General features: G+C 45.4%; 4 protein-coding genes across 4 annotated transcripts; all 4 read right to left on the reverse strand.

Annotated features, from left to right (window-relative positions):
* Positions 1 to 9,010: 9,010 nt before the first annotated feature.
* LOC143815014 (aquaporin-3-like) lies at positions 9,011 to 12,569 on the reverse strand. Its single transcript, XM_077293793.1, has 6 exons — positions 12,318 to 12,569; positions 12,007 to 12,133; positions 11,041 to 11,178; positions 10,578 to 10,696; positions 9,861 to 10,078; positions 9,011 to 9,622 (listed from the first exon to the last, which is right to left on the reverse strand). Exons 1-6 carry the CDS (start codon positions 12,495 to 12,497, stop codon positions 9,442 to 9,444), a joined length of 963 nt encoding a protein of 320 aa, XP_077149908.1. The 5' UTR covers positions 12,498 to 12,569; the 3' UTR covers positions 9,011 to 9,441.
* Positions 12,570 to 18,720: 6,151 nt separating this feature from the next.
* Positions 18,721 to 30,649, reverse strand: LOC143815015 (aquaporin-3-like). Its single transcript, XM_077293794.1, has 6 exons — positions 30,492 to 30,649; positions 30,147 to 30,273; positions 21,378 to 21,515; positions 20,787 to 20,905; positions 20,099 to 20,316; positions 18,721 to 19,298 (listed from the first exon to the last, which is right to left on the reverse strand). The coding sequence occupies exons 1-6, from the start codon at positions 30,606 to 30,608 to the stop codon at positions 19,127 to 19,129; spliced, it is 891 nt and encodes a 296-aa protein (XP_077149909.1). The 5' UTR covers positions 30,609 to 30,649; the 3' UTR covers positions 18,721 to 19,126.
* An 8,418-nt stretch (positions 30,650 to 39,067) lies between these two features.
* Positions 39,068 to 65,066, reverse strand: LOC143815016 (aquaporin-3-like). The gene is made up of 6 exons (XM_077293795.1): positions 64,917 to 65,066; positions 64,232 to 64,358; positions 42,143 to 42,280; positions 41,914 to 42,032; positions 40,058 to 40,275; positions 39,068 to 39,705 (listed from the first exon to the last, which is right to left on the reverse strand). The coding sequence occupies exons 1-6, from the start codon at positions 65,049 to 65,051 to the stop codon at positions 39,525 to 39,527; spliced, it is 918 nt and encodes a 305-aa protein (XP_077149910.1). The 5' UTR covers positions 65,052 to 65,066; the 3' UTR covers positions 39,068 to 39,524.
* Positions 65,067 to 104,823: 39,757 nt separating this feature from the next.
* GJA8 (gap junction protein alpha 8) lies at positions 104,824 to 107,233 on the reverse strand. The gene is made up of 2 exons (XM_077299380.1): positions 106,109 to 107,233; positions 104,824 to 106,015 (listed from the first exon to the last, which is right to left on the reverse strand). The coding sequence occupies exons 1-2, from the start codon at positions 107,231 to 107,233 to the stop codon at positions 105,401 to 105,403; spliced, it is 1,740 nt and encodes a 579-aa protein (XP_077155495.1). The 3' UTR covers positions 104,824 to 105,400.
* Between the last annotated feature and the right edge of the window lie 24,110 nt (positions 107,234 to 131,343).

Raw genomic sequence — 131,343 nt, forward strand, 5'->3', positions numbered from 1 at the left:
TCCGATATAAAAAAAAGTTATAAAAGTAAATCAAACCCCCCTTCATCACCCCCTTAGTTAGGGAAAAACAATAAAATTAAAAAAAATGTATTTATTTCCATTTTCCCATTAGGATTAGGGCTGGGGCTAAAGTTAGGGTTAGGGTTTGGATTACATTTACGGTTGGGGTTAGGGGTGTGTTTGGATTAGGATTTCAGGTAGAATTGGGGAGTTTCCACTGTCCAGGCACATCAGGGGCTCTCCAAATGCGACATGGCGTCCGATCTCAATTCCAGCCAATTCTGCGTTGAAAAAGTAAAACAGTGCTGCTTCCCTTCCGAGTTCTTCCGTGCGCCCAAACAGGGGTTTACCCCAACATATGGGGTATCAGCGTACTCAGGACAAATTGGACAACAACGTTTGGGGTCCAAGTTCTCTTGTTATCCTTGGGAAAATAAAAATTTGGGGGGCTAAAAATCATTTTTGTGGGAAAAAAAGATTTTTTATTTTCACGGCTCTGCGTTGTAAACTGTAGTGAAACACTTGGGGGTTCAAAGTTCTCACAACACATCTAGATAAGTTCCTTGGGAGGTCTAGTTTCCAATATGGGGTCACTTATGGGGGGTTTGTACTGTTTGGGTACATCAGGGGCTCTGCAAATGCAACGTGACGCCTGCAGACCAATCCATCTAAGTCTGCATTCCAAATGGCGCTCCTTCCCTTCCAAGCTCTGCCATGTGCCCAAACAGTGGTTCCCCCCCACATACGGGGTATCAGCGTACTCAGAACAAATTGGACAACAACTTTTAGGGTCCAATTTCTCCTGTTACCCTTGGGAAAATATAAAACTGGGGGCTAATAAATCATTTTTGTGAAAAAAAAATTTTTTTTATTTTCACGGCTCTGCGTTATAAACTGTAGTGAAACACTAGGGGGTTCAAATCTCTCAAAACACATCTAGATAAGTTCCTTAGGGGGTCTACTTTACAAAATGGTGTCACTTGTGGGGGGTTTTAATGTTTAGACACACCAGGGGCTCTCCAAAGGCGACATGGTGTCCCATCTCAATTCCAGTCAATTTTGCATTGAAAAGTCAAACGGCGCTCCTTCCCTTCCGAGCTCTGCCATGCACCTAAACAGTCGTTTACCCCCACATATGGGGTATCAGCGTACTCAGGACAAATTGTACAACAACTTTTGGGGTCCAATTTCTCCTCCTACCCTTGGGAAAATAAAAAATTGGGGGCAAAAAGATCATTTTTGTGAAAAAATATGATTTTTTATTTTTACGGCTCTGCATTATAAACTTCTGTGAAGCACTTGTTGGGTCAAAGTGCTCACCACACATCTAGATAAGTTCCTTAAGGGGTCTACTTTCCAAAATGGTGTCACTTGTGGGGGATTTCAATGTTTAGGCACATCAGGGGCTCTCCAAACATTACATGGCGTCTCATCTTAATTCCAGTCAATTTTGCTTTGAAAAGTAAAATGGCGCTCCTTCCCTTCCGAGCTCTGCTATGCGCCCAAACAGTGGTTTACCCCCACATATGGGGTATCAGCGTACTCAGGACAAATTGTACAACAACGTCTGGGGTCCATTTTCTCCCGTTACCCTTGGTAAAATAAGACAAATTGGAGCTGAAATAAATTGTGTGTGAAAAAAAGCTAAATGTTCATTTTTATTTAAACATTCCAAAAATTCCTGTGAAACACCTGAAGGGTTAATAAACTTCTTGAATGTGGTTTTGTGCACCTTGAGGGGTGCAGCTTTTAGAATGGTGTCACACTTGGGTATTTTCTATCATATAGACCCATCAAAATGACTTCAAATGAGATGTGGTCCCTAAAAAAAACGGTGTTGTAAAAATGAGAAATTGCTAATCAACTTTTAACCCTTATAACTCCCTAACAAAAAAAAATGTTGGTTCCAAAATTGTGCTGATGTAAAGTAGACATGTGGGAAATGTTACTTATTAAGTATTTTGTGTGACACATATATCTGTGATTTAATGGCATAAAAATTCAAAGTTGGAAAATTGCGAAATTTTCAAAATTTTTGCCAAATTGCCATTTTTTTCACAAATAAACGCAGGTAATATCAAATAAATTTTACCACTATCATGAAGTACAATATGTCACGAGAAAATGTCAGAATCGCCAAGATCCGTTGAAGCGTTCCAGAGTTATAACCTCATAAAGGGACAGTGGTCAGAATTGTAAAAATTGGCCCAGTCATTAACGTGCAAACCACCCTCGGGGCTTAAGGGGTTAAGAATTGTTGGAAATCCGTATGAATAGGTACATGATAGTAAGCATCTTTTAAATCCACTACTACCATGAAACAGTCTTTAAACAGCATCTTTATTGTTGAATTAATGGATTCCATTTTAAAGGTATGTTTGACCAAAAAACTATTAAGGGACCTAAGATTTATAATGGTCCTAAAAGTTTTATCGTGTTTCTGGATAAGAAACAGGAGAGTAAAATCCTCTACCTCTAACAGAATCTGGGATTTCTGTCAGTACATTTTTTAGACATAAAGATTTGACTTCCGATTCTAATGCCGACTGTTCAATAGGAGAAGCACGCAGGGGAGTAAGTTTAAAGCTATAACCTGGGATATGATTAAACTCAAGTTTGAGTCCCTGAGATATAACGCATCGCACCCAGTTACTATTCGTGACTTCTGACCATACTGCAGAAAAGGCCAACAACCTCCCCCCTACCAGAAACTCTAGTCATTGGTCTGGCTTCTTCCTTTCCCTCGAGGAACGACGGAACATAAATCCCGTACCTCTTCTACGCCTTTCTTCCCCTCTAAATCGGTCCCTAGTGGGTGAAAATGTACGTTTTCTTCCCCGACCAAATCTTTTCTTGTTGAAGGGACGACGATAAGACGTGTATAGATTAGGGAACTTCTGCTTATCATCGCCAGCATTCTCTAGTAATTCATCCAATGCTGGACCGAATAAATACTCTTCCTTTGCATGGAATGGCGCAGAGCTTTGATCTCGCCTGAATGTCCCCTGACCAGCATTTCAACCATAGGGCTCTTCTCGCAGCATTAGATAGACCTGCCGCTCTAGCCGCCATCTTCACTGAGTCGACAGAAGCATCTGATAAGAAGGCAGTGGCCTCCTGGATGACTGGTAGAGCATTTAACATAACATCTCTAGAAGCACATTCCTTTAACTGGGATTCCAACTGGTCCAGCCAGACCATCATTGATCTTGCTGTACAGGTAGATGCTACTGCTGGCCTTAAGGAACCAGCCACCATTTCCCAAGCTCCCTTCAGGAAGGAATCTGCCTTCCTGTCAACTGGATCCTTAAGAGATCCCAAATCTTCAAAAGGCAGCGAAGCTTGTTTTGAGACTTTGGCCACCGCTGCATCTAGTTTAGGGGCCTTGTCCCAAGTATTTACTGCCGGATCGTCAAAAGGATGCCTACGCTTTAGAGCTGGTGGCAGGGAACCTTTCTTCTCAGGCTTCTTCCATTCTTTAACAATAAGTTCCTGAATTTTCTCATTTAATGGAAAAGACCTACTTCTTTTCTGATCCAGTCCACTGAACATCATCTCTTCCTTGGATAACTGCGGCTTGGGATCTGCAATGCCCATTGTTCCCCTGACTGACTTGACAACTCTATCAAGATGGTAGGATGGAGCAGCAGGACAGTGTGGCAGTTAGCTGGGTGACAGATAGAAGGCGGGGTAGAGGGAAGAGTGCCAGGGAGGCTAGTCCTGATCTGGCACACCCCAATAAGTTTGCTAAGTTGGCAGATGAGGGGGGTGCCAGTACAGGGGTAGCACTGCTGCAGCCAGGCATGTCCTCTGAAAGCCGGAGGAGTGACTGCTCCAGTAAGGAGGGAAATAGGAGAGCAGGGCAGGCCAGACAGGTGCTGGTAGTGGGGGACTCAATTATTAGGGGAACAGATAGGGCAATCTGTCACAAAGACAGGGATCGTCGGACGGTGTGCTGCCTACCTGGCGCTCGAGTCCGACACATCGCTGATCGGGTGGACAGATTACTGGGAGGGGCTGGTGAGGACCCAGCAGTCATGGTGCACATTGGCACAAATGACAAAGTTAGAGGTAGGTGGAAGGTCCTTAAAGATGATTTCAGGGAATTAGGCTGCAAGCTGAAAGCAAGGACCTCCAACGTGGTATTTTCCGAAATACTGCCTGTACCACGTGCCACGCCAGAGAGGCAACGGGAGATTAGGGAGGTTAATAAGTGGCTCAAGAATTGGTGTAGGAAGGAGGGGTTTGGGTTCCTGCAGAACTGGGCCGACTTCTCAGTGGGCTACAGGCTCTACGCTAGGGACGGGCTGCACCTCAATGGGGAAGGGGCAGCTGTGCTGGGGGAGAAAATGGTTAGAAGGTTGGAGGAGTGTTTAAACTAGGGATTGGGGGGGGAGGGTATTCATTTTATAGGAGGGGAAGATAGTGCAGATAGAGAGCTGGGCACAAATAAGGAAGTTGGGGGTGGCGGTGGCATGGGGGGTGGGGTTAGAACAGTTATTAATTTAAGAAAGAATAGAGGTACAGAGAGTAACATCAAGTGCATGTATACTAATGCCAGAAGCCTCGCCAACAAAATGGACGAATTAGAACTAATGTTGTTGGAGCATAATTATGACATGGTGGGGATATCTGAGACGTGGCTGGATGAGAGCCATGACTGGGCTGTTAACTTGCAGGGCTATAGCCTGTTCAGAAATGACCGTACGGATAAGCGAGGGGGAGGGGTGTGTCTATATGTAAAATCTTCCTTAAAACCCATCCTGCGTGATAATATAGGTGAATTTAATGAAAATGTGGAGTCCCTGTGGGTGGAGATAAGGGGAGGGGGAAAAAATAATAAATTACTGATAGGGGTTTGTTATAAATCTCCAAAAATAATGGAAGCAATGGAGAATATCCTCGTAAAGCAAATAGATGAAGCTGCGACTCAAGGAGAAGTCATTATTATGGGGGACTTCAACTACCCTGAAATAGATTGGGGAACAGAAACCTGCAGTTCCAGCAAAGGTAATCGGTTTTTGACAACTATGAGAGACAATTACCTTTCACAGCTGGTTCAGGACCCAACAAGGAGGGGGGCACTGCTAGATCTAATATTAACCAACAGGCCAGACCGCATATCAAATATAAGGGTTGGGGGTCACTTGGGGAATAGTGATCACAAAATAATAAGTTTTCATGTAACCTTTAATAAGATGGGTAGTAGGGGGGTGACAAGGACACTAAACTTCAGGAGGGCAAATTTCCAACGGATGAGAGAGGATCTTGGTGCAATTAACTGGGACGATATCCTGAGACATAAAAATACACAAAGAAAATGGGAGACGTTTATTAGCATCCTGGATAGGACCTGTGCACAGTATATACCGTATGGGAATAAACATACTAGAAATAGGAGGAAACCAATATGGCTAAATAGAGCTGTTAGGGGCGCAATAAGGAACAAAAAGAAAGCATTTAGAGAATTAAAGGAAGTAGGTAGTGATGAGGCATTAAATAAATACAGAAAATTAAATAAATTCTGTAAAAAGCAAATCAAGGCAGCAAAGATTGAGACAGAGAGACTCATTGCTAGAGAGCAAAAATAACCCCAAAATATTCTTTAACTACATAAATAGTAAGAAACTAAAAAATGACAGTGTTGGCCCCCTTAAAAATAGTCTGGGTGAAATGGTGGATGAGGATGAGGAAAAAGCCAATCTGCTAAATGACTTTTTTTCATCAGTATTTACAAAAGAAAATCCCATGGCAGCCAATATGACTAGTGATAAAAATTCCCCATTAAATGTCACCTGCTTAACCCAGCAGGAAGTACAGCGGCGTCTAAAAATCACTAAAATTGACAAATCTCCGGGCCCGGATGGGATACACCCCCGAGTACTGCAGGAACTAAGTACAGTCATTGATAGACCATTATTTTTAATCTTTAAAGAGTCCATAATAACAGGGTCTGTACCACAGGACTGGCGTATAGCAAATGTGGTGCCAATATTCAAAAAAGGGGCAAAAACTGAACTCGGTAATTATAGGCCAGTAAGTTTAACCTCTACTGTGGGTAAAATCCTGGAGGGCATTCTAAGGGATGCTATACTGGAGTATCTGAAGAGGAATAACCTCATGACCCAGTATCAGCACGGGTTTACTAGGGACCGCTCATGTCAGACTAATTTGATCAGCTTCTATGAAGAGGTAAGTTCCGGACTGGACCAAGGGAACCCAGTGGACGTAGTGTATATGGACTTTTCCAAAGCTTTTGATACGGTGCCACACAAAAGGTTGATACATAAAATGAGAGTAATGGGGATAGGGGAAAATATGTGTAAGTGGGTTGAGAGCTGGCTCAGGGATAGGAAACAAAGGGTGGTTATTAATGGAGCACACTCGGACTGGGTCGCGGTTAGCAGTGGGGTACCACAGGGGTCAGTATTGGGCCCTCTTCTTTTTAACATATTTATTAATGACCTTGTAGGGGGCATTCAGAGTAGAATTTCAATATTTGCTGATGACACTAAACTCTGTAGGGTAATCAATACAGGGGAGGACAATTTTATATTACAGGATGATTTATGTAAACTAGAAGCTTGGGCTGATAAATGGCAAATGAGCTTTAATGGGGATAAATGTAAGGTCATGCACTTGGGTAGAAGTAATAAGATGTATAACTATGTGCTTAATTCTAAAACTCTGGGCAAAACCATCAATGAAAAAGACCTGGGTGTATGGGTGGATGACAGACTCATATTCAGTGGCCAGTGTCAGGCAGCTGCTACAAAGGCAAATAAAATAATGGGATGTATTAAAAGAGGCATTGATGCTCATGAGGAGAACATAATTTTACCTCTATACAAGTCACTAGTTCGACCACACTTAGAATACTGTGCACAGTTCTGGTCTCCGGTGTATAAGAAAGACATAGCTGAACTAGAGCGGGTGCAGAGAAGAGCGACCAAGGTTATTAGAGGACTGGGGGGTCTGCCATACCAAGATAGGTTATTACACTTGGGGCTATTTAGTTTGGAAAAACGAAGACTAAGGGGTGATCTTATTTTAATGTATAAATATATGAGGGGACAGTACAAAGACCTTTCTGATGATCTTTTTAATCATAGACCTGAGACAGGGACAAGGGGGCATCCTCTACGTCTGGAGGAAAGAAGGTTTAAGCATAATAACAGACGCGGATTCTTTACTGTAAGAGCAGTGAGACTATGGAACTCTCTGCCGTATGATGTTGTAATGAGTGATTCATTAATTAAATTTAAGAGGGGACTGGATACCTTTCTGGAAAAGTATAATATTACAGGGTATATACACTAGATTCCTTGATAAGGCGTTGATCCAGGGAACTAGTCTGATTGCCGTATGTGGAGTCGGGAAGGAATTTTTTTCCCCATGGTGGAGTTACTCTTTGCCACATGGGGTTTTTTTGCCTTCCTCTGGATCAACATGTTAGGGCATGTTAGGTTAGGCTATGGGTTGAACTAGATGGACTTAAAGTCTTCCTTCAACCTCAATAACTATGTAACTATGTAAGAGGTAAAGAAAAGCGGCCCGAATCTTCTCCCGGTGAGGAGGTCGAGGAACCTGAACCGTAGGAGCCTTCATCTCCATCATCATCCCCTGAAGAATCAGAGACCCGGGAACCTTTGGATTTTGAGGGTACGGCTTGAGATAGGGACTTAAGACTTTGCTTAATTTCTGCCCTAATCATTTCTTTCAGGCTTGGCACCATATTGGAAAATTCTTCCGCTACCTGAGGGAGTATAGTAAGGCAATGTAGTCTTCCTAGACTTTGTGCCACTCCACCCTTCCCCTGAGACCTCACCATCTGCTGGATACAGGGGCCACAATTTTTTCGGGCATGAATCTGGTAAGGGGACTCCACAGAGGGCGCACTCCTTGTGTTTAGCCTTACCGACACACTTCTTCCCCTAAAATAAATGATATGAGGGGGACTGCGCCACTGAGTGCACTTTCTCGTAGATCACTTACCAGTGGCTGCAGAGAAAAAAAGATACCGGATTACAAGGGGGGTCCTTTCTGAAAATGCGTCCGAACCTTGCTTGGAGGAGCTTTTACGACCGGAATCATCACTTCTCCTGGCATGGTCCTTGGCTTTGGGCTTCTGACGAGTCTCCTCCGGCAGTAGGCCCTGCTGCACATAGTCACTCTCCATCCTGACGCTGAATGCCAGAAGCAAGGGTCTGACCTGGAGCCTGCTTATATCCCCCTCTTCCGGTTCAGCAGATTTGCCCCGCGCTGCCCCCTGATTCGCCACCCCCCAGTAAGTGACAGGCAGGACCTGCCTTGCCATTACCGGTGGGCACCGCCATATTGGAGCCACCGCGCATGCGTGGCACCCCCGACCCCACCCCTAGACGTCACCGCAGCTCCCAGCGCTTCCTGTCGGCGCCGAGAGCAGCGCGGGACATCCGGACAGACAGCGGTGTCCCGGACGGCCCCCCGGAATCACATCCCCACATCCTGGGAACACAGCGAGGGGCACATACTTACCTGGCGCTGGCTGGAGACAGAAAGACTGCTGTCCCACCGCTCCCTGCTGCCAGCATCACTGACGTGCAGCCCTGCCAGGACCACCGTGATGCCTCCAGGAACTCCGCACCGGCCGAGGTAGAAGACCCCCTCGCTACCCGAGTCGGCCTGGGCCTTCTGTAGGATCCAGTCCCTATAGGAACAGGAAACCAACTGATACGTGGGAGAGGTGCCACCCTTTTGTATCTGTAGGTTTCCTGTTCCGGAAGGGCAGATCCCCTCTCGTGGTGCTGTCATGGGAGTCCGAATAAAAGGTGGTGAACTGTGAATTCACCGATTGTGGTTAATGAACTTATCAGTTGTCTCAAGGTGTTATCAGAGGAACATTACAGTGAATTAGTAGTCTAATGAAACATCTTTGGAGAACTGATCATAAAGAAAAAAAAAACAAAAAACATTTTATCGGTCTCATCTTTAAATAAAGATAATAATCTTGTAAAAAAAAGTCCCAATGCCAATCCTGAAATAATTTTATTCAAAAAACAAGTTAAAAATAAAATCCCTTATAAAACCCAAATTTTTTTAAAAAATGCAACAGCTGCCCACAAAAACCAAATCTCATGTTTCAGAGGCCCTTGAAAATGAGAGGTCATCTGGTTCCCATGGCCCACTGCATCAGTCACTGATTGGCTGTGATTTATACATGGTTCAGTCTATACAAGAAAACAATTTATAAAAACTTGGTAGAAAGAAAAATCTCAGATTCCAAGTCTCATGTTTCAGAGGCACTTGAAAATGAAAGACGATCTGATCCGAATAGTGGCATCCAGTAGTCCTCCCCACCATTACAGGGCGAGTAGATGGTAGGGAGCAGCAAGAGTAACCAGTTAAACAAAAACAAAGGCGGCCATTAAAATTTTTAGTCTTCAGCTGACCACATACGGCCTATCCCATTAATTCAATCATCTGGAGTTCAGAAGGATCGCACTCTCCATTGTCTTCACGGTCCACCTTGTGCCGGTTCGGTGCGTGATGAATTCCAATGAGCAGTTCATAAAGAAACGTCCCAATGACCCCACCGATCATGGGGCCCACTACGGGTACCCACCACCAGTGACCTCCAGCCCTAGAAAACAAAGACATACCATCAGACCAGACCAACCCCAGGTTACTTTTAAGTTTAAGAACTCAAGTTTGTGAAAAGTCTTGAGCCAGCTGAGGATGCTGGAAGATTTCAGCTCTGAAGTTTGCAGAAATGTTAGAATTCTATGAACAGACAATTGTTCAACTACAAGATACACCTGCTTTCCCATATATAACTCATAGGTAAGCGAAATAAACAGAAGAAAACATGCTCTAGTTACCGGAAGACTTCTAGGCCCCAGCCGACACATGCTGTGAAGATTCGGGGGGCCAGGTCCCGGGCTGGATTAATGGGGTATCCACAGTTGAATCCCATAGAAAGGCCAACGAGCAGGACTATCAGACCAATCACAAACGGCTGTAGACCCCGGGGAGCTGCATTATTATTTTCATCAATAATGGCTAGAAGGCAAATCATTAAGGCAGCGGTGGCGATCACCTGGGACAAAACACAAAAAAGTATTTTTTTTTTATTTTAAAAATAAAAAATATAAAGTTAGGGGTGGTCTTTGTCCTGGAGGAGCAGTCATCTCATCAATATAACAATTGTTAAGTCTGGATAAGTTTCCGGCCGTATAGTTCGAACCTTAGTTTCACAAATGCTATTCTTGCTGCACAATATTTTCACTCTACATTTCCTCTTGTAGGCCCCTGCCACAAAAAAACACTGTACTCTGCCTGAATCAATCTAGAAAGGACTTGAGGGAGGAGCATTGGAAGAAGGGGCATGTCAGCAGTTCACAGCCAATCAGCTTCCTGGTAGTGGTCCCAGTGATACTGATTGGCTAAGAGCAGCTGACTGATCTCACAATGCTCCTCCCCATGTCCTTTCCAGCTTGATGCAGACATCAGAGATACTTTAGCTCGTAAAGAATTTTTTTTTTTCTGTTTATAGTCCATTACTTTTTACCAGTCTAACAGCAGGAATTAGACTTTACCTGATCCGTGAGTCCATTTACTACACTCAGATGTTCTGACGGGTAGGACGCAAATATCCCTGCAGTCGCCTGTGGTCCATACACCGTCCAGTTGCCGCCGCTGTACACATGAAGGGCATCTAGATGATTGCACCAGTAAAAGACAAGAATCAGGATGGGAACGATAATCTGGGACTCAACATTTTTTATCTGTATTGCAGGGACTGTGCGCTTTGTTTTCCTTGTGTTATCCTGTTTATAATTGCAATTTTTGCTTTGCGCAATCCTTTAGCATAGAAGGGTCTCAAATGTGGCATCCCAGGATTTCCACCTTCTGAGAGACCAATATGTCAGGTGGAAACGCTTGTAAAAGACAGCCATCATGTGTACAGCTCCCCCTGAAACCCCTCCACAGGTGGCAAGTACTGCACTGTACCCATTAACTTCTGCGGTCTGCTATTATAATGCACAAATGATTTCTTACCAAAATACAAACCAAATACCAGGCATGCGCCAATAAAAGAGCCGAGGAATTGTGCCAGGAAGTAGACGAGCATCAGCTGCCAGGTGGTCTTCTTTATGAGGAACATGGAGAACGACACAGCCGGATTGAGATGGGCGCCTGGAGTGTGACAGACATTACTTTCCATTAACCTAATACACGTACACCAATACACTAGCAGAATAGTGAGTGCAGCTCTGGAGTATAATACAGGATATAACTCAGGATCAGTAATGTATGTACACAGTGACTGCACCAGCAGAATAGTGAGTGCAGCTCTGGGGTATAATACAGGATGTAACTCAGGATCAGTAATGTAATGTATGTACACAGTGACTGCACCAGCAGAATAGTGAGTGCAGCTCTGGGGTATAATACAGGATGTAACTCAGGATCAGTAATGTAATGTAATGTATGTACACAGTGACTGCACCAGCAGAATAGTGAGTGCAGCTCTGAAGTATAATACAGGATGTAACTCAGGATCAGTAATGTATGTACACAGTGACTGCACCAGCAGAATAGGGAGTGCAGCTCTGGGGTATAATACAGGATGTAACTCAGGATCAGTAATGTAATGTATGTACACAGTGAATGCTCCAGCAGAATAGTGAGTGCAGCTCTGGAGTGTAAGGGTATGTGTCCACGTTCAGGTTTGCTTCAGGCTTTGGTCAGGATTTTATGCAGGTAAAATCCTGACCAAAAATGCACCTGAGGTCACTGGCAGGTCACCTGCGGTGTTCCTGCGTGTTTTGCTCATTGTAGCAACATGCTGCGTTCTGAAAAAACGCAACGCATGTGCATGCGCATGTATGTACACAGTGACTGCACCAGCAGAATAGGGAGTGCAGCTGAACTTTTTATATAGATATTCTATGCATACAAAAAAAGAAAGTAAAATTGTGTATATACCCATGAGAATACACCATTCCCTGGTAAACTTCTCACCTGAGATTCCAGCACAGACATAGGCGCCGGCACTGACAGCAAAACCGAACGCCATATTGACGCTTAGAAATTGACCTTTGGCGAAACCACTCAGCTCCATCTGAGCCACAGAACCGCAGCCAAATAGCTAAAGAAAGAAAAAACAAATATTAGTTTTTGAAAGGGAATTGCTATACTTTAGCTATACTGAGCCCCTGAGCCGCCACACACCTATATAGAGAGTAGTATATAGTGCGCTCCATTTTACATCCTCTGGAAAGAGGTTCCACAGCAGCAGAAATATAGGGAATAAAACATAGCGCCTTACTTACAATTAATATAAAAGTCCCTAAAAACTCAGCCAGCCCGCAGCGCACATAGAGGTTAGTTGTCTTAATCTTTTGTTTCCACTTTTCCAGGAGCGGCAACTGATCATCCATGTCCGCCATGATCCTGACCCTCTGATGGAAGCTGCTCTGCTGGCACAGCTGCACTTTATGGACTTGATCCATGGACCTCGGCTCTGATCTAAGTGCAGCTGATTCTGAGCTCCATTAACTCCTTCATTGCCAGACAGGTTAATACAGTCAGCTGTCACCACAAGTCCATCGCCATTTACTCTAATTCTGCGGTGGAGAGTTTTGTCATTTAAAGGGAACCTGTCACCTGAATTTGGCGGGACCAGTTTTGGGTCATATGGGCGGGGTTTTCGGGTGTTTGATTCACCCTTTCCTTACCCGCTGGCTGCATGCTAGCCGCAATATTGGATTGAAGTTCATTCTCTGTCCTCCGGAGTACACGCCTGCGCAAGGTAATATTGCGGCCAGCATGCAGCCAGCAGGTAAGGAAAGGGTGAATCAAACACCCGAAAACCCCGCCCATATGACCCAAAACAGGTCCCGCCAAATTCAGGTGACAGGTTCCCTTTAAGGCTATGTGCACACATTACGGATTGGGGTGCAGAATTTTCCGCACAAAATCCGCATCTCCTGGCAGAAAACTCAGTTGCGGATTTGACGCTTTTTTGTGCGGATTTGGTGCGTTTTTGATGCGGCTTTTGTGCGGATTTTCTGCGTTTTTTACCCCTGCGGATTTCTATTATGGAAGGGGTCAGAAACGCTGCAGTTCCACACAAAAAAGTAGCATACTACTTCTTTTGATCCGCAGCAGTTTTCATGTGGATTTTTCCGCACCATTAGCACAGCTTTTTTTTTCTCAAATTGATTTACATTGTACTGTAAATCACTGTGCGGAACTGCAGCGTTTCTGCGCGGAAAAATCCGCTGTGGATCCGCACTAATTCCGCATCGTGTGCACACAGCCTAAGATCTATCGGCCCGGCCATTCTAAGAACAAAAATATCAGCGGGGCAAATTTTGGCAAATTTATTTCAAGTTTTGTTAATAAATTTGTAATATTTTGGACTCTCCTAAAGCTTAAAAATGAAAATTTGCACCAAACAAAAAAAAGACGCCCAAAAAAATTATGGAAAAAAATGCTCAAAAAACGACCTTCAGACAAAAACATTGAAAAGTGCTCAGAACATTAAAAAATAAATTATTGCATGGTGCGATTTCTTTTTTGCAAGGACAAAAAAATGTAATTTGGGGAAGTTTTGAGATTTTGAGGAGGATTTGCAGAGTTTTCACTCAGTTTCTGCTCCGAAAGGGTTTGTGCACACGACACATTCTTTTTCTGGCAGATTCTGCCTCTATCCTGCCTAAAAAAGCACTAAGGCTATGTTCACACTTTGCGGTTTTTGCTGCGGATCCGCATCAGTTTTCCATGCAGGGTACAGTACAATGTTACCCTATGGAAAACAAAAACCGCTGTGCCCACTTTGCGTTTTTCCGCTGGAAAATCCGCGCGGATTTTCTGCGGAAAAAAAGAAGTACCATGTCAATTCTTTCTGCGGATTCCGCAGCGGTTTTCCACCTGCACCAATAGGAAAGTGCAGTTGGAAAACCGCAGTGGAATCCGCAGTAGAAACCGCACAAAAAACCGCAGTGAAAATCACCACGGTTTTGCACTGCGGTTTTTGCAAATCCGCTGCGGAGAAATACGCAGTGGAATCTGCAAAGTGTGAACAAGCCCTAAAAACAAAAAAACAGCTTAAAAATCAAAAGGCTGCAAAAATACGCTGCGGGAAAAAAACTTCCAAAACTACTTCAGGAAAATGTTATTCTTTTTCCAGTTGAGTTTTTCTAAGCAAAGTCTTTTTTGCGGTTAAAAGAAGTAACAAAGGACTGATCATGCGAATCGCAGTGTTTGAAATTTCTGTACATTATGTTAATTTTTTGCGGTGATTTTTCTCATGTGGATTCCAGGCAGAATCTGCCTGAAAAAAAAGTTGTGTGCACATGACGGTATGTCTGCACTGTGGGTTTTTTTTCAGCAATTTTTTTTAATCGGTCCACTTTGACAAACTCCTGAAAAATTACTCAGAAAATGCTTAAAAGAATCTTCATACATGTTCACATGCAAGGGCGTAACGATCTTGATCGCAACTTGGCCCGTGTGGGTGAGGGGTCTGCCGACGCCAGCGCAAACTTCATCTGAATGTGTGTCCTCAAACGCACATTCCGCTGAAGTGTACTGCAGTGCAGAGACCCGCCGGGTCCGTGCACTGCAATACAAGCTGCCCGCCAGTCAGAAGTTGACGTTGGTGACTCAGGGTTGTGAAGTCCATTTTGGTGGAGTCGAAGTCGGTATAAAACGGACCAACTCCGACTCCTAAAATATCTAATAAATAGGGATCAGCCGTTCAGTGCTGGATCTGATGTAAATGTTTTCATAATAATTTGGGAAAGTTATGAAATGTCCTATAAATGTCTGTACTGTTCCTGATGTGAGGATCTCGGCTTTTAGTAGAGATGAATCTGTGCTGCACTTTATGGACATGCTCAGTAGTGACCAGTGCTGTGGAGATGGGAGTCAAGAAAACTGAGGAGTCGGGGGTCTGGTTTAGGCTACTTTCACACTGGCGTTTTTTGTCCTCCGTCGCAATGCGTCGTTTTGGTCAAAAAACGCATCCTGCAAAAGTGCTTGCAGAATGCGTTTTTTGTCCATAAACTAACATTAACGACGCATTGCGACGAATTGACACACGTCGCAACCGTCGTGCGACGGTTGCGCCGTGTTGTGGCGGACCGTCGGCTGCAAAAAACGTTACATGTAACGTTTTTTGCTGCCGACGGTCCGCTTTTTCCGACCGCGCATGTGCGGCCGGAACTCCGCCCCCACCTCCCCGCACCTCACAATGGGGCAGCGGGTGCGCTGGAAAAATGCATCCGCTGCCCCCGTTGTGCGGCGTAGAGAATGCTAGCGTCGGTAACCTCGGCCCGACGCACTGCGATGGGCCAAGCCCGACGCTACTGTGAAAGTAGCCTTACCGACTCTGCAGCCATGGTCGCCATGCACGTGACTAGGGGTGCATGGCAGTAACGTCATGCACTTCCATTGCTTGCATGCTGAAGTCAGCTATCGGCTTCAGAAGAGGATGCCACGTTGCGGGGAGGGAAGGTGAGTATAATAAAATAAAATTCTACGCATTAAAAAACAGCAGCAGAACGGGGACATATACCAGGATAGGGGATATAGATGCCATGATCAGAGACATATATACCAGTATTGGGGATATATTAATATACCAGGATGGAGGTCATATATGCCAGAATGAGGGACATAATAAAAAAAAAAACTCTAAAAAGTTATTGAAAAAAACGCTTAAGAAAAAGGTTAACAAAACAGTTCAGGACAAAAAAGGCCTTCTTTTCCTGATTCAGTTTCATGCTTGAAAAATTTGTAATTTTGGACACCCTGTGAAAAAAAAAAAGTACAGTGTGGACATACCCTTACAAAACACTAAGGCTATGTTCACACGATGCGGTTTTTGCTGCGGATCCGCAGCGGATTTGAAGCTGCGGATCCGCAGACGTTTTCCATGCAGGGTACAGTACAATGTTACCCTATGGAAAAAAAACCCCGCTGTCCCGACATTCCTTTTTTCCGTTCGAAAATCCGCGCTGATTTTCTGCAGAAAAAAAGAAGTACCATGTCAATTCTTTCTGCGGATTCCGCAGCGGGTTTCCACCTGCACCAATAGGAAAAAGCAGCTGGAAACCCGCAGTGGAATCCGCAGTAGAAAAAGGACTGAAAACCGCAGTGAAAACCACCGCAGGTTTTGCACTGCGGGTTTCACAAATCAGGACCTGAAAAATCCGCAGCGAAAAAAGGATCGTGTGAACAAGGCCTAAATAAAAAAGGTTTTTTTAGCCTTCGCAATGACTTCTATAGTAAAGTACAGAGCGCCTTCATAGTGAGAAAACGACGGGAAAAAAATGTGAATCAATTCGTACCAACTCTAGTGAAACTTTGACTCCGTTCACACAGGAGACTTTGGGACTTCATTCTTGGGATCAGTGTGGGGTCTCACCAGTCGAACCCCCACAGTCCTGTGGATATGCAATATATTTTGTGGGGCAGCCGTTTTAAGTAGGGATCATAGTACTGGTTCTTCTTCAACATGAGGCTGTTTCATGGGAAGCCATCATCTTGATGACCTGTGGGTGAAGGTGCTTTAGGAACATTCTGTTCTTGGATTGTGGTTTGCGTTCTTGGGGAACCAAAATTGGATCCCAAAAGTTTGATGAAGCAGGACCCAAGGTCCCGGACCGCCACGGTAGAGTATGACATGTAGACCTTATCTGCAGATTCTTTTTGTCTTACGGTCCCTTCTTTCAGGACGGGACTGCTCAGTGGGTAGCAACTTGTCCAGCAGAGATGCTAAAGTTATGAGCTCCCAGCCAATAATGTGTCTCTGTACTCCTCATTCTGGCTTACTGAAGTTGATTCAGCTGCATCTCCCTCCTCCCCCTCCTTGTTTACCCATTTACAGTTTTGAAATTAGAGCAATATTCTGGCCACCGAGGAAGGAAGTCTCTGAAGATTCACAGATGGAAAGAAGGGAACTAGAGGCTTCTGGAGGGTGAAGGAGATGAAACTTAGAGTAAAGTGCCAACAAATTTAGGCATTAGCCCCTTCCCACCCCATGATGTTCTGTTACACCCGCTGTATGATGTATGGAGCGGGCTCAGGAGCTGATAATTGGCAGATAACGGCTATTCAGCCATCATCTGTCTAACTGCTCCGACCACTGCTGCTAACCACCTCGGATAGTGGAAATTAAGGACCACACAAGCGCAGGACATAGATAGTTTGCCATAACCGCTGGGGTCTGCTGAAGACCCCCTCTGCCTGCCGCAATGGTGCTTCTGTGAAGACCAGCCTATGGAAACCACAATTTTTACTACCAGTATATACTGCAATAGTATAGTAAGAGCCATCAGACAATCACAGGTATTACTAACAAAAATAAAATTTTACAAATATTAAAATAAAGTTTGAACCATAACTAAAGAAATAAAAATTAGCACCTTTATTACCGTGCCCACAAAAGTCCTATCCAAATATAGAATTAGCCCGATAGGTAAACACTACAAAAAATAAAAAATGCAGTTTATCATAAAAAAAAAAAAAAGTGATATTAGTGTAATTGCCTTAATAAAAATTGTTCCTATATGTGAATGCCAAAATTGAAAAAGAGCTGATTCAAAATTGGTGGTGTTTTTTGCCCTCTGTAATCACCCCCAAAAAGAGTGCAATAAAAACATTGCACAATGCCCTAAAATATTGAAAAAAAAAAATTCTATATAAATTATCCTTACACAGAAAATGGCGACACGAGTTTTATGAAATAATTTTACACAAAGTTTTTATTTTTTTGTCAGTTTCAGCCAACACGCCATGTCTGGGTTGTCAGCCACCTTGGTTCTCTGCCCTCATCCGATAACATGCCCTTATTGCAGACCACTTTTCCCCATGATGCCTTTTCCTTTGCAGAGGCGGTGGCTTTTATTGCTCGTCCTCATCATGGCAGCCAGTGATGGAGCCGTCGTCCCTGCTATGTATATGGTGGAGTCTGTGAAGCCACTTCACCTCAGTGATAAGAGTAGAAATCAGAAAAAATTAAAATAAGATTGTCAAGATAAACTAGCCTTGTTGCCCATAGCAACCAATCATCGCACAGCTTTCATTTCAGAAGAGCTGAATGCGAGATGAAAGCTGTTCTATGATTGGCTGATTTAGACAGCAATTATTATTTTATTTTTTTTGAGAGTTGCAAGTATATTTACTGACTGGGGGGGAAAAAAAAAAAAAAAAAAAAAAATAGAGGGAGGAGCGGGGAAATGTCAGAGTGTCTTATGTCACAGGAAGTCATGTACTGGTTTGGTAGCCACAGGCTCATGACCTAAGGGATCACACAGCTAAACTTTCAGGCTGGAATGCTATGTGAAATATCTGTCAGCTGAAAATGGCTGTTCAAACTAAGCACAAGTGCTTGGTGCAGTCAGTCCTGTGCACCTCCCCATCATGGACCTGTGTCTCCACCTCGACTAACAGCACTGGTCTTACTGGGACCAGAGACCGATGTAGTGGGAAGGTGCATTGGACCATTTGATCAAACCTAGTGTGCACGGAGTTTCAGTGCTTGGTTTGAGCAGTCACTTTCTGCTGACAGACTTAAACCAGTGAAGAACGACCATTTTGATCTTAACTGTAGATCGTGCCTGGCAAATATTTAATAAGGCGGAAAATAAAGGAAGGAAGGGGGGGGGGGGGGGGGTTGTTATCACTTAAAGACCTCCTAATTTAAAAATAAAAGAAATTCATGCAGACTTTCCCCAGCCATCATCTTTATTGAAAAATCAGCCATATAAAATGTCCCAGCGCTGGTACAGAAATTTATTTTGCATAAAAACTTAACCGATTATAAAACAAATAAGATGGATAAAAAGGCCGCAGCCGCCCACAGTCGGTTTCCCTCTTCACATGAATGGATCTGATACGAGAAGCGGCACACTGTAGTCCTGAGATATTGTACAGTCTCCACCATTATAGGCGCGGCCGCTAGACGAACAGGAACCATGACCTTTCTGGGGCAAGTAGATGTAGGGGCGGCCATTTATGATGGAATGTGAACAGTCATACATGTGAACCAGGAGGGTTCTTGGAATTAACATTGTAAAGTTTCACAAAGATGGCCATTAAAAAGTCAGTCTATGGAGGACCACATTTGGGCCTACACCTCCGACTGGACCAACTGGTAATTAGGAAGATGACGCTCTTCAATTCCCTCATTGCATAGACTTGGTGGATGGTGAATTCCAATGAGCAGGTCATATAGAAATGACCCAATGACCCCACCGACCATGGGGCCCACTACGGGAACCCACCACCAGTGACCTCCAGCACTAGAAGACAAAAATAATCCATCAGAACAGGTTAGCAACTCAGATTTGAGAAACGTCCTACCCAAGATAACCATAGTAGTCACTGGAAACAGTCAACAAGCTTAGTGGAAGACTCCTTAGTTAAATGATTTAAGTCATGGGGGGAAAAAAAAAAAAAAAAAGTGTATATCTACTATATAAGGGTCACTTCCATCCGTCTGTCTCAGATATTCATTGGTCGCGGCCTTTGTCTGTCATGGAAATCCAAGTCGCTGATTGGTCGTGGCAAAATGACCACGACCAATCAGCGACGGGCACAGTCCGGCAGCAAAATGGCCGCTTCTTACTCCCCGCAGTCAGTGCCCGCTCCATAATCCCTTCCAGTCAGCGCTGACACAGGGTTAATGGCAGCGGTAACGAACCGTGTGATGCCGCAGGTAACGCACTCCGTTACCGCTGCTATTAACCCTGTGTGACCAACTTTTTACTATTGATGCTGCCTATGTGGCATCAATAGTAAAAAGATCTAATGTTAAAATAAAAAATTGTTATATACTCACCATCCGTCGGCCCCTCGGATCCAGAACCAGCCTTTCCCGCTCCTCACGACGCTCCGGTGACTGCTCCATGCATTGCGATCTTGCGAGATGATGACGTAGTGTTCTCGCGAGCCTGCAATGCACTCTAGGGACTGGAGCGCGCGAGGAGCATCGGTAACCGCTTCGCCTGGATCCGGGGCCAACAGAAGGTGAGTATATATATTTATTATATCTCCCTTTTTAAAAACAAAAAAAAAAAAAAAAAACACATACACAAGTTACCTAAAGACTTCAGGGCCCCAACCAGCAATTGCTGTGAAGAATCGGGGGGCCAGGTCCCTGGCTGGATTAATGGGGTATCCACAGTTGAATCCCATAGAAAGACCAACAAGCAGGACTATCAGACCAATCACAAACGGCTGAAGACCCCGGGGAGCTGCATTATTTTTCTCATCAATAATGGCAAGGAGGCAAATCATTAAGGCAGCGGTGGCAATCACCTGGGGCAAGGAAAAAAAAAAACACAAAAACAAAAAAACACCACAATATAAAAATATATATTCAGGGGCAGTCCTATTCCTGGAGGGATGGAGCCTAACAGTTTTTTTTTTTTTTTTGTCTTTGTTTTTTCAGCCTACTGTGAGCTTCCAGTCTTATGGTTCTTATCTCAAGAAGAGCTTCCAGTAAGTACTGTGCAGCCAGGATAATATTTTTCTCCACCTTGCAGCGTTAAACAATACATGGGTCTGATTCTTGAGCTGCTGATTCATAGATTTGTCTTGTAGAGCCCCTAACCACAAAATGATACTTTGCCTGCATCAGTCTGGAAAGGACTTGAGGGAGGAGCATTGTAAGGAAGGGACTTTGCTCCTCCCCCTGTCCTTTCCAGATTGATGCAGACAAAACAAGGTACTTTGTACGCAATTATTTAAAAGCCTTGTATTCCCCCCCCCCCCCATTAAGACTTTACCTGATCCAAGAATCCATTCGCTATGCTCAGATGTTCTGATGGGTAGGACGCAAATATCCCTGCAGTAGCTTGTGGCCCGTACACTGTCCAGTTGCCACCACTGTACACATGAAGGGCATCTAGAGGTCATCAATAAGAGACAAGTGAACGGTAATTGTACAAATTATAACAGAACAGTTCGAAAGCCCATTTTCAGATAGCTTATTATTACAGCATGGGGAGTTAAAGGGGGCACCTGAATTGTAACATATCAGCAAGGTGGGGGGGGGGCGGTCCCTCTAAAGGATGCATGACCTGAATACCATGGATTTTGTTAGATTCCATGTAAAGCTCCAGATCACCTGTACGAGGCGCTGCATAGAAGAGTTACCCATCATTAGGAGAAAAGCAGAACCTAGAGGATTACACCGGATTTAAAGGTGTCCACCTTCTGACAGCTCAAGATGTCAACTGTAAACGGTTGAAAAATCCAGTGATGGGGTGCACAATCCCCCTGAAGCTCCTCTCCGCACAAGTATTACACTGTACCCAGGTTAGCGGGTTACTCAGTGCACCGACCCATCAAAGGCGTTTCATTGTTTGATCCCTTACCAAAATACAAAGCAAATACCAGGCATGCTCCAAAAAAGGATCCAAGGAATTGTGCCAAGAAGTAGACGATCATGAGCCCCCAGGTCATCTTCTTTAGGAGGTACATTGAGAAAGACACAGCCGGATTGAGATGGGCGCCTGGAGAGTGACGGGAAATGGTTATCAGAAACCTAGAACAGGAGAAGCAGCCTGCATAGTGACTGCGCCAGCAGAATAGTGAGTGCAGCTCTGGGGTATAATACAGGTGGTAACTCAGGATCAGTAATGTAATGTATGTACACAGTGATTGCACCAGCAGAATAGGGAGTGCAGCTCTGGAGTATAATACAGGATGTAACTCAGGATCAGTAATGTAATGTATGTACACAGTGACTGCACCAGCAGAATAGTGAGTGCAGCTCTGCTCAGCTGTTACTCACTGTGCTGATTGTGGGTGCGGTCGCTGCTGAACCTGCAGTGTGCTCCTGGGAACCACCACCTCTCCACCCGGGGACCTGCTCTCTCTCTTACCCAGGGAGTGAGTGGGTTTCCTGGGATGAATGAGGGGGCCAAGTCCCAGGCTTCTGCTTCCCGGACCAGGCTGGCGGGGGGCAGAAAGAACCAGCCTGCACATCAGAAGATTCGGGGGTGAGACGCTCCACCAGGAGTCGCAGCAATGTGGCTCCTACTCCCCCCAGGTCTGCAGAGACCCAGAGAAGCCGCAAGGCTTCCATGGAGGAGAAGCTTGCTAGCGTGCAGGATGACGGCCCTTCCGGAGGAAAGCTGAGTGCTCACGGAGGTGAGGCCGACCTCACTGAGGAGGGTTGGGCGCTGCAGAGACCCCGGGAGTCTGTGTCCACCTATGCCTCCCGGGTCATGAGCCACCTTCGTGAGTATGAAGAAGCAAGCAAGAGATTGAGAAGGCTCCGGGAGGAGCTGCGCTGCACAAGCGCAAAAGCTGCAGGCGCCTCCAGACCCAGGAAGATGCAATTCCAGGCTGAGGTAAAGAGGCTGAAGCTTGAAATTAATGACTTGGAGGTAAGAAAAGCGTTTATCCAAGAAAAAAGTGGACCATTTAAAGAAAAATTGCAAAATGAAGACCGATTTAGAGAAATGGCTGATAACAGAGAGCAAAGGCAGATAGGGCTGCAGCCTGAGGATGAGGATGAGAAGGAGGATGACCAGCAGAAAACCCCACCTGGCAGCCTGCTTAGTCACTCACAGGCCACGTGCAGCGAGCTCCCTGCTGGACAGGCGACAATGACATCTCGTCGCAGTTCTGCTGGCTCTGGGGAGGACAGTGACATCGACCAGGGAGGGGCACTAATGGCAGAGATCAAGCTCCTGGAGTCCCCAGTGTGCCTTCAGAACTTCCATCTTGGTGATGATTTGCCAGAGGAGGCACCTGGGGTCCGGAAAAAAAAAAGGTGAAGAAGATCAAACCTAAGCTGCAGGAAGCGGTAAGCTATGTATATGCCCCCCTCCCTGTACCCCCTGAGTCGGCTGCAGGGTCAGCTCGCTGTATAAGCCCCGTTGCCCAGCCCAGCCCGGGTTCTGCTGTGGATCCGGTGCAAAGGCGCGGGGAGACTACAAAGCAATGTAGTGAGGCGCAGAGCTCCGTTTCTGCTTGTAGTAGCAGGGACGTAGCAGCAGGTGCATCAGCCGAGAGGCTGGACAGTGAGGGCGGCCCGGGGGCGGGCGAAAAATCAGGCCACGATACTGTGGTGCGCTCCCCAGTGGGAGGGGGGAGCAGCCCGGTGTCAGGGGCAGCTCCGGTAGCCTCGGTGCCCCTGAATGCTGTTGCTGCTGATCACTTAGTTGAGAAGCGGCGGCAGTGTGAGGGGGTTACCGGGGCTGGGCGTTCCGGTCCTCCCACCAAAGTCCTGTTCTGTGTTGGCGCCGCTGGTCAACAAGATCCTGATGCTAAGGATCAGCGGTGCCTCACAGCAGCGAAAGATCAGCGGCGCCTGGTAGCAACCATGAAGCAGCGGAAAATATCAACTGATGATGCGGAGGGCACACATAAAACAAGGGGTGAGGTCACCTCCAGTTCTGTGGAGGAGACTCAGCCCCTTGTGCCTGATGATGCGGAGGCCAAAATGTCACCCCCTGTTGTCACTGGTCCAGCAGGAGTGAATGTGGTGGTGGGTATGGATGAGGAAAACTCTTTGTCTAGTGGTGTGGTTGCTGGTTTGGTGGAGGGTGAGGAGGTTATGGAGGTGGGTAATGGTGATACTGTTGGTGTGGATGTGGTCACTGGTCCGGTTGCCCCCCCGGTGGTGGCAGCACCTGTCAGGAGTTATGCCGCTGTCACCTCCGGGGGAAATAGGGCGTCCTCCTCGTCTCTGGGCTCTGGGGAAGGCATGTTGCAACGGCGTCTCCTGGAGGCTCTAAAGAAGGGAGAGAGATCACTAATGGTAGAGGGTCGAGAGGTTGATCTATCCTTCTGGATAGAGAGGCATGGCCTCGGGGCCTTCCGAGAGCAAAGAGGGGGGGATACAGTGTGGTCCCTCCCAACAGCCGGGCCGGGTAGTGTGTGTAGGAATGTGGTCCGTCTTCGGTGGAGGGGCAGTGATGCGTGTCCTCCAAGGTCGAAGGTTGTGGAGCTCCTGCTGAGGATGGGCTTCAAGGCGATTGACATCTACGCCTTGATACATCCCTATTCCACACCTGAGTTTGATGTCAGCTTTGTTCGGCCAGAGGGGCTTGAACTTTTCTGGTCGAACTATGAGTTGGCAAAAAATGAGCCCGGCTGGCGAGACTTTGCCGTTCAGGCGGTGTCTCGCCAAAATCAAGTCAAGAAAGTGACCGTGATGACATGTAACGAGTCGCTTTCTTGTTATGACATCATGACGTGGCTTGGCCGGTATGGAGAGGTAGTGGAGATGCCAAAGAAAAACCGTGACGAGTTTGGTATCTGGTCAGGGGCCTGGACGTTTATGGTAAAACTTAAGCGTTCAGGTGGTACGGTTGCCCACATACCATCATCTGCCTTCCTGGGTAGGGATCGTATCCTGGTCTTCTACCAGGGGCAACCGAAGCTCTGTCACAAGTGCGGCGACCCCACACACTTCAGCGCAAACTGCACTGTGCAGAAGTGTGCATTGTGTGGGGATGTCGGCCATCTTGCTGCATCTTGTGTGGAGATTAGGTGCCACCTGTGTGGTGAGTTAGGTCACCCATTCAGCCGTTGTCCTCGCTCCTTCGCTAACGCAGTCGTGACCCCGGTGGGAGAAAGCCGTGAGGCTGATTCTGCTGGGGAAGGGACTAGCAAGGGTGAGGGAGCTGAGGGGCCAAGGAAGAAAAGCAATAAAAAGACGCCTGCCCAGCTAAGGCGTCTAGACAAGTGCAGACAGGATAGGGAGCTGGGCGAGCCTCGGGCTACTGGGGCGGCCCCTGTCCTGGATGCCAGTCTTGCTGCTGAGGCCCCAAGGGATGATGAGTTGGATGAGGAGGTCAGGAGGATCCACAGGGAGGAGAGTGCCACTGCCTCAGAGTCCTCCCATTATGAAAGTATGGATGAGGATAATAGGCAGTGGCTAGAGGACAAGCGTAAGCTCGGCACCAAAAAGAAGAGAAAGAAGGGAGGAAAAAAAAAAAAAAAAAAAAAATCTTCTCTCACTCTGACCAAGGTACCTAAGGAAGGAAAAACCGACTCCCCTCTGGTTGGTCTTTCTAACCGGTTCCAAGCCCTTGAAAACATCTCTTCCTCTGAGGAGGAAGCTGAGGGTGAGGTTCTGGCTTCGGCGGGGCTCACAGGGGGCGCCGAGTCTCCTCCTTCTGGGAACGTAAGATCCTTGGAGGGAGGGACTGGCCCAGAGTCCGGAGACGAGGACGAAAAAAATAAAAAAAAAAGCGTGGAAATGGATACCTCCATGTCATTAAAGAGGGGGAAGGATTCCTCCTCTGAGGCAGAGGATAAGGGGAGTGGGAAAAAGAAAGCCATCTAACTCAATCACCAATGATGGCGGAACCCACTCCGTTGACGCTGGCGTCCATTAATGTCGCCAGCATAAAGTCAAATACAGCTAGATTTGCGGCCTTTGATTTTCTCAGCCGGGCTGAAGCTGACATTTTCTTTTTGCAAGAGACCAGGCTGCCAAACATGGCAGATGTGTTTAAAGCTAAGAGGGAGTGGAGACTCGGGCCCTCCTATTGGTCTCTTGCGGCCGAGCCGTATAGCGGAGTGGCGGTCCTTTTTACCGCACCGGTGGAATGCCGACGGGTTATGGAGTTAGAAATGGGGAGGTGCCTGATCTTAGATGTCCTCATGAAGGGACAAGAGCTCCGGCTCATTAACATCTATGGTCCCCAATCTAAGTGGGACCGGAAGTGTCTCTTTATGAGGATCAAGCCCTACCTTTTTACAAGTCGGCAGGTTGTCTTTGGAGGGGACTTCAATGCTGTCACGAGGTCCCGAGATAGAGGAGGTTCCAGAGACAAGCTGACTTATGATAGTGTCGCCCTTAATAGTATAGCTAGTGAGGCTCGCCTGGTGGATGTCCACATTCGGCACACCCCAGGCCACGAGGGGTTCACCTATCATAGAGGTAACTGTAGGTCCAGAATAGATAGGTTTTATTTAAAGGAGGAAGCTGTCTCTTCAGCAGTGTCTGTTGTTGAGGTGGAGTTCTCCGACCACTGTTTAATTTTGTTTTCTCTGAATGTTACAGAGACCCTCCGGATGGGAAGAGGCTTTTGGAGGCTCAATTCGTCTCTCTTGGAAGAAGCGGAGATAAGACAGTCCTTTGAGGATTTTCTTCAGAGCCAGGTACCCTTACTGGATCTTTGTAGTAGTAGGTCAGAGTGGTGGGAGATGTTCAAGGAAAGGGTGGCGAGATTCTTCCGCCAGCTCTCGAGCCTCAGGAGTCTGAGCAGGTACCGCCTGTATCAGGGTCTGAGGAGGAAACTCGAGCATCTTGTCTCAACTGGAGGTAGCCGCGAGGAGATCTCCAGAGTGAAATCTTTGCTTATGAGGTGTCAGTACGATAGACACGCATCTTTGGTTTTTGAGAGGGATTACGGGAAGTACCGCTCGCCCGACCCTTACAGAAACTGCAAGATGTCAGTGAATAGTAAAGTGGTTACAGGACTGGTCGACACTATGGGGTCCCTGAGGCGATCCAGATCAGGGATCCTGGAGGTTGTCAGATCCTTCTACTCGCACCTCTTGGGGAAGAGGGATCTTGATTGGGATGAGATGTCGGCTTTCCTGGCAGAAGCTGTCCCCGAACCAGGGGTAGACCCCTCTCTTGACGTTTTGACAGAAATGATCAGGGAAGAGGAAGTTCAGTTGGTGATTGAAGGGCTTGCCCCCAAAAAATCGCCTGGTCCAGATGGCTTAACATCTGAATTCTATAAGACCTTTAAGGACGTTTTGGTTCCCCTCTTGACTGAGGTATTCAATGAGTGTCTTTCCTCGGGCACTCTGCCGAAGTCAATGAGGAGGTCTGCTCTGATCATCTTGTCAAAGGGTAAGGACCCGTCTTGCATTGAGAATTGGCGTCCCATAGCGCTTCTCAATGCAGACAGGAAGGTTCTGGCAAAGGTGCTGTTTAATCGGCTGGTGAAATTTGCACTCCGACTCCTTTCGGGGGCCCAGCATTGCTCTGTTCCAGGCCGCAGCACATTTAGTGCTGTGCTCTGTGTCCGAGAGGCAGTGGAGCAGGGTAGGGCTGGTCACTGGAAGGGGTACATGCTGTCACTGGACCAGGCAAAAGCGTTTGATTGGGTTAATCACGAGTACCTCTGGTCCGTCCTTCTGAGATATGGCCTGCCGGGGGGGGGGTTTGTTGATTGGCTTAAGACCTTGTACAGTGGGGCAGAGAGTTTCCCGCTTGTGAATGGTTGGATTGGTAGCTCTTTTGAAGTTGGGTCCGGTGTTCGCCAGGGTTGTCCCTTGAGCCCGCTGCTGTACGTGTTTGCGATTGACCCTCTTCTTAGGAGGGTGGAGCGTGGACCGTTGGCCGGGATCGGGATGGATCAGGCAGCACCGGAAGCCACTCTGAGGGTGGTGGCGTATGCCGATGATGTCAATGTGTTTGCTTCCTCTCACGAGGAGGCAGGGTGGCTGATGTCAGAGGTAGATCGCTACTCGGAGGCATCCGGGTCCAAGATCAACCGGGATAAGTGTGAGAGTCTCTGGCTGGGAGGAGGAGATCCTGGTTTTGAGCTCCCGGACACCCTTCCAGGACCCAAAATCTCTGCAAAAGTCCTTGGCATCGAATTTGGCCAGGGGGATTACCCCAAACAAAATTGGGACAGCAGGCTAGAGATCGCCACTCAGAAGGTGAACCAATGGAAGGGTTGGTCTTTGACCCTAAGGGAAAGGGTAAACCTGAGCAAAACTTACCTGCTCCCTTTACTGATTTATCTGGGCAGTGTGTGCATCTTGCCGGAATCTCTCTGGACTCGGGTCTACAGTTTGTTCTTCCAACTGTTATGGGGGAATAGACTGAACCTGGTCAAGAGGGAGGTTACTTACCGTACGAGGAGACTAGGAGGGTTGGGTATGGTCAACCCTGTGGTATTCCTTGTGGATACCTTCATTAAGATCAATATCGCAAACCTCTGGAAAGAGAGGGCTCCTCCGTGGGTATTCTCCTGTAGGGGATGGTTTCAGCCTTTCTTCCAGGAATGGGAGACAGGAGGGCAAGTGAAGGATCTTCGCACACCGCATGGACATCTTCCGGCTTACGCTACCTTGGTTCTGAAGGTAATTCGTCGGTGGGGTCTGGGAATGTGGGAGATCAGGACTCTGCCAAGGAAACTACTTGACAGTAGGGTTCTGTTGACCCATTTCCAGAGGCCTCTGGCGCTCAGGGACTGCCCAAGTCGGGATCTTGGGGTGGGTTTGCATCTTTTGAATTCTATCAGGATCCCCTCGAAGTTTTGGGACTGGGCTTGGCGCTGCTTCATGGGAAACTGTGTGTGAGGGACAATCTGAAGTGTAGGAGCTCTGAGGACAGGAATTGTCCTCGGGAGCATTGTGGTACCTTGCTGGAAAGCATGGACCACTTCCTGCTTCATTGTCCCTTCAACACAGAGGTGTACAACAGGGTGGGCGCCTTCATTGGCTGGTCTCGGCTGGCCGGTCTCTCCTATGCGGAATGGGCCTATGGAGCTTTCGGAGACCTGGGTGGTCGGGACCGCTGCACCTTATTTCTAGTTAGCGCAGTGGTTAGGTATCACACGTGGAACGCACGGTGCTTAGTATCGACGCAACGAAAAATCCTCCCCGTGGATGATGTGTTTAGGACCATACTCGGTGACCTGGTGAAGGTGCGCTCTCTGGAGTATGGGAGACTGGGCGCACGGAGGGCCGCGCTCCTCTGGAGGGGCTTTTCTTTTAGTGTGCCCTAGTCTGGTCATCTCCTTTCCTGGTGGTGGGCTGCTGCTGACACTGTAGATTTTTGTTTTGTTTGATCATTATACAGTGATGTAGGGCTGCAGGCGCCGAACTTAGGCTTCGTGTTTTGTAATTATTGTGGTGTGTGCTGCTGTATATATTGTATATAGGGATATAGAATTGGGTGTAGGTATTAGGTTGGGTGGTGGGAAAAGGGGGGAGGTGGGATTATCTTGTGGGACTATGGGACACTGGGTTGTTTGGGGGAAAAACTGGCACTGCCTGATCTGGCCTATGGACGTTGGACATGGACTGAGGCATGAGACGCAGGACCAGCTCTCAGGTCAGTGCGGGGGGTTGGGAATGGAGGATAGCTTAGTATTGTATATATTTGTTTAATTTGTAGTTATTTTATTTAAAACTAAAAAAAAAAAAAAAAAAAAAGTTCATGTATATAGTCTTTGTTTTCCATTGTTTATTTTATTTGTTATTATTATTTTGTTTGGTGACCGGACCTGAAGTTATTGTTCTGTATATACTGTATAATATGTGTGGGAGGAGAGAATGAGCGGCTGGACCAGTGTTCAGTATACTGATTATTTTCTGGCTAATAATTTTGTTATGTTTTCTGCTATTATTGTTGTTATGTTTTTCATTTTTATAATAAAAGATCTACAGGAGGTAACTCAGGATCAGTAATGTAATGTATGTACACAGTGACGGCACCAGCAGAACAATGAGTGCAGCTCTGGAGTATAATACAGGATGTAACTCAGGATCAGTAATGTAATGTATGTACGCAGTGACTGCACCAGCAGAATAGTGAGTGCAGCTCTGGGGTATAATACAGGATGTAACTCAGGATCAGTAATGTAATGTATGTACACAGTGACGGCACCAGCAGAACAATGAGTGCAGCTCTGGAGTATAATACAGGATGTAACTCAGGATCAGTAATGTAATGTGTGTACACAGTGACTGCACCAGCAGAACAATGAGTGCAGCTCTGGAGTATAATACAGGATGTAACTCAGGATCAGTAATGTAATGTATGTACGCAGTGACTGCACCAGCAGAATAGTGAGTGCAGCTCTGGGGTATAATACAGGATGTAACTCAGGATCAGTAATGTAATGTATGTACACAGTGACTGCACCAGCAGAATAGTGAGTACAGCTCTGGGGTATAATACAGGATGTAGCTCAGGATCAGTAATGTAATGTATGTACGCAGTGACTGCACCAGCAGAATAGGGAGTACAGCTCTGGGGTATAATACAGGATGTAGCTCAGGATCAGTAATGTAATGTATGTACACATTGACTGCAGCTGAATTTTAACATGCATCATATGAACACAAAGTTTTAATACAAACTTCTTGTATTCCGCTCACCTCTTCAGCACAGAAAGTGAAAAAAAAAAAATCCATAGTAACCCACTCACCTGAGACTCCAGCACAGACATAGGCGCCGGCAGTTACCGCAAAACCGAACGCCATATTGACGCTTAGAAATTGAGCTTTGGCAAAACCACTCAGCTCCATCTGAGCCACAGAACCGCAGCCAAATAGCTAAGGGAGAAAAATTAATTTTGAGGCAATTCCTGTACGTCACCTGCACTTCTAACCACCTTCATATACACATACTGCAGGGCCACAAACCTTTTATATAAAAGTGATAGTAGATGATACAGAAAGCTCTTTCTTACCCACTTGAATGAGGTTCTGCAGCAGTTGGGAGATATTACATGGAATAACAGTGTTACATAACATGACAGCGCATTACTTACAATTAATATAGCAGTCCCTAAAAACTCAGCCAGGCCGCAGCGCACATAGGGATTAGTGGTCCTAAATGCACGTTGGAGCTTCTCCAGGCATTGCCCGTGCAGATCCATGTCCGCCATGTTCCTGACCCTGTGATTGAAGCTGCTTTTCCTGCACAGCTGCACTTTATATCCTCCTGATACAGGAGAATGGAGAGGACCCGATCTACTGACCTCGGCTCTGATCGAAGTGCAGCTGATTCTGAGCTCCATTAACTCATTAACTCTCAGTACAATGACAGCGCCATTTTCTGGAGTGAGGCGTTTTGTTAAGATATTAAGGCTTGAACAATAGAAGAAAAAAAGAATTGTGGAGTAAATTTTGTCAAATTAATTTAACGTTTTACAGCTCAATAAATATGCCATGTTTTGGATTGTCCTAAAACCTGAAAGTGAAATCCATCAGGCATAGATTTGTGCTAAAAGTTGCACCATTTTCTGGCCTAAGGCTTAATAAGTTTATCTCAGGCCCCCTTCACACGTCCGTTTTTGTGGTTTGTGTGCGGGTCATTTTTTCAGTACCGCGCACCCATTCTTTTCTATGGTGGTGCACATGTCAGTTTTTTACACGGACAGTGTGAACCCGCAGTCCTTTTTATCCATCAGTAAGGAGGAAATGCTTTCTGCACATGTGCACACGGATGACATCTCTGTGATACGTCCCATAATGAAATGCTCTGGCGACCAGGAAAAAAATAAGTAAAGTTAGCGCTTTTACCAGGTACTGACTACAACTCTCATCATCCTCTCCTGGTCTCCTACAGTCAGCGGGACCAGTCAACGCTGATCACAGTTTCAGGGCTCATACCCATAAGCGAGAAGAAAAGCAGTCTGATTTCTGGAGCAAAAAAACTGAAGAGTGCTATGCGAGTACAATGCGATTTTCACACCTAGCATCCAATTTACATCCGAGTGCATTGCGATTTTTACATGAGATTTTACATAGAGCAATTCTCTGTCATTTACACATCGTTTTCAAAGGAAAAATTAATCAACACACACATACATATACAGTGTATATATATATATATATATATATATATATATATATATATATACAGTATATATATATATATATATATATATATATATATATATATATATATACAGTACAGACCAAAAGTTTGGACACACCTTCTCATTTAAAGATTTTTCCGTATTTTCATGACTATGAAAATTGTACATTCACACTGAAGGCATCAAAACTATGAATTAACACATGTGGAAATATATACTTAACAAAAAAGTGTGAAACAACTGAAAATATGTCTCATATTCTAGGTTCTTCAAAGTAGCCACCTTTTGCTTTGATGACTGCTTTGCACACGCTTGGCATTCTCTTGATGAGCTTCAAGAGGTAGTCACCGGGAATGGTTTTCACTTCACAGGTGTGCCCTGTCAGCTTTAATAAGTGGGATTTCTTGCCTGATAAATGGGGTTGGGACCATCAGTTGTGTTGTGCAGAAGTCTGGTGGATACACAGCTGATAGTCCTACTGAATAGACTGTTAGAATTTGTATTATGGCAAGAAAAAAGCAGCTAAGTAAAGAAAAACGAGTGGCCATCATTACTTTAAGAAATGAAGGTCAGTCAGTCCGAAAAATTGGGAAAACTTTGAAAGTGTCCCCAAGTGCAGTGGCGAAAACCATCAAGTGCTACAAAGAAACTGGCTCACATGAGGACCGCCCCAGGAAAGGAAGACCAAGAGTCACCTCTGCTTCTGAGGATAAGTTTATCCGAGTCACCAGCCTCAGAAATCGCAGGTTAACAGCAGCTCAGATTAGAGACCAGGTCAATGCCACACAGAGTTCTAGCAGCAGACACATCTCTACAACAACTGTTAAGAGGAGACTTTGTGCAGCAGGCCTTCATAGTAAAATAGCTGCTAGGAAACCACTGCTAAGGACAGGCAACAAGCAGAAGAGACTTGTTTGGGCTAAAGAACACAAGGAATGGGCATTAAACCAGTGGAAATCTGTGCTTTGGTCTGATGAGTCCAAATTTGAGATCTTTGGTTCCAACCACCGTGTCTTTGTGCGATGCAGAAAAGGTGAACGGATGGACTCTACATGCCTGGTTCCCACCGTGAAGCATGGAGGAGGAGGTGTGATGGTGTGCGGGTGCTTTGCTGGTGGCACTGTTGGGGATTTATTCAAAATTGAAGGCATACTGAACCAGCATGGCTACCACAGCATCTTGCAGCGGCATGTTATTCCAACTCCAGGCTGTGTAAGAGCTATTTGACCAAGAAGGAGAGTGATGGGGTGCTACGCCAGATGACCTGGCTTCCACAGTCACCAGACCTGAACCTAATCGAGATGGTTTGGGGTGAGATGGACAGCAGAGTGAAGGCAAAAGGGCCAACAAGTGGTAAGCATCTCTGGGAACTCCTTCAAGATTGTTGGAAACCATTCCCGGTGACTACCTCTTGAAGCTCATCAAGAGAATGCGAAGAGTGTGCAAATCAGTCATCAAAGCAAAAGGTGGCTACTTTGAAGAACCTAGAATATAAGACATATTTTCAGTTGTTTCACACTTTTTTGTTAAGTATATAATTCCACATGTGTTAATTCATAGTTTTGATGCCTTGAATGTACAATTTTCATAGTCATGAAAATACAGAAAAATCTTTAAATGAGAAAGTGTGTCCAAACTTTTGGTCTGTACTGTATATATATATATATATATATATATTTGATAGATAGATAGATAGAAAAGCCAGCAATTCCTGTGCGCGTACAGTAAAATCACACTGACAGGTTACAATAGAATAGATAGAATAGATATATACACATAGAATAGATGTGTGTGTGTATATATATATATATATATATATATATATGTGTGTGTGTGTGTGTGTGTGTGTTTATATTTCATAGATAGCAGAAAAGCCGGTAATTAATTTGTCGGCTTCTGTAAAATCACTGCAGGAGCCAACAGGATAGAAGCGATGGATTACATACAGTAAATACATACAGTATAGGTAGATATACAGATGTCAGTGACAAATACAATTAGTACAGTGTGTGTGCAGATTAGGGGACATTTAATTAATAAAAGATTATTTTACAAAATGGCATGGGGTCCCACTATAATTAATAACTAGCAAAGGCTATGCAGACAGCTGCGGGCTGATATTAATAGCCTAGGAAGGGACCATGGATATTGGCCTCCCTGGCTAAAAACATCAGCACTCAGCCACCCCAGAAAAGAAACATCTGTAAGTGCAATTCTGGCACTTAGCCACTCTCTTCCCACTTTCCCTGTAGCCGTGACAAGTGAAGTAATAGTTGTGGGGTTGATGTCTCCTTTGTATTGTAAGATTACATCAAGCCCGGCTTAGTAATGGAGAAGTGTCAATAAGATACCTATCCATTACTAATCCTATAGTTGTTACATGTTAAATAAAGACACAGCCAGAATAAAGTATTTTAATGAAATCAAGCACAACACAGTTTCCCATCTTTATTGTACTCCTAATTCCTGCGACACCCTCAATCTCCTGTAATAAAAATAAAATAAAACAACAATATACCATACCTGTCCGTCGCTGTGTCCCACGCTGTAATCCATATCTGGGGTATATACAGTTTACAACCAGGATGGTGCCAAGATGCGACCACCCCTGCCCCAATATCCATGGTCCCTTCCTAGGCTATTAATATCAGCCCGCAGCTGTCTGCATAGCCTTTGCTAATTATTAATTATGGGGAGACCCCACTTAATTTTTTTTAGGGTCCTCCATTTTAATAGCCAGTAACGGCTAAGTATACATCTGAGAGCTGAATAGCCTGGGAAGCTCCTTGGGTTTTACCCCCTCCCCAGGCTATAAACATCTGCCCCCAGTCTCTGGCTTTCCCTCTGCTGGTTTTGAAAATTGCGTGGGAGCCCATGCCATTTTTTTCCATAAAATAATCTTTTATTAATTAAATACATGTCCAGTAATTTGCACACACACACAGTACTAATTGTATTTGTCACTGACATCTATATATCTACTTATTCTATATGTATTTACTGTATGTAATCCATCTCTTCTATCCTGTCGGCTCCTGCAGTGAATTTACAGAGCAAGTGAATTACCGGCTTTTCTTCTATCTCTATCTATGTAATATAAATACACTGCTCAAAAAAATAAAGGGAACACTTAAACAACAGAATATAACTCCAAGTAAATCAAACTTCTGTGAAATCAAACTGTCCACTTAGGAAGCAACACTGATTGACAATCAATTTCACATGCTGTTGTGTAAATGGAAGAGACAACAGATGGAAATTATTGGCAATTATCAAGACACCCTCAATAAAGGAGTGGTTCTGCAGGTGGGGACCACAGACCACATCTCAGTACCAATGCTTTCTGGCTGATGTTTTGGTCACTTTTGAATGTTGGTTGTGCTTTCACACTCGTGGTAGCATGAGACGGACTCTACAACCCACACAAGTGGCTCAGGTAGTGCAGCTCATCCAGGATGGCACATCAATGTGAGCTGTGGCAAGAAGGTTTGCTGTGTCTGTCAATGTAGTGTCCAGAGGCTGGGGGCGCTACTAAGAGACAGGCCAGTACACCAGGAGATGTGGAGGGGGCCGTAGGAGGGCAACAACCCAGCACCAAGACTGCTACCTCTGCCTTTGTGCAAGGAGGAACAGGAGGAGCACTGCCAGAGCCCTGTGCAAAATAACCTCCAGCAGGCCACAAATGTGCATGTGTCTGCACAAACGGTTAGAAACCGACTCCATGAGGATGGTCTGAGTGCCCGACGTCCACAGATGGGGGTTGAGCTCACAGCCCAACCCCGTGCAGGATGCTTGGCATTTGCCACAGAACACCAGGATTGGCAAATTCACCAATGGTGCCCTGTGCTCTTCAGAGATGAAAGCAGGTTCACACTGAGCACATGTGACAGACGTGACAGAGTCTGGAGACGCCGTGGAGAGCGATCTGCTGCCTGCAACATCCTTCAGCATGACCGGCTTGGCAGTGGGTCAGTAGTGGTGTGGGGTGGCATTTCTTTGGAAGGCCACACAGCCCTCCATGTGCTCTCCAGAGGTAGCCTGACTGCCATTAGGTACCGAGATGAGATCCTCAGACCCCTTGTGAGACCATATGCTGGTGCGGTTGGCCCTGGGTTCCTCCTAATGCAGGACAATGCCAGACGTCATGTGGATGGAGTGTGTCAGCTGTTCCAGCAAGATGAAGGCATTGAAGCTATGGACTGGCCCGCCCATTCCCCAGACCTGAATCCGATTGAGCACATCTGGGACATCATGATTTCGGCTGAGAAAAAAATTGCAGATGAGATGTAACCCATAGAATAATATTGGTCATTTTTTATCGGATTACACTCGTCCTTATTTCTCGCATATGGGTATGAGCCCTTAGTCAACACCCGCCACCTGGGAATAGCAGGAAGATCTCTGTTTATACCTTTCACGCATTACAAATTTTTTTTTTTTTTAAATGTCGTGGTGTCCCTCTTATATTTTAAAACCAGCACAGATAAAGCAGACAGCTGCGGGCTTCTATTATCAGGCTGGGACAGTTCAGGGGTTAATGGTCCATCCTGAGCCAAAATAGAAGCCGTCAGTCACCCCAAAATTAGCCCATCACATTAGATTCACCAATCCTGGCTCTTTACCCCTCTCATCCTGATTGCCCTGGTGTGGTGGGGATCAGGTTGATATATGGGTTTGAAGACAGCTGTGATTTGTCAAAAATCACAGCTGCCATCAAGCCCTGGGATTAGTAATGGAGAGGTGTCAGTCTGACACCCCAATTACTAACCCTGTAAGTAAAACTGAATAAATACACACACACACACAGAAAAGTCTTTTATTTTAAAATAAAATCCCAGGCATCCTCTTTCACTCATTTATTTCCCAAAAAACAGCCCCACAGGCCCACAACGATCCCCCACTATGCTATATCCAGAGGCTGTAATGAGTGGTGACATCAGTAACGTTATCGCCCACCACAGCCGCCGGAGCACACTGAGAGTAGTGTGAGAACCAGTGGAAGTGACGTGCTGTGACATCAGTAAGGTTACGCAGGTCACAGCCGGAGGTTCTCACGGTCACCTCTGTGTGATCTACCAGATGTGAACTCCGTAAGATTACCGCAGTTCACAGCTGGCTATTTCACACAGAGGTTACCATGAGAACCTCCGGCTGTAACCTGAGGTAATCTTAATTACGTCATCGCTCGTCACTGACGCTGGTTCTCATGCTGCTCTCACTGTGTTCCCGCAGACGTGGTGAGCAGTAAAGTTACTGATGTTACCACTCATCACTGCCTCCGGATGTAGTCAGGAATCATTGTGGCACCTCTATTTGAATTACAGTAGGCCCTGGGATGGCTGAGTGCTGGTGTTATTAGTCTGTGAAGGGACCAATGTCCATAGCCCTTCCCAGCCTATTAATATCAGCCTGCAGCTGTCTACTTTGCCTTAGCTGGTTATTAAAAATGCTGGGGACCCCACATAATTTTTTTAGGGTCACCTCCAATTTTAATAGCCAACAATAATATATACTGGGACATGGATATTGGCCCTTTCCCAGACTAATAAGATTAGATAACAGCTGACTGGTTTCTCCTAGCTGATAATTAAAATAGAAGGACCTGAGGCCATTTTTTTACATTGATTCTTAGTAAGCTCCACAGAGCTTATTAATAGTGATGAGCGAGTATACTCGTTACTCGAGATTTCCCGAGCACGCTCGGGTGTCCTCCTAGTATTTTTTAGTGCTCGGAGATTTAGTTTTCCTCACCTCCGCTGAATGATTTACATCTGTTAGCCAGCATAAGTACATGTGGGGATTCCCTGGCGACTTTGCCTACCTAAGCGTGACAGCTGCACAGAAATACATGAAGCGGTCATACTCTGGTCAGGAGAGCAGCCGGCCAGTCCATGCATTGCGATCCAATCTCGGTTTGATTTATACGGACGTCTGACTGCACCCTTAAAGGATTTCATTGCCTTTATAAACTGCGGCTGAAGGCGTCTCATTCTGTTTTGAGATCGAGCTTTGCGTTCTTGTTTGACTTATAATTCAGGCATGTGAAGAAGTCATTTATTGCACTTTTTTTCCTCTCCTCCATTTCTCCCTTTTCTGCCATTTTTGGTGTTCCTGGGATGACTAGCTTGTGACTGGTGTTCATAGGAGACCTTTTTTTTTCATATCCTGCGATAGTACAGTACAAGGCATCAGACGAATCCAGGACTGTCTGCTGTATCCAGGACGGTTGGGACTACCGTTGAGTGGATCGACGCACAGGACTCCAGTCCATTGTCCATGGCAGCTGGATGGGGAGATTCACCATTTTCTTACCTAACAATGTGACACATTATCTGTGCACAGATGACGTTGCACCAGCCGGAAGGTAAGAGTCACAGACCAGTCCTCTGCCAGGTACCACTTTCCTGGACAGGTGCCCTGCAAGGCGATACACTCAACTAGAGGTGATACATATGGATTTATTTTTTGTTCACTCAGTTATAATTTTAGTAGCTAGAACTCTCATTTTACGCTAGCTTTACTTTATGACATCTTGCCTAATGTGTGAACGCTGCCTTGCGGACACAAAGGCAAAATCCTGTTTGTTTTTCTGCACCAAGCTACACAATATCAATTATCTTTCATTATTGCATTTTCCCCCTTAATTGATTAATTTATGGTGCAGATTTGAAGAAGTTGTTTAAGTGTGCTTGGCATTTTTATTTTTGTAGTGTAGAAGAGTGTAGTAGTTTAAGAAAACTATGGTTTTACCTCTACAATACAGATACATAGAGATGCACTGGTATATACAGATGCATCTCTATGTACCAGTATAATCTGCCTATGATTTCAGAGCCTGCACGCCCAAGCCTTAGAAATGCTATAATACTTATGTTCTGACTACAATGACGCAGGTTGTGGGCTCAAATCTAAGCGAGACCAAATGAAAATGTTTAATTGAATAAGCATGGTCAGAGCAGAGATGCTGGCCCCACCCCAGAGGCGCTAAAGTGAATGCAACCGGAAAGAAGACATCAAAAGAGGAAGAATGGAAGTCGGGACACAGCCATGTTAGATCCAGGACGGTTGGGAGAACATTCGCACTTAAGTGTATGTACGTATTCAAAGTCTACCTGCACAATGCAAGTGTTAAAACCAAGCACAAGTGCTCAGTGCACCTTCGCACGGGCTTCCTTCTTGCCATTCCACATCCATCGCCACACTCCTCTTCCTTGATTGACAATGCTGGCTCTACTGGGCTTTGAGGGCCATGCATAGTGTGAAGCAACAATTTGTGTGCAGACTTTAAACCAGTGAAAAAAAATAAAATAAAACCACCACTTTGGACTAGTCTGCAAATGATAGATTACTGTTTGTACTTCATTAAAAAAAAAAAAAAAAATTATATATATATATATATATATATATATATATATATATATATATATATATATATATATATATATATATATATACACACACACACACACACACACATACATACACACACACTTTAAGGCCCCATAGAGCACAAAACATTCTTTAGGGGGGCATGATCTTTATTGAAAATTTAACAAAATTTGCTGTATACAAAGTCCCAGTGACGATCCTGAAATAAGACATTACAAAATAGAAAAAAAAAAGTTAAAAAGCACGATTATAAAACCATTTAAAAGAACAATAAAAAAACAAAGGCAGCAGCTGCTGACAGATTCCAGCCCTCATGTTTCAGAGGCTCTTGAAAATGAAAGGATCTGATCTGAGAAGCGGCACCCGGTAGTCCTGAGATACAACAGTCCTCCCCGCCATTATAGCGTCTGGTCACGAGACTGATAGGAACCATGACCATGCTGGGGCGAGTAGATGTAGGGATGGCCATTTGATGGAATGAACAGTCATACATCTGAATCAGGAGAGGAATCACATTTTGGGGTTAACAATGTAAAATTTCAAAGACGTCCATTAAAATCTTCAGATGACGTAGGCCCCCCACGTAGGGCCCTAAGCCTCCATCTGGACCAACTCGTAATCTGGAGGATGACGCTCTCTATTTTCTTCATGGTTCTCCTTGCGCCGGCTCGGTGGATGATGAATCCCAATGAGCAGGTCATAGACAAACGTCCCAATGACTCCACCGACCATGGGGCCCACTACAGGCACCCACCACCAGTGACCTCCAGCCCTAGAAGACAGATATTCTATCAGAACAGATCAACTTGTAAGGTTAATAACCCACTAGTTTGGGAAATGTCAACGACCAAAAGTACCCATTCTGGTTATTGGAAACAGCAAGTTATCTTAAAAACCATTAACTGAAGTTCTAACATGCAAATGGAAGTTAGGTTTTAGGTTAAAAACACCTCCTCCCGGTAGTCAGGTTCACCATAGCAATCCTTTATACAGATGCTGAACCAGCAAGGGATGCTGGAAGATTTCAGCTCTGAAGTTAACGGAATTCTACCCATTAGACAACACATCTGCTTTCACCATATTTAGTTTTTAATTGCAAAGGTAAAAATTTATGAAACAGTTACCTGAAAACTTCCAAGCCCCAGCCAGCAAACGCAGTAAAGATCCGAGGTGCCAGGTCCCGGGCTGGATTAATGGGGTATCCACAGTTAAATCCCATAGAAAGTCCAACGAGCAGGACTATCAGACCAATCACAAATGGCTGAAGACCACGAGGGGCTGCGTTATTTTTTTCGTCAATAATAGCAAGGAGGCAAACCATCAAGGCAGCGGTGGCGATAGCCTTGGGCAAAAAGAAAAGGTTTTGTTAATCACAATGGAAAAAAAAAAAAAAAAAAGATATATAATGTACACAGTATATGTATATTTTGGGGTGGTCATTCCTGGAGGGGCAGAACATGACAAGTCAACAGAACCATTGAAATTGTTCAGCCCGATTTCACAGCTTCACGCTACATGATTTGGACCTGATTTAAGTAATGCTATGATTGCTGCACAGTAAGTTTTTTTCCTGCTGCAGTATCGAGCAATAAATTGGTCATGAATTAGTTTCACAGATTTTGTTTTTATAGAGCCCCTGACACACAAGACTGGACTTGGCTAATCAGTCTGGAAAGGAATTAAGGGAGGAGCCTTTCAGAAGCGCTCAGCCAATCAGCTTCCTGGTAGTGTTATTCTGTGACATGATTTGCTGAGAGCAACTGACTAATCTCACAGTGCTCCTCCCTCCCCATGTCCTTTCCAGTTTTATGCCAACAAAACAGAGGTACTTGGCTTGTAAACAAGGCCCTGTGAGCCGTCATATGGGGCTCATACAGGCCCCCCATCCTCATGTTCTGCTCACCAGGCACCAGCGACAGGATTCTGCCGGTGCAGTAACAGCCTGCATTCGAGATGCAGGTTCAGATAAGATCTATTGCTGTGTGGGCCTTTTATTTAAAGCAGCAAGCCGCAATATGTTTGAGCAGCAGGATCGAGACACAGACCAGGTCTCTCTCCTGCCCCATCTGTCGCCATCCTGCGTGGGGCAGATGGAGACGCATGAGTCAGGATCACAGGACATCACATATGGGCAGAATGAAGACACATGAGGGCAGGATGGGAGAACATATGTCTGAAGCCAAGAATGAGACAATGGGGCCAGAATGGGGGATATTATTACTGCAGTGATGCATTTTATTTTTGAGGATACTAATTTCAATGAAGGGGGTACTGGTACTGTGCATGGTGACATGGTCACTTTATCCATCTGGTGTAGAAGTTGGGAAAAAAAAATATAAGTAATGTGCTCTATATAACTTATTTCCTGCAGAGATGTGCTAGATGAAGAGCGAAGATGAAGGACCCCAACTAGTGACTTCACTGGTGATCACTATTACCTGTACACTATATACAGAGCTCCTCTGTATAATGTCACTGGTAACCATTGTATTACCTCTACACTATATACAGAGCTCCGGTGATTTGAGAATTTTGGGTTTTTGTTTGTTTTTTTATTTAAAAATCAGTATTGTAGTACTCAGTAACTATGTGGTGGCAATATTATGTGGTCTGGTCATGATGTGACGGTATTTGTCCCTTGTATGTGGTATTACTGGTCATTTAAAAAAAAAAAAAATAAGTATGTGACTCACTCTTAAAGAAAAATAAATAAAAATAAACTGATATTTTAAGAAATTTAATAGGTTAGAGTAAAGTAGAGCCCAGCCAAAAATGAGTCTACCTTGTCTTTTGGCCAAAACAAAAGCCGATGTCTATGTATGTGATATGGGAACTGTTAATGTGTGATTGGTAATAACATGGTGCAAAAGTTGAGTTTTTCCAAGAGTGGGCGGTGGGACTGTGGAAGGTTTGAGGGGTGGGGTGGAGCCTGGGCAGAGTCTACATATGTGTATTTTTTTGTCCATAATAAGGACTTTACCTGATCTGAGAATCCATTAGCTACGCTCAGATGTTCTGACGGGTAGGACGCAAATATCCCAGCAGTCGCCTGAGGCCCATACACCGTCCAGTTGCCGCCACTGTACACATGGAAGGCATCTAGGAGGTAGTCAAGAAGAGACAAGAGTTGGGAATCTAAACACCCACTTGGTCTTCACTAAAGAACTCAATGGTTCATCAAAACATTGTACAATTGCTTGAGTTCTTACCAAAATACAAAGAAAATACCAGACATGCACCAATGAAAGCGCCGAGGAATTGAGCCAGCCAGTAGACGAGCATCAGCTTCCAAGTGATTTTCTTTACGAGAAGCATGGAGAAAGATACAGCCGGATTGAGGTGGGCGCCTGGCATAGTAATGGAAAATAGTCATCATAAGGGTTTGTTCACACAGCATTTTTGCTGCAGTCGTGGGGAAAAAAAAAAAAAAAAAAAAGCAAAAACCACATGTCCACAGCATTTTATTGCAGCTTTTTTGGCATCTGAAACACAGGTATTACATACCTGGTAATGTGTTTTTTCATGAGACATGACGGCACCACGAGAGAGGGGATCCGCCCATCAAGGACAGGAAACCTTCAAGATAAAAGGGGCGGCTCCTCTCTCCACATCAGTTGTTTTACAGAGTACGAGAGGAACTCCGCTGGTTAGTGTACACATAAATAATACATCCTATACGGTTCTATTCACCGATACCCCAGGGAGTGTATAATACTAATAATGCACCCAACTAATGACGTGATCAAAAGGGTGGGAATATAAGTGTGCCGTCATGTCTCATGAAAAAACACATTACCAGGTATGTAATACCCGTGTTTTTCCATCATACATGACGGCACCACGAGTGTTAGAGATTTGTATTCTCTTTAGGGAGGGATCACTGCTTGTAACACTCTTCTCCCAAATGCGAGATCAGAGGTAGCAGATAGGTCTAGCCTATAATGTTTTAACAATGTAGACGGAGAGGACCAAGTGGCCGCCTTACAGATTTGGTCAATGGTAGCATCTGCTCTCCGCCCACGACGTCGCCATGGCCCTTGTGGAATGGGCTTTCAGACCCTGTGGAACAGCCCTGCCTGCACTACTATATGCTAGAATAATGGCCTCTCTCACCCATCTAGCGATAGTCTGTTTTGAGGCTTTAAGGCCCTTCCTTGACCCCTGGAACAAAAACAAATAAAGCCCTCTGTTTCCTCCAGGATTTTGTACTCTCCAAATACTGTAGGATACATCTCCTGACATCTATGCAATGGAGTCTCTCCTCTTTCTTGTTACTAGGATTGGGACAGAAAGAGGGTAGGGTTATATCCTGAGCCCTATGGAATCTCGATACCACTTTGGGGAGATATGCCGGATCTAATTTTAATACAACCCTATCGTCCATAATTTGTGTGTAAGGAGGGTCAGCTGACAACGCATCTAAATCCCCAACCCTACGGGCCGATGTAAGTGCCACTAACAAAGCTGTCTTTAATGTTAGTATTTTATCTGATTTTGTATTTAAGGGCTCAAAAGGGCTTTCTGTCAAAGCTGTTAACACTAAATTTAGATCCCATGGTGGAGGAGTAGGGGATGGAACAGAGTCAGCTCTACTACAGGCTCAGATAAACCTCACCACCCACCTATTGCTTGCCAGGTCACAGTTGAATAAAGCTGCTAAGGCTGAAATGTGTACTTTGAGGGTACTAACAGCTAACCCCAGATCTAAGCCCTTTTGCAGGAACTCCAGTATAGCCACTATCGGGACCTCCCCTTCCCGTATTGGCCCTGAACTGGACAGGAATTTCTACCATATTCTCCCATAGATCTTGGTCATTACTGGTTTTCTGCTACTAAGCAAGGTGGATATTAAACTAGCTGAGAACCCTTCTTTCTCTAACAACCGTTCAAATGCCAGGCTGTCAAATGTAGCCCGGAATTCTGCGGGTGGTTGAAAGGACCCTGCATTAGAAGGTCCCGGTCTTCCGGGAGAACCCACGGGTCCGTCACTGACATCACTCTCAGCCAGTAAAACCATGGTCTTTTCGGCCAGAAGGGAGCTATGACAATTAGCCTGGCCTTGTCCTCCCTGATTTTCCTCAGAACTGCTGGGATTAGACATATCGGTGGTGTGAAGAGCGGAACAAAAATGGTTACCTCAATGAACCAAAAAGGAATTTGTGATCAATATTGACCTGTCCATTCAAGGACATTTTAGCTATAGTGTGAAATCCTATTTTTTGTTTGTGAAACTGCCACTTAGGCGAAACTGTACTGTTTCGTTTGTTGTGAAACTATCACATAGCCGAAACTGGTTTTTTTTGTCTTCTCTTTTCTCTCTTTGTTTAAACAAGCAAAACTTGTATAACCACTGAAACTACCTGTACAACTATATAAAGAGGGGATAGCACCTTGAAGGCAGGCGTGCTTCAGAGGCATCCCAGTAATATACTATACGAGACGTGTCTTGTGTATTATTTCTGGTGATTCCCCACTTCCAAAGGCTGCTCCGACTGAGTGTGGTCCCGACATTTCCTGGCGCCTGAACAGGGACCCGAGGTCTGTGTACTCCTTCAAGAACACCGACAGAATACGAACGAAAAGAGAATCTGGGATAATGGACGGCAGATGAATAAAAACCTGGCCAGGTAAGAGACACTGTTAGATCTCTTATATCTGCCCTGCACTGTCCGTAAGATTTTCTGTGTCGTGTCCTTTAGCGGGTAGTTCTAGTAGAGGAGGATACCTATAGCTCGGGTTCTTGAACTGCTTAGGAATTGACCACCTCACGGAGTACGGCATTGAATGAGAGTGAATGTGAATAGAAGGTGTGTGGAAGTTGGGAATAGCCCTATAAGCCGCCCAGGGTGTTGAAACAGAAGAAGTGACTGTCCCACTGGGCAACGTGGTTGCGTCCTTTCGGGGAGACCTCCGCGCCTATGTTCAATCTCTGATCCTGTCTTTGACGAAAACCTGGTGACGGATAAGTGTATGATAGTATGAGCCCAGGACAGATAAATTAGCCTGGGACAAGATACGTTGTATTTTGATCCTCTGTCTGGTTGCATTTGTGTTGTTTGCTATAGGTGTAGGAATCAGGATTTTCTTACATCAGCACGGTACGCAGAAGCCGTTAAACATCCTAGCTCCTTAGGAAGAAGGTAACGAGGTATTCTCATACCCAAACGCCACCTAGGACAAGAAAAGAAAAAAAGCTCAGGATAAGAAAATGGGGAATAAGCAAACAAAGTCGGAACCAGAAGAATTAGATATCTATACTATCATAAAGGAGAGAAGTGGTGAAGATGCCACTAAGGGGCTGAGAAAGATTTTTTGTAAGTTTGGAGTTACTAAGGCAGAAGCCTTTAGTAGAAAAAAATGGGAAGGAATTCAGGAAAAAAAAAAAAGGCATAATCAGAGACAAGAAATGGATAGATCAGATCCAAGCGTTGATTGATGTCTCTAGGGTAGCAGAAAAAGAGGGATGGACATATAATCAACAGAATAAAAAGTGGTGTATTAGACCCGCAGGCTATGGAGAAAAACAAAATGTGGAATATAAGAACACCCCACATGCCCCATCTTTTCTCCAAACACCACCTCAAAGTTTAGCCGGACCAGGAGGATGGGTATGTCCGCACTGTGGACAACAAAATCCAGACTGGACAAATGATTGCCTAGCCTGTGGTACACCTAGACATGGTGCTGTACTTGCCCCTGTTAGGGTAGTACCAAGACCCTTTAGGGAACCTGGTGCTGACAGAGTAATGGGAACTAGATATCACCAAACTCGACAATATTTCCCTTGGTCCCCCGCTGAAGGCATGTCTCTCTTGCATAACGTACCAGATCCCACCCAGTGTCCAGTTAGATTTGCACAATATATACAGCAAATTATGCAGACTCACGCTGGAGTTTGGGCAGATGGAGAAGAATTATGTAGAATGAAAATGACTCCTGGACTCTTCCAGGAGCTATTAGCAAATCTACAGGTACATAGGCCCCAGGCAGGAGATGGTGCCTTACAAACGATAGAATCAGGTACGCAATTTGTAGATCACTTAATGGTCTTCATGAGGGAAAAACAGAGGCAGAGAGGAACAACGGGAGTGGTGGCTCAGAAATCTGGACAATCAGTAGACGAATATTATCTAAGTGTAGAAAATAATTTCAGAGATGAAGGCATGGATCTAACCGCTTCAGGAATGATGAGGTTAGTTACAAAAACCTTTATAGATGGATTGTCTCCAAAAGTGAAGGAAAAGCTTAAGGCCGCAACCCCTGATTGGAGAACCTTGGAAGACCCACACCTGGCTAGACAGAAAGCTGTAGGGATAGAAATGGACTTAAGAGAAAATTCTAAGCCAGTAAGAATTGCACAGGCTAATACTGGCTCTGCTAATCAAAAGTTTACTTGTCATTACTGTAAGAAGCCAGGACATTTCCAAAGGGAATGTAGGAAGAGAAAAGCAGATATAGATTCAGGAACCTTTGTACCCAAAAATAGGATAAATAACCCAGCGCCTGATCAAACAGACAGCTCAGAATGACTGAAGGTTATGCAGGTCTCTCTTCCTTCTAGAAGACCAATAATACAAGTTGAGGGTAAAAATGTACCTTTTCTGATAGATACGGGAGCAACATCCTCCATTTTAAATCAAGACTTTTTACCATATCCTGACAATATATCCTCAAAGGTAACATATGCAGAAGGGTATGATGGTAAAATTCAGGCGTTGCCCTTTACAAAACCTTTAAATGTGAGCTTTGGCCCCAAAACCTTTGTATCCAAATTTTTATTTGCTAAAGGTGCACCTACCTGCTTGCTGGGTACTGATGTCTTAAGTAAAATGCACGCAAACATCCATTTTAGAGAAAATGGCACAGTTATGCTGACCATCCCTGAAGATGCAGAAACTCTGGAACAATATGTTAGAATACAGGCAATGGAGGATTTTCCCGAAATTTACACTCAACAAGCAAAAATTGACTTGTCTCGGGTTCCTGACAGCCTATGGGCAAAAGGAGACACTGATGTAGGATTCTTATCAGTAGCTCCTATACTGTTAGAAACTGCCCCGGGAACCATTTTACCTCAGCTTAGGCAATACCCCATCAGCGCCCAGCAAGAACTGGCGATTTCTCAACAAATTCAGGATTATGTGTTACAAGGTGTTTTGGTAGAAATCAGGTCACCCGCCAATACACCCTTATATCCTGTTAAAAAGAAAGTGTCCTCCAAAGAAACTATGGTGAAATATCGCATGGTGCACGACCTACGGGAAATCAATAAGGTTTTGGCACCGGTCACCCCTGTGGTACCGAATCCTCATACCTTACTGTCTCAAATTCCCAGCACTGCTGCATATTTTACGGTAATTGACTTATCAAACGCATTTTTTTCTGTGCCACTACATAAGAACTGTTGGCATTTGTTTGCCTTTACATTCAAGGGTAAACAATTAGCATGGACAAGATTGCCACAAGGTATGGTACACTCACCAACTTTGTACTCTGAAGCAATGCAGACCGTGCTAAAAAATTTCATCCCAGAACCAGGAGTAGTCATTCTACAGTATGTAGATGACTTACTTATTTGTTGCCCTGATGAGCAGACGGCAGTTACCTCAACTGTTAATTTCTTAATTTTCCAAGCGCAAGAAGGCTGTAAAGTAAATAGACAGAAACTCCAGGCTTGTCAACAAACAGTCGTGTTCTTAGGTCACTGCATATCACAGGGCATCAGACACCTCACACCTCAACGTACGGAAGCCATACATAACATGCTTGAACCCAGGAATCACAAACAGCTGCGTGCTTTCCTAGGTATTGTTTCACACTGTAGACAGTGGATCATACATGCAAGTCAACTCATGCAGTCTTTATATGACTGTATTGCCAACACGCCATATTCACTCAGTGAAGAGGCTAAACAGTCATTTTCCTCTTTGAAAACAGCACTGGTATCAGCTCCGGCTCTGGGACTCCCAGACTACACTAAACCTTTTCAATTGATGGCAGCTGAGATATCCTCACATGCTACAGGGGTGCTCACACAAAAACATGGAAACAAACAGAGACCGGTGGCATACATATCAGCTCATCTGGACCCTGTAGCTAGAGCCGCACCGTCTTGTGTAAGAGTAGTAGCCGCAATTTCACTGTTATTAGATAAAGCTTCTGAGATTGTTCTTGATCACCCACTTCTAGTTCAGACCACTCATGATGTACATGGCATTCTTAACCAGGTCCAACCTAAACATATTTCAATGGCCAGACACCTCCGTCTCCAATGTTCCCTACTACTGCCGCCCAACATTTCCTTTGCCAGGGTTCAGACTCTTAATCTCGCGTCTTTGCTCCCTTTAGAGTCTGAGGGGGGTACCATACTGAGGAAACTGCACTCTCCAACTCCTTTGACCCATCAAAGTCAATGCATGATTGTGTACAATTAATGGAACAAGAGACTCAGGGCTTATGTAATGTACGTGACAAGCCACTCTGTAATGCTACATTTGAACTTTTCATAGATGGCAGTAGATATGCAGATATGAATGGACAATTTCATACAGGTTATGCGGTAGTAACTCAGCATGAAGTGCTGAAAGCAGAACCTCTCCCTGCTAATCAGTCTGCACAAGAAGCAGAACTTACGGCATTAGTTGAAGCTCTAAAAATAGCCAAAGATCAGACAGCAAACATATACACTGATTCTAGATATGCACATGGCATTATTTTCGATTTTGGCGTAATATGGAGAGCCAGAGGTTATATGACTGCTTCAGGCCAACCTGTTAAACATGCCTCCCTCATTAGACAGATTCTGGAGGCAGCACAAGAAACTAAAGAAATAGCGGTGATAAAGGTAGCTGCACATGTGAGACTCGACACCGAGGAAGCCAGGGGTAACGATAAAGCCGACAAAGCAGCAAAACAGGCAGCACGTAAACCCTTACATCATGCCCACACACTAGATAGCTCTGAAGATGATGAGGAGAGATTGAAGGAAGCTCAGAAACAGGTAGACGACGAAGAACGAGGGCAGTGGCAGAAAAAAGGGGCAGAAGATCAGCAAGGATTATGGAAAAAAGGAACTTTGTTGTGTTTACCCAGAGCCTGGTACCCCGCAGTGGCGAGTGACCTCCACCTACCTACGCATGTATCGGCAAACGGTATGACGCTCAAGGTAAAAGAAAGGTGGTTGGCTCCAGGCTTTGGTAATTTTGCTCGGAACATGTGTGCTGCATGCGCTATATGCCTGGCACACAATCCAGGTCAGACCATTAAAACCCCAACCAAGCATCATGTAAGACCACTGTATCCCTTTCAAAGACTCCAGATCGACTACATCCAGCTTCCTAGGTACAATGGATACGAATATGTGCTTGTGTGTGGACATGTTCTCAGGGTGGCCAGAGGCTTATCCAGTTCGTAAAGCCTCAGCAAAAACTACTGCCATTAAAATAGCACATGAACTGATACCCCGTTACGGCATGCCTGAGGTGATCGAGTCAGATAGGGGTACCCATTTTACTGGAGAGATATTCCAGAATGTTATGAAAATGTTGGGAGTAGAAAACCAGTTTCACACTCCGTATCACCCACAGAGTTCAGGTAAAGTGGAAAGATTAAATGGAACAATAAAATTAAAAATCCAGAAGGCCATGGCAGAAACAGGAAAGCCTTGGACCGAGTGTCTACCACTTGCCCTGTATTCCATCCGAAACGCCCCAAGGGAGAAGGCTAAGCTGTCACCACATGAGATTCTTTTTGGTAGAGCAGCAAATTTGGGTTGTTATTTTCCACAACAACTGATGTTGAATACTGAGACTTTAACTGCTTATGTACAAGAATTACAAAAACGTTTAACTAAAGTGCATTCGCAAGTTTTTGCTTCCCTTCCAGATCCAGAAAATCTCGAAGGAGGCCACAAGTTGGAACCTGGTGATCAAATCTATGTGAAAAGACACACCAGAAAGACTCTGGAACCGAGATTTGACGGACCTTTCCAAGTCCTGTTAACAACTCCAACAGCAGTCAAGCTTGAAGGAAAGGCATCATGGATACATGCAAGCCATTGCAAAAAAGCAGTATAAGACTCATGATATTGATGTTAATAATGTTAACCTCAACGGAGGCATGGGAAAGATTGAATTCTCTAGCCCCTTTGAACAATAGATTCGTACAACATCATAGAAAATTAGTGCATGATTTGTTAAATAATACGCAACCCCTGGCAGATTGTTGGATCTGTACCCATTCACCAGTATCAGCCACAAGTATACCTTTTCTAGCAGTTCCCGTGTCAGCTGAAGAAATATTCGCTTGGCCTAATTGTTCAGACAACCTGGCCAACAACCAACCTGGCAATACTAGACTATGGAATACTACAATCGCCATACCAGTTGTGGGATGGGTAGAATTTCCTTGGTGGCAGGGCAATCTTACAGGAAAAATAGGCAACTTACAATATTTAGCACTCAGAGGAGGAGCATGGGTACCTAGGAATAAGACTGGATTAACTGATTTAGGACAGGTCCCCACTGAAAATCTACAGCTCAGTTTCAGTACAACCACCCCTTCCTCTGAGGCTTTCAAACCTACAGTATTGGAAAGGTACATACATAATAGAAAATGGGAACATTCCGAGTTGTTCCCCCAAGGTGATGCAAACAGTTGTACAAGTAAGCCGGGGAACCTGGTTTGTAATGAATCCGATGAGTATGTCAACGGAATGCATGTATGTGGGAATCCCGCAGCCGGGTACTGTAGCCCCTTGGGACAAAAACCCTCTTGGTGTATGCTTCAGAATGTATCTAGTTTTGTGGACTTGGCTCACAGATTGGTATTGCAGCACTCAGCTTTGTGGGATCTGCCTGAGGGTACATTTTGGATATGCGGAGAAGGAGCATATAAATGGCTTCCCGTAGGTATAAAGGGTACTTGTACATTAGGACGCCTAACCCCGGCTACTTTCATAATTTCGAACAAACAAGTGAATATGCAAGCCGTGCCCAAGCACACACTGTATAAAAGCTGCAGATAACTCACCACATCCCTCGGGGAGGCCACATATAGTACAAATGGGAATTCCCAACAAAATTGCTAGTACCATTTTTATTTATCCTATGTTAACACAGATGTGGGATAAATTAGTTAGAGCCACGGATTATCTAGATGACCAGATCTGGGATATATTGGACATATTAAATACTAGTATAGCTGTACAGAATCAGCTTATAATAGTCACTAACCAACATACCCTGGTATTGGATTACCTAACTGCCTCACAAGGGGGTATGTGTCAAATCATCGGACCCACCTGCTGTCATTATATAGACCCGAATAGTACTATGAGTATGAGATTTAAATTAGAAGACGTACAACGACTCAGGGATCAGTATGACAAAGACAATGACCAAAATAAGGATAGCTGGTGGTCAGATACCTTTTCTTTTCTTAACCCGGCCAATTGGTTCAGGGGGATCGGTGGGTGGGTTACCGGGATTATGCAAAGCCTAATACAGTTATAGTTATTGTAATTATATATGTATTATTCAAGGTTGTACTCAAGGGTATCTCGGTATGCACAAATAAATTTTGTGTAATGGATGCGAGAATATAAAGTTGTTTTTTTTGTAATATCACAAAAAGAATGACTAAAATAATCGTCTATATGACAAGGTTTTGAATGGAATATGTCAAAGGGGGGATTGTGAAGAGCGGAACAAAAATGGTTACCTCAATGAACCAAAAAGGAATTTGTGATCAATATTGACCTGTCCATTCAAGGACATTTTAGCTATAGTGTGAAATCCTATTTTTTGTTTGTGAAACTGCCACTTAGGCGAAACTGTACTGTTTTGTTTGTTGTGAAACTATCACATAGCCGAAACTGGTTTTTTTTGTCTTCTCTTTTCTCTCTTTGTTTAAACAAGCAAAACTTGTATAACCACTGAAACTACCTGTACAACTATATAAAGAGGGGATAGCACCTTGAAGGCAGGCGTGCTTCAGAGGCATCCCAGTAATATACTATACGAGACGTGTCTTGTGTATTATTTCTGGTGATTCCCCACTTCCAAAGGCTGCTCCGACTGAGTGTGGTCCCGACAGTGGGAAGGCATACAGGAGTCCTGATGTCCATTCTATGCTGAAGGCGTCTACTGCCAACGGCCTGTCTGCTGGGTTCAGGGAGCAGAACTTTTGAACTTTGTTGGCTTTTGAGGCAAAGAGGTCTACACTGGGTCTTCCCCACATGTGCACTATCCGTTGAAAAATGGACTTTTTAGGGACCATTCCCCTTGCCTCAAGTGGTTCCTGCTTAAAAAGTCTGCCTTTATGTTGTCCACACCTCGAATATGCAGGGCCGATAATGAAAGGAAATGCCTTTCAGCTAGAGACATGAGTCTTCTGGTTATGTGCATCAGTGACAGACCGGGTGCCCCCCTGGTGGTTCACGTATGCAACCGCTGTTCGGTTGTCCGATAGGACTCTCACATGATGCCCTGCCAAGTGTGGGAGTAACCACTTTAGCGCTTTTTCGATCGCTAGGAGTTCCCACTCGTTCGAGGATAGATTTTTCTCCTCTTGAGCCCAGGGGTCTTGGACCCATAGTGTGTCTGAGTGAGCTCCCCACCCTCATGGACTGGCATCCGTTGTGATTACTTTGGAGGCTGTGTATGTCCAGGGAACTCCTCTCGGAGACGACTATCTGTAACCACCATCTGAGTGATTGGAGTACAGAGAGTGGGAGAATGAGCTTCTGCTCTAGCTGCCCCTGAAGTTCCAGGTCATTCTGCAGCACACACCATTGCAGTTCTCTTGCATGGAACTGGGCCCATTTTACTGCCGGTATGCAGGAGGTTAGGGATCCTAACACCAACATGGCTCTTAAAGTCATCTCTGGTTTTGTTAATGTTGTCATAATCATTTGTTTGATTTTTTCCTTTTTCTTCTGGGAGGCGACACTCCTGCGCCACGGAGTCTACAGTTATCCCCAGGAAGTTCTGGACCATTACTGGCTCTAGTTTGGATTTTTTGAGGTTCAGCTGCCATCCTAGTGTCTGAAGAGTGTCCATCACTATTCTGACCTGCTCCTGACAGTGAGAAAAGTTTTTCCCCACTATCAGGAAGTCGTCTAAGTAGGGTATTATCAGAGTGTCTTTCTCTGAGATGTGCTGTGACCTCTGCTATCAGCTTTGTGAATACCCGTGGGGCTGTTGCTATCCCAAAGGGCAGAGCCCTGTACTGAAAGTAACGCAACTGGGACCCCATCTGGACTGCCACTCTGAGAAACTGACGATCTTGTTGTCTGATTAGGACGTGGTAATAAGCGTCCTTTAGGTCTAGGACCGCCATGTAACACTGAGGATATAGGAGCTTCACTGCTGATTTTATTGTTTCCATCTTGAATGATGGAATTATTAGAAATTTGTTGAGACCTTTTAAATTTATTATTGTCCTCCAAGAATTGTCCGGTTTTTTTTATGAGAAAAAGGGGGAATAAAATCCTTCCCTCTATAGGAACTTCTTCCAAGACGTGCTTGTCTAGGAGTGATGTTACTTCCCCATCCAGACTCTTGTTTCTCTTGGGAGGACTGTACCGGGGTCTGTATATATCTTCTTGGAGGCCAGTGGTGGAATTTTAATTTTAGGCCTGATCCTATGATCTGCCGGATCCATACGCTGGATGAGATCCTCTCCCAGGCTGGAAGGAAGTGAGACCTAAACCGAAAAAATGCCCTCTTGGCCGACAGAGGGCTTACCTCTATGCCATCAAATATATAAACCTATAAAGAATCCGCTGGGTTGAAAAATGAAAAAAACAGATGTAGACAATAAACAGAAAGCAACCGAGCAGAGAGGTACCAAACAAATTGAATAATTTTTATTATAGTATCAAATACACAAGCACATAATAATAACATATGGACAAAAAACTGGTGAAGGGGAAGGCGTGCCAAGAAAGCCCCAGCCTAAAAAAGATGTGGACAAATGGCTGGGGGAAGGCACAACAAATCCAGGTTACCTGGATTTGTTGTGCCTTCCCCCAGCCATTTGTCCACATCTTTTTTAGGCTGGGGCTTTCTTGGCACGCCTTCCCCTTCACCAGTTTTTTGTCCATATGTTATTATTATGTGCTTGTGTATTTGATACTATAATAAAAATTATGGAAGGAAGTGAGAGCCTCCCACCTGAGAAGGACAGTCACTGGGAGGGTTTCTTGTGTCCCTGGGGGGAACTTGCCAAAATAGAAGCCCTTTCCTCCCCTGAATCTCTTGTCCAAGTTGCCCGTCTCGGTCTCTAAACTGCTGCCTTCAGAATTTTCAGCCTCTGAAAGGAGCGCCGAAAGGGCTGAAATGGCTGTTTAGGGAAATTTCTCTTCTTGTCACTGGCTTTCTGCAACACCTCGTCTAATGCCGGTCCAAACAGGAAATTCCCCTCACAAGGCAAAGAGCAAAGCTTCATCTTTGCCTGTGTATCTCCTGGCCAGCATTTAAGCCATACGGCACGGCGTCCTGTGTTGGCTAAAGCTGCTGACTTTGCTGCCAGTCTAGCCGAGTCTGCTGATGCTTCAGCTAGAAACACTGCCGCTGCTCTCATGGTTGGTATTGCCTCTAGGACAGTCTCTCTGGGAACTTTTTGTTCTACCTGTTCCTCCAGGTTGTCTATCCAGATTTTAAGGGATCTGGCTACACAAGTGGCCGCGATAGCTGGCCTTAGTGCCCCTGCTGAGACTTCCCATGCCGTTTTCAGGGAACCGTCCACTTTTCTATCCAGCTGTTCTTTTAGAGAACCCAAATCCATGAATGGCAGGGAGGATTTTCTGGCAACTTTTGAAACTGCCACATCAATTTTTGGGGCTCTATCCCAAGATGAGGAGGCCTCCTCTTCAAACGGGTACCTTCTCTTTAGGGAGGTGGTTATCTGGGACTTTTTCTCCGGTTTTTGCCATTCCCTTTTAATCAGTTCTTGTAGTTGTTCATTAATAGGGAATGACCTCAGTTTTCTCTTTTGTAGACCACTGAACATAAGTTCCTGGGCTGTCTTTAGCCTTCTCATCTACCAGCCCCATGGTAGAGCGAACAGCTTTTATAAGCTTATCCGTAGCTTCTGCTGGAAATGCGTCCTCCTCCTCTGAGCAGCGAGCTGTATCGGAGTCCCCCTCTGACTCAGAGGAATCCCTCTGGGATGCTACTGAGGGGCTGGATCTGTCCCTAGATCTGGTATCTGTGTCAGCTGTCTGCAATGCTTTTACAGACCTCTGATTGGATCAGTGATCTTAGACTCTCTGTAAAGGAAGGTGTTTCCTCCGCTACCGTCTTGTTAATGCAATCCTGACAGATTTTTATTCCAGGATGGTTTTAACGCTTTTTTGCATATGGGACATTACTTGTTTTTAGCCTTTGATTTATACTTCTTTGGGACCTCTTATACTCCACCCCCCAATTGTATGCAAGAAAAGAGGGGAGAGACGGAGATAAGAGAAGAGAACAGACATTAGCGTGCTGGACTTTCTCGCAGTTCACTCACCACTCGGACGCTTTCAAAGTACGGGTACCGGATCCGGAGGTTGGCTGGTTTTCTCCTTGTCTCCCAATGAGACTAAGGACCCCTCCTTGGTATGGCGATCCATCCTTGGTATGGCGATCCATCTGTACGCTGTCCGAGCGGCTTCTGCTGCTGCCACGGCGGGTCTGGCTCTTTTCACTTGAGCGAGACCGCCTCTCCTGTATCTCTTGCTGTGGCATCTGGTGAAAAGCTCTCCATCATACACACTACCACGTAACAAGAGTAGTCACCTTCAACCTGGCCTGGTTTAGTGACACAGGGCAGCATTTCTGGCTCGTTTAGATTCACTTCCTTCTCTTTTTTTAATGGATCACCTGGTTGATCCTGCCATTACTGGTCACTTCAGTAGTCGGGTGCATATGCGCACCTGTCATGATTTGATTACCTGGCTGATCGTGCCTGCACTACTTCTGGTGCTCATAGATGCATTCAATCACCTGGTTGATCCTGCATCTGCCGGCCGCTAGCGCAATGCCTGCGCTGTATAATTATGTCAGAGCGCGCACCTGGCAACCACTTCCGGTGTGCGCTATTAGATCCACCATACACCTGGTTGATCCTGCTCCCAGCGCCAGCATCTGTGCATCCTCCTTGCGCGCACCCGGCCACTACTTCTGGTGCGCGCTCGAATTCTTGGTCCCCCGGCCCCTTTGCACCGCATCCAGGGTTCCGAGTGCCGCCGTGTCCCGGTTGTCGTGCGCACACACACACACACACACACACACACACACAACCTCTCCTTCCCGGCTGCGCGATACACATGCCAAGACCAGCGCTGGATCACAGTATGGACTGCACTTACCCCGCGCTTGTCCCATGCACCGCTCCCCTGCTGCGATCATGCTGCTTACAGGTACTCCATGCCAGGGAGGAAGGAGGGGAGGTGAGGGGGGGGAACCATCTGCAGTGCTGAACAGGGATGGTATAATACCTCCGAGGAGCCTTACCTAGCCTGGGCACCGATGTGTCTCACAGGCTGCATGGCCACCATAGTCAACAGGGAGGGAGCACCCATCGTGACCTCCGAGGACAAAATTAGCAGGTGGATTTTTTTTTTTGGCAACCGGGACGGTCACTAATCATGGCCTCCGAGGTTCCATCTTCACCCGGGCATTTGCCTCACGGGCTGTGGCCATGCTTCGCTCAGGGGGGCATGGAATACATGGCCCCCCGAGGCGACTACCGGTACCTGGTGCAGCAGACTAGCGCCTGCCCAAATCCACCCGACCCAGGCATCCTCTTCTGTCTTCATCAGAAGTCTTCTATCTTGAGGGTTCCCCATCAAGGACAGGAAACCAACTGATGTGGAGAGAGGAGCCTCCCCTTTTATCTTGAAGGTTTCCTGTCCTTGATGGGCGGATCCCCTCTCTCGTGGTGCCGTCATGTATGATGGAAAAAAACATGTTCTTTGTCTATTGCACATGTTTAAGTTGTTTTTGCAGCTTTTTGAGTGAATAAACTGTTACTTTCTATGTTTGGAAGAATTTTGAAAGATTTGATATGCTGCAGATTTCAAAGATGCTGCATTTCTCAAATGCAGTCAGAAAACTAAAGAAAAAAAATGTAAGTTGAGATTTTTGAAATTGCTTGTACTATCAAAAGTAAACTTTATTTTGCATCGCTTAAACGTGATACAGGATGTAGGTAACTCAGGAATGGATAAGTAATGTATGTACACTGACTGTGGAGGGCCCCATCAGGGCAAGGGGGTACTCGGTATCGGGTCCTGTGGTTCACAGGGGGATGTCACGGTGGCTGGCCCGGTCCGTGGCCCTGGGACGTCTGTGTAAAAGGGAAAGGTCTTTACAGGGGAATGTTCGTGACGCCACCTGTGGTATTCGGTCAGGGTGACCGACGCTGCTTTAAGGGGTCCGCTGGGGTGACGGTATGGCAGCTAGATGGTATACCTTCCCACAGGTGAAGTGTGTCCCCAGGGCGTCCCAGTGTGTAGATGGTGGATGGTGATTGGCGCAGAGAAGAACGAAGACACAAGGTTGCAGTCTCTTTACCTTTACTGAAGAAATCAGCATCCACAGTCCAGGGCACCAGATCACAGGGCAGGCAGAGTCCGGCCGGTTTGGAGGCAAGTCCAGCGTTCCCTTGCCCAGGTGGAAATCAGTAGCCTTCCTTTGCGCTGCGGTGGTGTAGCCCCTTACTGCCTATGGCATCACATAAGGGTCTCACAGATGTGGTGTTTCGTTCTCTCTGTCCCCCATATAAGATAGGACAATACCCGTATGACTGGTGACTTGAGCCTGTTTATAGGGTCTTTTACTGTAGATAACACGGCTCTGTAGGTGTCACCGTGCCTCCTGGGTGTAGGTGCGGACAGGTAACCTGCAATTAGCTGTCCTGCCGGTCTCTGAAATAAGGCGTAGAGGTCCTTACTCCCTTGGTGTTCGGGATACCAGGATTTTGCGCCTCAGAAGGAGACAGCTTGAGCGGGGCTGGTCCCCTTCTGGTATCCTCTCCTTTGCTTCAACTTCCTTCACGCTCGCTGCAATACAGTTCTGCCTTTCAATGTCTTTCCAGGACCTGCAGCTCTGAGGGCATGCACAGCTCCGTTAACCTTCTGTCCTCCTCAGACTCTGGTCTGGAACTAACAGAACTCCTGTCTGGAGCTCTGCCAGGAACTGACTAACTTTCCCTACAGACTACCAGTTATCTATATATGGGGAGTGACCTAATAAATAGGAGCAAAAGCTCCCCCTGGTGGCCTGGAGTGTGAAATGTGTTGCATGTTTGTGATACCTGGATGCAGTTATCCTTTCTTGCCTCCAAACATAGCATCACTCTCCTTGAGAGGAAAGCAATACCACTGCGACGACCAAGACCCTGGGGCGCTGCAACTGCAACAGCAGAATAGTGAGTGCAGCTCAGGATCAGTAAAGGTACCTTCACACTAAGCGACTTTGCAGCGAGAACGACGACGATCCGTGACGTTGCAGTGTCCTGGATAGCGATCTCGTTGTGTTTGACATGCAGCAGCGATCTGGATCCCGCTGTGATTTCGCTGGTCGGAGCTAGAAGTCCAGAACTTTATTTCGTCGCTGATCACCCGCTGTCATCGCTGGATGGGCATGTGTGACGCCGATCCAGCGATGTGTTCACTTGTAACCAGGGTAAATATCGGGTTACTAAGTGCAGGGCCGCGCTTAGTAACCCGATATTTACCCTGTTTACCATTGTAAAAGTTAAAAAAAAACAAAACACTACCTACTCACCTTCTGATGTCTGTCACGTCCCCCACCGGCAGCTTCCCTGCACTGAATGTGTCAGCGCCGGCAGCAGAGCACAGCGGTGACGTCACATTCAGTGCAGGGAAGCTGCCGGTGGGGGACGTGACAGACATCAGAAGGTGAGTATGTAGTGTTTTGTTTTTTTTTAACTTTTACAATGGTAAACAGGGTAAATATCGGGTTACTAAGCGCGGCCCTGCACCTAGTAACCCGATGTTTACCCTGGTTACCCGGGTGCTGCAGGGGGACTTCGGCATCGTTGAAGACAGTTTCAACGATGCCGAAGTTGTTCCCTTGATCGTTGGTCGCTGGAGAGAGCTGTGTGTGACAGCTCCCCAGCGACCTAAACAGCGACGCTGCAGCGATCGGCTCGCTGTCTATATCGCTGCAGCATCGCTGAGTGTGACAGTACCTTAATGTATGTACACAGTGACTGTACTAGCAGAATAGTGAGTGCAGCTCTGGAGTATAATACAGGATGTAACTCAGGATCAGTAATGTATGTGCAGCGCCCCAGAGTCCTGGTCGTTGCAGTACTGATGCTCCGCCGCTAAGGGGGGCTATGGCACGTCTGATGGCACTGAAGGAGTTCACCTGACCAGGTATCACAGACACCAATACATTTCACAGTCTGGCCTCCAGGGGGAGCTAAGGGCACTATGCATTAGGCCACTCCTCACAGTCTGGTAAAACTGGGGGTTGGATAGGAAGTTAGATCAGAAAGCTGACTGGGTTGGAACCAGGCAACACCTTGTGGCAGAGGGTGTTGTAGGGGAAGATTCAGAGGGGTCCCTGTCAGGGGTGGGATCCTGACAGAGGCCTAGCAACCAGAGAACGTTACGGGACCGCGCCTGCACTTGATCGCGGCGGTGCCCTAAGAAAGGACAAGAAGCGAGGTATATTGTGCTGAGTGAGAAACGAGATCAACGCAACAAGGAGAAATACCAGTAGGAGTCGTGCTGTAAGATCGAGGCAACATCCTACTGAGGCGCGTAGCCAGAACGCCGAGGAAGTATCAGGCTCCAAGCAATACTTCAAACCTATGGCAGGACAGTCAGCTATAGGCGGGCTGTCTCACACCAATCACCTATGAAGACATGGGGGGCACACTAGGAGAAGGGCGACACTAGGGTCCAGGAAGAGCTCCGAGCCTACCCGTCATACGGGTGCGTCCTAGCCATATCATCTGGGGGACGAAGAAGAACATCAGAATCTAGTTGTGAGGGAACACGAGAAACAGACACAACAGTTGTGGGGACTATCCCGTAAGCACAGCAGGGGAGGACCACAACACATCGCAAGAGCAGGAAGGCACAGATTTCCACCTGCAAGGAGAACTCTGGAGGTGCCATTGGACCGGCCGGACTTGCGCAGCCTGGTTAACCGTATTCCGGACTGAGGACCCTGAAGCCTTCAGTAAAGAGACTGCAACCTGGTGTCCTCGTTATTTACTGCGACCGGCACTGCACCGCACTACCACCATCATCCACATCTATTATTGGGCGCCCCTCAGCAGGGTCACAGACCGGGTCTAGCCACCGTGACAATCCCAGAGCAGAGACTCAGAGGCCCGGTACCGGGTACCCCTTGGCCCTGCGGCAGTGGGGGCGCTGCAAACTTGGCGTCACGAACAGGATCTACTTAAGCCTGAAGAATCGGGTCATGTGTGCCTTGGAACTGTGATTTATTATACTTGGACTGTGACTTATTGCAAAGACTGTGGATTGCCATTTGCCGCCAAAACCAGCCGCCATTGCAGCGCTGAGGAGAGCGCAGGAGAAGAAGAGGGGCGTGGAAGTGGGCGTAAACCAGCTGAAGAGCGCGAAAGACGATGGCCGCCCAGTCTAAATATTTTTGCATCCTGAGGACGTGTCCGTCAACAGCCGAGGTCCGCCTTCTCATCCTCTTTGGAGGGTGGAGACCATGGAGACGGGGCCGCCCACGAAAGAGACCGCGAGAAGACGACACTGGAGAAGAAGCAAAGATGGCGACGCCGGGAGCACCGCGTGGGGACAACCCGACCCAGCATGAGGCTGCACCACCCAACAGCTCCAGATGCGCCATCGTTGCAGGGACTGGCCCTTACGGAGCTACCAATGGGCAGACCCAACTGGCCGCCGTCTGAGGAGTGTGTGGCCGCAGCCGAGGCCCGGCAGATAGCACGTCGCCTTGAGGCCGACGCTCGCGTGATCGCTCGACTGGGTCAGCCTACGGAGGTCCGCCTAACTCCGGTGTCCCCTGCTTCCTCCATCCCGGCCGCGGCAGAGTGAGCTGCAGGCACAGGGCCTGAGGATCCTGCCGGAGGCAGAACACCTGCGGTGCCTGATGACAGCATGGCGGAACAGACCCCAGCCTGCAGCCCAGGTCGATCTGACGAGCGTCGAAGAGACCCCGCCGTCACACTGGGGTGTTGTGGTGTCCTTCAACTCCCGGAAAGGAAGGGGAGTTATTCAGGAGATCGGGGAGCCACTACAGTTCCATGTTGATCGAGAAGAAGTGGAGCCCTGCGGGGGAAGGTACGATTGCGACCTGGAGCCTGGCGACGCAGTGACCTATACCCGGTAGAGGAGGGAAACTGGCTGGATAGCTCGAGGCATCCAACGGTGCGTTGCACTCCAGGCTGCTGCCGGAACGTCGGAGGACGAGCCTCCTGCAGGGAAGGTGCCGGAGCCCGTCCCCGCGGAACCTCAGGAGGTCCGGGCCCACCGCGTGCCTCTGGGTCGCGCTCGCCCACAAGCAAGGAGGACATCCCGACAAGGGATCCTGTCGTTGCTGGAGCCGGGACCGGTCCTTGTCACGTCAACGCGACCCGTTGGCCGGGTGAGGCCCGGAAGGAGACCGCTCCCTGCGCAGCCAGAAACTGAGTAAGCAAGAATGCTTTATAACATGTATATAGTTAACTGTTTGTTTCCCTGCTCTTGCTGCTATGACCCGATCAGGGTTAACTCTTAAAGGGATCCCTTTGTTTACCCGGGATCCCTTCTTCTGCTTTTTGTTTTTGTTTCCTGTTTACTCATCATTGAAAGAACTGCTGAATCATGAACAATGCATGATTACAAACTTTTTGTACATAGTTTGCACCTTCTTAAAGGTGCTCTCTACTGGTTTTACACAAGGAAAGGACTCTTTGCGAAGACACTGGTCTTGGAACCAGCACCGGAGTCCTTACTGCGAACAGACTTGCAGCTTGAGAGGTTGCACTACCTCTTAGAGACTTGGTCCCCTCTTAAAGGGAATGTTCACATATTGCACTTATGAACAGTGTTGCCTTAAAATGGTTCAATGGCAATAATGTCTTGAAAGAAGAAGTTAAATGTAGCTAACTAGTTGATTGTGAGAAATGTTTAATGATGTTGATAGAAGAATGAGGACAGAAAGTGAACCCGTACGGGGTTAGTCAGTGAGTCCTCCTAGGAGCCATATAGAGATGGCTCAGTAATCCTGAACTGAAAGATGGATAAGTTCTATACCGTGTATAGTAGTAGAAAGGCAGTAGGCCCGGGCAGAAAGGGGCGGTCCTGTAACAGAAAGGAGAGGCAGTAGGCCTGGAGCAGATAGGACAGGCGGTCCTGCAGATGTAAAGAAGGAGAATGCAAAAAAGTTGATTAGCCTTATAATGTTTTATAAGAAGGTCTTTAGTGGATTCAGCGAGTACGTCCTTAAAGGCAAAGTTAAATTATTGTTCAAAAATTTTGCACTTAGTAGAATACCCGGTTGGGTAAGAAAAGTTATTTATAGTATTTAACCATGTTTGTAACGTTCAAGTGTCCCCACCTCCCATAAAGGAAAGCTCTGTTCAAACTGACTTGTTATTTGCGTTTTCAAAATTGTATGTCTTTTTGCTGACATGTATTGTTGTTTTCTTCCCAGTCCAGGAGTACTGGATTTAACCGGGGGGGGGGGGGGGGGGGGGGTTGGGAGGTGCAGCGCCCCAGAGTCCTGGTCGTTGCAGTACTGATGCTCCGCCGCTAAGGGGGGCTGTGGTACGTCTGATGGCACTGAAGGAGTCCACCTGACCAGGTATCACAGACACCAATACATTTCACAGTCTGGCCTCCAGGGGGAGCTAAGGGCACTATGCATTAGGCCACTCCTCACAGTCTGGTAAAACTGGGGGTTGGATAGGAAGTTAGATCAGAAAGCTGACTGGGTTGGAACCAGGCAACACCTTGTGGCAGAGGGTGTTGTAGGGGAAGATTCAGAGGGGTCCCTGTCAGGGGTGGGATCCTGACAGAGGCCTAGCAACCAGAGAACGTTACGGGACCGCGCCTGCACTTGATCGCGGCGGTGCCCTAAGAAAGGACAAGAAGCGAGGTATATTGTGCTGAGTGAGAAACGAGATCAACGCAACAAGGAGAAATACCAGTAGGAGTCGTGCTGTAAGATCGAGGCAACATCCTACTGAGGCGCGTAGCCGGAACGCCGAGGAAGTATCAGGCTCCAAGCAATACTTCAAACCTACGGCAGGACAGTCAGCTATAGGCGGGCTGTCTCACACCAATCACCTATGACGACATGGGGGGCATACTAGGAGAAGGGCGACACTAGGGTCCAGGAAGAGCTCCGAGCCTACCCGTCATACGGGTGCGTCCTAGCCATATCATCTGGGGGACGAAGAACAACATCCGAATCTAGTTTCGGGAACACGAGAAACAGACACAACAGTTGTGAGGACTATCCCGTAAGCACAGCAGGGGAGGACCACAACACATAGCGCTAGCAGGAAGGCACAGATTTCCACCTGCAAAGGGAACTCTGGAGGTGCCATCGGACCGGCCGGACTTGTGCAGCCTGGTGAACCGTATTCCGGACTGAGGACCCTGAAGCCTCCAGTAAAGAGGTAAAGAGACTGCAACCTGGTGTCCTCGTTATTTACTGCGACCGGCACTGCACTGCACTACCACCATCATCCACATCTATTATTGGGCGCCCCTCAGCAGGGTCACGGACTGGGTCTAGCCACCGTGACAATCCCAGAGCAGAGACTCAGAGGCCCGGTACCGGGTACCCCTCGGCCCTGCGGCAGTGGGGGCGCTACATATGTACACAGTGACTGCACCAGCAGAATAGTGAGTGCAGCTCTGGGGTATAATACAGGATGTAACTCGGGATCAGTAATGTAATGTATGTACACAGTGACTGCACCAGCAGAATAGTGAGTACAGCTCTGGAGTATAATACAGGATGTAACTCGGGATCAGTAATGTAATGTATGTACACAGTGACTGCACCAGCAGAATAGTGAGTGCAGCTCTGGGGTATAATACACAGGATGTAACTCAGGATCAGTAATGTAATGTATGGTCACAGTGACTGCACCAGCAGAATAGTGAGTGCAGCTCTGGGGTATAATACAGGATGTAACTCGGGATCAGTAATGTAATGTATGTACACAGTGACTGCACCAGCAAAATAGTGAGCGCAGCTGAATTTTTTATTTTTTAATTTAAATACATGATCTCATCAATACATAGAGTTAATACACAGTTCTTGTAACCCACTTACCTGAGACTCCAGCACAGACATAAGTGCCGGCAGTGACCGCGAAACCGAACGCCATATTGACACTTAGAAATTGAGCTTTGGCAAAACCACTCAGCTCCATCTGAGCCACAGAACCGCAGCCAAATAGCTAAGGGAGAGGGAAAAAAAAAAAAAGTTTTTTGGCAGATAATTCCTGTATTACCCAGTAATATAATAACACCCATCCTCCCTTCCGGTTCTAGTGCCTCTTTTGGAGAATTGCCTGACATTGTTACGTCGCACAGTCCCTGTGATCAGCGTTGGTCGGTGTCAGGGATTCATGATGGGATCGTGGTCACTGAAGAAGTATAGGAAGGAACAGCGACATATCGATATGATCAGAGCCCTACTAAAAGCAAACGCCATAGTAACTACTATCTTATAGTATAACGCACAGTGCGACTAGAGGGCGATTACCCGATATATAAGATGCACGCAGTCCGGTACAATACATCAGTGCCATGTGCGACCACATAGTCAGAGGACATGGAGGAGTCAGCAGCACATCGATGTGATCAGTTTAGGATTCCATTCTCCCAAGGCGGTTATATCAGAACAGAAGTTTATGGTACAGGGAGCCCCGTCTTCCCTATTGAAAGTGGTTCAGCAGCAGCAGCAGTGATATTACAGGGAAGATCAGTGTTACAAAACATGACAATTTACTTACAATTAATATGACAGTCCCCAAAAACTCGGCCAGCCCGCAGCGCACGTAGAGATTAGGCGTCCTAAATGTTCGTCTGCACTTCTCCAGGCATTGCGCGTGGACATCCATCATGACTATCTCCTCCATGCCCACCATGATCCTGATCCTCTGATTGCAGCTGGTCCTCCGGCACAGCTGCACTTTATAGAGAGGACCTGATCTAAGTGCAGCTGATGCTGAACTCCATTAACTCATTCATTGCCAGGCAGGGTAATTGTTCTTAAAGGGAACCTGTCACCTGAATTTGGCGGGACCAGTTTTGGGTCATATGGGCGGGGTTTTCGGGTGTTTGATTCACCCTTTCCTTACCCGCTGGCTGCATGCTGGCCGCAATATTGGATTGAAGTTCATTCTCTGTCCTCCGGAGTACACGCCAGTGCAATGCAATATTACCTTGCGCTGGCGTGTACTCCGGAGGACAGAGAATGAACTTCAATCCAATATTGCGGCCAGCATGCAGCCAGCGGGTAAGGAAAGGGTGAATCAAACACCCGAAAACCCCGCCCATATGACCCAAAACTGGTCCCGCCAAATTCAGGTGACAGGTTCCCTTTAAATGTGCACCATTTTCAGGCTTAAGTTCACCCGACAATTTTTTCTCGATCTGGGAAAAAAACAATCAGAGTGGGATCTGCTCTTCTTGTAGTTGGAGAAAAAAAAAAAACTTTCCCTACCTTCCCCATTCAGCAACACAGTGAAAATCAGACCGCACTCAGATGTCATCCAAGTGACGTCGAAAACTTTCCACCAACTCATAGACTTGCATTACCAATTTTGATCAAATACTTAGATCAAAATTGGACATGTCATTGATATCGTGGTCTGGGGGAAATATTTGGCAGCTACACAGCCCGGTAGAATAACATGGGTACGAGTCTTTCATGCGAAAAGCACAGATAACACACATCCGATTTAAACTAGCGCCGTGGCTGCTCGCACACGTCATCTTTTTCGGCTGGATTTCATTTTGAAAACCCCCTGAAAAAGCTCTTAATAAACGTTTTTTTAAAAATTAACATTTGCACAGCAATGTAAAAACCTCTTGCTGTGCGCGTGTTCAATCTCTTGAGCTTCGTTTCATTTCTTTACTTTTTCTGAAGTTGTTAAAAATGTGTCCCAACCATTCTTCAGACTGCTTACGCCTATTAGTTTATATATACAAGCAAACCGTGAAAAAGCGATCACATAGACGACAAAAAAGACACTTCAGGAAAAAAAGTCAGCATTTTCTTAAAACGTCTTCTGCTTGAAAAATTTAACAAGTATGCCAGTATCTAAGAGATGTAGCTCTCCAAAATTCTCCTCGAAAACATCTTCAAATACTCTTAGAAATCTTTTTTAAGGCCTGTTTCACACGTCCTGATATTTCCAGTACCGGAAAAAACAGTACCGGAGATACCAGTGTCTGTGTTTGTCACAAGTGTGGCAATCGTGTGCAGCATCAGTACCACACGTATCGGCGCCAGGGAAGCAGCGGTACAGTTTGCGCTCTTCCCTGGCGTTTGATACTGAAGACAGCTCTCATCATTTACAATGGGACCCCCCAAAAAAATTGACATAGGGTCCTACTGTAAAATCTAACCAGCAAAGGCTAGGCAGACAGCTGCGGACTGATATTAACAGCCTAGGAAGGGACCATGGCTATTGGCCACCTTCCAGACTAAAAACATCAGCTCTCAGCTGCCTCAGAAAAGGCGCATCGATAAGACACCAAATCTGGTGTTTAGTGTTTAGCCTCATTCTTCCCACTTGTTCGGTAGTTTTGGCAAGTGGGGTTCATATTTGTGGGGTTGATGTCACCTTTGTATTGTCAGGTGACATCAATCCCCGAGGATAGTAATGGAGAAGCGTCTATAAGACACCCCCATTACTAACCCCATGATATTGTATAAAAACACAGACACCCAGAATAAAGTCCTTTCATTTGAAATAATGACACAGACTCCTTTAATGAATGTTAAACCATACTCACCGAACGCCTAATCTACCGAAGCCAACGTCTCCTGCAACAAAAATAAAATAATAAACCACAATATTCCTCACCTGTCCGCAGAGAAGATAATCCATAACGCCCCACGACAATCCTGAACACTTTGAGAGCAGTCACTGAGAGACACAAGTGTTTCCTTTGGTGCCCCCCAAAAAGCCATGATGCAACTTCCTTTGGTTCTTGCACCAAAAATGCAGCGAAACCTGATACCTGTGTTTTATGCTGCATATTTGCTGCCTTTCTACACTTACCCATTGTTTTCTATGGGTGAAAAAAACGCTGCAAAATCACTGAAAGAAGTGACATGCTGCAGAAGTTTTCCAATTCAGTCAGAAAAAAAAGTGTTTGCTTGAATTTTCTGAAATCTTATAACTTTTGCTGTTACTGTAAAATGCAGCCTAACATTTGCATTAAAAAAAACGCAGCAAAAATGCAATGTGTGAACGTAACCTTAAACTGGTTTCTGCTTGAAAATTCATGGTTTTCAAACTCCTGAAAAAAACAAACTTAGTGCTGTAGACAAAGTTTTTCGAGGTGTTAAAAAACAAAGAAGTTTTTCAGGTATACTCTCCTTGTATATTTAGGAATACCCTCCTCATTATCGATGTACTATCTTCATCGCATATTATTGGCGATATAATATAAGTGACGTTCTCCAGCCTGCGTGGGGGGGCAGTATATTGGTTCTGCGTGTAACAATCATGGTACCTTGTACTGCTGGGATGATATATAGTATATACTGTATATATATAGTGGTATTTTTTCTTTTCCACAATACATGATGGTGCCCCCTGTGGTGATATATAGCCTGTGCGCCCATTTTCTATATGTTGTATCATCTGCTCCAGGAAAAACTTCTTTTTTGGGATGTTTTGGGGTATGTTCACACTGTATAACATTTCCTGTTATGGCATGTGAATGTGAGGGGTGTACCAGGACCGTGTGATGCTCCACTTCCTTTCTTCATATATTGCCTTGTATGTATTATTGTATATTTATTGCTGTATCTAGCTATTTGTACACTATTCATAGGGAAAGTGCAGTACCTCAGCTATTACACTAGATGGGGGTACATTAGTGAATATAGTTATTTAGGAGGAGCCAACCGTGGGTAAGATAGAGGGTTTTTCCTGTTTATATTAGTAGGGCCTTAGAGCCCACACAGTGTGGTTGCCTCCGCAATGTTCAAAGCAAGAAGCCCAGCCATTCAGGGCCAGAAGGGCAGCAGTGACAGCAGCAGTGGGAACAGAGTCTGTAGCCAAAGCCACAGCAGTACAGGGACGCAGGTCACTCAACACGTGGCAGCTTACTTCATGGGCAGAAGCCCTCTTGTCTGGTGCGAAGCGGACGAGGGAATTCCTGAATGTAGTAAGGCTGAACCGGGAGCATGCTGCAGTACCGGACGGAACGGTATGACTTGGGCACCCACTGAAAGGCATAGGGAAGAGTACAGGGAAAGTGAAGGTTGTGAATTGCATGGAACCCTACACTGATGCTGTATCTGATATGGACGTGCTGCGAAAGGAAAAAAGTAAAGTTATTCGTTTACAGTTGAAATTGGACTGTGTCTCTGTTTGTGCGCAGTCGTACGGAGGGGGTCTTCAGCAACTCAGAGGAGACCCTAAAGGTGCAGAGAGGCAAGTACATTGACAAAAGGACTTTGTTTGTATGTGATGGGAGACCAGGGTGTGCAAGAGCCATTAGTCTCAGCCACGGCTACGGCCTTGGCGCTCCCTCACATGCCCATTAAGTCTTAAGACGCCGACGCACCCGTCGAGGTGTTTTAGGAAAAAAATGTTGGTTTTTTTCCTGACGTGACTTCACTGGTGGTTTCGCTATCGTTTTTATGCCATCTTTGCTCTATACTTAAAACTTTAAAATGAAGAATGAACATGTTACAACTTTTAACCACCAAGGTTTCCAAACCCTGAAGTGACTAGAAGTTACAAACGACTGAACATGTGCACAGCGATGTCGCGGTGCACTATGTTTATTTTTTGCAGCGGTTTCTCAGCGCTTTTTCAGGCGCAATCCTCCTGAATAAGACATTGTGTGCACATACCCTTACTTTTTTTGGGGGGAAAAGGGATTTTGTTAGATCTAATCCCTACAAATGTTGCGGCTAGTGTTGAGCGATACTTTCCGATATCGGAAAGTATCGGTATCGGAAAGTATCGGCCGATACCGTCAAAATATCGGATCCAATCCGATACCGATACCCGATCCCAATGCAAGTCAATGGGACGAAAATATCGGAATTAAAATAAACCCTTTATAAACTTGTAGGTTCATTCTACATGAAGGAAAACAACTAAGAATAATGTAGGATGTATTGGGGGACGTGGCGGAGACATTAAAGGCACAGAGGTTTAGCCCAATGTAATAGAATAGCAGGATTTTGGGGTTTTTTTATGACGTTCGGCGGTAGAAAGATTTTGACTATGTTAATTTTTTTTTTTATTTTGTCAGATATTGACGTTTCACTACTTCCACGCCCTTCACCTTCTTTTTTACTTCTCCCACACTTTCTTCTTCATTATCCTCATCATCAGCTTCTTTGACATCAACTTCTTCACCTTATTCATCTTCTTCTTCATCTTCTACCTATTATTTTTTTGGTTACATTGTTCATATTCTTTTTATTTTACTATTATCTTCATCATATTCTACTTCTTCATCATATTCTTATTTGTGACAGGCATTCCCGTAGTTGTTATCTATAAAAGTTTGAAGATTACACCTTCCGTTCTGCCTGTCACAAAACAGTTACATTTGTCCGCGTTCAGTTTGGCCTGCAGCATCAGGCTTTATCCAGGGGCACCACGAGGAGGAACGGACTCACCCCCATACACTGCTTAGTCTTCTTCTGCTTATAATTTAGATAATATTTTTTGCTCTGATATTTAGTGTTATGCTTAATGTTCTTCTGCTCTTTGTTCTGCAGCCTCTTGTTCTTCTGCTTCTCGGTCTTCCAGGTCGTCGTCGTCTCCAGGGTCGTCGTCTCCGGGGTCGTCGTCATCGGGGTGGTCTTCAGGGTCGTCGTCTCCGGGGTCGTCGTCATCGGGGTGGTCTTCGGGGTCATCGTCTCCAGGGTCGTCGTCATCATGGTGGTTGTCGTCTCTGGTGTCGTCGTCATCTTAGGGGTGGTCTTCCGGGTCATCGTGTTTAGTCTCTTGAACTTGGAAATGTAGCAGAAGGTACAAGAAGGCTGAGAAAATGCCGAGAACCAGCTGATGGAACTGGAACTCGGATGGCTACCCGAAGGTCCAAGAGCCAATGGAACTACCGAGGACCAGCTGACGTTACTGGAACCCGGTTACTAAGCAGGAGGTACCCGTGCCTGAAAGCACTACCAAGGACCACCTGACGTTGGTGGAACTCGGATACCCAGAGGGAGGCACCTAAGCCAAAGGCTCTGCCCGGAACCAGCTGACGGTACTGGAACCAGGATGGGGAGCAGAAGGTACAAGAGCAAAAGACACTGCCGAGAACCAGCTGACGGTGCTGGAACCCGGATGGGTAGCCGAAGGTCCAAGAGCCAATGGAACTACCGAGGACCAGCTGACGTTACTGGAACCCGGTTACTAAGCAGGAGGTACCCGTGCCTGAAAGCACTACCAAGGACCACCTGACGTTGGTGGAACTCGGATACCCAGAGGGAGGCACCTAAGCCAAAGGCTCTGCCCGGAACCAGCTGACGGTACTGGAACCAGGATGGGGAGCAGAAGGTACAAGAGCAAGTGTCTGCGTGGCTTTTGCAGGACACGATGCCGGCTGCACAGCAGGGGAACAGCTGGCGGTGCTGAACCCCACTGACACATTGGCTGGTGTTTTTCTCTGTGCAGCTAGCAGTACCGGGCCCCAACTGGCGGTGTTGGAGCCCGGGGTCAGCAGGAGGAGGAGATGGAGCAGAGTGTAGGCCGAAGCCTGCACTGGCGGCAGCTTTTGGGTCTGTTGTGCCTGCGTGGCAGTTGCAGGACACGTTGCCGGCTGCACAGCAGGGGAACAGCTGGCGGTGCTGAACCCCACTGACACATTGGCTGGTGTTTTTCTCTGTGCAGCTAGCAGTACCGGGCCCCAACTGGCGGTGTTGGAGCCCAGGGCTCTGCAGGGGGAGCAGAGTGTAGGCCGAAGCCTAATTGAACCAATTTCAAAGGTAACCTTTAACCCCCCCTCAGGGGTTACAAAGTAGAAGAGCCACAGCTTATGCAGCAGTAGTGCTGCACAAGTCAAAGGTTGCTCTTTTAATTTCGCTCCTTGCACACGCTGAATGAAACACGTATAACATTTAGCCCTTTAAACAGTCAAACTGTGTTGGAGGCGCGAGTTCCCTTTGTAATGAGACGCAGCACAGATGTCAAGAATCCCACCTTGGTGCTGGGTGCAGCCTCCTGAGCGTTGTTATTTGCTGTACAGGAGTCTGCGCTGTCGTGTGATCCCCTGGCCTAGCGCTGTTAGCGCTGCCCATGTTCTGGCATCATTTAATGTCGGCCGGTGCGGTTCGCGATGACCATGAATCCCAGCCCCGCAGTGTCTTAACATTGTTAAAACACTGCGGGGCTGGGATTCAGGGCCTGGCGCAGCACATATGTTCGCCTCTCACACTCGGGTCCTTACACCCGCTTCAGACTGTGCGGCGTCATCTGATCCCTTATCGCATGCCACGGCCATGAAGCCGCACAGTCCGCAGAAGGCGGAAGGAGATGAGGGACAGGCGAACTGATGCACTGATCATGCCCGTCAATCACACCCTCGCAGTCCCAATAAATAAGACAACGAGGGGCGTTGTGTGGGTCAGGGCGGCCGCAGAGGCGCAGCCAGCCAAACAATGATGCCAGAAGACGGGCAGCGCTACCAAGGGGGTTGCAGCGTGTCATTACAAAGGAAAGTCACACCACCGGGACGGTTAAATGGTCACACAGAGGACACATTTTAGACGTGTTTTCAGTTCCACATGTGCGAGGAGAATACGTTTATGAGCCACCTTGCACACATGCAGCATTACCGCTGTACAAGGTGGCCTTTAAAACGTACAAACGCCTGGGGGAGGGGGGACAGGTTCCCTTCAATTTCAGTTCTTGTGTCTGCGTGGCTTTTGCAGGACACGATGCCGGCTGCACAGCAGGGGAACAGCTGGCGGTGCTGAACCCCACTGACACATTGGCTGGTGTTTTTCTCTGTGCAGCTAGCAGTACCGGGCCCCAACTGGCGGTGTTGGAGCCCGGGGTCAGCAGGAGGAGGAGATGGAGCAGAGTGTAGGCCGAAGCCTGCACTGGCGGCAGCTTTTGGGTCTGTTGTGCCTGCGTGGCAGTTGCAGGACACGTTGCCGGCTGCACAGCAGGGGAACAGCTGGCGGTGCTGAACCCCACTGACACATTGGCTGGTGTTTTTCTCTGTGCAGCTAGCAGTACCGGGCCCCAACTGGCGGTGTTGGAGCCCGGGGTCAGCAGGAGGAGGAGATGGAGCAGAGTGTAGGCCGAAGCCTGCACTGGAGCAAGTTGAAAGGAAACCTTTAACCCCCCCCCCCCAGGCGTTTGTAGCTGGAAGAGCCATCGTGTACACCACTAATGCTGGAAAAGGTAAACTTAGCTCTTTAAATTATGGTCCTTGCAGATGCTGAACCTAACACTTATGAAATGTGTCCCCTCACAGCGTTCAACCGTCCGGTAGGTGGAACTTTCCTTTGTCATGTGACGCAGCACAGCCGTCATTTTTACCCCCTTGGCGCCGTGCGCCGCCTCCTCAGCGTTGTTTGAATCTGTCCCGGAGCCTGCGCTGTTAGGTTACCCCTTGGCCATGCACACATTTCGTGCTGCCCGTCTTCTGACATCATTTGCTGTCAGGCTGGCTGCGCCTGTGTGGGTGCGCTGTCCGAGATTCAGCCTCGCGGTGTCGTGTAATGTAATCCCACCGCGGGCCTGGGATCCGTGGCCATGCGCAGTGCATATCCTCACCTCTCACTCCCCTCCCTACGGCTTCTTCAGACTGTGCGGTGTCACGGCCGTGGCATGCTATTAGGGATCAGCTGACACCGAACAGTCTTTAGAAGCCGTAGGGAGGGGAGTGAGAGGCGAGGATATGCACTGCGCATGGCCACGGATCCCAGGCCCGCGGTGGGATTACATTACACGACACTGCGAGGCTGAATCTCGGACAGCGCACACACACAGGCGCAGCCAGCCTGACAGCAAATGATGTCAGAAGACAGGCAGCGCGAAATGTGTGCATGGCCAAGGGGTAACCTAACAGCGCAGGCTCCGGGACAGATTCAAACAACGCTGAGGAGGCGGCGCACGGCGCCAAGGGGGTAAAAATGACGGCTGTGCTGCGTCACATGACAAAGGAAAGTTCCACCTACCGGACGGTTGAACGCTGTGAGGGGACACATTTCATAAGTGTTAGGTTCAGCATCTGCAAGGAGCACCACGAAAAGAGGCACTTTTTCCCTTTGCATCATTACTGCTGCACAAGGTGGCTCCTTCAGTAACAAACGCCTGGGGGGGGGGGGACAGGTTCCCTTAAATTTAACTTGTTGTGCCTGCGTGGCGGTCGCAGTACACGTTGCCGTATGCACAGCAGGGGAACAGCTGGCGGTGCTGAACCCCACTAACACATTTGCGAGGTGTTTGGCTCTGTGCGTACAGCACTTCTGGACGGCAACTGGCGGTGTTGGAGCCCAGGGACAGGTGGAGGAGGAGGAGGTTGGAGGAGGTAGGAGGGATTGCCACACACACAGCAGGGGAACAGCTGACGTTACTGAACCCCAATAACAGAGGAGGGACTGTTGACTGTGCGTACAGCACTTCTGGACGGCAACTGGCGGTGTTGGAGCCCAGGGACAGGTGGAGGAGGAGGAGGTTGGAGGAGGTAGGAGGAGGTAGGAGGGATTGCCACACACACAGCAGGGGAACAGCTGACGTTACTGAACCCCAATAACAGAGGAGGGACTGTTGACTGTGCGTACAGCACTTCTGGACGGCAACTGGCGGTGTTGGAGCCCAGGGACAGGTGGAGGAGGAGGAGGAGGTTGGAGGAGGTAGGAGGGATTGCCACACACACAGCAGGGGAACAGCTGACGTTACTGAACCCCAATAACAGAGGAGGGACTGTTGACTGTGCGTACAGCACTTCTGGACGGCAACTGGCGGTGTTGGAGCCCAGGGACAGGTGGAGGAGGAGGAGGTTGGAGGAGGTAGGAGGAGGTAGGAGGGATTGCCACACACACAGCAGGGGAACAGCTGACGTTACTGAACCCCAATAACAGAGGAGGGACTGTTGACTGTGCGTACAGCACTTCTGGACGGCAACTGGCGGTGTTGGAGCCCAGGGACAGGTGGAGGAGGAGGAGGTTGGAGGAGGTAGGAGGAGGTAGGAGGGATTGCCACACACACAGCAGGGGAACAGCTGACGTTACTGAACCCCAATAACAGAGGAGGGACTGTTGACTGTGCGTACAGCACTTCTGGACGGCAACTGGCGGTGTTGGAGCCCAGGGACAGGTGGAGGAGGAGGAGGAGGTTGGAGGAGGTAGGAGGGATTGCCACACACACAGCAGGGGAACAGCTGACGTTACTGAACCCCAATAACAGAGGAGCGACTGTTGACTGTGCGTACAGCACTTCTGGACGGCAACTGGCGGTGTTGGAGCCCAGGGACAGGTGGAAAAGCAGAGGAACACAATGTAGGCCGAAGCCTGAGAAAGTCGAAAGGGAACCTTTAACCCCCCCCCAAGGCGTTTGTAGCTGAAAGAGCCAGCTTGTGCAGCACAAAAGATGCAAAAGGAAAAGGTGGCTCTTTTCATCATGCTCCTTGCAAACACAGAACTAAACACTTATAAAATGTGTCCCCTGCAACCGTAAAACCGTCCTGGAGGTGGGACTTTCCTTCGTAATGTGACGCAGCACAGCCGTCATTCCTACCCCCCCGGCGACGCGCACTGGCTCCTCAGCGTTGTTTGATTCCGTCCCGGAGCCTGCGCTGTTATGTTATCCCGTGGCCAGGCACACTTAGCGCTGCCCGTCTTCTGGCATCATTTGGTGTCAGGATGGCTGCGCCTGTGCGGCCGCGCTGGCCGAGAGCCCGCCTCGCAGTGTCTTCTGATTTAATCCCACTGGGGGCCTGGGATCCATGGACATGCGCAGTGCATATCCTCGCCTCTCACTCCCCTCCCTATGGCTTCTTAAGACTGTGCGGTGTCACGGCCGTGGCATGCTATTAGGGACCAGCTGACACCGAACAGTCTGAAGAAGCCATAGGGAGATGAGTGAGAGGTGGAGGTTCAGATATGCACTGCGCATGTCCATGGATCCCAGGCCCCCAGTGGGATTAAATCAGAAGACACTGCGAGGCGGGCTCTCTGCCAGCGCGGCCGCACAGGCGCAGCCATCCTGACACCAAATGATGCCAGAAGACGGGCAGCGCTAAGTGTGCCTGGCCACGGGATAACATAACAGCGCAGGCTCCGGGACGGAATCAAACAACGCTGAGGAGCGGGTGCGCGGCGCCGGGGGGGTAGGAATGACGGCTGTGCTGCGTCACATTACGAAGGAAAGTCCCACCTCCGGGACGGTGTTACGGTATCAGTGGACACATTTTATAAGTGTTAAGTTCTGCGTGTGCAAGGTGCTAAACAAAAATAGCTACCTTTTCCTTGTGCAGCATTACTGCTGCACAAGGAGGCTCTTTCAGTAACAAACGCCTTGGGGGGGGGGACAGATTCCCTTACATTTCAGTTGTTGTGTCAGCGTGGCGGTCGCATGACACATTGCCGGCTACACAGCTGGGGATCAGCTGACGTTACTGAAACCCAATAACACTGGGTCGTATGTTTTGACTGTGCAGACGGCACTTCTGAGCCTCAACTGGCGGTGTTGGAGCCCAGGAATTTAAGTTCAGGTGGTAGAAAGATGAACACAACAGGAGACCTGGATAACGTATACAGTGACCTAATTATTTAATCAGGAGGAGGAGTGGCAAATTCCTGCGAGATCCAGGCCTTGTTCATTTTCAGGAAAGTAAGCCGGTCAACGTTATCGGAGGATAGTCGCATGCGACGGTCAGTTAGTACACCACCTGCAGCACTAAAGACACGTTCCGATAATACACTGTCCGCAGGGCAAGACAGCACCTCCAATGCATACTGGCTTAGCTCTGGCCATGTATCCAGCTTTGAGACCCAAAACTTGAAAGGGGAAGAGCCGTCTGGGAGTACAGCAAGAGGGCAAGACATGTAGTCTGTCACCATCTGACGGAACCGTTGCCTCCTGCTGACTGGAGCCGTCTGTGATGGTGTAGACTTTTGTGGGGGGCACAGAAAACTGTGCCACAGTTGGGCCATACTGGTCTTGCCTTGGGCAGAGGCACTGCTTCTGCTCCCTCTTTGTGCAGAGCCTCCACCACTGCCTGGACGCACTGAGCTGCTTTGGAATGCACTAGCAGAACTTCTCTCAGTTGGAATGGAGAAGATGATGGAATTGACCAGTGTGTCTTGGTACTCCCGCATTTTTCGCTCCCGGTTCAACGGTGTGATGAGGCTTTCTACGTTGTCCCGGTAGCGAGGATCGAGGAGGGTGAACACCCAATAATCAGACATGTTGAGAATGTGGGCGATGCGGCGGTCGTTTCTCAGGCACTGCAGCATGTAATCCACCATGTGCTGCAGACTGCCAACTGCCCAAAAAACGCTGTCCCCTGCTGGAGGCGTGATCTCTGCCCGCTCGTCATCACCCCACCCTCGCTGTACACACTGAGTACTGGACAATTCGGTAACTCCCTCCTCTGGACGGACGTCTTCCTCCTCCATTGACTCCTCCTCATCCTCCTCACAAACTGTCCCCTGCCTACGCGTTTGTGAGGAACCACGTGGCGCTGACTGTCCAGAAGATGATGGAAATGGTGAATCCTCATCCTCCACCTCTTCCACAACATCATCCCTTAGCGCTTGCAGTGATTTTTCAAGCAGGCAGATAAGGGGGACAGTCATGCTGACTAGTGCATCATCTGCACTCGCCATCCGCGTGGAATAATCAAAGGGACGCAAAACCTGGCAGACGTCATTCATAGTGGCCCACTCTGTGGTTGTGAAGTCTGTACGGCGCTGACTGCGACTTTTTTGCGCCTGAAGCAGCTGGTACTCCATTACAGCTTGCTGCTGCTCACACAACCGCTCCAACATATGTAACGTGGAATTCCACCTGGTAGGTAGGTCACATATGATGCGATGTTCCGGCAGGCGGTGTCGGCGCTGCAGAGCCGCAATGCGTGCTTTTGCCGTGCTGGAACGCCGCAAGTGAGCACACTCTAGGTGGACCTTGTGCAGCAGTGCATCAAGATCCGGATAGTCCCTCAAAAAGCTCTGCACGACCAAATTGAGCACATGTGCCAGACATGGGATGTGAGTGAGGTTGCCGAGGCCCAGAGCTGCCACCAGATTTCGGCCATTATCACACACTACCATGCCTGGCTGGAGATTCGCTGGCACAAACCACACATCGCTCTCCTGCTTGATGGCATTCCAGAGCTCCTGCGCTGTGTGGCTACGATTCCCCCAAAAAATTAATTTCAACACGGCCTGTTGACGTTTGGCCACGGCTGTGCTCATGTCGGTCGTAACAGGTACACGTTCATCACGGGTCCATGTGGAGGTGGACTGTGACGGCTCCTGCAGCGATGATTCTGAGGAACTGGTGTAAGAGGAGGAGTCAATGCGTACAGAATGGATTCCTGCAATCCTTGGAGTGGGCAGGACACGTCCTGCGCCACTCGCACGGTCTGTACCCGGCTCAACGACATTAACCCAATGGGCAGTGAGGGAAAGGTATCGCCCCTGTCCATGTTGACTGGTCCACGCATCGGTGGTGAGGTGGACCTTGCTACTGACGGCGTTCAGTAGCGCGTGTTTTATGTGTCCCTCCACATGCTTGTGCAGGGCAGGGACGGCTTGCCTGCTGAAGTAAAAGCGGCTGGGCACATTGTACTGTGGGACTGCCAATGACATCAAGTCACGGAAGCTGTCAGTCTCCACCAGCCTGAATGACAGCATTTCCAGTGACAGAAGTTTGGCAATGCCTGCAGTCAGAGCCTGTGCTCGTGGGTGGTTTGACGAGAAAGGCCGCCTTTTCTCCCATGCCTGTACTACCGATGGCTGTAGACTGGGCTGGGAGTGTGTGGATGACTGGGAAAGTGGTGCTGCGGGTGGAATTACAGCGGGTCTCTGGACAACAGGGCCAGAGGTTCTTCCACGGCGATCCTGGGAGGAAGCCGAACCAGCTGCGTGTGAGCTAGAGGAAGAGGCAACACGAGCTGAAGAGGTGGTAGCTGCCGCTGTTGGTTGGCCTACCTCTTCAGTGTGTTTTTCTAACTCCGCCGGGTGCCTGTTGCGCACATGTTTCCACATGTTGGAGGTATTGAGGTTGCTGACATTTTTCCCTCTTTTGACTTTTTGATGACACACCTTGCATCTGACATAGCAAATGTCATCTGCAACTGTGTCAAAAAAGGACCAGGCACTGCAAGTCTTGGGAGCGCCCTTTTTGGCTTTTGGAAGAGACATGCTCCTAACGGGTGCCAAAGCGGAGGCTGCAGGATCCGCAGTCTTCCCCCTCCCTCTCCCTCTTTGGGCCGTACGGGGAATCTCTTCCTCAGAGCTGCTCCCACCACCCTCCTGTCCCTCACGCCAAGATGGGTCGAGGACCTCATCATCTACACTACCCTCTGCCCCCAACTGCTCCTCCTGGGTAGTCTCAGCAGCAGAGCACGCACCAGTAAGTGGCACCTGAGTGTCATCATCAGCTGATGCGGCCTGCGATGTGGTGACCGGAGCCACTGGCCCACCCGCCTCTTCAGAGGAAGACAGAAAAAGCTGTTGGGCATCACTGCACCCTGCCTCTTCTTCCATTTCTCCAATGCTGCTTGGCTGGCCCCCTGTTTCCAAGCCAAGAGATTCAGAGAACAGATGTAGAGACGGCTCCTGTCCTGGGCTCTCTGTCTGCCTGGGCAATTTGGCAGGTGGTGAAGAGACAGATGGCTGCTCTCCAGTGCTCTGTGTCTGAGAGGATGTGGCACTAATGGAAGTTGATGCATTAGCTGCCATCCATCCGACAACAGCTTCAATTTGTTCTTGACGCAGCAGCGGTGTACGGCGCTCTGACACAAATCTGCGCATGAACGACTGTTGCCTGGTGAAAGTGGGTGCTGATGAGTCACCGGTGCCCGCAGCAGGCACAGAATCCCCACGTCCCCTCCCTGCTCCGCGCCCACGCCCACGCCCACGTGCCTTACTCACTGCCTTCTTCATCTTGGTTGACTGATAAAGATAAGCAGAAAAGTACTAACGGATTTGTGTGCTTATTCCTGAGCAACTCCTCCTAACAGGTATAAGAAACACTAATTTTCTAAAGTGTGGACTAGACTTTAATATGAGCTAATGTGGCCTACACAAATGTAAAGTGGTGTAACTGGTGTGTTTGGTGAACTTTATTATTTATTTATTTTTTGGGGGCTGAACTGACAACAGATAGAGCTGCAGTCACACGGAGACCGTGCAGACAGACGTAAACGGCGCTGCAAGGCCCAAAAACCCTCCTCTACGTTATCCTATGTAGTGTTTTTCCACAAGTTAGCTGGAGACGGGTGGAAAGACACTAATAGGATTTTTTTAAATAAATTAGCAGCAACCTACGCTACTTGAAAAAAAAAGAAAATTGATTTGGCGGTATGACGCAGTGAACAACCCTGAGCTGGAGACAACCAGGCTATGGCTGCTCACAGACTACAGGGCGAGCTGCAATCACACGGAGACCGTGCAGACAGCCGTAAACGGCGCTGCAAGGCCCAAAAACCCTCCTCTACTTTATCCTATGTAGTGTTTTTCCACAAATTAGCTGGAGACGGGTGGAAAGACACTAATAGGATTTTTTTAAATAAATTAGCAGCAGACTACACTACTTGAAAAAAAATTAAAATTGATTTGGCGGTATGACGCAGTGAACAACCCTGAGCTGGAGACAACCAGGCTATGGCTGCTCACAGACTACAGGGCGAGCTGCAATCACACGGAGACCGTGCAGACAGCCGTAAACGGCGCTGCAAGGCCCAAAAACCCTCCTCTACTTTATCCTATGTAGTGTTTTTCCACAAATTAGCTGGAGACGGGTGGAAAGACACTAATAGGATTTTTTTAAATAAATTAGCAGCAGACTACACTACTTGAAAAAAAATTTAAATTGATTTGGCGGTATGACGCAGTGAACAACCCTGAGCTGGAGACAACCAGGCTATGGCTGCTCACAGACTACAGGGCGAGCTGCAATCACACGGAGACCGTGCAGACAGCCGTAAACGGCGCTGCAAGGCCCAAAAACCCTCCTCTACTTTATCCTATGTAGTGTTTTTCCACAAATTAGCTGGAGACGGGTGGAAAGACACTAATAGGATTTTTTTGAATAAATTAGCAGCAGACTACACTACTTGAAAAAAAAAAAAAAAAAAAAAGAACAGTATGAGGCAATGAACCACCCTCCCTGAACTGAATACAACCAGCTATGGATGGCCTATGTGGCTGCACTCAGACTAGAGAGTGGGCTGCACTCACACACACACACACACACAGACCTTGCAGATCGCTGTGAAAACAGCGCTACAAGGCAAAAGCAAGGTGAATAGTAGGTGAACACAGCGGTTGCTAAATTAGCCTTTGGAAAGCACAAAGAAGCAAATCGCTATCTCTAAACTGTCCCTCAGTCAGCAAACAGCGTCCTGTCACTAACTGAATTCACAGCAGAGTGATCGCAAAATGGCGCCAGCGACTTTTAAACTGCAGCATGACATCATTTCAGCAGCCAATCACAGCCTTGCCAGTAGTTTCATGCCCTCCATGCTAAACAGGATGTGCCCACACTTGGAATCATTCTCATTGGCTGAATTTCTGCATTTTGAATCTTGGAACTTCCGATTCCGGTATCCGATACGCGGCAAGTATCGGAATCCCGGTATCGGAATTCCGATACCGCAAGTATCGGCCGATACCCGATACTTGCGGTATCGGAATGCTCAACACTAGTTGCGGCTGTTGAACAGCGACGAGACATGCAGCAGCGGGGACTCGAACATATTTTTCGAGCACGCCGAAGTCACTCGGTTAGCACCCAAGCATGGTGGATAACTCCTTATCCCAGCACGTCCACTCATCACTAAAAGCTAAAACGAATATTCTTTAAAAAAACAAAACAAAAAAAACATTTTACCATTTGGAGATTTGTCTTACTACTCCAATTTGACAACTGTACGGTTGTTGCCTCATTTTGCTTTATGAGTGTGCCACTACTTTACCAATGTAGCATTTTTAGTTGTTAAAGAGGAGACAAAAGTCCTTAAAAATAGAGAAAAAATTAAAATGTCTACAAGTTTAATTATTTTTTGCATATCATTGTTAGGCCTCAATCAGACGCACGTAGGAGCGCTATCCATGATTGGATGGCATGTCTATGTAATTTTTCGTGAACTGAGCGGTCCATGAAAAATTGCGGAGCCTTGCCCAATTTTGAGCGTCAGATCAAGTCTATGGGTCCGTGGAAAAATCAGATGTGACTCTGATAACACTGGACTCTCAGAAAGGAGAAGGTGAATAAACCTTTGATGCTCCAACCAAACTTTGATGCAAAATATTGGTCTGTTTTTCTCGTGCATGCAAAAATCCGACATCTGAATGAGGCCTTATGGCTCGCTTAGGCTACGTTCACATTTGCGTTGTGCGCCGCAGCGTCGGCGCCGCAGCGCACAACGCAAACAAAAACGCGGTAAAACGCACGCTAAAACGCTGCGTTTTGCGCCGCATGCGTCGTTTTTGCCCGCAAGTTGGACGCAAAAAAAATGCAACTTGAAGCGTTTCTTGCGTCCAACGCTTGCGGCCATGCGGCGCAAAACGCAGCACAACGCATGTCCATGCGCCCCCATGTTAAGTATAGGGGCGCATGACGCATGCGGCGCCGCTGCGGCGCCCGACGCTGCGGCGCTGACCGCAAATGTGAACGTAGCCTTACACGATCGGGCAGTGCAGATCTGCTATTTTTTTCTCGGCATGAGACAACAATTGCAATATGCTGTCAGTGCTCCGATCAGATAACGCTCACCCATACAAGTCTACGGGTGCGTGTGAAACATCAGACTGCAGTCATTTGTCTTCCGAGTGCAGTCCGATGACACAGACAATGGAGAAGATGGAGCAATTAAGTTCTCCATCTTCTCTGTACCTGTTATATGATTCTCGCATGCAACAGATTCAGATCACACTAAGACGACACTCGGATCAAACTCAGTGCATCTTCCCATCTAATTGTTTTATGGGCTTCTATTACTCCAATTTTCTTTATGTCTCGGCTTATTCCTTGTATTTAGAGAAATTATGTTTCTTGGGAGGGCATCTACCACACCCGCCTAGGCCGTGGAGTACTCGGAACCGGGTCGGACGGTTCTTAAAGGGGTGGTCACAGCAGTAGTGACCCGATCCGTGGCCCTGGGCACGCAATAAAAAAGGATGAATGATGGAAAGGAATAAAGTTTGTAGGGGATAGGGCGCCACCTGTGGTACTCGGCCAGGGATGGCCGGCGCTGCTTAAAGGGATCACTGGGGCTGATGGTGTCGCAGCAGAGTTGGTACAGCTCCCCACAGGTAGAGCTTAGCCCCAGGACTGTTAAAGGAGTGTAGAAAAGTTCTGATGGTGGCAGTGGTGCAGGGCAAGCATCGCAGGAATGATTTGAGAGGAAAAAGCAAGTTGCAATTTTCACATTTTACTTACAGTTCAGATATTATTCCCCAGCCGGGGTGCTGTGTCCTCCAGGTGAGCAGTCCGGGGAAACTCTCCAGCTGTCCAGCACCCCCTTTTTGTATGCCTTTCCTGGCCGCCTCACTGCGCTGGCTGTTTCCTCTCCTGCTCTGTGCTTCACACCCACTGTCCCGAGCCGGTAGACGCGGATCCTCCCGGGCGACTTCTTCTGCGTCCCCTTGACCCTCAGTGTCCACCTTTTCGGCGAAATAGGTGTGAGATTGGCTGCCGTTCTTACAGACATGACATCCTCTGGGTTCCTAGTTGAGACCTGTAGTTCTTCCACTAGATCAGGGGCCGGTTCCCCTTACTGCAACCTGGTCCCTCTACCTGACGCTGGTCAGCCTGGATGTGGGCCCCATGGGTGGCTTCTGCACTTCCCGTGCCCCTAAGACCCTTTCTTCTTCTTCCTGGAAGCTTCTCTCCATTCTTTGCTCTCTTTCCTGCTGGGATGAGCTCCTACCAGCTCCAGTCCCCAGCTTCAGCTCTCTAACATATCTGCTCTCTTCTCTGTCTTCCCACAGACTCCTCTACTCCTCGCTCCTGTCTCCCCTGACAACTCCTCACTCTCCACCCACACCTTCTACCTAATCCCTCCCTGGCGTGGAGAGGTCTGGTCTTGGGTGCTAGTGTTAGGGTTCTGTACAGTGTCCCCTCCTTACCAGAGAGTTGAGGTACCACACCTCTGGCTGAGATGCAGTACCTCTGTGGTGACTGGACCTTCAGGGGCGCCACACATCAACCAGGGTGAATTCCCCTAGTAGGCCCCTGTCTCCTCCAAAATCAACACACTCGTCCTCTGCTGCTGACATTGTTGCGATTTTCTAGTGTACACCAGTTTATCCAGTAACAGATGATGACATCTTGGAGGAGCAGAGGATGAAGACTTAATATAATTGATGAGCAGTCGGCACACCTTGGTAAGTGCCAAGCCCGCAGCAGCTCTTCCCTGGTGTCAATCATGCAGCCTCTATAGTACAGGTACTGCAAAAGTACCCTCTGCATGTATGGAATGGGTGCCAAGTGCAGCAGCTTAGTATTTCAGACATTTTCATTTAAGAGAAGTGGGGGAAGGTGTCTCTTCCGACCCCCATCGGGTGCCGATGGAATTGTCATAGTAGCCGGGGTGCTGCCGGTGGCTGGGCTTCATACGAGCTTCACATGAGAGGAACAGTTTTACAACACACTGCACTAAAATAACAGTGCAGTGTATCATACAGGTTAACAAGTGATCGGGAGGTTCAAGACTCCTGGGAAAACCAATGAAACATGTAAAAGAAATAAAAATATTTTTTAAATATCTTTAAAGAAGCTCTCCTCCTACTCCCATCAAAATGTTTATCCCCTTAATATATTGCAGTCATCTTATTACCATATATAACACTGTACTTACAAATGCTTATTTTGCCTTTCTACCCAGATCATTCTTCTCTTTGCTCTATGCAGAAACAGGAAGTCTCTTATCCTTGCATTTATCATCCCCCTCTTCACTTCCTGACCCAGCTGCTCCCTCCTCCAATTCGTCATAGACTTTTGCAGCGGTTTATGACTTGCGCAGAGAAAATTGACCTCCAATTTCTGCATAGAGCTAAGAAGGATTGAAGAAGCTCGTCAGTTTTTAATCATGTGATGTCATAGATCTAAAGGAAAAGAAAAGAATTAGCTGGGTAGAAATGCAAAATGAGAAATTGTAAGTACAGTGTTATATAATATGATGACTGCAATATATTAAGAGGATAAAAACTTTCTTAGGAGGAGGAAGATGAGGAGGAAGACGAGGAGGAAAATGAGGAGGGGAGAAAGAGTGCTTATTTAAATATAATTTTTTTGTTAGTATTGCTGTGTGCATAACTGTTTGATCTAAAACACGTATCAGAATACATATTCCACATGGTGATGGCTGAAACAGAAAAAAAAAATGGCAGAATTAATGATTTTTTTTAGTAATTTTTGTCTCCTCCAAAAAATGGATTAAAATGAGATCAGAAAGTCGTATGAAACCCAAACTGGTAATGATAAAATCTACAGCTACTGCTGCAAAAGACAAGTCCATCCAATTAAAGATTAAAAATTTTTAACTTTTGGAAGGTGAGGAGGAAAAATCCGGAGCGAAGATAAAGAGGAGCACATTGGGATGTGCCGCCCCCAAGGAGCCGGCCCTGGAGGGGATGATGGGAGTTGTTGTGCGTGTAATCAGTCTGCGATTCATAGTCAGAAACAATGAATTCTTTATTATTAAACATATACAACAGAGGTTATCATGTGTGTATTCAAGTTCACGACTCTTGGCCCGAACAATGCCGGCGACTCCTCACATTTCACATTCTGATACGGCCTGACATTGTGTGTTCTCTCAGGGCATTAACAATGAACGGCTTCTAGGGGGTCACAATACACATTGTGCATACCAAACGCTTAATAACCTTGTTTCCATATCCCGATGGGAGGTTTCTGGAGCTACGGGTTCTGTCTGATATTAAAGCTCCAACTGAAAGGGGATGAGCTGCAATACCAGACATGGCCTGTGGGAAGAAGTAGCGCTGTTTCTGATTTTTTTAAAAAGTTCCCTTTTTGCAAATTTTCAAAAAAATCCCTTTAAGGAATTGTCCAACTCTGAAAACGTTTTTTTTTTTTACTTAAATTCATGTATTTGGGGCTAAAATTCATTTTTTGCATTCCAATTAAATTAACCCCTTAGGGACACAGCCAATTTTGTACTTAATGACCGGGCCAATTTTTACAATTCTGACCACTGTCACTTTATGAGGTTATAAATCTGGAACGCTTTAACGGATTCCACTGATTCTGAGACTGTTTTTTCGTGACATATTGTACTTCATGTTAGTGGTAAAATTTCTTCAATATAACTTGCGTTTATTTATGGAAAAAAAACAGAAGCTTGGCAAAAATTTTGAAAATTTTGCAACTATCAAACTTTAATTTTTTTAACCTTAGATCAGAGAAATTTGTCAAAAAACAATAATAAATAACATTTCCCACATGTCTACTTTACATCAGCACAATTTTTGAAACATTTTTTTTTTTGTTAGGAAGTTATAAGGGTTAAAAGTTGACCAGCGATTTCTCATTTTTTACAACAAAATTTACAAAACCATTTTTTCAAGGTCGATATAACAGAAAATACCCAAAAGTGACATCATTCTAAAACTGCACCCCTCAAGGTGCTCAAAACCCCATTCAAGAAGTTTATTAACCCTTCAGGTGCTTCACAAGAACTAAAGCAATGTGGAAGGAAAAAATGAACATTTTATTTTTTTCACAAAAAATTTACTTTGGAACCAAACTTTTTTATTTTCATAAGGGTATGAGGAGAAAATGGACCACAACATATATTGCGCAATTTCTCCTGAGTTCGCCGATACCCCGTATGTGGGGGAAAGCCACTGTTTAGGCGCATGGCAGGGCTCAGAAGGGAGAGAGAACACAAAATTGGCTGGAATCAATGATGGCGCCATGTTGTGTTTGGAGACCCCCTGATGTACCTAAACAGTGGAAACCCCCCAATTCTAACTCCAACCCTAACACAGCCCTAACCACAACCCTAACTCCAACACACCCCTAACCTTAATCTCAACCCTAACCCTAACCCTAGCCCCAACCCTAATCATAGCTCTAACCCCAACCCTGACCCTATACCCAACCCTAACCCTAATGGAAAAAAATAATAAATATTGTATTATTTTTACCTAACTAAGGGGACGATAAAGAAGGGTTTGATTTACTATTTTTTTATTTTGATCACTGTGATAGGAACTATCACAGTGATCAAAATAAACCAATAGGAAAAATCTCCTATTGTTGCAGGGTGCCAGCCAGCAGATCTCCGCAGGCGCACTGCGCATGTGCCCGCCATTTTCTTCCCAGAAGAAGACGCCAATGACCGAGGGACAGAGCCAGAGGTACCGGTGGGGCTCAGCTGACCCCATTTCTCTCACCTCTGATGTGCTAGATCATATCAGAGGAGAGAGAAATAAATGGGAAATCTGACTTTTTTATTTGCGGTCGCCGTTATTCGGTAAATAAAGGCGATCGCATGACTGGGAATGGTAAAAACCAGCCCGAATCATGTTCTCCAGGGTCTAAGTGAGACCCCAGAGATTTTCCAACGCTGAGGGGCACTATACCCTTATTTCTCAACATTGTTAAAAAGCGGCGCTGAGGAATAAGTACCCTTAACTGCCGCCGTCAAAAGGCGAATCGGTGGTCGTTAAGGGGTTAAAAATATTGCACTGTTTGGCTTTTATGGTCTCATTGTTTCGTGCATATTCAGCTTTGATGTGGTCTGTAGTCATAAATCAGCAGAAAGTTAAAAGAGATACAAACTGTCCCATTGGCCAGCGAAAAAGGAGTTCACCGACGGATTCTCAGTTAACTCATTCTGCAGCCTGTAATAGACAGTGACACATAAAGGCTACAGAAGGTACAATGATGCAAAATTTTGAACGGAACCCAAATATGAATATTCATTTTAGATACAAATAGATGCATTTAAGTAAGAAAAAATGTTCTCAAAGATAGACACAACCCCTTTAATGCAGCCCTTGAAATGTAATTCTGGTTGTTTGAGGGGTTTTGGGCACCAGAAGCCCTTCTTTTTTGTACTTAAACCCTCCTCCCTTTCACCTTTTTGCAACATTAATTCTTAAACTGCAAATTATTCACCTTGACACCTAAACTAATGTCCTTAATATGCTTGTCTTATGTCTTGTGTTTATAGCTCGTAGGCAGACCGATACGCTTCCAAGCCGCTGGATACATGGTTGAAACACTTGTCTATAGAATCAAGGTTTGTTTGTGGTCTGCGGAGGACAATTTTGATAATTTCACAATGTTGGTAATATGATGAAATATGATAACAAGGTTTCACAATAGATTCTGTTCTCCAAGAACACGGTTTCTGTAATTACTGAGGTTTACTTTGTATCAGTCCATTCCAGTTAGGACCTGGTTAATTTGTAAACAAGCCCCGCCCCTGAGGTTCTGATGATGGTCCTGAAGAAGGCCATGCACTCGAGCGGCCCCTGAGCAGCTTTCAGTGGGGCTAAAGGGCTGACCATGATGTCTGGCAAAGGCTACAAGGAGTTGTACACGTGAGACACCTGTTCAAGAAAAAGAGATAAAGAATCATGACATCACAATTCTAGATTACATTATGTCAACAATTTTTCAAATTTTTTTTTATTTCTTTTTCTTTTTTTGTCAAAATGCATTTAATTTTTCATGGAAGAGTCTTTCTCCTGATCTATTTTATTTGAAATTGGACATTCATGAATTTTCTTCTGCATTTTTAGGCTCTGCATTTATGCCATGGATATAATTAGAGGCCCCTTGGGGGATGTTCCAGAAGGCCGCCATCATGCTCTACTGCCTTGGGTTTCATTAGAAATATGGGACAATTTTTCTGTTACAGGAGCTTTTTTTCTATGCACATACAACTTTGATGTGATCTGTGGTCATAAATCAGCAAAGAGGAGCTCAGAAAAGGAGAGATAAAAGAGATTGGTTGCTGTCACATTGCGTTCTGTGTCCCCTGCAAAACGGAGTACGGATGCATGCGCCGATGGGGCCATAGACTGTAAAGTTGATGGCAGAGCAAACATGCGCATCATTTTTGAGACTGTACGCTTACAGGAGGTGGACACTCAAATGTAGAAGACTGCGTATGGGTGTCGCCTCCTGTAGGCGTACACTCCCCCCAAAAAAGTGCACCACAGTTCTCACATTCACTCTGTTGTCAACTTTACAGTCTATGGCCCTGGAAGTTGATATCACCAACCATTTTTATTTAATTTAGATGTATCCATATAAATGGCCCTCCCAGGTGTATCCATATAAATGGCCCACCCTGTACATTGGACCACAGTGCGAGATTTTTTGTGTTATAAACACCACTGTGATCCGCTAGGTCCTGATTAATACTGAACTCAGAAATAAATTTAAATGAGATGGAGTCCCAACCGTTGTCCCCCAAAATTAAGGGCTGGATTCCAATCTCATTAGGAGGCACTCGTTGATCATTGAGTAGATAGAGGTGTATCTTGCACCATTAACTAACCACATCACACTGACGCGCGTCTATATCCTTGTGGAATAGGAAAGACACCCTGATGGTATATTAGAGGGCTCTACAGGGTTAATTTGTGATGTATATTGTCGTATGAAGCTGATGATCATAGGGTTGGAAATCTAACATCAGCGTCGATGATCCCTGAATCTGTCAGCTATGATGTTCTTGGGGTCACAGCCTGCGTCTCATACAGTTAGAGACCGTGCAGAGGTCAGGATTGGCTAATGTGAGTAAATTGCAGTGTGCCAATGCTATTCTGAGATCATAGTAATATCGGGACTACGTCCCCAACGCGCGTTTCGCAGGGAAAACCAGCTTTCTCTAAGGGTGGGATCGGCCGCATTTAGAGCCCTTCTTGGTTCACTAATTCTGCAGCCTGCAACATTTTTATTGAAATCTAATTGCAAAAAATTATTGATGGTGACCGAACCCTAGATCAAGACAAGGCACATTTTAACGTTTTTTTCATAAATGTGGTTTAAAGAGCCGAGAAAAAAATGAAAAATTCACAGAGACTTAAAAAAGTGGAAAAAAAAAAAAAAAGAAAAAGGTATGGGGAAAAGTTAATTAAACTTATTTAGCATCACTAAACTAGAAGCAGTCTTAATATAAAAATGATCAACTTATTTATAATGTTCAATGTTGTTGTTTTTTTTAAAGTAAAATAATCAGAATCACAAAATCATTTCAGAATTATATTTTTACCTCTTTTTTATTTTATAATGTAAGTAATTTACACTTTATCTACTGCACAATGACACCTAGAAAACCGATCTTTAGAATATATATTGTAGAACTATGAAAAATTGAAAAACGATCTAAACATAAGGGGGCAAAATGAAAAATTACACTGTTCTTAAAGGGATTATGCCATGAAGCCCATTTATCACTTATTAATACGATTATTTTCGGCTTTAGATCAGATTGCTTTGTTGTGAGCTCCTGCTGCTTTTCGGTGTTTATTGCACATCCCCCTAAAGCAGCTTTACAAAAAAGAAAACATTCGCTGGTTCAGCAAACCAGAAAAGGTTGGGCGCCTGTGTTTATATAGAGGAGTTAATAGACGTGAGGACAGAGCCATTTAATAGCAAGTCATCATTTCCCAAACTAATCATAAATAAAAATAAAGGGAAAAAAAACACAAAAATGCTTAGTTTAAAGAAAAGCATATACAATGGAGGTATTTTCATGTTATTAAATTGGATTAGTTAGTTAGACAGCATGAAAAGAAGCAAGTTTCCAGTTGACTAGTTTTTTCTATTTGCTGTAGATCTCCTGCAGTGACAGTTTTTGTCTTACATAGTGTACAGCTTGTTTCCAAGGAGCTTGGCTACAGAACCTGGCCGAGTGTGGCAGTTGTTACATTCCAGGATGGGAGTCAACTCCTAACATCCCAGACAGATCTCTCCAGCGCCCACTCAATTATATATAGCAATTAGGTGCTCAGCAGCCTCTTTTTCTCAGCTGCTGACAAGCTCTTATCAGTACTTTAGAATCACAATCCCCTAGTACTCACCCACAATCCCATAGTACCGACCATCAGCAGTTTCCAGAGCAGTTCTCATAATCACAGCTCTAACTAACTCCTTAACCCCTGGAGCTTTTTTCGGTTTTGCGTTTTCGTCTTTCGCTCCCCTTCTTTCCAGAGCCATAACTTTTTTTAGTTTTCCATCAATATGGCCATGTGAGGGCTTATTTTTGCGGGACAAATTGTACTTTTGAACGACACCATTGGTTTTACCATGCCATGAACTAGGAAACGGGGAAAAAATTCCAAGTGCGGTGAAATTGCAAAGAAAAGTGCAATTCCACACTTGCTTTTTGTTTGGCTTTTTTGTTAGGTTCACTAAATGGTAAAACTGACCTGCCATTCTCCAGGTCAATACGAGTTCATAGACACCAAACATGTCTAGGTTATTTTTTATCTAAGTGGTGAAAAAAATTCCAAAGTTTGCTAAAAAAAAAAAAATGGCGCCATTTTCTGATACCCGTAGCGTCTCCATTTTTCGTGATCTAGGGTTAGGTGAGGGCTTATTTTTTGCTTGACGAGCTGGCGTTTTTAATGATACCATTTTTGTGCAGATATGATCTTTTGTTCGCTGTTATTGCATTTTAATGCAATGTCGGGGCAACCAAAAAAACGTAATCCTGGCCTTTTGATTTTTTTTTCTCACTATGCCGATTAGCGATCAGGTTAATCCTTTTTTTGATTGATAGAACGGGCGATTCTGAAAGCGGAAATACCAAATTTGTATAGGTTTGATTTTTTTTTTTGTTGTTTTATTTTGAATGGGGTGAAAGGGGGGTGATTTAAACTTTTTTTTTTTTTTTATATTTTTAAAAGTTTTTTTTATTTTGGCGTGCTTCAATAGCCTCCATGGGAGGCTAAAAGCTGCCATAGCTCGATCGGCTCTGCTACATAGAGGCGATGCTCAGATCGCCTCTATGTTGCAGAATTACAGCCTTGCTAGGAGCGCCGACAACAGGGTGGCTCTAATAGCAATCCAGCATCAACAATCACAGAGGTCTCAAGGAGACCTCTGGTTGTTATGCCGACGCACCGCTGACCCCCGATCACATAACAGGGGTCAGTGGCGCGCGTATTTCCAGCCGGATGGTTTGAAGCGCGTGTTAAATGCTGTTTTCAGAGTTTAACAGCGGCATTTAACTAGTTAATAGGCATGGGCGAATCGTGATTCCACCCGTGCCTATTGTGATCACATGTCAGCTGTTGAAAACAGCTTCTGACGTCGGACGTGCTATCCTGTCCGACGTCAGAAAGGGGTTAAAGTCTCTGTTATCTCTATATACTGTATAAATATGTTGATAACAGTGTAGACTAAAGCCCCCATACACCTTACTAATATCAGTTGAACCTGACAATATCAACAGGTTCAGTCGACTGCCAGGGCACCAGCCGACTGATGTTTCAGAGAGATGTCAATGGTGCATGTCTGATTTTTGGTTGCCAATCGTGTTGTTCTCACTGAGAAAAGCTGCGATCGAAGTGTCAGGTGTTGGCTTTCTCATAAAGAACACAGAGTCACGCAGCCAAGTGAGCACTTCTGTGTATGGATGAGGTGGCCGAGATGGTTGTCGGCCAAACGATTGGCCAAAGCATCGCTCAGTTGAAATCCATTTAATGTGTATGGCCTTCCTAAGAACAAACACTTACAGATCTTTCATGTGTAGTATCAGAATGAAGCTACTCCCCAGAACTGTGACTCAAGGTCTGTGTGCCTCTCCCGGTAATATAGGCTGCATGTGAGGTCTGTGTGTCTCTCCCAGTAATATAGGCTGGATGTGAGCTCTGTGTGCCTCTCCCGGTAATATAGGCTGGATGTGAGGTCTGTGTGTCTCTCCAGTAATATAGGCTGGATGTGAGGTCTGTGTGTCTCTCCCAGTAATATAGGCTGGATGTGAGGTCTGTGTGTCTCTCCCAGTAATATAGGCTGGATGTGAGGTCTGTGTGTCTCTCCCAGTAATATAGGCTGGATGTGAGGTCTGTGTGTCTCTCCCAGTAATATAGGCTGGATGTGAGGTCTGTGTGTCTCTCCCAGTAATATAGACTGGATGTGAGGTTTGTGTGTCTCTCCCTTTAATATAGGCTGAATGTGAGGTCTGTGTGTCTCTCCCTTTAATATAGGCTGGATGTGAGGTCTGTGTGTCTCTTCGACTAATATAGGTTGGATGTGAGATTTGTGTGTCTCTCCCAGTAATATAGGCTGGATGTGAGGTCTGTGTGTCTCTCCCTGTAATATAGACTGGATGTGAGCTGTGTGTCTCCCTGTAATATAGGCTGGATGTGAGGTATGTGTGTCTTTCCCAGTAATATAGGCTGGATGTGAGGTCTGTGTGTCTCTCCTAGTAATATAGGCTGGATGTGAGGTCTGTGTGTCTCTCCTAGTAATATAGGCTGGATGTGAGGTCTGTGTGTCTCTCCTAGTAATATAGGCTGGATGTGAGGTCTGTGTGTCTCTCCCAGTAATATAGGCTGGATGTGAGGTCTGTGTATCTCTCCCAGTAATATAGGCTGGATGTAAGGTCTGTGTGTATCTCCCAGCAATATAGGCTGGATGTGAGGTCTGTGTGTCTCTCCCAGTAATAAAGGCTGGATGTGAGGTCTGTGTGTCTCTCCCAGTAATGTAGGCTGGATGTGAGATTTGTGTGTCTCTCCCCGTAATATAGGCTGGATGTGAGGTCTGTGTGTCTCTCCCACCAATATAGGCTGGATGTGAGGTTTGTGTGTCTCTCCCTTTAATATAGGCTGGATGTGAGGTCTCTGTGTCTCTCCCAGTAATATAGGCTGGATGTGAGGTCTGTGTGTCTCTCCCAGTAATATAGGCTGGATGTGAGGTCACTGTGTCTCTACCAGTAATATAGGCTGGATGTGAGCTTTGTGTGTCTCTCCCAGTAATATAGGCTGGATGTGAGGTCTGTGTGTCTCTTCCAGTAATATAGGCTGGATGTGAGGACTGTGTCTCTCCCAGTAATATAGGTTGGATGTGGGGTCTGTGTGTCTCTTCGAGTAATATAGGTTGTATGTGAGGTCTGTGTGTCTCTCTGAGTAATATAGGTTGGATGTGAGGTCTGTGTGTTTCTTCCAGTAATATAGGTTGTATGTGAGGTCTGTGTGTCTCTCTCAGTAATATAGGTTGGATGTGAGGTATGTGTGTTTCTTCCAGTAATATAGGTTGGATGTGAGGTCTGTGTGTTTCTTCCAGTAATATAGGTTGGATGTGAGGTCTGTGTGTCTCTCTCAGTAATATAGACTGGATGTGAGGTTTGTGTGTCTCTCCCTTTAATATAGGCTGGATGTGAGGTTTGTGTGTCTCTCCCTTTAATATAGGCTGAATGTGAGGTCTGTGTGTCTCTCCCTTTAATATAGGCTGGATGTGAGGTCTGTGTGTCTCTTCGAGTAATATAGGTTGGATGTGAGATTTGTGTGTCTCTCCCAGTAATATAGGCTGGATGTGAGGTCTGTGTATCTCTCCCAGTAATATAGGCTGGATGCAAGGTCTGTGTGTATCTCCCAGCAATATAGGCTGGATGTGAGGTCTGAGTGTCTCTCCCAGTAATAAAGGCTGGATGTGAGGTCTGTGTGTCTCTCCCAGTAATGTAGGCTGGATGTGAGATTTGTGTGTCTCTCCCCGTAATATAGGCTGGATGTGAGGTCTGTGTGTCTCTCCCAGCAATATAGGCTGGATGTGAGGTTTGTGTGTCTCTCCCTTTAATATAGGCTGGATGTGATGTTTGTGTGTCTCTTCCTTAAATATAGGCTGGATGTGAGGTCTCTGTGTCTCTCCAAGTAATATAGGCTGGATGTGAGGTCTGTGTGTCTCTCCCAGTAATATAAACTGGATGTGAGGTCTGTGTGTCTCTCCCAGTAATATAGGCTGGATGTGAGGTCTGTGTGTCTCTCCCAGTAATATAGACTGGATGTGAGGCCTGTGTGTCTCGCCCAGCAATATAGGCTGGATGTGAGGTCTGCGTGTCTCTCCCAGTAATATGGGCTGGATGTGAGGTCTGCGTGTCTCTCCCAGTAATATAGGCTGGATGTGAGGTCTGTGTGTCTCTCCCAGTAATATAGACTGGATGTGAGGTTTGTGTGTCTCTCCCTTTAATATAGGCTGGATGTGGGGTCTGTGTGTCTCTCCCTTTAATATAGGCTGGATGTGAGGTCTGTGTGTCTCTTCGAGTAATATAGGTTGGATGTGAGGTCTGTGTGTCTCTCCCAGTAATATAGACTGGATGTGAGCTCTGTGTGTCTCTTCGAGTAATATAGTCTGGATGTGAGGTCTGTCTGTTTCTTCCAGTAATATAGGTTGGATGTGAGGTCTGTGTGTCTCTCCCAGTAATATAGGCTGAATGCGAGGTCTGTCTGTTTCTTCCAGTAATATAGGTTGGATGTGAGGTCTGTGTGTCTCTCCCAGTAATATAGACTGGATGTGAGCTCTGTGTGTCTCTTCGAGTAATATAGGTTGGATGTGAGGTTTGTGTCTCTCCCAGTAATATAGACTGGATGTGAGCTCTGTGTGTCTCTTCGAGTAATATAGTCTGGATGTAAGGTCTGTGTGTCTCTCCCAGTAATATAGGCTGGATGTGAGGTCTGTATGTCTCTCCCAGTAATATAGACTGGATGTGAGGTCTGTGTGTCTCTCCCTTTAATATAGGCTGGATGTGAGGTCTGTGTGTCTCTCCCAGTAATATAGGTTGGATGTGAGGTCTGTGTGTCTCTCCCAGCAATATAGGCTGGATGTGAGGTTTGTGTGTCTCTCCCTTTAATATAGGCTGGATGTGAGGTCTGTGTGTCTCTCCCTTAAATATAGGCTGGATGTGAGGTCTCTGTGTCTCTTCCAGTAATATAGGCTGGATGTGAGGTCTGTGTGTCTCTCCCAGCAATATAGGCTGGATGTGAGGTTTGTGTGTCTCTCCCTTTAATATAGGCTGGATGTGAGGTCTGTGTGTCTCTCCCTTAAATATAGGCTGGATGTGAGGTCTGTGTGTCTCTTCCAGTAATATAGGCTGGATGTGAGGACTGTGTCTCTCCCAGTAATAAAGGCTGGATGTGAGGTCTGTGTGTCTCTCCCAGTAATATAGGTTGGATGTGGGGTCTGTGTGTCTCTTCGAGTAATATAGGTTGTATGTGAGGTCTGTGTGTCTCTCTCAGTAATATAGGTTGGATGTGAGGTCTGTGTGTTTCTTCCAGTAATATAGGTTGGATGTGAGGTCTGTGTGTTTCTTCCAGTAATATAGGTTGGATGTGAGGTCTGTGTGTCTCTCCCAGTAATATAGACTGGATGTGAGGTTTGTGTGTCTCTCCCTTTAATATAGGCTGGATGTGAGGTCTGTGTGTCTCTCCCTTTAATATGGGCTGGATGTGAGGTCTGTGTGTCTCACCGAGTAATATAGGTTGGATGTGAGGTCTGTGTGTCTCTCTCAGCAATATAGACTGGATGTGATGTCTGTGTGTCTCTCCCAGTAATATAGACTGGATGTGAGCTCTGTGTGTCTGTTCGATAAATATAGACTGGGTGTGAGGTCTGTCTGTTTCTTCCAGTAATATAGGTTGGATGTGAGGTCTGTGTGTCTCTCCCAGTAATATAGACTGGATGTGAGGTTTGTGTGTCTCTCCCTTTGTCAGGACTCTGAACATTTTTTACCTTTTGTGCATTACTGCCCTTTCCCAAGATGGCGTCTTTGGTCTCATGTTCACTGTGTCTTCCTGCTATAAAACTCCACCCCAGCCTTCATTCTGTGCTAGAGTATTCTGCCTTGCATCCAGCTCCTGGCCTCTGATTACTCCCTGGCTATATACCTGCTCCTGTGAACCTGTGTGGTGATCCTGCTACTCTGCTCTGAGTTCCTGCTGCATACACAAGTTTCCAGTAATCCTCCTTCATCTGCTGTTCGTGTTTACTTCCATCTGCATTTGCTGGACATGTAAGCTGTTTCTGCTTTGCAATAACCTGAGAATATTAACCGGGCCTCCCTGGTTGAGCTAAGATATGATTTGTACTGCCTAATAAGCATATCTATCTGTGCCTGGACTAAGACAAGGATTTATTCGTGTCAAGTATCCTCAAGAATAACTGTGCTTCATAGACTTTCTGCTTGATTGCATTTTCCTCTGAAGTTTCCTATAGACTGCTAAGCTGCGTTTATTATTTGCACCAAGTGTTGTGGACTTGAGTTTCTCTCTGCACCTGTTTGAATCACCATGTGATAATATAGACTTTACCACTTATAAAACTGTGCCCTGTAGTTGTCTTGTTCCACGCAAAGAGTCTCCTGAGTTATCCCCTATAATTATTACACCCTTTAATATAGGCTGGATGTGAGGTATTTGTGTCTCTCCAAGTAATATAGGTTGGATGTGAGGACTGTGTGTTTCTTCCAGTAATATAGGTTGTATGCGAGGTCTGTGTGTTTCTCACAGTAATATAGGCTGGACGTGAGGTCTGTTTGTTTCTTCCAGTAATGTAGACTCGATGTGAGGCCTGTTTGTTTCTTCCAGTAATATTGACTGGATGTGAGGTCTGTGTGTCTCTCCCAGTAATATAGGCTGGATGTGAGGTCTGTGTGTATCTCCCAGTAATATAGGCTGGATGTGAGGTCTGTGTGTTTCTCCCAGTAATATAGACTGGATGTGAGGTCTGTGTGTCTCTCCCAGTAATATAGACTGGATGTGAGGTATGTGTGTGTCTTCCAGTAATATAGACTGGATGTGAGCTCTGTGTGTCTCTCCCAGTAATATAGGCTGGATGTGAGCTGTGTGTGTCTCTCCCAGTAATGTAGGCTGGATGTGAGCTGTGTGTGTCTCTCCCAGTAATATAGACTGGATGTGAGCTCTGTGTGTCTCTTCGAGTAATATAGTCTGGATGTAAGGTCTGTGTGTCTCTCCCAGTAATATAGGCTGGATGTGAGGTCTGTATGTCTCTCCCAGTAATATAGACTGGATGTGAGGTCTGTGTGTCTCTCCCTTTAATATAGGCTGGATGTGAGGTCTGTGTGTCTCTCCCAGTAATATAGGTTGGATGTGAGGTCTGTGTGTCTCTCCCAGCAATATAGGCTGGATGTGAGGTTTGTGTGTCTCTCCCTTTAATATAGGCTGGATGTGAGGTCTGTGTGTCTCTCCCTTAAATATAGGCTGGATGTGAGGTCTCTGTGTCTCTTCCAGTAATATAGGCTGGATGTGAGGTCTGTGTGTCTCTCCCAGCAATATAGGCTGGATGTGAGGTTTGTGTGTCTCTCCCTTTAATATAGGCTGGATGTGAGGTCTGTGTGTCTCTCCCTTAAATATAGGCTGGATGTGAGGTCTGTGTGTCTCTTCCAGTAATATAGGCTGGATGTGAGGACTGTGTCTCTCCCAGTAATAAAGGCTGGATGTGAGGTCTGTGTGTCTCTCCCAGTAATATAGGTTGGATGTGGGGTCTGTGTGTCTCTTCGAGTAATATAGGTTGTATGTGAGGTCTGTGTGTCTCTCTCAGTAATATAGGTTGGATGTGAGGTCTGTGTGTTTCTTCCAGTAATATAGGTTGGATGTGAGGTCTGTGTGTTTCTTCCAGTAATATAGGTTGGATGTGAGGTCTGTGTGTCTCTCCCAGTAATATAGACTGGATGTGAGGTTTGTGTGTCTCTCCCTTTAATATAGGCTGGATGTGAGGTCTGTGTGTCTCTCCCTTTAATATGGGCTGGATGTGAGGTCTGTGTGTCTCACCGAGTAATATAGGTTGGATGTGAGGTCTGTGTGTCTCTCTCAGCAATATAGACTGGATGTGATGTCTGTGTGTCTCTCCCAGTAATATAGACTGGATGTGAGCTCTGTGTGTCTGTTCGATAAATATAGACTGGGTGTGAGGTCTGTCTGTTTCTTCCAGTAATATAGGTTGGATGTGAGGTCTGTGTGTCTCTCCCAGTAATATAGACTGGATGTGAGGTTTGTGTGTCTCTCCCTTTGTCAGGACTCTGAACATTTTTTACCTTTTGTGCATTACTGCCCTTTCCCAAGATGGCGTCTTTGGTCTCATGTTCACTGTGTCTTCCTGCTATAAAACTCCACCCCAGCCTTCATTCTGTGCTAGAGTATTCTGCCTTGCATCCAGCTCCTGGCCTCTGATTACTCCCTGGCTATATACCTGCTCCTGTGAACCTGTGTGGTGATCCTGCTACTCTGCTCTGAGTTCCTGCTGCATACACAAGTTTCCAGTAATCCTCCTTCATCTGCTGTTCGTGTTTACTTCCATCTGCATTTGCTGGACATGTAAGCTGTTTCTGCTTTGCAATAACCTGAGAATATTAACCGGGCCTCCCTGGTTGAGCTAAGATATGATTTGTACTGCCTAATAAGCATATCTATCTGTGCCTGGACTAAGACAAGGATTTATTCGTGTCAAGTATCCTCAAGAATAACTGTGCTTCATAGACTTTCTGCTTGATTGCATTTTCCTCTGAAGTTTCCTATAGACTGCTAAGCTGCGTTTATTATTTGCACCAAGTGTTGTGGACTTGAGTTTCTCTCTGCACCTGTTTGAATCACCATGTGATAATATAGACTTTACCACTTATAAAACTGTGCCCTGTAGTTGTCTTGTTCCACGCAAAGAGTCTCCTGAGTTATCCCCTATAATTATTACACCCTTTAATATAGGCTGGATGTGAGGTATTTGTGTCTCTCCAAGTAATATAGGTTGGATGTGAGGACTGTGTGTTTCTTCCAGTAATATAGGTTGTATGCGAGGTCTGTGTGTTTCTCACAGTAATATAGGCTGGACGTGAGGTCTGTTTGTTTCTTCCAGTAATGTAGACTCGATGTGAGGCCTGTTTGTTTCTTCCAGTAATATTGACTGGATGTGAGGTCTGTGTGTCTCTCCCAGTAATATAGGCTGGATGTGAGGTCTGTGTGTATCTCCCAGTAATATAGGCTGGATGTGAGGTCTGTGTGTTTCTCCCAGTAATATAGACTGGATGTGAGGTCTGTGTGTCTCTCCCAGTAATATAGACTGGATGTGAGGTATGTGTGTGTCTTCCAGTAATATAGACTGGATGTGAGCTCTGTGTGTCTCTCCCAGTAATATAGGCTGGATGTGAGCTGTGTGTGTCTCTCCCAGTAATGTAGGCTGGATGTGAGCTCTGTGTGTCTCTCCCTTTAATATAGACTGGATGTGAGGTCTGTGTGTCTCCCAGTAATATAGACTGGATGTGAGGTCTGTGTGTCTCTCCCAGTAATATAGGCTGGATGTGAGGTCTGTGTGTCTCTCCCAGTAATATAGGCTGGATGTGAGCTCTGTGTGTATCTCCCAGTAATATAGGCTGGATGTGAGGTCTGTGTGTCTCTACCAGTAATATAGGCTGGATGTGAGGTCTGTGTGTATCTCCCAGTAATATAGGCTGGATGTGAGACCTGTGTGTATCTCCCAGTAATATAGGCTGGATGTGAGATCTGTGTGTCTCTCCCAGTAATGTAAGCTGGATGTGAGGTATGTGTGTCTCTCCCAGTAATATAGGCTGGATGTGAGCTGTGTGTGTCTCTCCCAGTAATGTAGGCTGGATGTGAGCTCTGTGTGTCTCTCCCTTTAATATAGACTGGATGTGAGGTCTGTGTGTCTCCCAGTAATATAGACTGGATGTGAGGTCTGTGTGTCTCTCCCAGTAATATAGGCTGGATGTGAGGTCTGTGTGTCTCTCCCAGTAATATAGGCTGGATGTGAGGTCTGTGTGTATCTCCCAGTAATATAGGCTGGATGTGAGGTCTGTGTGTCTCTACCAGTAATATAGGCTGGATGTGAGGTCTGTGTGTATCTCCCAGTAATATAGGCTGGATGTGAGACCTGTGTGTATCTCCCAGTAATATAGGCTGGATGTGAGATCTGTGTGTCTCTCCCAGTAATGTAAGCTGGATGTGAGGTCTGTGTGTTTCTCCCAGTAATATAGACTGGATATGAGGTCTGTGTGTCTCTCCCTGTAATATAGGCTGGATGTGAGGTCTCTGTGTCTCTCCCAGTAATATAGGCTGGATGTGAGGTCTGTGTGTATCTCCCGGTAATATAGGCTGGATGTGAGACCTGTGTGTCTCTCCCAGTAATATAGGCCGGATGTGAGATCTGTGTGTCTCTCCCAGTAATATAGGCTGGATATGAGGTCTGTGTGTCTCTCCCAGTAATATAGACTGGATGGGAGGTCTGTGTGTCTCTCCCAGTAATATAGGATGGATGTGAGCTCTGTGTGTCTCTCCCAGTAATATAGACTGGATGGGAGGTCTGTGTGTCTCTTCCAGTAATATAGGCTGGATGTGAGGTCTGTGTGTCTCTCCCAGTAATATAGGCTGGATGTGAGGACTGTGTGTTTCTCCCAGTAATATAGGCTGGATGTGAGGTCTGTGTGTCTCTCCCAGTAATATAGGCTGGATGTGAGATCTGTGTGTCTCTCCCAGTAATATAGACTGGATGTGAGGTCTGTGTGTCTCTCCCAGTAATATAGACTGGATGTGAGGTCTGTTTGTTTCTTCCAGTAATATAGGCTGGATGTGAGGTCTGTGTGTCTCTCCCAGTAATATAGGCTGGATGTGAGATCTGTGTGTCTCTCCCAGTAATATAGACTGGATGTGAGGTCTGTGTGTCTCTCCCAGTAATATAGACTGGATGTGAGGTCTGTGTGTTTCTTCCAGTAATATAGGCTGGATGTGAGGTCTGTGTGTCTGTCCCAGTAATATAGACTGGATGTGAGGTCTGTGTGTTTCTTCCAGTAATATAGACTGGATGTGAGGTTTTTTTGTCTCTCCCAGTAATATAAGCTGGATATGAGGTCTGTGTGTCTCTCAATTTTATCTCCCACACACCATCGCCATCAGCTGTAAAGTCCCCCGTAGACATTAGACTAATGTCGGCTGAACCCACTGATATCAACAGGTTCAGCCAACTTTCTTATGTGTATTGAGGCCCTGGAAAATTGATTGTTGGTGTAAATATTGATCCAGCATGTCCAAATTCAGTCTTCCAAATGTATTGCGTACCAGAGATAAGCTGCCGTCTAACATGTTTGTTGATGGATCTCTCAAAAAGAACTCCATCCAATCGAGAGCTCTTGTGTTTGGAAGACCTAGTTGACATGGCTGCTGTCCGAATGATTGGCCAAACCATCATTTAGTCGATAGCCATCTAATGTGTTTGGCGGCCTTAAATCTGCAGCAAAAATAAAATTCCTCGGCATGGTCAACAAGGACAGTTAATGCCCCCATACACATTAGGAGAAAGTTGGTTGAACTCGCCGATTTCAATGAGATCTGGAGGCCGCTCAACCTCTGTCTGACAGATAAATTCGGGGAAGACAAGGATTGAGCAGTTGGAACTCCAATATCTGATCTTTTCACTTTAAGTGTTGGGGAAGTTTTACTGATCCATGTGACAATAAACTCTAAAAGTGTTGGGAAATAAGGTTTCTGAAGTTAGTAAATATGGTGTTAAAGTGGTTGTCTCAAGAAGAGAACCTTTTTCCAAATGCCATATGATGGTTTCGGAAAAACTGGAATATCAATTCATGTAACTTTGACTTGGCGCATCCATTCATTACAAGGACAGGCATTCATATTCATGTATACCTACAATGAGCTCACACAAGCTGCTCTCATCTCATACTTTTATTGTTTAGCCACAGGATATGTCACACATGTGTAGTAGATGTTGGTCCCATCAATGGAACCACATCTATATCGAGAACAGGGCCTTGACATGCGCTGCTCTTCATGGAGAGGTGGTCGGAAGTCCCATACAAATGAACCATCTCTAAACTGATAACAACGTGCGTCAGGGCCCAAATCTTGAGATTGATCCGGGTCCCACTAGGGGACTCGCATCTGCTATACATTTATGGAATATCCTGTCAGCATGGCATAACTGTATGGGATGGGAATAAACCATTAATTGCACAAAAACAAATTCAGACATACAAAAGCAAATTTATATCCTAATGGAAAAAACAATAAAACAATATTACTAATAAATACAAAAGAAATACTATAAATACCATATATTAATACAAACTATTTGCATAAATATTTATAAATATATTGCTTTTCGGTGTTTTTTTTCTGAAAAAAAATGCATTTGTCATTTACTCACCTGAGTAAAAAGCTCACAGCCGTCCACATGAAAGGACGAGATTATCGACCAGGAGAAGCATCGAGACAATGGAAAACAGAGAATTTTGGAAAGATTAGCGATATAAATAGTCACATGGAACGTGGTGTCTATAAAAAGGCTAAAGTACCAAGAAAAGTTTTACATCTCAAAGCTACAGCTGAATATTTGACCAACACAATGCTGTAAAAAACATCTATATTGTCTGGGGTCTACCGGCCGGTAGGTGTCTACCCTCTTAGTACATAGTATTGTGGCTTAGTCAGTCAATATTCCCCTTATTTGTTCCAGTTTTCCCCCATTTGCCAAGACTGGGAGCTGACCCAAGATCTCTAATATAGAGGAGCCAGAGTCACATTTTCAATTATATGGTAAGAAAATTAATTCAAGCTTTGAAGATGGCGCTTTGAAAGATTTGTCCAACCCATGCAGAACAACAGTCAAGTTTTGTTCAACCCATGCAGAACAATGTGGAAAAAAAGGTAAAAAAAAGTCTAATATAATAAATTACATTTTTTTTCCTTCTCCCCATTTGTCTCCTTAATTTACTTAAATTTTTAATGCATTATGCCTCTTGTTTTATTGCAAAATGTTTGGTCTATTTTTTTCACATTTGAAGCACAAGAGCGTCACGATCTATTCAAATGTTCTGATCTTCTAAATTGAATTCAATATATATTTTTAATCCCCTTTTGTGAAGATTTTAAAATAATCAATTCGTTTTAATGTTTTGTGATACTTTTTTTTTTTTCCTATTTCTAATTCTACAGTGGACTTTTGGTAAACTGTCAAGTCGGCCTTAAGCCTGTCCCAAATAATTAAAAAAATACAATAAAAAAAATACCAAACTCTATCTAAAAGTCTAAACAAAAATAAAAAAAAATCAAACCTAATCTTAAAAAGTATATTAAAAATATCAAAAACCTATCGAAAAATATAAAACAAAATAAAAATATCAAACCCTCTATAAATGTATCAAAAAAAGTAATATCGTCACAATAACTTGTTTTTTTTTATCTGCACTAATTCCTTTGTTGGAATTTTCTGTTCAAAAAGACAAAAGTAGAAGGTTTGTAAGTAACCTATCGAAATGATTTTAAAGTGTGATTTATATCAAATTTATCTGCCTCTGCCTTTTCTATGTTTTTTCTTCCTTTTGTGCTGCGTAACACTGACATTTGAACACTACTGGAAGTTAAATCAGGAATCCCGGGAGGAAAATTACAGCCACTGGTAAGAAAAAAAACATTGGTGACTATTAGGGCTGACCCACACGTCCAGATAATTCCGGTACCGGAATAAATCGGTACCGGAGTTATCCGTGTCCGTGTGCCTGGGAACTCACGGAGGCCATACCTGCGGCACACGTGTGCCGCCCGTATGGCGAGTGGGTACCACACGGAGCGTGTGGTACCCACTCTGCATGGTGCTGAAGCTGCGATTCATATGTTCCCTGTAGCAACGTTTGCTGCAGGGAAAATATGAAGAATAGTGTTTAAAATAAAGATCCATGTGTCCGCCGCCCCCCCACCCCCTGTGCGCCCCCCCGCTGGTCAGAAAATACTCACCCGGATCCCCCGTCGGCAGTCGCTCCTTCCTGGTCTGGCCGCGGCTTACTGTATGCGGTCACGTGGGGCCGCTCATTTACACTCATGAATAGGCGGCTCCGCCCCTATTGGAGGTGGAGCCACATATTCATGAGTGTAATCGGCCGCATACAGTAGAGAAGCCGCGGCCAGACCAGGAAGGAGCGACTGCCGACGGGGGATCCGGGTGAGTATTTTCCGACCAGCGGGGGGGCGCACAGGGGGTGGGAGGGCGGCGGACACATGGATCTTTATTTTAAACACTATCATTCATATTTTCTCTATAGCAAACGCTGCTACAGGGAACATATGAATGGCGGCTTCAGCACCATGTGGGGGGGACAGCGCTTACTGTAGCGCTGTCTCCGGCACGCCACACGGACCCCAGACGGAGAATGTCCGTGTGAGGTCCGTGTTTTACACGGACCCATTGACTCTATTGGGTCCGTGTAATCCGTGCGCTCCCACGAACACTGACATGTCTCCGTGTTTGGCACACAGAGACACGGTCCGCACACGGTCCGCACAAAATCAATGACATCTGAACAGATGCATTGATTTTTATGGGTCTACGTGTGTCAGTGTCTCCGGTACGGGAGGAAACTGTCACCTCACGTACCGGAGCCACTGACGTGTGAAACCGGCCTAACCGAAACATTACGAAATAGAAAAAAAATGATCTGGTCACGCAGAAGAAGTGGGATTATAATAGTAAAATGGAGAAGTATGTGGTTTTTTTGTGAGCAGTAACCAGTTTCTAAGGATCTAAAATTTGAAAAAAAGGTTAAAATTATAATTTTTTATCATTTTAAATTACGTTTTCTAGTAGTAACATTATATTCTTTTGAATTATTAGAATTTTATTTTTTTATGTTGAAATGATAAAAATATTTTGTTAGAGATTTCTTTTAGGTTTTTAATTAATTATTCAGTTACAATGTAAGTGCGTATGTTATATTTTTTTTGCATTTTTCCAGGTATCAATTTATGACTGAGGTATATGCTATGCAAGTTTTTCTGGATCGATATTTATGGATGCTAATAGACTAAAAGCATATATTTTTCCTTAAATTTAACTCTTAATTCTCGCCAACTTTAAAGGGAAAATACTTGGCATTCATTTAACTCACAAAAACTAGAACAATGTAATTTTTCTAAAAAAAAATTAAAAAAGTGAAAACATACGATGCAGCATATCCCCGGTAGCACTTTTCTGTACATCATCCATTCTGTCTTCTTAAACCTGTGGCACCTCAGAATCCAAATCGAGTTGACTGTTTGGCATACATTGCACTATTTTGCGTTACTAGTTTCATGGCTTTCCTTTCATACGGCTAAATCATCGGAGCGAGCCCGGCTACTTGCCTTACTTAACCTGCTCAGGGATCTAGAATCAGGAATTAACTCGAAACTTAATAAAGGCAGTTCAGGGACCGGAGGTTCTGCTTCATAATCATCTGGATTCTCCGACAAAGGTTCAGGGAACCCTTGTCCTAGAGGGAGGTGTTCAGATCTGGAATTATCTGAAAGTGCTCTAGACGGTGCACGTTCATATGGTGCCTGGTCAAAACTGGTTGGATTGTTTTCATCTAAGACTTGTTCTGAAGTTACTGTGGAAGGAATATTTTCTAGTGGTGGATCAAAGACAGAAGGGGTTGCTTGTGAAGGGGTTTGCTCAGCGGAGGCATGATCTGAAGCAGCCCGAGATAAAGCGCGGTATGAAGGTGCACACTCGAAAGGGTCATGGTCAGAAGCTGCTCGGGATACAGCCCTTTCTGAGGAAGTGCGCTCAAATGGGGCATTTTCAGATGTTGCTCGAGATGGGACTCTCTCTGAAGTTGCATGTTCAGAAGTTGCTCGAGATAGAGCACGCTCCGAGGGTGCTTGCTCAGAAGAGGTATTCTCGGAATTAGCTCGGGAAATAGCTCGCTCTGAGAGTGCCTGCTCTGAAGGTGCTCTTTTGGAGATCATATTGTTGGAAGGTAATTTTATAAGGGAATGAAAAGCACGTTCAGAAAGTGCACGCGATGGTGCCCTTTCAGAAAGTGCACGCTCAGAGGGGGCACGCACCGAAGGGGCTCTCACTGAAAGGGCTCGCTCTGAAGGTGCTTGTTCTAGAGTTTCAGCACCTTGAACTTTAACCATCTCTTGTTCTTCAGCTTGACGGTACGAGGGTAGAGTTTCATCGTAGGTCTTCGACATGTCTTCCAGGAGGCCTGTGCTGCTTTTTTCATAATTATTAAAGTGAGATGGAAGAGGGCTAGCTTCTAATCCAACCTCGGTCATAGGGTAGAAATGGGAGACAGCCTTTTCTTCTTCCAGTAACTTATACCCTTTAGATTTTGGAATTGAGGAAATCGCAATGGAGTGCAATGGTTTCTGGGAAACTTCTCCAAGCAGTGAATTTGTTTGGTGATCTGTACTCCTCCGAAAAGCAAAGCGAATCTTTTTCCATCCAAGATGACTGATCTCCACCACATTCAGAAAGAGTGAGACTGCAGCTACTGCTAACATGAACATAATAAATACAGTTTTCTCAGTAGGCCTGGAGACAAAACAGTCTACGATGTTTGGGCAAGGCCAACGACTGCAACGGTATAGGGGAAGGATCCTAAAACCATACAGGAAATATTGTCCTACCACAAAGCCCACCTCAAAAATTGTTTTGAAGATAATGTGACAGATGTAGGTTCTTAGGAGAGTTCCTTCCAAGCGAAACTTCTTAGTCCCTTTGGTACTGGTTTCCTTGGTGGTCCTAATGCTCCCTTGATCGGGAGCAAGCGGCAACCTTTCTTCATTAATTTCCTGCTGCCGACTCATTTCTGCTTCCTCTCTCTCCTTTCTTTTCTCTTCCATGCGAACGTGATGCACAGCGTGCCCCACGTACACCAGGGACGGTGTGGAGACAAAGATGATCTGAAGGACCCACAGTCTGATGTGAGACAAAGGGAAAGCCTCATCATAGCAGACATTCTCGCAACCAGGCTGCTGAGTGTTGCACACAAAATCAGATTGTTCATCCCCCCATACGAACTCAGCAGCAGTTCCCAAGATGAGGATCCGGAAAATGAACAGAACAGTCAGCCAGACCCTGCCAATAACGGTGGAGTGCTCATTCACCTCTTCTAAAATATTCCCTAAGAAACTCCAGTCTCCCATTATCTACAGCCTGTAAAAAAAATGGACAAACATTAGTAAATTCACAAATAAAGCTGTAGATAAAATAATAAAAAAAGCAATCTAACAGAAGTAGAATAATTATATATTTATGCCAATGATAATACATTCATATTTTATGCTAAATTGTTTAAAGTTGGCTACAAAAAAGTACATACTTTAATAATGTCGTATCCGTGATCTCAGATCTCAGATCATGAAATCCTCAGATCTGGAGTTCTCCTAAACTGGACTTCCTACACCATATGGATTTACGGATCAGTAGGACCCAGAATATGAATAGATAAACATAGGTACAGTAGGAGCATCTGAAAAAGACGTACTATCATTAGTATTATCAAATGTAGTATTATAATTATTAACTTCTGCCTCAATATTACTGCTGCCACTTGCAATTAATAATAACCCACAAACAAAACATTAAGTAAAATATGTGACATATGTTATGATCTGGTGACCTTGGAGCCACATGAAACTTTCTCTGGAGTCGGTGGAACCTGTACTGACGGCAAATCCTGAACTAACACCGCAACTAGAAGTAGCCGTGGGGTGTGCCTAACATACCCTAGACACCTCGACACAGCCGGAGGACTAAATACCCCTATAGATGGAAATAGGAATGCTACCTTGCCTCAGAGCAGACCCCCAAAGGATAGGCAGCCCCCCACGAATAATGACTGTGAGTAGGAGAAGAATAGACACACGCAGGTAGAAAACAGGATTTAGCAAAAGAGGCCACTCTAGCTAAATAGGAAAGGATAGGACAGATTACTAGGAGGTCAGTATTAAAACCCTTCCAAAAATATCCACAGCAGATAATACAAAAAGTTCCACAATCTAACTAAAGACATGGAATGTATATCTGCCACTCCCTAGAATCCAACAAGACTGAGAAAATACTGACACAATCTAAGCTGGACAAGAAAACACAAAGAATAGCACTGAATTGTGAAGCACATAGCATGTGTGCCACAGGAAAACAAAAACAGACACTTATCTTTGCTGATTTGGCAGAAAGGCAGGAGGAACCAAGCAGAGGTCCAACACCTCCCAACAACAATTGACAACTGGCAAGGACTAATGAATCCTGCACGCCTAAATACCCCAGTAAGAACTGCAATCAGCAGATACACCTGACCAGGACTGCAACTCAGGGGCAACTGCATTGCCACCTACAACCACCGGAGGGAGCCCAAAAGCAGAATTCACAACAGTACCCCCCCCTTGAGGAGGGGTCACCGAACCAGAGCCCCCAGGCCGATCAGGACGAGCTAGATGAAAAGCATGAACCAAATCAGCAGCATGAACATCAGAAGCAAAAACCCAAGAATTATCCTCCTGGCCATAACCCTTCCATTTGACAAGGTACTGAAGCCTCCGCCTCAAAAAACGAGAATCCAAAATCTTCTCAACCACATACTCCAACTCCCCATCAACCAACACAGGGGCCGGAGGATCAACAGAGGGAACAACGGGCACCACATATTTCTTCAATAAAGATCTATGGAAGACATTATGGATAGCAAAAGAGGCCGGAAGCGCCAATTGAAAAGGCACCGGATTAATAATCTCAGAAATCCTATAAGGACCAATAAACCGAGGCTTAAACTTAGGGGAAGAGACCTTCATAGGAACATGACGGGAAGACAACCAAACCAAATCCCCAACCCGAAGCCGGGAACCAACACACCGACGACGGTTAGCAAAAAGTTGAGCCTCCTCCTGAGACAACACCAAATTGTCCACCACATGAGCCCAAATCTGCTGCAACCTGTCAACCACAGAATCCACACCAGGACAGTCAGAAGGCTCAACCTGCCCAGAAGAAAAACAAGGATGAAAACCAAAATTACAAAAAAAGGCGAAGCCAAAGTAGCCGAACTAGCCCGATTATTAAGGGCAAACTCGGCCAACGGCAAAAAGGCCACCCAATCATCCTGATTGGCAGACACAAAGCATCTCAAATAAGTCTCTAAAGTCTGATTAGGTCGCTCGGTCTGGCCGTTTGTCTGAGGATGAAATGCAGAAGAAAAAGACAAATCAATGCCCAGCCTAGCACAAAAGGCCCGCCAAAACCTAGAAACAAACTGGGAACTTCTGTTGGACACAATATTCTCCGGAATACCATGCAAACGAACCACATGCTGAAAAAACAACGGAACCAACTCTGAAGAGGAAGGCAATTTAGGCAAAGGCACCAAATGAACCATCTTAGAAAACCGGTCACAAACAACCCAGATAACCGACATCCTCTGGGAAACCGGAAGATCAGAAATAAAATCTATAGAAATATGCGTCCAGGGCCTCTCAGGGACCGGCAATGGCAAAAGTAACCCACTAGCACGGGAACAACAAGGCTTGGCCCGTGCACAAGTCCCACAGGACGGCACAAAAGAACGCACATCACGTGACAACGAAGGCCACCAAAAGGACCTACCAACCAAATCTCTGGTACGAAAAATACCAGGATGACCAGCCAACACAGAACAGTGAACCTCAGAAATCACTCTACTAGTCCATCTGTCAGGAACAAACAATTTCCCCACAGGACAGCGGTCAGGTCTATCAGCCTGAAATTCCTGAAGAACCCGCCGTAAATCAGGGGAAATGGCAGAAAGGAACACCCCTTCTTTCAGAATGCCGACCGGTTCAACGACCTCAGGAGAATCAGGCAAAAAACTCCTAGAAAGGGCATCAGCCTTAATATTCTTAGAACCCGGAAGATACGAAACCACGAAATCAAAACGGGAAAAAAACAAGGACCATCGAGCCTGTCTAGGACTCAGCCGTTTGGCAGACTCGAGGTAAATCAAATTCTTATGATCGGTCAGGACCACAATACGGTGCTTAGCTCCCTCAAGCCAATGTCGCCACTCCTCAAACACCCACTTCATAGCCAACAACTCCCGATTGCTGACATCATAATTGCGTTCAGCAGGCGAAAACTTGCGGGAGAAGAAGGCACACGGTTTCATCAAAGAACCAACAGAATCCCTCTGAGACAAAACGGCCCCTGCCCCAATCTCAGAAGCATCAATCTCAACCTGAAACGGAAGAGAAACATCTGGTTGGCGCAACACCGGAGCAGAAGTAAATCGGCGTTTAAGCTCCTGAAAGGCAGAGACAGCCGCAGAGGACCAATTTGCCACATCAGCGCCTTTTTTCGTCAAATCAGTCAAGGGTTTAACCACGCTGGAGAAGTTAGCAATGAAACGGCGATAAAAATTTGCAAAACCCAAAAATTTCTGAAGGCTCTTCACGGATGTGGGTTGAATCCAATCATGAATGGCCTGAACCTTAACCGGATCCATCTCCATAGATGAGGGAGAAAAAATAAAGCCCAGAACAGAAACCTTCTGCACCCCAAAGAGACATTTAGACCCCTTCACAAACAAGGCATTGTCACAAAGTATCTGAAATACCATCCTGACCTGTTCCACATGAGACTTCCAATCATCGGAAAAAATCAAAATATCGTCCAAATATACAATCAAGAATTTATCAATATACACTCACTGGCCACTTTATTAGGTACACCTGTCCAACTTCTTGTTAACACTTAATTTCTAATCAGCCAATCACATGGCGGCAACTCAGTGCATTTAGGCATGTAGACATGGTCAAGACAATCTCCTGCAGTTCAAACCGAGCATCAGTATGGGGAAGAAAGGTGATTTGAGTGCCTTTGAACGTGGCATGGTTGTTGGTGCCAGAAGGGCTGGTCTGAGTATTTCAGAAACTGCTGATCTACTGGGATTTTCACGCACAACCATCTCTAGGGTTTACAGAGAATGGCCCGAAAAAGAAAAAAAATCCAGTGAGCGGCAGTTCTGTGGGCGGAAATGCCTTGTTGATGCCAGAGGTCAGAGGAGAATGGGCAGACTGGTTCGAGCTGATAGAAAGGCAACAGTGACTCAAATCGCCACCCGTTACAACCAAGGTAGGCCTAAGAGCATCTCTGAACGCACAGTGCGTCGAACTTTGAGGCAGATGGGCTACAGCAGCAGAAGACCACACCGGGTACCACTCCTTTCAGCTAAGAACAGGAAACTGAGGCTACAATTTGCACAAGCTCATCGAAATTGGACAGTAGAAGATTGGAAAAACGTTGCTTGGTCTGATGAGTCTCGATTTCTGCTGCGACATTCGGATGGTAGGGTCAGAATTTGGCGTAAACAACATGAAAGCATGGATCCATCCTGCCTTGTATGGAGCATCTTTGGGATGTGCAGCCGACAAATCTGCGGCAACTGTGTGATGCCATCATGTCAATATGGACCAAAATCTCTGAGGAATGCTTCCAGCACCTTGTTGAATCTATGCCACGAAGAATTGAGGCAGTTCTGAAGGCAAAAGGGGTCCAACCCGTTACTAGCATGGTGTACCTAATAAAGTGGCCGGTGAGTGTAAGTCCGGAAGATATCATGCATGAAGGATTGAAAAACAGATGGAGCGTTAGTGAGCCCGAATGGCATCACAAGGTATTCAAAATGGCCTTCGGGCGTATTAAATGCAGTTTTCCATTCATCACCCTGCTTAATACGAACAAGATTATATGCCCCCCGATGGTCAATCTTCGTAAACCAACTAGCCCCCTGAATCCTAGCAAACAAATTGGAAAGCAAAGGTAAAGGGTATTGAAACTTGACCGTGATCTTATTCAAGAGGCGATAATCAATACAAGGTCTCAAGGAGCCATCCTTCTTAGCAACAAAAAAAAACCTGCTCCCAACGGTGAAGAAGATGGCCGAATATGCCCTTTCTCCAAAGACTCTTTAACATAACTCCGCATGGCGGTATGTTCAGGCACAGACAGGTTGAAAAGTCGGCCCTTAGGAAACTTACTGCCTGGAATCAAGTCAATCGCACAATCACAGTCCCTATGCGGTGGAAGGGAACTGGACTTGGGCTCATCGAATACATCCTGAAAATCAGACAAAAACTCTGGAATTTCAGAAGAGGAAGAAGAGGAGATTGACATCAAAGGAACATCATTATGAACCCCCTGACAACCCCAACTAGTCACAGACATAGATTTCCAATCCAACACAGGATTATGTACCTGCAACCATGGGAAACCCAGCACAATAACATCATGCAAATTATGCAACACCAGAAATCGACAATCTTCCTCATGGGCTGGCGCCATGTGCATGGTCACCTGTGTCCAAAACTGGGGCTTATTTTAAGCCAAAGGTGTAGCATCAATCCCCCTTAAAGGAATAGGGTTCTGCAAAGGCTGCAAGGGAAAACCACAACGCCTGGCAAACTCAAAATCCATTAAGTTCAAGGCGGCGCCTGAATCCACAAACGCCATGACAGAAAATGATGACAATGAGCACATCAAGGACACCGATAACAGAAATTTAGGTTGTACAGTACTGATAGTAAATGAACTTACGATCCTTTTTGTCCGCTTAGGGCAGACTGAAATGACATGAGAAGCATCGCCACAATGACTTTGCTCTAAGGACGACGCCACAGCGCGCACAGTTTGACGCTCCCGCAAGCGCCGATCAATCTGAATGGCCAGAGACATAGAATCACTCAGACCGGAAGGTGTGGGAAACCCCACCATAACATCTTTAACGGATTCAGAAAGACCCTTTCTGAAAATTGCCGCCAAAGCATCATCATTCCATTTAGTCAACACAGACCATTTTCTAAATTTCTGACAATACAATTCTGCCGCCTCTTGACCCTGAGACAGGGCCAACTAGGTTTTTTCCGCTTGATCCACAGAATTCGGTTCATCATATAATAATCCTAAAGCCTGAAAAAAGGAATCTACATTAAACAAGGCCGGATTCCCAGATTCCAGGGAAAATGCCCAATCCTGTGGATCGCCACGCAGCAGGGAGATGACAATTTTAACCTGCTGAATGGAATCACCGGAGGATCACGGTCTCAGAGCAAAAAACAGTTTACAATTGTTTTTAAAACCCAAAAATTTGGACCTATCACCAAAAAACAAATCAGGAGTAGGAATCTTCGGCTCTAAAGCAGGAGTCTGAACAATATAATCAGAAATACCCTGGACACTAGCAGCAAGCTGGTCTACACGAGAAGCTAATTCCTGAACATCCATGCTGGCACAAGACTCCTCAGCCACCCATAAATAAAGAGGGAAGAAAAGACAAAACAGACTACAGAAAAAAAATGGCTCAACACCTTTCTTCCCTTCTTCTGAGATGCATTTAACTCATTATGGGCCAGTTGTGCTGTTATGATCTGGTGACCTTGGAGCCGCATGAAACTTTCTCTGGAGTCGGTGGAACCTGTACTGACCGCAAATCCTGAACTAACACCGCAACTAGAAGTAGCCGTGGGGTGTGCCTAACATACCCTAGACACTTCGACACAGCCGGAGGACTAAATACCCCTATAGATGGAAATAGGAATGCTACCTTGCCTCAGAGCAGACCCCCAAAGGATAGGCAGCCCCCCACGAATAATGACTGTGAGTAGGAGAAGAATAGACACACGCAGGTAGAAAACAGGATTTAGCAAAAGAGGCCACTCTAGCTAAATAGGAAAGGATAGGACAGATTACTAGGCGGTCAGTATTAAAACCCTTCCAAAAATATCCACAGCAGATAATACAAAAAGTTCCACAATCTAACTAAAGACATGGAATGTATATCTGCCACTCCAGAGAATCCAACAAGACTGAGAAAATACTGACACAATCTAAGCTGGACAAGAAAACACAAAGAATAGCACTGAAATGTGAAGCACATAGCATGTGTGCCACAGGAAAAAAAAAACAGACACTTATCTTTGCTGATTTGGCAGAAAGGCAGGAGGAACCAAGCAGAGGTCCAACACCTCCCAACAACAATTGACAACTGGCAAGGACTAATGAATCCTGCACGCCTAAATACCCCAGTCAGAACTGCAATCAGCAGATACACCTGACCAGGACTGCAACTCAGGGGGGCAACTGCATTGCCACCTACAACCACCGGAGGGAGCCCAAAAGCAGAATTCACAACAGACATAGCGACATAATTTTCAATAAAGTAACTGTATAAATTAAGAAATTTGCAAGATCTGTAACATTTGTTTGATTCCCAACAATAGAACATTGAAGCTTCGTATTATACAGTGCCTTGTGAAAGTATTCAGCCCCTGGAACTTTTCAACCTCTTCCCACATTCCCACATATCATGCTTCAAACATAAAGATACCAAATGTAAATTTTTGGTGAAGAAACAACAACAAGTGGAACACAATAGTGACGTTTAACTAAATTTATTGGTTATTTTAAAGTTTTGTAGAAATTCAAAAACTGAAAAGTGGGGCGTGCAATATTATTCGGCCCCTTTAACTTAATACTTTGTTGCGCCACCTTTTGCTGCGATTACAAGTCACTTGGGGTATGTCTCTATCAGTTTTGCACATCGAGAGACTGAAATTCTTGCCCATTCTTCCTTGGCAAACAGCTCGAGCTCAGTGAGGTTGTATGGAGATCGTTTGTGAACAGCAGTTTTTAGCTCTTTCCACAGATTCTCGATTGGATTGAGGTCTGGACTCTGACTTGGCCATTCTAACACCTGGATACTTTTATTTGTGAACCATTCCATTGTAGATTTTGCTTTATGTTTGGGATCATTGTCTTGTTGGAAGACAAATCTCCGTCCCAGTCTCAGCTCTTTTGCAGACTCCAACAGGTTTTCTTCAAGAATGGTCCTGTATTTGGCTCCATCCATCTTCCTATCAATTTTAACCATCTTCCCTGTCCCTGCTGGAGAAAAGCAGGCCCAAACCATGATTCTGCCACCACCATGTTTGACAGTGGGGATGGTGTGTTCAGGGTGATGAGTTGTGATTGAGCTGTGTTGCCTTTACGCCAAACATATCGTTTGCCATTGTTGCCAAAAAGTTGGATTTTGGTTTCATCTGACCAGAGCACCTTCTTCCACATGTTTGGTGTGTCTCCCAGGTGGCTTCTTGCAAACTTTAAACAACACTTTTTATGGATATCTTTGAGAAATGGCTTTCTTCTTGCCACTCTTCCATAAAGGCCGGATTTGTGCAGTGTACGACTGATTGTTGTCCTATGGACAGACTGTCCCACCTCAGCTGTAGATCTCTGCAGTTCATCCAGAGTGATCATGGGCCTCTTGGCTGCATCTCTGATCAGTCTTCTCCTTGTTTGAGATGAAAGTTTAGAGGGACGGCCGGGTCTTGGTAGATTTGCAGTGGTATGATGCTCCTTCCATTTCAATATGATCGCTTGCACAGTGCTCCTTGGGATGTTTAAAGTTTTGGAAATCATTTTGTATCCAAATCCGGCTTTAAACTTCTCCACAACAGTATCACGGACCTGCCTGTTGTGTTCCTTGGTCTTCATGATGCTCTCTGTGCTTCAAACACAACCCTGAGACTATCACAGAGCAGGTGCATTTATACGGAGACTTGATTACACACAGGTGGATTATATTTATCATCAGTAGGCATTTAGGACAACATTGGATCATTCAGAGATCCACAATGAACTTCTGGAGGGAGTTTGCTGCACGGAAAGTAAAGGGGCCCAATAATATTGCACGCCCCACTTTTCAGTTTATGAATTTCCACAAAAATTTAAAATAACCAATAAATTTCGTTCAACTTCACAATTGTGTTCCACTTGTTGTTGATTCTTCACCAAAAATTTACATTTGGTATCTTTATGTTTGAAGCATGATATGTGGGAAAAGGTTGGAAAGTTCCAGGGGGGCGAATACTTTTGCAAGGCACTGCATATAAAAGATAAATACAACAAAATTTATATACAAAAAAAGTAAACCCCCCCTCCCCCCAAAAAAAAAGAATGGAAAGGGAAAACATTTTTTAGAGAGAAAAAGCATAAACGAATTAATACACTAACCAATACATATCACATAATGCATTTTAAATAAAGTAACTGAAGAACTTAACAGAAACTTATAAGATCTAGAACTTTTTCATTCACAATGGAACCATGAAGCTCTGTGTTACTTTTTTTAAAATGATGCCATTATGTCCTATACAGTGGTTAGTCTATTAGTTTTTTTGTGTTTTTTTAATAACTAAAAACTATTTTCCATTTACTATTATTTTTATTATTATTATTATTATTATTATTATTATTATTAATATACTTATATTAATATATATGTGGGTATATATATACATACTATATGTGACATAATTGCATCATTTTGAATAAATGTTTGCTATAAAAGTTTTCTATATTTTTTCCTTTTATTTTACAACTATAGTTATGTTAATATACATATATATATATATATATATATATATATATATATATATTCATTCTCCTAGATACAATGCTTTCAATTTATTTTTGTTTATTCTATGTTTTATTTTATGAATACAGCTATGTTAATTTGTACATATATGCATATATATGCAAAATGCTTTCCATTTATTATTTTCCTGCACTTAATTTCTTTTTATCACTTTTTAAATATTGCTAGGTTAAAATATATGTGTGTATTTTTATATATACAAAGTGAGAGATAGATAATAGATAATAGATAGATAGATAGATAGATAGATAGATAGATAGATAGATAGATAGATAGATAGATAGATAATAGATATATAGATAGATAGATGATAGATAGATAATAGATGATAGATAGATAGATAATAGATACATAGATAATAGATAGATGATAAATAATAGATGGATAATAGATAGATAATAGATAGACAGAAAGATAGATAATAGATAAAAGATAGATAATAGATAGATAGCCATACATAAATATAACACATTTATATAAACATAAAAATATTTTAAAAATACAAAAATAAAAATAATAAATTGAAAACATTACATACCTTCACATAGCTACATTTATAAAATTGAAAATCAAAAAAGCAAAAATAATAAATGGAAAACATTTTTAGCAATACTTTATTCAAAATGATGCAAGGTAAACATATGAGCAATGCAAAAAAAGTCCCCCAAAAAACAAATAACGGCATCATTGTGAACAAAGTAACTAGATAGCTTAAAAGAAACTTGCAAGATCTGTAATATTTTTGTGCACAACAATTCAGCCATGACCCTCCATATTCTGTATATAAAACAATAAACGTAACTGTATTTATAAAAAAAAAAAAAAAAAGTAAACGGAAACATTTTTTAGAGATACGAAATACAGAAAAAAAAAAGTACGGTACTACGTTAAACAATATAATACATATGATATAATGGCATCATTTTGAATAAAGTAATTGAATAACTTAAAAGAAACTTATAATATCTGAAACATTTTTGTACAATAATTTAATATTTCAACCAGAGCCATAAAGTTCTTAAGAAAATAAATTAAAAAAAGATTTTAAAAAAATGTTCAGACTTTAAAAAGTGCATTCAATTTAGGAAAATGCACAAAAATAAACCAGACACATGAAAACTTACAATATTCAATTTATAACATCAATAAAAAAAAAAACAACCTAACAAAATATCCGTGGAAAAAGAAAGAAGAATAAAATAAGGAAAACTTGAATCAAATTTAGAATTTTCAAAAACTTAAGTTAAATCTCTGTATCCACATCTTGTCAGAAACTCGATCTCATGGAATCAACACACATTAAGCTATAAATATATTACACTTCGAGCCTAAAGTCAAGAAAATTTCCACAGAACACAAAAAGCAAAAACATAAAAAGCTTATGAAACTCCTAACACATAACTCATTAAGAAGACTCATAAATGATAGAAAGTGGGCAACTTGCCACAGTGAAATTTCCACTGGAGAAGATGTTTCCACTCTTGGCACCGTGCTGGCAATAGTGAACCTTTGTCTCTGACCTTTCCTACCTAAAGTCCCAAGCGTATCGCACGACTGAGCAAATGTGACTCAATCCACCCTGATGGGTGGGTTTTACTGTCCTGCAATATTTAAGCTCTGAGCTAGACGGCCTTTATGAGAGGGGGACAACTGGTGACGTGTAGGACAATGGGCAAGAGCCGGGCAGACACAGCGGTGGCAAGTAGGAATGTATGGAATAAATTTCATATGTCTTTGCCTGATGAAGAGACGTATGTAGTCTCGAAAGCTTGCAATTTGTTACCATCTTTTCAGTTAGCCATTAAAAGGTATCAACCACTGAGGACTCTCAATTCTAAATATTTTTGGAATAAATTTATCGCCCGTCACCATATGTAAACTTATTAAAGAGTGAAGCTGCTAACTCTGTGTATGACACATAAAGAATATCTATCTATCTATTATCTATCTATCTATCATCTATCTGTCTATTATCTATCTATTATCTATCTACATATCTACATATCTATCTAGCTAGGCGGTAGCCTTTGCCCCAAGATATGACATGCACGCCTCTTCATACTTTCATTGAGTCCCTTATTCCTTGTAACTTTGCAGAGCCGCCTTTGTTTTCTCCTCTTTTGGCTGAAACTCGTAGTAAAGCTTTTGCTGACCTAGCTAACATAGAGCTTTGGACAGAGACAGCTGCTGGCCGGGTAACATGGTTTATCGGAATGTTAGAGGGAAACCGTCTGAGATTATGTATGCCTTTTCTGGCTGATGTAATCTTTTGCTTAGTGTAATATGGTAGCGGGCAATTTTGGGGGTGATTCATGCAAATTGTATTGCAAAATTTTTTTTACATTCACCAAGTTCAGCAAATTCCCTAAAAATGAACACAAATTTAACTCACATAGCTCATCTCTAATATCGGACAATTATTGCATTTGGGCTGGTGGAACCAGGAGTCATGGGCAAGGAGAAAAAGGACTTATAGCACTACAGAAAAATCAGCAAAAATGAGAACTTTTATTAGCCCACGTGGTGTAGTTTTGGTCCCATTACAGGACCTTTCTCAACCAGAGAAGAGGCTTGAGAAAGGTTCTGTAATGAGAATGAAGCATTGCCACATGGGCTAATAAAAGTCCAAATTTTTGTATGATTTATTTGAGTGCTGTCTCCTTTTTATTTTTTTTTTAGATAGATAGTTAGGTGTCAGGGAGAGACTAGGTGAGCGAGAGCTAATAACCCGGGCCCCTGCAGTTTCCCTCAGACTAGGGAAATCCTGACTGACCCTCTACCTGGAGTTTACACTGATGGTGTGCATGTCCAGGCCTCGAACCTCACCCTGTCTCCTGAGCTCAGCCCTAGGCTGAAACCTCCGCCCACCACCCAGTGAAGATGTTATTCCCCAATACCCACAGTTAGCACAGACAAGGATAAAGGAAAATATACACCATGCCGCAGTCACTCAGGAATACACTATAAATGTGCAGGGCAAAATAAATACAAATATAGGAAGGAGTAAATAAGACAAAGGAAAATACACCACCAGCAACGAATCTCCAACCACCAGCTTTCCTCACCAGACCGAGATAACAACGCACAAGACAGAAGCTATAATCGGCGACGCCCAAAGATCAGGAGAACTATTTAAAGGCAGTTGGCATGGCCCAGCTTCCAATCCACAGATTAGGTTAATTAACCCCGGAACAGCTAGACAAAATCTAGCAGACGCCAATGAGCAAATAGTGGTCAAAAGCGGAATTACCGCTGTCTGTCGGACGACCTGGTCTGATCAGCGTCCGACATGACATTAGGTACTATATGCATGATATATAGCTATTTTGTGCATACACCCGTTTTACTTCTATTTTTCTTCTTTTGATTAACCAGTAACCTCGCCATGCAGTGGTGAGGGTCACACGCTCATTGTCTTCATCTCTTTGTTTGCTCGCCGGGTTAGAAGGACATAAAGGAGTATGATTTGACCTAGGTGGGACCTGCTTTAGTGTAGTTGAGTGTCATAGGGCATGTTATTATAGTAAAAGGCTTCAAGGTCCTGCTGAAACGAGGAACGATGAATACAGAGAGGATTTCCAGCACAGACATGATGTCAGGCCAAGGCCGCATGCTTCCATTGATTGGAGGAGCTCATGCATAACGAAAACTTTCTGCCAATTATGTCGATGCCGTCCTGTATAATTGAGTTTTCCTCTTCAACAAAGTTATCGTCTGTCAATCTGCTTATCCAGAAAGATCCGTCCACTTCCTGTCCTTGATGGTTTTGCTGAGCTGGGCAGAATGGAAAACGTTTTCTTTTGGATAATTATCAGTTGTTGAGATCCTGCAGTTATTCCCTTCATTGTGCAGTTACCTTCTGTGCAAAAGGCCATTCACACAGCAAAGTTCCATGTGACTATAATAATACACAATTTATAATGTTTACATACATCATCGTTCACTGTTTTATTATCCAGGTTTGTTTTACAATGTTAACCCCTTTACCCCCAAGGGTTGTTTGCACGTTAATGACCAGGCCAATTTTTACAATTCTGACCACTGTTCCTTTATGAGGTTATAACTCTGGAACGCTTCAACGGATCCCGGTGATTCTGACAAAGTTTTCTCGTGACATATTGTACTTCATGTACTGGTAAAATTTCTTCGATATAACTTGCGTTTATTTGTTAAAAAAAATGTAAATTTGGCGAAAATTTCGAAAATTTTGCAATTTTCCAACTTTGAATTTTCATGCATTTAAATCACAGAGATATGTCGCACAAAATACTTAATAAGTAACATTTCCCACATGTCTAATTTACATCAGCACAATTTTGGAACCAACATTTATTTTTGTTAGGGAGTTATAAGGGTTAAAAGTTGACCAGCGATTTCTCATTTTTACAACACCATTTTTTTTTTTAGGGACCACAACACATTTGAAGTCACTTTAAGGGGTCTAAATGATAGAAAATAACCAAGTGTGACACCATTCTAAAAACTGCACCCCTCAAGGTGCTCAAAACCACATTCAAGAAGTTATTAACCCTTCAGGTGCTTCACAGGAATTTTTGGAATGTTTAAAAAAATGAACGTTTAATTTTTTTTCACAAAAAATTTAATTCAGATCCAATTTGTTTTATTTTACCAAGAATAACAGGAGAAATTGGACCCCAAAAGTTGTTGTACAATTTGTCCTGAGTACGCTGATACCCCATATGTGGGGGTAAACCACTGTTTGGGCGCATGGCAGAGCTCGGAAGGGAAGGAGCGCCGTTTGACTTTTCAATGCAAAATTGGCTGGAATTGAGATTATTATTATTATTATTTATTGTTATAGCGCCATTTATTCCATGGCGCTTTACATGTGAGGAGGGGTATACATAATAAAAACAAGTACAATAATCTTAAACAATACAAGTCATAACTGGTACAGGAGTAGAGAGGACCCTGCCCGCGAAGGCTCACAATCTGCAAGGGATGGGTGAGGATACAGTAGGCGAGGATAAAGCTGGTCATGCAGCGGTTTGGTCGATCGGTGGTTACTGCAGGTTGTAGGCTTGTCAGAAGAGGTGGGTCTTCAGGCTCTTTTTGAAGGTTTCAATGGTAGGCGAGAGTCTGATGTGTTGTGGTAGAGAGTTCCAGAGTATGGGGGATGCGCGAGAGAAATCTTGTATACGATTGTGGGAAGAGGAGATAAGAGGGGAGTAGAGAAGGAGATCTTGTGAGGATCGGAGGTTGCGTGTAGGTAAGTACCGGGAGACGAGGTCACAGATGTATGGAGGAGACAGGTTGTGGATGGCTTGGTTAGGGTTTTGTACTGGAGTCTGGGCAATGGGGAGCCAGTGAAGGGATTGACAGATGGGAGAGGCCGGGGAATAGCGGGGGGACAGGTGGATTAGTCGGGCAGCAGAGTTTAGAATAGATTGGAGGGGTGCGAGAGTGTTAGAGGGGAGGCCACAGAGCAGGAGGTTGCAGTAGTCAAGGCGAGAGATGATGAGGGCATGGACTAGGGTTTTTGCAGATTCTTGGTTTAGGAATGTACGGATTCGTGAAATATTTTTGAGTTGAAGTCGGCAGGAAGTGGAAAGGGCTTGGATATGTGGTTTGAAGGAGAGATCAGCGTCAAGGATTACCCCGAGGCAGCGAGCTTGTGGGACTGGGGAGAGTGGGCAGCCATTTACTGTAATGGATAGGTTCGTTGGGGGGGTCGAGTGAGATGGGGGAAAGATGATGAATTCTGTTTTGTCCATGTTAAGTTTCAGAAATCTAGCGGAGAAGAAGGATGAAATAGTGGACAGACATTGAGGGATTCTGGTTAGTAGGGAGGTGATATCTGGTCCAGAGATGTAGATCTGTGTGTCATCAGCATAGAGGTGATACTGAAAGCCATGAGATTCTATGAGCTGTCCCAGGCCAAAGGTGTAAATGGAGAAGAGCAGGGGCCCTAGGACTGAACCTTGTGGGACTCCGACAGATAGGGTGCGAGGTGAGGAGGTGGTGTGTGAGTGGGAGACGCTGAATGTCCGGTCTGTTAGGTATGATGAGATCCAGGATAGGGCCAAGTCAGTGATGCCAAGGGATGAGAGGGTCTGTAATAATAGGGAATGGTCCACTGTGTCAAAGGCAGCCGACAGGTCGAGGAGGAGGAGGATAGAGTAGTGTCGCTTGCTCTTGGCGGTTAAGAGGTCATTGGTGACCTTAGTTAGGGCAGTTTCAGTGGAATGGTGTGACCGGAAGCCAGATTGTAAGCGGTCAAAGAGGGAGCAAGAAGAGAGATGGGAGGACAGTTCAAGGTAGACGTGTTGTTCCAGTAGTTTGGAGGCATAGGGGAGAAGTGATATAGGGCGATAGCTAGATACAGAGGATTATTATTATTATTATTATTGGGTCAAGAGAGGGCTTTTTGAGGATAGGTGTGATGAAGGCATGTTTAAAGCTTGAGGGGAAAACACCAGTTGTTAGTGATAGGTTGAAGAGATGGGTTAGGGTTGGAATGAAGACTGTGGTGAGGTTTGGGATGAAGTGGGATGGGAGCGGGTCAAGTGCACAGGTGGTGAGATGCGATCTTGAGAGTAGAGTGGAGAGTTGATCTTCTGTAATGGTGGAGAAGTTGGTTTTGGAGGTGGAGGGCTGGGAAGTCGGGAGGAAGGTGTTGTGAATTCCGTTCTCGGGCTCCCTCCTGTGGTCGTGAATGGTACTTTGGTGAGTTCTGTCCTTGGACACCCTCTGGTGGCTTTGAGTGGAACTGCTGATCTTTGAGGTTGGCTTTCTCAGCTGCCCTCGTTTATTGCTGCTGCTGGCTTCCCTATTTAACTCTGCCCAGGTCGTTAGTTCATGCCAGCTGTCAATGTCTCAGTACTGGTTCAGATATCTCTTGGATTTCTCAGATGACCTGTCTACTCCAGCAGAAGCTAAGTCCTTGCTAGTCCATTTGCTGTTCATTGGTTTTTGAATATATTTCTCAGTACATGCTATGTTTCAAGTCCAGCTTGCTATTATGATATTTCCTTGCTAGCTGGAAGCTCTGGGGGTGCAGAGCTGCACCTCCACACCGTGAGTCGGTGTGGAGGTCTTTTTGCACACTCTGCGTGGTTTTTGTAGTTTTTAATACTGACCGCATAGTTCCCTTTCCTATCCTCTGTCTATCTAGAGAAGAATCGGCCTCCTTTGCTAAAATCTGTTTCATTCCTGTGTTTGTTACTTCCCTCTTAACTCACAGTCAATATTTGTGGGGGCTACCTTTACTTTGGGGAGTTTCTCTGAGGCAAGGTAGGCTGCTATTTCTATCTTTAGGGGTAGTTAGCTCTTAGGCTGTGAAGAAGCGTCTAGGGAGAGTTAGGTACGCTCCACGGCTATTTCTAGTGTGTGTGATAGGATTAGGGATTGCGGTCAGTAGAGTTACCACTTCCTCAGAGCTTGTCCCAGGTTTTCCATTTTAACCATCAGGTCATTTCGGGTGCTCCTAACCACCAGGTCCATAACAGTACAGCTGGTCCACAAAGTGTTAATGCATCTCAAAAGAGGGAAAAGAGAAGTTCTGAGTCAATTTTTTTTTCTTTGCTGCTTGTTTTGTCTTTCTTTTCCCCTTAACCTCTGGGTGGTTCAGGACTCAGGTGTAAATATGGATATTCAAGGTTTGTCCTCTTGTGTGGATCAACTCGCTGCTAGGGTACAGAGTATTCAAGATTATGTAGTTCAAAATCCGATGTTAGAGCCTAGAATTCCAATTCCTGATTTGTTTTCTGGGGATAGATCTAAATTTTTGAATTTCAAAAATAATTGCAGACTGTTTCTTGCTCTGAAACCCCGCTCCTCTGGTGACCCCATTCAGCAAGTAAAGATTGTTATTTCTTTGTTGCGTGGTGACCCGCAGGACTGGGCATTCTCCCTTGAGCCAGGAAATCCTGCATTGCTTAATGTAGATGCATTTTTTCTAGCCCTTGGATTGCTTTATGACGAACCTAATTCTGTGGATCAGGCAGAAAAGATCTTGCTGACTCTATGTCAGGGTCAGGATGAATCAGAAGTATATTGCCAGAAGTTTAGAAAGTGGTCTGTGCTTACACAATGGAATGAGTGTGCCCTGGCAGCAATTTTCAGAAAGGGTCTTTCTGAAGCCCTTAAAGATGTTATGGTGGGGTTCCCCACGCCTGCTGGTCTGAATGAATCGATGTCTTTGGCCATTCAGATTGATCGGCGTTTGCGCGAGCGCAAAGTTGTGCACCATTTGGCGGTATCCTCTGAACAGAGGCCTGAGCCTATGCAATGTGATAGGACTTTGACCAGAGCTGAACGGCAAGAACACAGACGTCAGAATGGGCTGTGTTTTTACTGTGGTGACTCCTCTCATGCTATCTCTGATTGTCCTAAGCGCACTAAGAGGTTCGCCAGGTCTTTCACCATTAGTACTGTGCAGCCTAAATTTCTCTTATCTGTTACTCTGATTTGCTCATTGTCGTCCTACTCTGTTATGGCATTTGTGGATTCGGGCGCTGCTCTGAACTTGATGGACTTGGAGTTTGCCAGGCGCTGTGGTTTTTCCTTGGAGCCTTTGCAGAGTCCTATTCCCTTAAGGGGGATTGATGCTACGCCATTGGCCAAGAATAAACCTCAGTACTGGACTCAGCTGACCATGTGCATGGCTCCCGCACATCAGGAAGATATTCGCTTTTTGGTGTTGCATAATTTGCATGATGTTGTCGTGTTGGGTTTGCCATGGTTACAGGTTCATAATCCAGTACTGGATTGGAAATCAATGTCTGTGTCTAGTTGGGGTTGTCAAGGGATACATAGTGATGTTCCTTTGATGTCAATTTCTTCTTCCTCTCCTTCTGAAGTTCCTGAGTTTTTGTCGGATTACCAGGATGTATTTGATGAGCCCAAGTCCAGTGCCCTACCGCCTCATAGGGACTGTGATTGTGCTATTAATTTGATTCCTGGTAGTAAGTTCCCTAAGGGCCGACTGTTTAATTTATCTGTGCCAGAACATGCCGCTATGCGGAGTTATGTAAAGGAGTCCTTGGAGAAAGGGCATATTCGCCCGTCTTCGTCACCGTTGGGAGCAGGGTTCTTTTTTGTGGCCAAGAAGGATGGCTCTCTGAGACCCTGTATAGATTACCGCCTTCTCAATAAAATCACGGTCAAATTTCAGTACCCTTTGCCTCTGTTGTCTGATTTGTTTGCTCGGATTAAGGGGGCTAGTTGGTTTACCAAGATTGACCTTCGAGGGGCGTATAATCTTGTGCGTATTAAACAAGGTGATGAATGGAAAACAGCATTTAATACGCCCGAGGGCCATTTTGAGTACCTGGTGATGCCATTCGGGCTTTCTAATGCTCCATCTGTGTTTCAGTCCTTTATGCACGACATCTTCCGGAAGTATCTGGATAGGTTCATGATTGTATATTTGGATGATATTTTGGTCTTTTCGGATGATTGGGAGTCCCATGTGAGGCAGGTCAGGATGGTGTTCCATGTTCTTCGTGCTAATGCGTTGTTTGTGAAGAGGTCTAAATGCCTCTTTGGAGTTCAGAAGGTTTCCTTTTTGGGCTTCATTTTTTCCCCTTCTACTATCGAGATGGACCCTGTTAAAGTTCAGGCCATTTATAATTGGACTCAACCTACATCTGTGAAGAGTCTTCAGAAGTTCCTGGGCTTTGCTAATTTTTACCGTCGCTTCATCGCTAATTTTTCTAGTGTGGTTAAGCCTTTGACTGATTTGACGAAGAAAGGCGCTGATGTGGTGAATTGGTCCCCTGCGGCCGTTGAGGCTTTTCAGGAGCTTAAACGTCGTTTTACTTCGGCCCCTGTGTTGCGTCAGCCAGATGTTTTGCTCCCTTTTCAGGTCGAGGTTGATGCTTCTGAGATTGGGGCAGGGGCTGTTTTGTTCCAGAGAAGTTCTGATGGCTCTTTGATGAAGCCGTGTGCTTTCTTTTCTAGAAAGTTTTCGCCTGCTGAGCGTAATTATGATGTCGGCAATCGGGAGTTGTTGGCTATGAAGTGGGCATTCGAGGAGTGGCGACATTGGCTTGAGGGAGCCAAACATCGCGTGGTGGTCATGACTGATCACAAGAATCTGACTTACCTCGAGTCCGCCAAGCGGTTGAATCCTAGACAGGCTCGATGGTCACTGTTTTTCTCCCGTTTTGATTTTGTGGTCTCATACCTTCCGGGATCTAAGAATGTGAAGGCTGATGCCCTTTCTAGGAGTTTTTTGCCTGATTCTCCGGGAGTCTCTGAGCCGGCTGGTATTCTCAAAGAGGGGGTGATTTTGTCTGCCATCTCCCCTGATTTGCGGCGGGTGCTGCAGGAGTTTCAGGCTGATAGACCTGACCGCTGTCCAGTGGAGAAACTGTTTGTCCCTGATAGATGGACTAGTAGGGTTATTTCTGAGGTTCATTGTTCAGTATTGGCTGGTCATCCTGGGATTTTTGGTACCAGAGATTTGGTTGCCAGGTCCTTTTGGTGGCCTTCCTTGTCACGGGATGTGCGTTCTTTTGTGCAGTCCTGTGGGACTTGTGCTCGGCCCAAACCTTGCTGTTCTCGTGCCAGTGGGTTGCTTTTGCCTTTGCCTGTCCCAAAGAGGCCCTGGACGCATATTTCCATGGATTTTATTTCTGATCTTCCTGTCTCTCAAAGGATGTCTGTCATCTGGGTGGTTTGTGATCAGTTTTCTAAGATGGTCCATTTGGTACCCTTGCCTAAATTGCCTTCCTCCTCTGATTTGGTTCCATTATTTTTTCAGCATGTGGTTCGTTTGCATGGCATTCCGGAGAACATTGTGTCGGACAGAGGTTCCTAGTTTGTTTCTAGGTTTTGGCGGTCCTTTTGTGCTAAGATGGGCATTGATTTGTCTTTTTCTTCAGCGTTCCATCCTCAGACAAATGGCCAAACCGAACGAACCAATCAGACCTTGGAGACCTATCTGAGATGCTTTGTTTCTGCTGATCAGGATGATTGGGTGACCTTCTTGCCATTGGCCGAGTTCGCCCTTAATAATCGGGCTAGTTCGGCTACTTTGGTTTCGCCTTTTTTTTGTAATTCTGGTTTTCATCCTCGTTTTTCTTCAGGGCAGGTTGAGCTTTCTGACTGTCCTGGTGTGGATTCTGTGGTGGACAGGTTGCAGCAAATTTGGACTCACGTTGTGGACAATTTGACGTTGTCTCAGGAGAAGGCGCAACGTTTTGCTAACCGCCGTCGCTGTGTTGGTCCCCGACTTCGTGTTGGGGATTTGGTTTGGTTGTCTTCTCGTTATGTTCCTATGAAGGTTTCTTCTCCTAAGTTCAAGCCTCGTTTCATTGGTCCTTATAAGATTTCTGAAATTGTCAATCCTGTGTCGTTTCGTTTGGCCCTTCCAGCTTCTTTTGCCATCCATAATGTGTTCCATAGGTCGTTGTTGCGGAGAAATGTGGCGCCTATGGTTCCTTCCATTGATCCTCCTGCTCCGGTGTTGGTTGAGGGGGAGTTGGAGTATGTGGTGGAGAAGATTTTAGATTCTCGTATTTCGAGACGGAAGCTTCAGTACCTGGTTAAATGGAAGGGCTATGGTCAGGAGGATAATTCCTGGGTTGTTGCCTCCGATGTCCATGCTGCCGATTTGGTTCGTGCCTTTCATTTGGCTCGTCCTGATCGGCCTGGGGGCTCTGTTGAGGGTTCGGTGACCCCTCCTCAAGGGGGGGGTACTGTTGTGAATTCCGTTCTCGGGCTCCCTCCTGTGGTCGTGAATGGTACTTTGGTGAGTTCTGTCCTTGGAAACCCTCTGGTGGCTTTGAGTGGAACTGCTGATCTTTGAGGTTGGCTTTCTCAGCTGCCCTCGTTTATTGCTGCTGCTGGCTTCCCTATTTAACTCTGCCCAGGTCGTTAGTTCATGCCAGCTGTCAATGTCTCAGTACTGGTTCAGATCTCTCTTGGATTTCTCAGATGACCTGTCTACTCCAGCAGAAGCTAAGTCCTTGCTAGTCCATTTGCTGTTCATTGGTTTTTGAATATATTTCTCAGTACATGCTATGTTTCTAGTCCAGCTTGCTATTATGATATTTCCTTGCTAGCTGGAAGCTCTGGGGGTGCAGAGCTGCACCTCCACACCGTGAGTCGGTGTGGAGGTCTTTTTGCACACTCTGCATGGTTTTTGTAGTTTTTAATACTGACCGCATAGTTCCCTTTCCTATCCTCTGTCTATCTAGAGAAGATTCGGCCTCCTTTGCTAAAATCTGTTTCACTCCTGTGTTTGTTACTTCCCTCTTAACTCACAGTCAATATTTGTGGGGGCTACCTTTACTTTGGGGAGTTTCTCTGAGGCAAGGTAGGCTGCTATTTCTATCTTTAGGGGTAGTTAGCTCTTAGGCTGTGAAGAAGCGTCTAGGGAGAGTTAGGTACGCTCCACGGCTATTTCTAGTGTGTGTGATAGGATTAGGGATTGCGGTCAGTAGAGTTACCACTTCCTCAGAGCTTGTCCCAGGTTTTCCATTTTAACCATCAGGTCATTTCGGGTGCTCCTAACCACCAGGTCCATAACAGGAAGGGCTCTGGGGGTTGTTGACCAAAACTGTCTCTGATGTTATCAATCTTCTGCTTGAAAAATGAGGCAAAGTCTTCAGCTGAGATAAGTGGGGAGGGAGGAGGTGCTGGGGGACTGAAGAGAGAATTGAAGGTGTTGAATAACTGTTTAGGGTTGTGAGACATGGAGGATATGAGAGATGAGAAGTAGGTTTGTTTAGCTGTGGCGAGTGTGGTCTTGAAAGTAGTGAGGGACTGTTTAAATGTGATGAAGTGCTCGTTGGAGTGGTATCTTTTCCATCTGCGCTCAGCAGCCCTGGAAGCTCGCCTCAGTTCTTTGGTCGGGCTGGTGTGCCAGGGCTGTCTGTTGATTTTGCGAGCTTTGGTATGTGTAAATGGGGCAGCAGATTGCAAAGCTACAGCTATTGTGGTGTTATATAGAGCGGCAGCGTCATCCGCATTGTGTAAGGAACTTATATCTGTGAGAGGGAAGAGGGATTCAGAGAATAAATGTAGGTCAAGATGTTTAAGATTTCTGCGAGGGTGTGAAAGTTTGTGGGGTGGGGATTGTAGACATGGAGTGGAGAGGGAAGAGAATGTGAGAAGGTTGTGGTCAGAGAGAGGAAGAGGTGAGTTAGAGAGGTTAGATAGGGAGCAGAGGCGGGTGAAGATGAGGTCCAGTGTGTGACCATCTTTGTGGGTGGCTGTAGAAGACCATTGAGTGAGGCCGAAGGAGGAAGTGAGAGATAGAAGTTTAGTGGCAGCTGAGAGGGAAGTGTCAATGGGGATATTGAAGTCGCCCATGATGATAGTGGGGATGTCCGCGGAAAGGAAATGAAGTAGCCAGGTGGTGAAGTAATCAAAGAAGGTGGTGGCTGGCCCTGGGGGGCGGTAAATGACAGCCAGTTGGAGGTTGGAGGGGGAGTAGATGCGCACGGAGTGCACCTCAAAGGAAGGGAGGGTAACAGAGGGTGGCAGTGGGATTAGGGTGAAGGAGCAGTTATCTGACAGGAGAAAACCAACTCCTCCGCCATGTTTGCTGCTGTGGCGGGGTGTGTGAGAAAGGTGGAAGCCACCGTAAGAGAGTGCAGCAGGGGAGGCTGTGTCAGAAGGGGTGAGCCAGGTTTCGGTGATGGCAAGGAAGGAAAGTTTGGTAGGATGCCATGTCGCATTTGGAGAGCCCCTGATGTGTCTAAACAGTGGAAACCCCCAATTCTAACTCCAACCCTAACCAGAACACACCCCTAACCCTAATCCCAACCAAAACCCTAACCACACCCCTAACCCAAACACACACCTAACCCTAATCCCAACCCTAACCACACCCCTAACCCCAACACACCGCTAACCCTAATCCCAACCCTAACCATAAATCTAACCACACCCCTAACCCAGACACACCCCTAAACCTAATCCCAACCCTAATCCCAACAGTAAACATAATCCGAACCCTAACCCCTTCTCTAGCCCCAACCCTAACCCTAGCTTTAGCCCCAACCCTAACTCTAACTTTAGGCCCAACCCTTACTCTAACTTTAGCCCAACCCTAGCCCTAACTTTAGCCCCAAGCCTAGCTTTAGCCCTAACTCTAACCCTAATGGGAAAATGGAAATAAATACATTTTTTTATTTTATAATTTTTCCCTAACTAAGGGGGTGATAAAGGGGGGTTTGATTTACTATTTATAGCGGGTTTTTATGTTTGGCAGCTTTTTATTGCAAAAAGTAGTTTTTGCATCACCACATTTTGAGAGCTATAAGTTTTCCATATTTTGGCCCAAAGAGTCATGTGAGGTCTTGTTTTTTGCGGGACGAGTTGACGTTTTTATTGGTACCATTTTCGGGCACATGACATGTTTTGATCTCTTTTTATTACGATTTTTGGGAGGCAGAATGATGAAAAACCAGCAATTAATTAATTTCTTTTTTGGTGGGGTGTTTATACCGTTCGGCATGTGGTAAAATTGATAAAGCAGTTTTATTCTTCTGGTCAGTACGATTACAGCAATACCTCATTTATATTTTTTTTATGGCGCTTTTATACAATAAAAACTATTTTATATAAAAAATTTATTATTTTTGCATATCTTTAATCTGAGGGCTATAACTTTTTTATTTTTTTGCTGATGACACTGTATGGTGGCTTGTTTTTTGCGGGACAAGATGACGTTTTCAGTGGTACCATGTTTATTTATGTCTTTTTGATCGCGTGTTATTCCACTTTTTGTTCGGCGGTATGATGATAAAGCATTGTTTTTTGCCTCGTTTTTTATTTATTTTTTTACGGTGTTTTCTGAAGGGATTAACTAGTGGG

The sequence above is a fragment of the Ranitomeya variabilis genome, chromosome 3 (genome assembly GCF_051348905.1).
Source record: "Ranitomeya variabilis isolate aRanVar5 chromosome 3, aRanVar5.hap1, whole genome shotgun sequence".
NCBI lineage: Eukaryota > Metazoa > Chordata > Amphibia > Anura > Dendrobatidae > Ranitomeya > Ranitomeya variabilis.

Excerpts from the sequence above, each read along its gene's own strand:
- LOC143815014 (XM_077293793.1), bottom strand. The coding sequence starts at position 12,497 with ATGGATCAAGTCCATAAAGTGCAGCTGTGCCAGCAGAGCAGCTTCCAT. Across the intron at positions 12,134-12,317 it reads TAGGGACTTTTATATTAATT|CTATTTGGCTGCGGTTCTGT; the intron begins GTAAGTAAGGCG and ends TTCTTTCTTTAG. Across the intron at positions 10,079-10,577 it reads TAAATGGACTCACGGATCAG|GTGATCGCCACCGCTGCCTT; the intron begins GTAAAGTCTAAT and ends GTTTTGTCCCAG.
- LOC143815015 (XM_077293794.1), bottom strand. The coding sequence starts at position 30,608 with ATGGCGGACATGGATCTGCACGGGCAATGCCTGGAGAAGCTCCAACGT. Across the intron at positions 20,906-21,377 it reads GGTATTTGCTTTGTATTTTG|ATGCCCTTCATGTGTACAGT; the intron begins GTAAGGGATCAA and ends GATGACCTCTAG. Across the intron at positions 19,299-20,098 it reads TGGGGCCCTGAAGTCTTTAG|TGCTGGAGGTCACTGGTGGT; the intron begins GTAACTTGTGTA and ends TTTGTCTTCTAG.
- LOC143815016 (XM_077293795.1), bottom strand. The coding sequence starts at position 65,051 with ATGGTGGGCATGGAGGAGATAGTCATGATGGATGTCCACGCGCAATGC. Across the intron at positions 64,359-64,916 it reads TGGGGACTGTCATATTAATT|CTATTTGGCTGCGGTTCTGT; the intron begins GTAAGTAAATTG and ends CCTCTCCCTTAG. Across the intron at positions 42,033-42,142 it reads GGTATTTTCTTTGTATTTTG|ATGCCTTCCATGTGTACAGT; the intron begins GTAAGAACTCAA and ends ACTACCTCCTAG.
- GJA8 (XM_077299380.1), bottom strand. The coding sequence starts at position 107,233 with ATGGGAGACTGGAGTTTCTTAGGGAATATTTTAGAAGAGGTGAATGAG. Across the intron at positions 106,016-106,108 it reads AGCGTGCACTTTCTGAAAGG|GCACTCTCAGAGCGAGCTAT; the intron begins GCACCATCGCGT and ends CCTTCAGAGCAG.